Here is a 123,162-nt window from a genome sequence, read left to right as displayed (position 1 = left end):
AGGGGAACAGTTCTATGTGTCTGAACGGTGTGCCATGTATGAGAGAGCTGGCCATGGGCTGAACCCCTTGGCGGAGCTTCCTCCGTACGAAACTTACTATGCAATCCCCTCCCCCTTCCCCCACCCCCCCACTGATCCAACACCTTGTGTCCACAGCAATCACGCAGAACTGGGAGCGTGTGCTGAGTACCCGTAGAAGACCAGGCCTTACGTAACATGTGACATGAAGTGACTGAAAAGTACAAGTGTCACAAGCCGATACACTGGATGGAGGCCCGTCACGGGAAGAGGTCCGTGCGTTGTTCCCCATGCCATTGTTCGTCGACTGAATCATTTCTCCCCTTGTGGCACAATATGAAGAATGTATCAGTCTTTCCTGGTGATAAAGCCAGCCCTCGGCTTGGTCTGAATGTATGATAACGGCCTGATATTTCTGAGGCCATATTCAGCTCTCAGGCCCTGTTTGTACGGTTTCGGGTAGCAGAGGCACCCGCACCCCTGGCCCTTGGGCTAAAACTTTTCACTTCACTTACTTGTTTCAAGTCTTTGAGCATGTTTGAATAGTTCTATTATCATTATCCGCGCTTACACGAGGATTGTAAACCCCGGCAGGAGCGCCTTTTCTCACTTTTGGCTTGCCAGCCTATGACTTTTTGTGGTAAAACCGGATTAAAATCCAGACAGATAAATATAAACGAAAGAGGATGATCTTTTGGTCAATCAGTGACCTCAGGAGTGGACAAAGGAAAGAAATCCAAAAAGCGGAAAGGTTCCGAAATGTTCAAGTTCCGAAATGGAGATTTAGTAGGTCAGCTTTGTTTCGGTAAAAGTCGGAACAACTTTTTCCATATTGATATCAAAATTAGTCGGGCTGCTCCGGGATCCATTCAATTTTTTTCACTTTCCTTGCGCACGTCTTATTAGAAACATGTAGACTCTTTTATCGATTTTATCCTTTTTAGTTTTTATTTTTTAGATAGCTGTATTTGTAATTTTTTTTGTATTTTTACGTTAGATTTATGCAGGGCCTCACTGAAAACCACATTTTGTGACGTGGGCTCCCTGTTAAAATATCTTATTTAACAATTATTATTATTATTAACTGTGATCGTCCCTCATTTGCTGTTTCACCCGAGTTTACATTTCACTCTCTAAGAAAACTGATAAGTTTCACAACACCACCACTGGTTTCCTGGCGAAACACCGGTGGTGTCGGTGCGGAGGTCGTTTGTTTTCCACCAATTTTTCGCCAAATCGACTGTTCAAGTTCGGTAATTCAGCTTCGCGAGGCCTTGTTTCGGCGATCAATGGGCAAAAAAACTTGACAGATCTATGGGTCTTCATTTTTGTTTCCTATTCTCTACCTTGAAATACATTGAAGACTTCGAAAAATCGGTAACAAAGTAATTTTTTTGAGAGAATGGGCTGCGGATAAACCCCTCCCCAAAGGCCATTGTCAAGACTTTTAACATAACCCCTCCCCGCTCGGGAACAAGTTGTTTGCTACCGCAACAAGAGAACGGACCTAATCATAAGCAAAGCCGCCAGTGAAGGTCATCTCCGGAATGACAAGAACACAGACAAAAACAAGTTATGTTCTTTCTTTTAATCTTTAGTACAAACCATAACGATTCGGTCCAAAGACGGACCTGCAAACATCATATGAACAGAATACGAAGCGCTATGGCCTGTGTACAAACCTTTCCCCCAACAGAAGTGACAGGAGTTTTCCCGGTTTTAATCTCGAGGGGAAAAGCATCTGTACGAGGTGTCAGCGCGCGCGTGCATGCAATGTACATATCGTTTTCTTTGATAAAATATATACTCTTGTCCACATATCTGCGATTCTATACAAACGGTTTTCATGAAAAACTGGACTAGGTTGAAATTGCCGAGAAATTTACAGATGAAACTCAACCCAACCTAGACATAAACATCCTATCTCGTCACGAGAAAACGTAAGAACCGCAAATATTCTACGATTCAAGGTCCTTCGATCGCCTGTCACTTATTCAGTCGTGTATCACATAATTACAAATTTATATACAATGAAAGCGACGACTGAGCGAGAATTGAAAAGACTGGTATTTAGACGGATTATATTAAACAACAGAGCTAACTAACTACTACTAGCTTTAAAATTATTCATCGCTTTCGTCTTCGGCTGAGTTCGCACACGATTCGATCGTCGCATAGTGTGTTTAGCATCGCGACATTTCTGACAAATGAAGACATCAGGAACGTTCGATTTTCTGATCTTCGCACATGACAGATGTATCCACGTTAGGCACTCGGAACACTCGATCATGGGTCTCCCTACAAAACAGACATACAAAAAAAAGAAATAAGCACAAACGTACAAGTGGATAATTATTTGCATTCGAAGGGCCGACTTTGCGCCTTTGTAATAAAAGCAACAAGTACATCGAACGATAAATGCCCATCGCAAAGGCATTGAAGTTGATATTTCACTTCGAAGCTTTGAGTTGCGGATGAAAAAACCAAACCACTCTTGAGTTTACGAGGAGTAACCGACAGGAAAAATCAAAACGGGAAATAATAAAGCAAATGTTGACCATATGTATCATGTGTCGAGAGACCCACAAGGGAGAAATTTTAGCGTGAAAAACACGTTTCTATTTCGTCTGGTCGCTAAGGGAAAACAAGGATTTCGGCTATCTACTTTTTCAGGGATAAGATAATTGCCAGAAATTTAGGTCCAGTTATGAAGCGTACAAAAGCGTATCAACCAGGGCTGTAGTAAGGCACTACGACACCGGAACACAACAGAAGAAATTAATGCGAGGCCAAATCATGACGTATAACCATTTTACAATGCACTCGTTTTATTATAGAGGTCGACATTTTTTTCAATACGCGCTTACAAGCTCACTTTACTTTACAACTCAAGTAAGTTATAAAAGAGAACTTCGCGACAAATGAATTCGAACCGATGACAGCCTACCGACAGGTAATGACCAAGTTTCACACACAAGTACAGAATTCGTCGTCTTGCTCGTTTTGTAAACAACACAAAATGCAATCTTCTTGTTTAGCGCTCTTTTAGAGTAAACCAGCAATGTTGTAAAATGGCAAGAAATGGAAAATTAAAGTTTCTACAAATAAAATTGATCGACCTTGTGAAAATTCCCAAAGAAAGAATTGACCTGACTGAATGGATTCTCAGTTTGAACAGGGCCAGCGACATAGAAAGGGGTAGGTATCGGTCTGCCTGCGTCACGTATTACATTACGAGGCAGGTAAAGAGGGAAAATCGAATAATAAACAAAATGAAAGACCTTGAAGTGAACGAAATCACGATCGTTACTTACCGGCGAAAGGTTTTTGGCAGTAGCATGTTATTTTGTTCCATGATTCATCATCTATGGAAATAAATAAACAGACACGTTAGTTCGGTGTATTCAACTAAACCACTGCACTCCGAAAGGCTTAACAAATTCAAACGCCAACTTCAATGTAAAAGTATAGATCAGCGTTGCAAGATTCGAGTTTTTAAAGTAAGTGAGCGAAGGAAGATCAATGAAAATTGTAAAACGCGACCTTACCAGAACTGTATTCTTCGTCTACATCGTCGAGCAACCTTTCGTCTCCACTTGAACTCGCCGGCGAGGATGCTGCTTCGCTGTAAGCCGAGTCTGTACTTGACGAAACGCTTTCTAGCGAATTTGGACTTCTGCTGTGCTGCCGAACGTCCTGTAAACATAAGAGGTGGACGAGTGTGGCAACAAATATATTCAAAGAAATTATACACGCTGGACAACAGTGCGTGAAGAGGAGCGGTGCGATTTCAATGGTCGTAAGAAACATCCCAAGAACATAGTTTTAAAAAAAAGGAAAGGAAACCTTTTCTGCCCGTTGTAAAGTGGGCAGGATGAAAATAATAACTCACATTTCAAAGAGACGAAAGGATATTGCATGATAAACGTTACCTCTTGTCTGGCTTCGTAAGCGAGAATTAGGCTACAAAACGTGTTGAAGTCTTCCAGCGTTCTTCGCTTCTTCGACTGTGGAATGATCTACAGAAACAGAGAGACGAATCAATCGATGATCAACTCTAGACTGAAATTGTAACACAGATAAACTAGAAAACAAGAAGCAAAGTGGCCTTGTGCTTCTCGGCTTATCTGAAGTGGACAACAATAGGTCAGCAAAAAAACGAAGCGTTCGAAGCGAAGAAACCAAACAACTCTACTCACCGCTCGCCCATCTTGCTCTGGCGGGGGTAGCTTTCTAGAAACTGATAAAATGAAGAAATATCGACAAAATTAGTCAGGGAATAACAAAATGAACGATTTTATGAGCATGAAAGCAAACGTTCGAGTCAGAATCGAGCAATGTTGGATCTGTCCTGCCCTGCGTAACATCACTGCATGCTCCGAAACGAACGGAGAAAACCCAATTCTTTTTACCTTTCACAGTTCCCGAGGTCATTTTCCTTGACTGGACCATAAAAACGTCTAAAAATTGTAATACCCAGCTGATTGTGCAGCTTAGAAACACCGGTGATAAATTCTAATTCCAGCACCGATCGCAATAGCTGTCGAACTACACATCACATCGTACAAGGTATCCCACAACACTGTGCGCACCCCCAGAACATACGTCACAATAAGCTGTCGAGAATCGCGTGTTGTGATTGGTCAACAGCGATATCTTTGAGCAGGTCAATAATGTAGCACGTGACGACGAACACACTTGAAAAATGTATTTCCGACAATTTACGGTCCATGTATCATCGAAAAGTTTGTGTTATTTTCTCGTTTTCTTCCCAGATAATAACGAGACACTCTAGAATATTAAAGGTTGACGTCATTCCAATCAGTATTGTAGAGTTTGATTGAAAACTGAAAGTAAACATAAACAAGATGGTTATAATTACTTACGCTTTCCAAGATGTCAGCTCGGTAAACAAATTCCTTCCATTTTATATTTCACCGCCATGCCACGTTTGTTCAATGCTGCGTTGCCAATCAACTTCATATATCATATAGGTGCTCGCTTGAGAAATCATAATTTAACCTTATTACTGGGTAGAGAGACTTTACTTCTCAACATCAATCAGATTGAAAACGATGAAAGTGAAAGCAGATTCTCCGTTTTACGAATTTTATCCTTCGTGCTTGACATCGCTGATTGAATTTCAATCATGCGTGATTGTTTTTAATTATGAATGCCGGCTGGTCCGAAATGGAAAACAATCAATCACCCACTATCACATAAATTAAATGTTTTTAGCTCAAAACATCCCTTTTACCTTACCTCAAAAAAAGCTTCGTTCAATTTTCATTTCCTCGGGAATTTTTGTGACGAACTTCTGGATTCACCGTAGCAAAAACAGCTTCCTCTTAGGACCGTAAATGCGTCTTTTCTGCAAACAGCAGTATCTCCTGCGCATGCGAGAAATCATTTTCCCAATATTCACCCCCGGTGAGTCCCAGAGACACCGTCACTAAACGCTAAATCCAGCGATTCAACCAAATTTAAAGTCTCCATTTGTCGTTCAGTACGGCTCCTCTTCGAAATTTAGGCTTGGGAAAGTTTCCTTCGATTTCGAACAGGAAATATTTCTTATGTGCGACGCTTTTTTGTTTCACGGTTGGTTGGCAGCTGCAACCGATTTCGATTCACGCCGACATGTCAGCCGAACAATTGAAACTTTAGCCAATCAGAACGAAGTTTTCAAAAAAGCTTCGAATCGTCACAGCAGGCTATTGTTCTATCAAAACTATTGTCTATTTTAGTTCCCAGTTCTCTGAATTGGGGGTCGACGTTTGATAACTGAGAAATTTTATTAGGCAAAATTGCAACGGTCAGCTGAGAATAGCCTGCGTCGCAGACAGTCTATACAATCCCGAGTAGGTCTTGAGTGACAAGTCCGGCTGCAACGCAGGCTAGCTGAGAATTGACAATTTTTTTTTAACTGACTAAAGTCGCCAATAAAAGTATAGAGAATAAGCAGCTAACGAAGATGGCTCGGAGCTCGTCCTCCTGAAGTCGTACCGTTGTGTTTTGAATTTTCCATACATTTGTCTGTACAGCGAACCAGCCGTAAACTGCTACTAAAAATAGTTCGCGGGAAAAAATACAGACAAATGTATGGAAAGTTTAAAACACGACTGGACGCTTTCTGGTACAGCTACATCCCTCCAATTTTTTTCTTAAAATCCTTTTACTAATGCTAAAAGTTTCCAATTCATGAATTTTTCAGAAGCGATGTTTTATGAAAATTGTTTGACATCGGATTCCCATACAAACACTGTTTGCCTACTCGTCAAAATGACGTCGAAAACCGTGATAAGGCCTATTACTTTTTAAATTTTCTTTAAGTTTTCCCGTAGACTAAACCTAGGCTAATTTACTAAAAACTTAAAAACGCAATGAGATGGGATGAGAAGAAACGCCGCCTAAGGCTACATTGAGTTGCAGTTCTTTTACCTTTGCCACTTTAACAGCTTGTAAAGCCCGCCGCACACGAGAGGAAACGGCTGAGCTATCTGCCTCGCGAGGCATTTTGCTCAGCTCTTTCCTCACGTGTGCGGCGGGCTTAAGTAACTACGTCCATTTACTTTCAGACTGTTCGCCGTTTTGGGGGCTTTGGCATCATGAAGCAGCAATTCCCATTTCCTTACTCTCTCCATTAAGCTTCCTGGCCGTTTCAAAACTTTGGGCTGGTAAGTCGAAAGTTGGTAAGCCAAAAAGGTTATGACATAAAATAAAATAATGCTTCATTTTATTGGTTGCTTCATAGTCTTTACAAACTGAGATCAAGTTAATGTTTGCCCTACCCCATATTCCAATGTAAAGGGGGCAAAAAGAGCACTACCGTAAAAGCTCTATTAAGCCCCTCAGGGGCTTCCCAGGAAAGGTATTTCAAATCGAAATCACAAAGCGCGGGAAAACTCGTGCGAGCAAGTCACGTGCAAGTCACGTATGGTTTTATTTTTGCTTCATGTTGGTTGAGAAAAGCAAATAAGCGCGAATTACTTTCGAGACTCAGCTGATAACCGCTCACATTACATTTGGTCGTAATAAAAATGTTCTTAACTGACTCTCCGCCTGGGTCATGTTCTTAGTATGATCTTAAATTTTAGTTAATCTCAGCCTCAACGTTCTTATAAAAAAGGCTCTTATAAAAAAGAATGTAATTTTTCTTCCAAAGGAGGGCCTAGACAGAGCTTTTACAGTGGTACCATTACACAGTATTGTACAGCTGATATGAAATATCTTATTAGCCAAGGGGCTCAAATAAACAGTTACATCCTGTACATCGATCAATATTTTAACTATACCCTATTACAGTAACATTACTTGCTTCTCATTGTGGTAACTGAGTAACTGTAAATTAGTAAAAGATAATAAATTTGAGAAACTGAAAGATTTCACATTCATTTCCTTTTTCAATAGATGGTGGCTTTCTTCACCAGCCAAACACATATTCCATTGCCTTGGAAACAAGGTTTGAATTTTTCTGTGGGGTCCTACTACCATCTGGGACAACCTGTCAATCAATGAAGTAGTAATTTATATATTAGCTAACACTGTCCTTTTAAATATATAAAGATCTGCAGATAAATCTATATGTGTACTATTTGCTGATATGAGAACATAGAGAAAACGAGGACAATGATGGCAATGACCAGTTGTTAAACATACAGGTACATGTTTAACAAGCAAGACTAGTGAGCAGTACTACATAGTGCTGTGAATGTCACGAATAATGATGAGGGTAATGAAAATACATGTAAGAATGATTTAAATAATGAGAATGATAAACTGATAACGATAACAACAATAAAAACGGTGTCCTGATACTTAACCCCATTTGCACGGTTTATAATGACTGGATTAAATAGCAAGGTTGAGGGTGGGAGTAGCAAGTGTTATAAAACATAATTTATATTAATGTTCACAGATGATCTAGAATATGTACACTTTACACCACTTGAATGCTTCCATTCAATTTTGGTCTTCACTGTCATCTCAGAAAAGCCAGAATCATGATGCTCGTCCCCCTTTTATGTGGTAACTATCCTGCATGGCTGTTGGTATCATTCACTGATAGAAAGGTTTGTGAAATAGTGTTACGGAAACAGGCAGCAGAGCCAACTGCCCAATAACCTAGCTACATCACCAGATACTTAGTATGATTTGAATGGTGGTGTCATGAATGTTGTTTAGTACCTGATGATCGCTACGTGCTGCTTGATATGCAGCTGTTAATGGTCTCATAGGGGCTGGCTTGTCAGATGTAGAAGATGTCATGCTGGATTCATGTCTGTTTGGTGTGCTAATGTTTTCTTTTCCGTAAGTCTCCATAACACTCTAAAAAATAAGACAAGATACAACAATAAGTGAAGTTGTAAAGTAATAACTGGCTGTTCATGCTTACTAAGTTGGATTTTATTAGAAGCAATCTCCCCAAAATTATCATAAATGTCCGGCAATCAAGACTGGCCACTAATGCAAGGCAAATGGTCACTTCAAGAATTAGGATCACAAGAACACATATTAAAACTTACACAATTCTGGCATTTATATCTTAATGGCTACCTTTCATTTTATTTTCATTAATTTTATTTTCTTTTATTTTGTTCAAATTTGACAAGCTGTTATGGAAACCTTCTCTCTTCTGTTGCTTCCCGCCTCTACTAGCCAATGCTATTTGCAGGAAGTGACCTTTTGTCAAGTACACGTAATAAATAAAGTTGAAGTTAAAGTTAAAGTTGAATTTATAAAACTCTTTGTAATCTCAACAGTTTCTGAGTTTTGGTACCATTATTTCAGAAAAAACAGAAAACATCAAACTGGAAGGTACTTTCCATCCGGCAGGAAAACTAGCCAACAAAAACAAAATCTAAAATCAAAAATATTGAGAACACATTAAGTAACATAAATTGTTTGGCAGTACCTTCTCAATACAAGGCACAACTCCTACCATAATATCACTGCCATATACTTTTCCATTCTTACTAAGGGCCTGGAAAAAAAAAGATGATCATTATATGTGAGGGGCTTTTCAGGGACAATATGAAGCAAACAACACCAGAAACAAAACAGTATTGTAAAGGGAACATATAATCCCAGCTGGCAAGAGGCGAACCAGATGGCTAAAGCACTTGAGGTTTTTTTCAGGGTACTTCGGTTTTCTCCGCACCTTAAAAACTACCTTCCTAGGCAGCCAATATTAGGGTCATCATGCAACGCTCCTCCTATGACAACCCTAACAATGGATGCGAAGGAGACACAAATTACAATTTTATAATCCAAAATGTGAGGATGACAGTTTTGTCAGTCGTAACATGTAAACTATCAAGTGTCATCCTCGTTAAAAAAAAGGAGATTTATTAAACACCTGTGGCCTGGCAAGGAGTTGAAGTTGGGGCGTCACTGAAATAGTTACTCCAGGTAGAGATCAGAGTGGGACTTCCCACTTTCAGACCACCTTGCCTCCTTTAATTTTTTTTAAATTGAGCTTGCTTCTCATGCCTCTGAGTCTCCCTAAAACTCCCTGAATACGACAGCTCACCTTTTTGGCCTGCAGTTTGGATTGGTACTGAAGGTGAATCCAGTTACCTTTCGAAGTCTGATAAAAATGAAAAAGCATCAGGTTTAGCAGGGTCCAGCAGCATTTAATTTGAATCACTAGAGCATTGTCTATGATTTATAACACATATGATACAGATGACAGACGTACCACACTTCGTACAATGTTGCCATATTGAGAAAATTGTTGTAAAATAAAAGATGACGCAGCAGGAGGAAACCTAATGGAGACAAAAAGCAACTTTCAGCATGAACAATCAGGCAGGTGGAAACAGGTGCACCAGTGCATGCATTCTCATCTGGACATTAGTAAGAAAAAGGCTATAGGTGAAATAACTTGAATCTGACGTCTAATAATTATTTTATTACTTCCAAATGGTACTCCGCTCAGACTGTTTAGAAAAAGCCCATCACACCTACCTGGAAGTCAAACAGTCTTTTATAAATTATTTGAAGCCTTGCTTGAAAACTTGTCTTAACTAATAACTATATCATGGTTCTTACCCAAAAACTGTCACCCAGCACTCATCTAAAACATCATCACTTGATATTGCAACTCTAAAGAATAACCATAAGCAAAAAATAGTATCTTAATGATATGATATGATATGATATGATATATGATATGATATGATCTGATATGATATATGATATGATATAAGCCACATTATATAAAAACATAATCTTGATCATTAACAATTGGCCATAACTGACTTACCCCTGAGTGTAAAATGGATCTATTTGTGTAGGTGAGGGAAATGAACTACCACGTTGAGGACTGAAAGCTTGTGAATCTGTGCCGGGCATGGTGACATTACTACCAGGAGTAGAAAAACCTGCACTTTTCCTGACAGAAGTGTTTACAGCCGAAGCCATTGTCACATCCATTGGCTATAGGGAAAATAAGGAAATTGCGCTAACTGTCAGACTTTTTTTCACAAGAGTTACACCAAACAGCACATAAGCTGATAAACTTTATGGCTGCCCTTAAAATTTACTCTAAGTCTAGAAGCAAGTACCATTAGTTGTTTCCAGAAGATGAAGAAATCTATTTATTTATTTATTAATCTATTTAAAAATTACAATTTAATGGCACAAATCGGTAAATAAAAAGTAACAAATACATTTATTTTTTATTTTTATTTCATTCTGTAAAAGGGTAAAAAGCACCTCATACAGAGACAGATCACCAATAAATGACACTAAAACTAGCCATAAAGTTAGTAAGTGTACACAATAAAAAGTTTACAAGTGACTATTCATAGCCTATGAGTAGTCCCTCATTTTTCTTAGTGTTAGTAAAAGTAGTGAAAATGCAAGAGTGCACAAAAAAGTTTTCACTCTTGGTCAATCAGAAATCCACCTCAGATGGAAAATGTATTTATCTGCATTGTTATACTTAATGGGTAATAAGGTTTGCCAAACCAACATTTTTTTTATTAAGTATGATTGTATAATTTACTTTCAAGAATGTATAATGCCACTAAAACTACTCCCTGGCCATCATTCAAGCTCAAAAAATGTGATTCTCATTACAACCCAAAACAAGTTTAATTTCATTTTCATTTCTTTTTAATGAAAACCTTTATTCACTATGTATGTACAGCAAGAGTTAGTTACAGTAATATAACATTTAACTATTTTGGTCTCTCCCTTTTTGTTTTTATTATTACAACCAAATTTAGCACTAGTGCAGATTCATTTCCATTATTTTCTACACTCACCATTACAATATTTGATTACAATAACATGAGATTTAGTTGTAAAAAAAGCACAAGAGTTGAGACTAGACGGATTGATTTGTACACATGACACATGGCACACATGAAAACAGAATGACACAACATGCAGGTCACAGATCACGTAAGACATGCATCAACACATAAGACCATGTACTTTTAACAGAGGAAGGGTATGTTGATGCATGCAAGTACATGTAGAACAGAAAAGAAAAAGAGAAGACCTAAACCAAGCCTTCAATGCAATATTTGAAATTATGCAATTTGTTGCTTAAATTCATCATTAATTGTTATTGAATTATTGGCAAGTTTAAAAAGCCATCAGCTAATGATTTTCTTCTGACCTGTTCTCTGGTGAATGGAGAATTGATGAACTCTGAGCCTCTAGCATCATAAAGTCCCTCAACTGGGGGAGCACTTATGGAGTCTTTAGGGGTACAACCAACAGATGAGGCTCTGAAAAAGGTAGTAGTGCAAAATGTAATCATGCATTCACAAACATTTTATGATAATATTCTGGCCATTTGTATGATTTTCAGTTACAGTGGAATAATAGAATTTACATATTTAATACAAATATTCTGAAAATAAACTGCTTTACGTTCTAAACATATGCATAATTATCTTCATGGAAAGAGGTGGCCTGAGAACTACGAAAGGTTATTTTGATGTAGCGAGCATTACTGGGTTATTAATTTACAAGCAAAAATTGTGAATGGTGAATGTCTGAGTTTAAATAAGAGCCAGCAAGCATCATGACACTTTGTCATATATTTAGGCAAAGAAAGGAACCCCCAGCCTCGGCCCCAGCCTGAAACAAGTAAGCCTACCCACTGTGGCAAAGACCACAGCCCATGGTAAGGCTGTTAAAAATTATTGCCTTCTGCAAAATACACAAAAGGACATAATATTACTCTACATATTCTGAGTAATATGGGCGGCCGTTACCACCAAAAATACATGAATTTCAAACGGTACAGACAAGAAAGAGATGGTTCAAGTGCCCATTACAAAATAGCACAGACAATTTATAGAAAGTGGCACAGCCAAAGTACAAACTGTTCAACTTTCTATACTGGAATAGGAAAGTGTAAAACAAAACGGTCTAGCAAAAACACAAACAGACTAGCAACTCATATCGAAGTGGAGCATGAAATAGTTAAAAAGTCGAGTCAAAGTGCGAATAGCTCGCCCTTCATTTGCAATGTACAGTAGAACAGTCAAAACGAGAATGGACTACTTCCCGATGTTCAAACAACACATTGTAATCGCGAATGGTACAGCATAACATGAAATGAATTAGCGATGCGTGAAATAGCTGAATGTAATGTAGAATGGTTGACCATAGCATCAAATGACATAGCATTGCATGAAACAGCTCAACTTGATGTCAAATAGCACAGCATAACAACCGGTCCAGTATAATTTTTATATGGTACAGTTCAACAAGAAATTGTTTGGCAATGCATGAAACGTTTCAGGCTAAATGGCAAAACGGTTTATTCAGCCGTGAAATAGTTGAAAATGACATGAAATGGCTGAGCGTGACATGAACCAGTGCAGCGGGACATAAACTAAAGTCGCCGAAACCACCAAAAATACAAGAAAAGCAAAATAATGGAACAGCCAAACGTGAAATGCAACAGCCATCTGCTGGGGGGTATGACATCACTGACACAAATTTTGACAGCTGGCAACAGAGAGTATGACATCACATTTGATCGTGAATTTTGGTGCGGAATTCCAGAGTGAAGACACAGTCTTGACTTATCCGCCGAAAGAGTGACAAAACTAACAAAATGTAACTCTAATAATACTAGTCCATTCTCATTTTGACTGTTCTACATTGCAAATGAAGGGTGAGCTATTCGCACTTTGACTCTACTGTTTAACTATTTAATGCTCCACTTTGATATGAGTTGCTAGTCTGTTTGTATTTTGGCTAGAAAGTTGAACAGTTTGTACTTTGGCTGTGCCACTTTTTAATTGTCTGTGCTATTTTGTAATGGACACTTGAACCATCTCTTTCTTGTCTGTACCATTTGAAATTCATGTATTTTTTGTGGTAACGGCCATCCATATATGGGACATTTTGTTTTTTTGTATTTACTGACCTTGCAGGTGTCCTGTCAGCTTTGCCAACAAATCCATGTGGCTTGAGTGGTGAGCTAAACTGATGAGGGTAGTTTCTTGGTGATGAGAGTGACCCTGTTTGGCCCGGACTTGCTTTATATAATCCCAATGTGGACCCTACTGGTCTCCCTCGTGGCAGAGGCTGGGATGATAATAAAAGTGAATCACATTCAGACAACTTATGGCACAAAGAACTGGAGTTACTGGAGTGGCAAGTCTATTCTGGGGGTGAGGGGTAAGGGGTGGGGGGTGAGGGGTAATGGGTGGGGGTGAGTAGTGAGGGTGCATTCTATTTTGTGTGGATCGATAATGTATAAATCGTCAGTTTCACAAGCTTGTCAGGAAGGGAACTGCCAAAATGTTTGTTTATGGGGTGCGCTGTGGGGATCTTTGCACAAGTTAGTGCATAGTTTTCCACCACATGCGGCGATGCCCCCAGTAGGATACATGTTTTTCATTTGGGGTTTCGGGCTTTTTATAAACTGTTGTATTAAGATAGTATGACAATGTGAAAGGGGTTTGTGGGCTGCTAGCTAGGATCTTAGCACCTAAGATAGTGTGTGAATTAAACTCAAATAAATTGCTCAATAATATAAAAATTACAGTTTTTTCTCAAGAAACTTATCAGATTCTCAAATAACAGCAACTTTAGTGAATGTCAGGTATAGATTTGTTCCAACACAAAAGGGGAAAGAAATTCAAATTACTATTTTTGTTAGTCGAACATTGGTGTGGCTCAATAAAGTTGAGGTTCTCATTGCATTAACATTGAGCAGCATAATGATCCTCACTCCTCACCCTCTACCCCTTATCCTCTACCCCTTACCTCAGCCCCTACCTCTTCCCCCTCACCCCCACCCCTCACTCCATCACCCCTCACCGCCAGAATAGATCCGCTATGCTAGAGAACAAAGTGGTCCTCCAGAAAATCTGTTAGCTTCTGTTGTAGTTTCACATTTCTGAAGTAGAACTGAATAATTTTCATAGTATCCCAATATTAGAAGATAAAAAAATTAGCTAAGTTTTTTTAAATTTTAGGTGTAACAGACAATACAACCAATTTTCGCATGTAAAAACTTGCAGATCTGATCCGTCTAGCCACAGGCAGTTGCACCAAGCCCACGGGAGGTGAAGGCAACTTGATAAATTTCATATAAAACTTGGCATTCAAACTAATTTAGAAATTTAACTGTATTGTTCCATATCTGTAAAGTCATTCGATGCAGGATTGAAGCCTTCTACAATATTGTGACAAGCTTTTAATATTACATCAAAGTTTAATAAGCAGAGCTTGCAGCTTATATAATAATTATTTTAAGTTTATAACTCAAATGGCGCCAAACAACAAATTATAAAATTAAGGTTAATTAACTTACATAAAGAATCGAATACAGCAACGAAACAACTGTCTGATCTTCATTCTAGGATTCTTTTAAAGGATATGAATACAATGTAATGATAGAAATCAATCTAGAAAACATGAGATGTACCCTGGTTATTTCGAACTCACCGAGGCAGCCGGCGAATTGCCTCCAAGAAGGTACTGTGGTAAATAGCCGGGCGAAGAAGGAGAACTCATTGTGTGGCTTTCGTGCACTGAGATAAGAGAAGAAAAGAAATCATGATAATAAAAATGAGTGCCTAACATCAGAAAGCTGGCCGGACTTTTCTTACTGTGATCCATGGCGATTGTGTTCCTTTCTGGGAGAAATTTTACATCGATTTTCCTGTGTCGAGCGCTAGTTCGCGTGTTTGAAAAATTTGGTAGCTTATAAAGTCAGCGGATTTTATTTGAAGGATAATTCAATGAAGAGTAAATGACAAGATAAGTAGAGCGCGTGCGTAGACTGGTACGAGGCGGCCATTTTGTTTGTAAGGCATACATGTGCAGAGTTCTCAAATGTCTTTCGTAAATCGCGCAAACCAAAGCTTTACCACCCATGCTCGACTGTGGTACCTCATAGATGGAAGAGACCAAGTTTGCGGACGTCTAGCCTGTTTCATAGGACAGATTCTGCAAGGAAAAACGAAACCTATTTACCACCACTCAAAAGATGTTGGTGACTATATGGTGGTGACCAACACCAAGGATATTGTTCTAACTGGCGCCAAATGGGACAGAAAGATTTATCGTCACCACACAGGCTACCCCGGAGGTCTTAAAGAAATTGTTGCAAGGAACCTCCACAAAGCAGACGGTACAAGAATTTTGTGGCGCGCAGTTAATGGAATGCTACCAAAAAACAATCTTAGACCCATCTGGATGAAAAGGTTGTACTTGTTTGAGGACGGTGAACATCCTTATGCAGAGAATATTTTCACCAAGCTGGAAGGTCCAGCACCCCTCCCAAGAAGACTGACTGAGTTTACACCGGAGGAGATTGCAAATTATCCGAAGATTTTTTAATTTCCTGAAGGGGATTTTAAGGAACATTAACCTGTTTTGTAATAACAAAATAATGGACATTCAAACTGCCCAAGACGTTTAAATGCCTTGGGTATCTAATCAAAGCGCCATTTGAGGTTGCCTGCACAGCACGTTTTCAAGTAATTTTTTTAGGGATGCGATTAGATTTTGTGCAGGTGTGCACGCCTCTAATAACCCCTCTCAATCATCTGCCACCCAAAGCCAGAAACCATTTTGGCAAAAATAGCAACAAGCAATAAGTTGCAACTAAAAACTCTGGATCGATGTTGTATTTTAAGCTTGACAAGTCATCAATGGTATAAAATAAATGAACTTGAATCATTTATGAAAATCTCCTTCAATTTTTGAACATTGTTGAGAGAGTTGTTTATCCTTCACTGCACCTTTAAAACTTTGCACATGTAACTTCAGTTGATTGTATTACTATCGAGTGACAGTTTATACAATGTACCCATGTGGCATTCTCAGCTAAGAAAACAATGACAAAACAAGGTTATGGGAGCAAGTATTTTTTTGGTTCAATCACCTTGCTTTGTCTGACATTGTGCCCAAAAACCACTCAAAGTGCCAGCTATGCAAGCTGCAATACAGGAAATAAGGGAAGTGAATTTAACATCCGATGCCTCCAATGTTCTTTCGTTCAAGGTATCTTAATGACACACTTACACATTAAAGTTTCAACATCCAAGTTTTGAACATCTCATATTTATATGAAAACAAAACCTTTAATACATTTAGACACCTAGTATAAACACAGCTAATTTACGAATAGTATACATTCAGTCAACCTCCAAATGTACAGATACTCTGTAACAGAATACACTTGACTGAGATGACCTGAGAACTCGTTCTTGTAAATTCTTGTTGTAAGGTTTGTGCCTCCTAATATGGAGCTATTTTTGTGCAGTTTGTGACCGTGGGAAAAGCATATCTTAGAGCTACTGGAATTCAAAGAAAATTAGGAGTAACCACGCATTTTTCAGAGATAATTAAAAACAACAATAATTCTAAAAAACTTTAAAATACATAAAAATGTATGGAATTTTTTCCATATTGAAGGTTACCAGTAATTTGCTCCAAAAAATGCATGGTTACCTCCATTTTCTTTATAGATTTCAAAAGATCTTGCTAAGATCTTCCTTTCTTGCATAATCAAAAATCGTGCACATTAAACTTTTGATTTTGTAGGCACCGTCCTTTAAGAAATCAGAGCTTCTCAGACCATCCCAAGATGTGCAGAATGTATGCACAGTTGCAAAAGGAGCCACCATCCTTAAACTGGACAGTCGGGGAGGGGGGATGTAGTAGTGTTGCTCTCACAAGGTCTCACATGATTGGTTTGCAACCCTTGTAGGGAACAATAGAAAAAGCAACAGAACAATTCCCCCAACCCTAAAAACATTTATTACATTACTGCAGTTTCCTAAAAATTCCAAATGCAATACAATTTTGGTGAACAAACTCAAGTTTATAAGCAAGATAAACTTATTTGTCAACTATAAATTCACGTACTTGTCATTCCAACCATTCTGTTACAAGAGGAAAACAGAAAGAAATGCTATTCCTTCCTTTCCGAGAACAGAACATGCTGAATGCTTACTATTTAACATTATTCATGTTCCAGAGTAGTCCCAAAAGAAATATTCACCCTGACCTCAAAATGTTATGCTCATCCAGGGGGTAAATCCAAAGTTATCATGCCTCTCACGGCATTCGCCTTTTTAGAAGTGTTGTTTAAATCATTTCCCCACTATGTGGGTCGACTATAGGGTCAAATGCCCTACCGGTTGGGGCTAAACAATCATTGTGTTGGTTTTTCTTGTCGTAACTTGCTCATATTATTGAACCGGATTTACCTGCCCATCTGGCTGAATTCATGTGTGGATTTTCCCGGTTTGTGGGAGTTGAGGAGTTCTTCAAGGATGGTATTTCCCCATAATTTGTGAGTGAAAGAGCTCGCTCAAAAAGGGGCTTCCAAAGGGTTTTTGAATGTATCAGTAATGTCTGTCTACAAAGCATGAGCAGCAAATTGATTGAAGCTGAAAGACTGATCCTCCAGCAGAGGCACTTGAACACCAACAAGTATGGATTTGAATCAGGTGTTTTGGCCTAAGGAATGGAAATCTTCAAAAGTTCAAATGCCCTGGAGAGGGGAGGGAAGTTGAAGTTTCAAATTGATTGGTTCATAAGAACATGCTGACTACATGTAATAAACCGAAGGTCATACGTTCAATAATATTGTATTTCCAGTTGGGAGGACTCAGATTTTTTTTCCCCAAGTATGCCTGTGTAACTGTCAAATTTCCTATTTTTTTTTTATTTTTTTCTTTTAATTTTTTTATTTGCAAAATCACATTACTTACATTATTTACAGTAAGGGATAAATACATCAATAGACAATACAGTATTTTACCTGCAATACAGTGCTTACTGGTTACTTACACTACTAACAATTCAATACATACCGCTTTAAACATACCCTTAACTAGATTACTAACAGCTACAGGTTACACGTTAGAATTACAATCTTAATATAAAATAATGATAATAATAATAATAATAGTAATAATAATAATAATAATAACAATAATAATAATAATAATAATAATAAATACACTACAAGAAGAACAAAAGGTAGGAAAGCAGTAAAAAAAAAAAAAAAAAATTGTGTTTCCGCTAATTTAAATTAATTTTAACTTTCCCATTTTTCACTTTCCATTTTAAGATTAGTGCTGACTTCAATTCTAGAATACTTGGGGGTTTTTCTAACATTTTACATGAGTAGCAATATTTCAAGTTTCTACAGTGAGGATCTGAAATTTTCGGGTGATGTTTGAGTTTGTATTCAGGGGAGGATCATAGTCTTCATATAGGAACTGTAGTTTAGATGGAGTAAAATTAACTTTGTGCTTATTGTTAAACCATGTTAGGGCTTCATGGAAGAGTTTTTGGCGTAACTTCTTCTTTTTCTTGAAAGATAGGTTTCATTTTTGAAAGTTGAATCAACTTGTCCATAGATAAGTCAAATATATCACAATCATCAAGAATAAAGTTCACAGGTCTGGGTGTAGAACCTGCCTTTTATTTGAGGTTTGCTGGAATTGATCCAAGGATTTGAAAATAGTTAAGAAAAGTAATTTTTATTTTGTACTTGCGGTTAAATTCTTCATAAGTAAAGAATTTTCCATTTTCATTCAGAATGTCTTGAATGGAATTTACTACATTCAAATTTCCTATGCTTTTAACATAAGTCATGGGCTAATTTCAAAAAAATTAAAACTACATCTCAGAATCTTTGTACAATGCTAAATTTAAATCAAATGACCTGAGCAGATGCCTTTGCTATCCATCAGACCTCTCAGAAAAGTAGTTGACCACCTTTGCAATATTTAATCTGTTATTCTCAGTCCCTGTATACTAAAAAAATGAAAATGCTTCAGGCAAGATGTTTCTTTTCCAACAAAGGAAAAGAAGTACTTGGGTAAATAGGGAACATTGGTGTGTAGGTAAAGGATGGTTTACACACTATGATTTGTTGGCTGCACAGCCGTGACCAGTATCAGAGCATGAATCATGCGCTTATTTTGATACCCAATTTATGGCTGTTGGAACAAGTGTTGCAGCACAACAGAGTTTTATCAACTTGGGCCAACACCAGGCATTTCATTATTTTTTGTGGTACTATTTATTAATTTGTCTTGTTCAGAATGGCTTTAAATTTATCCAAAGGCAGGTACCATTTCAGAGCAAATGGATGCCTGTACCTGGGTACTGGCTACTATTAAAACCCTTGCAACACTCTTAAAGAAGCCTCCATGTCAATCAAAATTCAAAATCAGGGGCACTTTCCATTTCACCAAAATTTTGGTTTGAAATGCTGGAAACTTTCCATGTTGAATGGAAAGGCTTTTTTCCATTTGCTCCAAACTTTGGCCAAACATTGGCCTACTAAAGCGCTGTGCAACAGAACTAATAATTAGTTTTGAAGCTTCCCTTCTGTTGCGATTTAACCTATAAGACCCGACTTCAACTAACAAATCTGTTACCTATCTCTTACTGGCATGAATTTTTGTATTTAGTCTTTTTCTACAAAGCTGTTAATAACTTAGTTTTCATTGGTAGTGAAGCTCTGCCTGTAACCAGACAATCAAGCAGCAATGCTATTACTTATACTCCTAAGCGATGTGGAACTGTTACTTATCAACACTCATTTTTCATACGCACGCGCCGCACATGGAATGTTCAGCCAGCGGAGCTTCGCACAAGCCACGTCTCTCTAGCCTCATTTAAAAGTTTACAACTTCAATATTACAATAAGGCTCTGAACCTGTACGACGTTGACGACATCAGAATCTGGAAAACAATCTGTCCAAGATGCAAGTGAGGACTCTACTTTGCCCGCCGACGTGCTGCTTCTAACAATTTGAACTTTCGCTTTTTTTTTTCTTGTTTATATATTAGTAGCTCTAGTTTTTAAGTTTTAAACAATTTACATTGGATCCGCTGTCATTGGCTAGGCTTTAGTAGTCTCCCTGCCTAATAATTTTTTTTACCTATTCATGCTTATAGATCTGTATTTTATTTAGGCAAAGCTAAATAAATAAAACTTGAAAAGTGCCCCAGGTATCAAAATGCATGTATGATTTGCACCCGCTGATACTGTCAGCCTAACAAATTGTACCTTGTAAACCAGTCCTTAACGGCTTCAAGTCACCAGGAAAATACTAAAATATCAATAACTTTAACCACGTCAAACATCAGCGGAGTCTGAACATGATGCAACGATTGTTTGCGCTTGTTACATTCATGTTACATTACATAGGCTCATTTGAACAGAAGTGTACCTCACACAAAAGTTCCACTGGCCACATCTAACATTTTGGGGAACTTCGCCTTCTTCGTATCTAGCTCCGTTTGTGCCCACAACAACAACTTAAGTAAATTAGACAGCTTAGGTGAGGTTTCCCTGTTTTCCGCCTCTAGAATGGCAGCATTCAATTCACTCGCAACTTTTTGTCTTTGGGAAGGGCAAAGAAGCTCGCCAAAGGGAGAATCCTGTGGGTTGTCGAAAGCCAACAGAGCCATCGTGCGTTCTAACTCCTCTAGAAACTCCGGAGATTCATTTCCCTGCTCAGCAAGCTGATTCTGGGCAAAATCAACGGCAGATTCAATGTCCTTGTCTCGAATTAACTCAATTAAGCGTTGTTGCTGTAAGTGGAAGTATAGATGTGGTTTGCAGTCCAGTATTTCTGGGTTAAGCTTATTAGTTAGCGCGATTGCCTCTTCGATGTCCCCACGTTGAACCGCAGCCCTGATTTTGATCCTTTCATCCAGGCTGTCGAGCGGAGCAGAAGGTTGCGTGCCGGATTCCATTTTGAACTTTTCAGCAGCTTCTTTGAAGCCCTCGGTGACAAGGTAGTCCATTATCAAACGATTCATGTCTGCCCTCTGAAAACGCATGTCTGTTAGCTTTGACATCCACTCCTCTCTGTTTCCTTCTTCCCCTTTTTCTGCTTGGTTCATTTGCAAGGACAACAGGTTTTCTTCTTTGTAGAAAACCAGAAATCTCGATAGATTTGTGTTTTTATTCGCTCAACAACAAACATCAAAATGGCGATGGCGGGTACGTGATACACCTCAGTACGCATGCGCGTGCAAGATTCGAAACGAGGCACAGTAACTCGTAAGTTCTCTTTCCTGTTTGCTCTTTTGCGACCGGAGGTAAGAAAACTGGGTTTCGAAATCGTGTCTAATCCTCGCTTTGAAATCGTCATCTGATAATAAATTTTACCTCAAATATTTCTTTGACAATTCCTTTTTCCGTCGAAATCTTTTCTTGGACACATATTCGTTTCTTTTGACTATAGCAATGTCTGAAATGTTAGCATATTTCGGCGAAGACTTCCTACTGTCTTTTTGTTACTGAGCATTTGGTACGAGTTCACTGGCCAAAGTTGAATCATTTAAGTCTGTATCCTTTGCTTTACTTTATCTTTCAAATAATAAAACCATTTAAAGCATTTCTTTTATTATTGTCTGGAATCTAGTTTGAAGTGAAGGCGCCCTTCATACAATTTGAAGTATCTACAAAATGTTGCAAATCGTTCCCAAATTATATGTTTGGCTATTATATAGGCTTGTTGAAAACGGAACGTTTGTCAAAATTTGTAAGTAAGTGGTAACTAAAGCCACTTTGACCAACAGTAGCCACCGGATATATACAGGGCTTACTTGCACTGAGATCCCTTCCACTTGAAAACGCTTCCTTCTGTAGAGATACTATACTGTTTTTTGTTCACAATGAGAAAAACTGGGACTTACATCATTAAGTAACAATAACGTACTGGGTTTTTGGAACAAATTTCATCTTGGTACACGTTGTTCTACATTGTAAACAAGGGTGTCCTTATATACAGGCTACAATATGCAAAACTTTTGTTTTTCTATCTTAGCTGACTTAGGACCAAAAAATGGGAGCATATAAGTACCTTGAGGAGCTCTACAAAAAGAAACAGTCCGACCTTCTGCGGTTCCTACTGCGTGTTCGATGCTGGCAATATCGCCAACTCAATGCCATCCACAGAGCATCCCGTCCCATGCGCCCTGATAAAGCACGTCGCCTTGGTTACAAAGCTAAGCAAGGTTATGTGATTTACCGTATTCGTGTGAGGCGTGGTGGACGCAAGCGCCCAGTGCCTAAGGGTGCTACCTATGGTAAACCTGCTAACCAAGGTGTGAACCAATTGAAGTTCCAGAGGAGCTTGAGATCTGTTGCAGAGGTAAGCGGCCTAATCACTTTGCATTGTTGTTCATTGTTCTGAGTACTATCTAAAGCAGACCACTATTGAAGTGCCATTCTGCCCTCTCAAAATGTTTTGTAGACAGAAAGTGCCAAGTCCAAAAGAGGCGTGAGGAAAATTTTTGTGAGCTCAGTGCCAAGTTGCTGGCTGCTGGGACTGTACATTTTGAGAGGGCTTGTTTATTGTACAATGCTTAGTAATAGTTTGGTTCATGCACAGTTCATGTCAGATTTTGAAAACAAATTATTGATGTTGCCCTCATTATTGTCCATTGCAAGGTACATGGGTTTTGTGTACCTGTTCTATCACAGACTACAGTTTCAGAAAGGCATAAAATACATTTAAATATTATGTGTACACAGTATTTATAATGGCCTGCCACTGCATAATGCTTTATTCTTTTACCAAGCATCACTCCAGTTGTTGCTCATTTTAATTCTTTTGGTTATGGGTTATGGAGGATGTGGGCGCTAAACTAAAAAAATGCTACATGTCCTCAATATGGGTTATGGAGGATGTGGGCGCTATAATAAAAAAATAGGCAGTCTCAGACTGCATGTGTCTACTGCAGTACTGGTAAAGAAATGTGATATAAAAGAATTGAAGAAAAGGGAAATAAGAGTGAAATGAAAACGAAGCGGGAGGAGTGGAAATAGGATAGAGATAAAAAAAATGGTTGTAAAAATGTTGCATAGAATACTGGTGAGATTGAGATTAAGCTGGTATCGTTTACCACAAACATTTTGTATGAAGAGAACTGTAACTTTATTCTAACATAAACAATATATTATATAATCTTACAACGTGAACCACAACTTTGTACTGAAAGCAATGCAGCAAAGTTCTAAACATAAAGTACTGAAAGCAAAGTTCTAATCTGAAACGTAGGCATAAAATGCAACAGAAACTATAATTTAATCTATACTGAACTTATGAATGCCAAGTATCATTCTTTAACCCTTTGACTCCTGTCGTGTTTCCATAGTTTTCGCATAAATTAACTTTTCCCTAGAGCGGTTCAAAATGCGCAGTAGATAAATAAATATCGTTGGCTTCCAAAATTAACTGCATATTAAACTGGAATGATTAACCCATTAAGCACCAGCCGTTTCCAGAGGTTTTCCAAAAGTCAGCAAAATTGGCAAAGTGGTTATTTCCTACCCCATGTGCAGTAAAAAAACATAACTTACAGGGCAAAAAAAACAACACCCCTTTGGTCTAAGATAGTTAAAATTACTAATTATGGAATAAAATACCCTAGTTGCCAATTAAAAATTTTCCAAAAAACAAACTTGAGGGTAAAAATTTCCGAAATTTCGATGTAATTTGATCCGCGCGTCACGTGGGTGAAATTTGATCAGTCTCGAGAGCATGTGTTTGTTTACGCAAGATTACACAGTTGTCACGTTTTCTCAATAAAAATAGAAAGAAAAACACACAGAAAGCTTTTTTAAATTAAAAATTTATTCAGAAAAGTCTTTGTTTACGCCTTAGAAAGAAACGCGTATAATTATAAATGCGAGACGAGCGACGCGCAAGCGATTTGAAGGAAGAACAAGTCCAATTCGAAGCGAATTTATCGACCCGTGCGGGGCACGTTTTTCAAATATTTCGCAAAAACTATTCAGAGTACAAAGAATCGATCAATTAGAGTAGTATTTCAGTACAAATTCACAATCAAACCTGTAATTTTTTGGCTGTTGAATGTCCAGAAGTGCTCTAAAATTTCGCGGAAAGTCCGTGGCTTGAACAATGATTTGAGCTATCCGCTCGTTCGTTGCCTGGATAAAACAACAATTCGTACTCGAAGCGCAATTTCTTCGCCGTTATTTCTCGGATTTTCGCTGTCGAAACTGTTGAGTATTCCTTAGCAGTTCTTCTTTCGATTTACCATTTCGAAAAGGTGTGTTTTCTTTCGGAAAAAGCGAAAATCGGCGACTAAAAATTTAGCTGCGCGGCCCACGAGGCAACAAAAATTGAAATCGGACACCAATTCCTAAAGGCAAAAAGCTTTTTTGTCTGGGCCCCCCTAAGACCTAAAAATATATGCGCAGTAAGTGGATTCTGATTGGTCAGTCCTTTCTGAAGACAATGAGAACAATAGGGGACAAAAAATTCCCTTCTAGGGGAGGTAGGCTCAAATTGTGGAGTGTGCGCAAATGCGCCCAAAATTGCGGCCGGTTTTGGCCGGCATGGTGCGTAATGGGTTAAACAAATGTTTTCTGACGTAAAATAATATCGTTACTATTAATCATTTGCCGAAAAACACACTTGAACGCAAAAATTGCGAAAATTCACGGCATGTTGATGAAGACCTTTGGCATATCAAATTTCAACCCGCTTAAGCAAATTGTCCTTGATTACGCATCTGTCGCTTCTCAAACGCATATATATATATATATATATATTGTTTTTTTTTTTTTTAATGAAGAAGAACTTTATTTCACTACATAAATACTTATTACACTTTTCAAATAGTTAAAGAAAAGAAAAAAAAATAATAATACAACAACTACAATGCTACTATTATTACAAAGTTGTGATAATATATTACCGTATTACAATTCTTAGCCTGCGAGCAAGCTCTCTAGCTTGGGGGTGGGGGGCTTGCTCGCAGGCTATACTATTCTATATGACAGAAGTTTATTTTAAACGCAGATACTAAACACACGTACACACAAAATCAAAACTGCATAAGCCGTTGCATTAGCGCGGCAGCTATTACTTAAGAAATTAGCTGAAGCTAATGTAGGTAAAAGAAGGAGCATATTGTTTTTCGACAGCAAAAATTAACTTTGAAATTTTTCAATGCGGTATTTAAATTTAATTTTTTTTATAAAGTCGGAGAGAAGCAATGCTTCTTCGTTAAGTTTCCTGGTGTATATATGTCGCTTGATGAATAAGAGTGTGTGATTAAATTTCTTTAATAATGGCATGGAGTTATTAAAGATTCCAAATAAGAGTTCTTCTTTGTTTGGAGGAAAGTTTGTGTTATTGTTATCATTAAACCAAGACAAACAAGTTCTAGTGAAGCGCTGAGTGAAGTGGCATTCAAGGAAAGTATGGTCAATAGAGTCTTGATCCCCGCAGTAAATACATTCATTATCTGTTTTAATTCCGAATTTGTGAAGCTCTTTCTTCGTAACGATAATTCTGTGTATAAACTTGAAGTGAAATTCTTTCATTTTATTTTCCTTGCTGATATCCCGAACGGAACTGAAAATGTCACTCCATTTTTCTTCATCTAAATTGAGAGTAGTGTCCCAACGTTGGGGACCAGAATGCTTGTCGTTATACGTTTTATTAATTATGAGCCAATAGAAATCTTTCGCCTTCGCTTCCATAAGGTTGATTCGTACCTCATTTCCAAGATGAAAAGAAGTTACATCGTTGATATGAGCCAAGGCGGAATATTGCATTGATATTGATTTTGAGACCAGGTGTTTTGGTATAGCGTTAACGACCTGATAGAATTGGAGAAAGTTAGTGTTAGTTAAGCCATATTTCCTTCGAAAGTCATTGAAAGATAAGAAACTACCATCGCTTCTCAGTAGGTCTTTGATTTCTCGTACTCCTTTCAAGAACCACTCTTTAATAAAAAAGGGTTCACCACCAATTAGGATATCCTTGTTGTTGAACAAAATTGTGTCATGAAAGTCCCTGGTAGAATAAAGAGTTCTTAGCTCCCTAAAAAACTCGAGCATTTCTCTGTAGAACCTTGGTAGATCGAGTAAATACTTGACATTGTAATTGCAGTTAAGAAGGAATCTCAGACCTCCTCTCTTTCTAAAACAATAGTCTGGTAACGTCTTCCAATTCTGATTTTGACAGTTTAAAAGCCTAGGAATCCAAGCTAAACGTAACGATTTTATCATTGTCTCAACATCAACCATACGTAGTCCACCTTTGACATATTCCTGGTAAAGTCCAGCTCTTCTAATTTTGTCACGCTTATTTTTCCATAAGAACCAGAAAAGGCGTCTTTTAACATTATCTATGACATCGTTTGGAACGTCTATATTGGATATAGAGTAAACAAGAGACGAGATCCCTAGTGCTTTAATTATTAGAACCTTCCAAACAGTGATAAGTCTCTGGATCTCCAAATATCAAGATTCGTTTGGAGTTTTTGGATTTTAATTTTAAAATTTAGTTCATCATTACCTTTAGAATCATACGATAAATATATTCCAAGGAATCTGGTCGGGCAATGAACCCACTTAAGACTTAATGGTTTATTACGATTATTAGCCCACTTGCCTAACCAAACGCATATATGAATTGACAAAGACACGAAAATCAACAAAAAGCTTTTCCAACAAAACATTTTATTGAAATAAACGATGCATTTGCTATTAGAGGCCAAAACTTTCAGGGTTTTTTTGCGTGCGTGCAAACACACATGTAAAATTTGAAGACACTCCGTGTTTGTTCAAAGCGATCACTCGCAGTAAATTCGGGCACGTTTGCGATGAAAATTACAGAAGTTACAGCATTCTGGTTCAAATCATCACTTAAACTATTTGTAAAAAGCAAATCAACATCGGAAAACATCATTTACCGTATTGTCGCCATTGTCCTGATCCGGAAATACAATTGCTTAGAACTCGGTCAGTCGAGGATAAGCGTCAGCTTTCGATAGGATTCCATTTGGGATTCCTGTGGCATTTACACTCTTACACTCTTTCACTCTTTCACTCTTTCACTCAACCCGATGACATAGTGTCTACGCTTCTCTAGAAGCAGTAGACACAAAAATGCTACATGTCCTCAATACAAGGGACATGTATCACTTGCAGCATGCCAATTCTGAGCCTTCCCTTTTGTAGGATCGCTTCATGTTTAAGGATGGTGCCTACTAGTAATATAATTAGGATTGTTTTCACATCTTATACCGGTAAGTTAAAAAACACTTTGGAGTGAAGGATTCGGTTCCAAATGCCTTGCATTCTCGTGTGGTGTATAAATTCACATGTGCAGGCTGTCACGCCTGTTATGTCGGGGAAACCACTCAGCATTTTGCCACACGGGTTCACGCTTATTTACACTCTGACCATAATTCTCACATCTTCAAGCATTTAAATGGCTCAGAGTCATGTAGGGTTCTGTGTTCGGAGGCTTGTTTTTCCATTCTGGACTCGGCTCCTACTACGTTTCAACTCAAGATCAGTATTATGCAATTTGTTTCACATCTGTTCTTGTAATCAGCCGCATCATTCAATCATTGTTTTGTATTCCCTTTAGTATTATGTAACATGTAAAAAGCTACACTGTTCATATTTGTAATTTTCTACTGCTTGTTCTATGGAGCGTTTTCATTCACGTGACTACTGGCTATATCGGTTTACTGAGACAAAAGAAAGTATTTGCAGAAAAATAGAGTTCAATTCCCAGAGGTTTAGTTTGGAACACCAACATGGCCGCCATTTCTTTGTTTTGGGACAGCAACATGGCCGTTGTGACGTCATGTGAAAACACTCCATATATATTTTTTCAAAACTTGTAACATCCCAAAACTGATAATGGATACAAATTGTATCCGAAACATGTCTTTCAAATTCAAAAGTGTGTGTATTTTTCTCAAATGTTTAATATCCCCCTGCTCTCATACCATTAGGGAATTTCGGAAATATAATTCCAAAGTATTTTTGCGCAGTTAATGACTATGTGGGACAAGCAGATCTTAGCAAGGGCTATTGGAATCCAAAAAGAAAATTGGGGGTAACCACGCATTTTTTAGAGATAATTATTCTAAAAAGCAGTAAAATCCAAAGTAATATATGGCATTTTTTTTTCCAAATTGAAGCTTTATTATTTCTGAAAAATGCATGGTTACCTCCAATTTTCTTTTTGGATACCAAAAGCACTTGCTAAGTTCTGCTTTCTCCGCATAGTTTTAAACCACACAAAACCTGTATTAGTAGGCACCACCCATAGGAAACCCGAGTATCTTGGGATGCACAGAGCATATGCACAGTAACAAAAGTAGGCATCGTTCTTAAAGCCTAGTTGGATAATACACTATTCTACATTGGTACACCCCTTACATTTGAATGCAAATGTGATAGTCAAACTTGTTTAGCCAAAAGTTGCTCACAGATACAAAAATACATCCAAGGCTGTTGCCTGAAAACAATTTTAAGAAGGCCAAAAGCCAACAAGTTAGGAGCCTAAATTGTTAAAATATTGCAAATGTTTGGTTTTATCAACCGAGTTGATAAAGTAATTTGGCCCCTGTAAAGAGATTGGAGTGTGTCAGAGTGAATGATTTGCTTTGACAAAGGACTTGAATCTCTTTACAGTGGCCAAATTACCTTATCAACTCTGTTGATAAAACCAAACGTTTGTCTCCATTGCAGCACTGCAGTTTCTTTAGAAACTCTGACACCCCCTTATCCATTTGTGAAAATATTAGTTGCTGTTGCAAAAAAATTTAGACACCCAGGCTCCGGTTAGGCAGCAGCGTTGACTTAATTCATTTATTGTAGTAATAAGTAATACAGAACTCTACACGGCTAATTTTGCACCAATAACTCTTTCCTCATGTCATAAAAAAAAATTAGGGACAACATACGTGTTGAACATTACAGGATGTCGCTCAATATGACGGAAATTGTTCCACTTTCACACCCACAAGATAATTTCAACCAACTTCATTCACACGCCACCCTGCCTCTGTCCATTTGCAATTTACAGGACAAAACAGGCAACTTAGTACAAGGGTATGGGGAATGCTGTGCCGTGCAGTGCTTGACCTCAATAGGATTTGAACTCATGACCACCCACGTCCTGCTTCTTCAGCTCAGTTGGTAAAACATCAGTAATTTAACATTCAGGGTGTTTGAATACCACTGAGGTCAAAGTTTTTTTTTTTACCTTGTCATCAGACACATGCTTCTAGGACTCCCTGTTTGCAATTCCTGGCTAAAAAGCCTGCTCATTTCACAGTTGTAAAAGCTGTGCTGCTATAATCCATGAGCAGTCAGCAATCTGGTGTCTTTATTCACCAATTTTGTGTTACGCTTATGGGAAAGTAATCAAGTTGTAACTCTTGCTACTGAGCTCCTTGTTTTAGGGTTCTTGGTTACATCTGAGTGCAGCTTGCTCTTTTCTTCTCTTGGACTTGATTGTTTGTGTTGTCCTACTACACTCACACTGTGAAGAAAACTAACATGTTAAGGTTACCCGATACCTTCAATGGTGTCTCGCGATTAAGCGATGCAGCGCATCCAGTTTAAACTGTAGATACGTAAACCCCTATATCAAATTAAAGCTTATAGAGCTGACTATCAAACCATACCAAGAATTTTGAAATAAAATAAATTGTCGAATTTTTTACGACCTCTAATTGCGAGCGTCCGAATCACCTTTTTAAAGCTACAAGTCAAAGTGAATTTTGCTTTTTGCTAATTTAATTTGCTCCTCAGTTTCCTGACCCAAAGCGCTAGAAAAACGTGTCTACGTTTTGCCATATTCAATCGCAGTGAAAAGTTATAGAGCATTTTCGAAATAGGATGAAAAAAACGTGGAGTAATCGTACAAAAATCACTCTCGGAGAAAAAATATTTCGAAAGAAAAAATTCGCAGACACGTTTTTGTTGTTTATATGTTAAACTAGCTACTGCCCAAATTTGACGGCAAACGAACAAATTCCTTTTGAGTTTTAGCTTTTTGAAGTGGCTCCTCCAAGTGAAAAAAATTTATTCGAGAAAGCAGCGCTAAACATTCGGCAATTCATGTTATTTCAAAATTCTTGGTTTAGTTGGATAGCCAGCTCCATAAGCTTTAATTTGATATAAGGGTTCAGGTATCTACAGTTTAAGCAGGACGCGCTACATCGCTTGGACGCGAGACACCTCTGAAGACACCTTGTTGGCGTAATTATTGACCTATAGCGCTTGTTGTTTTAGCTCAGATTTGTCAGATTTTTTGCGTGTGCAGGAATGTCGCTAAGAGCCGGCTACCGGTGAATTTCACCGTCTGAAAGAGATCTTATCACCAGCTGACATTTAAACAGAACACAAATACTTTAGGCTAAGTTAAAAGGTATATAGTCCAAAAGACCCAGCTAGGTTTATTATTGAGCCTGTTGAGGTTTTTCTTAGCTACATCCCTGCATATGGCCTTCAATTCCTTCAGGAAATGTTGCCTTGATGTCTTATCCATATTTGCTTGCCTTCATGCTTCATTTGGTGAGAAAAATGGAGGAAAGATCCTCAAAGTTATTTACCCAACTTAAGCAGTTGTGAAAAGAAAGCCTTAAAAAATTTCAGGCTCAACATGATTTGAACCCATGACCTCTGTGATGCTGGTGCAGTGGTCCACCAACTGAGCTATCAAGCCAACTAGGAGCTGGTCATATTGGAAGGATGAATAAATGAATATGAACATATGAAACATTTATTTAAACTGTAGGTGAAAGATTAAATGGAAGAAAGACCCTTGCAGTTATTTACACAAGTTGTGAGTTTGTAAGTAACTGCGAGGATCTTGCTTCATCTTCCATATAATCTTTCACCCGCAGTTCAGAGAATTATATGTTTCATATGTTCATATTAAAAATGGGAATCTTGTCCATAATCATAGGTTTTTACCCCAAAGCAACTGCATAAAAGTGAAAAAAAAATCTTACGGCAATGTTTCCTGAAGGAATTCATAGCCACATGCAAATATCTGGCAATTCCGAGCAAAAAACAACAAGAGCTATCTAAAAAGTACAAGTCGATTGTGCTCTGAGCTGTTCAATTTTAATTCAAAGGCCAGGTATTTAGTCCATTTCCAATGCCATTAAATTGCATAGGTTTTGACAGTGTCATGTATATTTTGTTCCATTTTTGTCCAGGAGCGTGCTGGCCGATATTGCAGCAGCCTGCGAGTGCTTAACTCGTACTGGGTGGCTGAAGATTCTACATACAAATACTTTGAAGTCATCATGGTAGACCCATTCCACAAAGCCGTACGCCGTGATCCAAGAATCAACTGGATCTGCAAACCAGTGCACAAGCACCGTGAGCTGCGTGGTTTGACCGCTGCTGGTCGTAAAAACCGTGGTATGCGTAAGGGCCACGGCTACAACAAGGTGATTGGTAGCTCTCGTCGCGGTTGCTGGAAGAGGCGTAATACATTGTCTCTCCGTCGATATCGTTGATTGTTCAATAATAAAAACCTGCACCTCTATTTATTTGTTGTTTGGTTGTTGTTTTCCCTGATTTGTTGCACAGTCTGTTTGTCTACGATTGTGGATTTTGTTTTGTTTACTTGTTGATCTTCAGACAAAATATACCAGGAGGCTATTTAACAGATGGAAAGCTCGAGGATTGTTTCATCTGATCTTCCCGCGGCGATTATCAAATTCAATAGAAAACTAATTTTCTCACGTAATAACCAGGTTTGTGCCGAAGTAGGGCTTATCTGGAGCAATTTCAAGGCAAAAAAAAAAATCATTTGCGATTATCTTCCATAAAGCCCTTCAATTTATAAATGGCAGTTCGTTGAAAATTCATGGGTGTACGGTTTCAAAGCCCTTTCCCCTTTCAGTTTATGGGACCCACCCTTGCTTGGATACCCAGGAGGAGAAAGTTGGAACAAGGGAAAATCAAATTGGGCAAGAAAAATTCTGGCGGTTAATTTTCCCCTTGAATTTCCGCCAAAAGTTTCTCTCCGTTTTGACTTTCCCAGTATGGGTGGGGTCTTCATTCAAGAAACCCGTTTCAGGGGGAATGTGAGCCTTGCTGGAGGGTTTTTAAGGATTCTTTCTCGGTAGCTATGAAACTTGCTCGAAATTGCTGGCGGCTAATACAGTCTTAGCAGGCAAAACTGCAATGGATGCATTATGGAAAGGTACTTTCGAAATGTTAGATTTACTTCTATTTGACCAGTTTCTTGCTTCCGAACTCTTCAAAGATGTTCTTGGCATTTGTTTAATGACTTACCTTTTGTTTGATGACTTACCTTGACTTATTACATTCATTACATTTATTATTTATTATATTTATTACATTTATTTTCTGCAAGTAAGCTTTCAAGTCAACCGCTTTGATCATTCGCGTTAATTGTCCAAGGAAAAGTATGACCATAAACTCGGACTGAGAGAAGAGAAAGAAGTGCGCAAATTGCAATTAACTCGGCCGTGTCTTAAAAATCCACCTGTGTATATACTTATTCGTTTGTTTTGTCATGAAAAAACAATTGAAACGCTCAATGAAATTTTCTGGCATCAGACCTCAGTCGCTATGACCATTTTAAAGTTTGAACTAATGAACTGTTAAATTTTCTGTTGTATATTCTCAATACCGCCATTTTTGAACATCAATGAAAGTTTACGGTAAAGTTTTGAGCATTGATTAATATTAAACTTGTCGGCTCTTTCCATTGAAGAAAAAGAAAAATCATTGATATAATAAGTAAAATAGCACAATTCCACTTTATGTTGCGACCAATTAAACCAAAGAAATCACTTTTGTCAAACCCGCGTGGCGGGTAAACGCAATCAAGTCTTGAGTTCTTGTTAGTTGAGAGAGTTCGATTTAACCAATAGACCCATTTCAGATGTGACGTATGTCACGTGACTTTGCGAACTGGAGGACAAGCTTTCGCGTTTGTTTACAAAATGGCGGTGAAAGAGACGAAAAAACGAGGGCTCTTACCTGGCTATTTCGAAGGCATACAGCTAAAGGAAACGAAAGACCGATACTTAGCGAAATTAGTAGATATAGATGGACAAGATCCCTATGAAATTCCGCGAAACGAATGGATAGATGATGTGGATTCTTGGCCAGATGTAACGTACATCCACGTCGGAATGTATCTGTTATTTTCGTCGAGTCCATACACTCAAGATCAACTAATGAACTACAAGAGTTTAGATTGCTACCAAAATTTTGCGAATGGATGGGTTCGGGAAGTATTTAGCAAGACCTTTGGCGAAAATCGCCTCGTAATCGCAAAGGTAAGGTTGAGGAAGCGATTGCAGTTTTACTTGTTCGGCTTGTTCATGTCTGTGGCTCGCATTTCAAATGTTCTTGTTTATCGTCGGATTGATCGCTGATCGCTTGCAGTGTGTTTACTATAATGTTTCACTTTTAGGTAAATCATTCACAGAGGATGTCTGAAAAGCCTTTGACTCCATGGGTCGTGTGTGAAAAGTCCGGCAAAGTGCTTTGTGCCCACTGTGACTGCATGGCTGGCCTTGGCGAGAGCTGCTCACATGTTGCTTCACTTCTGTGGGCCATCGAAGCTGGATGCAAGCGAAGGGATTCCTTAACAGTAACTGAAAAAAAGGCCTACTGGGTGCTGCCATCAGCGGTGAAATCTGTGCCATATTCCAGAGTAAAGGATATTCAGTTCTCCAAGATCTCCTCTGCAAATGCTGCAGTCAAGCAATCATCAGTTTCAATCCCTTCAGAGACTGAACTAACTGAGTTATTTAATTGTATCAAGAATTGTCCCTCTAAACCAGCTCTGTTGTCTCTCATACCTACTCACTCAGATTTGTATGTACCTAAATCCCTGAATCCAGAACTACCACTTGTGCTATCCAATTTGTTTGATAAAAGCCTTGCTGAAACTGACTATCCAACTCTACTTGAAAAGGCAGAAGAAGCAGTTCAACAGCTCCAGGTAACTAAGAAGCAGCAGGCATTGGTGGAAGAAAAGACCAGAGACCAGGCAAACTCCAGGCTTTGGTTTCGGATGAGAACTGGGCGGATAACTGCATCAAAATTCAAGAGTGCCTGTCACACTGATCCCTCATGCCCATCGCATTCGTTGATCATGGGTATATGCCACCCAGAGATGGCACGTTTTAACACAGAGGCAACCAAATGGGGATGTCAGCATGAACGGGCAGCTAGGGAAGCCTACAGCTGCTTTCAAAAAGAGAGGCACAAGAATTTCACTGTGTCAGATTCTGGTCTGTTTGTAAGCACTGAACATCCTTACCTTGGAGCATCCCCAGATGGGTTGGTGACCTGTGAATGTTGTGGTGCTGGCGCATGTGAAATTAAGGTATTATATTTTTTAATATTTCATCCATTTTCTTGATAGGAGCCAAATACATGAAGAGGGTTGGCCAGCATACACACTTTTTTTTTAAAACATAACCAAGGTGGCACACCTCTGTCTGGCAAACTGAGTGGGTCTGACTCATTTAATTTGACCCTTAATATTTTTGTTGCTTTGTTCAACAATTTAAGCACTCATGTTAGTCTCACTATTTTTAGTGCCCATTTTGTCACAAGAATGATGATATTTCCACCTCCACCAAGGACAAAAATTTCTGATTGGAAGAAACAGCTACAGGAGTGCATCAACTCAAACGCAATCATCAGTACTATTACCAGGTAATACGACAGTTAAAATTCTTCAAAATGAAACCTTGGTAACCAAAACACCACATTTTCTCAGATGTGTGGATTAGTGTACAAATCAAACGCGAAATTACCTTCGAGTCTTCAACACTCGGTTAAATATCATTGAAAATGGCACAATTATAATTGCAGCAATACAAGAAAAAGTGTGATAGAAGCTATTACAGAGTTTTGTCCTAGATTTAGAATCGGTTCAGTAGTGCTTGATCCATACTGGCCGGATAGTTCTTCTGTACGTCATACGTGTAGTGTCATATATACTCATTTCAAACATGAAAGGTATGCATTTTCTGTAAGAAAGAGATCACATTTGATTTTTTTTTTTCGTCCGAAATTGACTAATGGATATAACAATGAAAAAATCAAATGGACTTCGTTTAGCTTTTATTTAAGATGATTTATGTGGCAGTCTCGCATTTTAATAGTGATCCCTTCCCAAAAGCCGCCATTTATAAACAAGACGTTACAATTACGGCACAATGAGTTTGGGAATTTCAAAGGGTACCGGCAAAATTACCCCAAATCTTTTTTTTTTTTTTTTTTTTTTTTTTTTTTGAGGTTTGAGGTTTGAATGTGGCATAACATGATTTCCTCCAATTTGAGTGGTTTGATTGATGTAAGCCGAGGTGACAATTTGTTCTAACAGTTCAATTAAACTGGATGCACATTTTATATTTACATCGATTTAATACATCACTGAAACTTGCCGTCTTTAAAAAGACTGAAAGGTAAACGGGGATATAATAAGTAAACATAATTCGAACCAAATGTTACAACCAAACCAAAGAAATCACTCTAACGACTCTAACCAAACACGGCAAACGAAGGACACAACGAACCAATCAGAACTGAATGCAAGAAAATGGCGCCAAGCGCGGGAAAACGCGATGAGCAAGTCAGCAGTGACAAGCTGATGATTTATTAATTAGCTGTAGCTTTTTATAGATTCATCGGTTAAGATTGTTTTTCTTAGGCCCCGTTTATATGGAGAAAAATCGTCCCGGGTAGAAGGGTCACTCGCCTACCCGAGCTACCCTGGGCGAGCCAACGTTTCCTACATTTCCTTACAAAACTTGGGGAACCGTTTACATGAGAAACAGAAAGTTGGCTGGGCTAGAAGGGTGACCCGTCTTGCAGGGTCACTCTTTTTCGATGGTAGGGTCACCCTCCTAGCCGGGCCAACTTTTCTCCATATAAACACTTTGGCTCGTCGACCAGACGGGTCAACTCCGTCAAGGCGAGACAATCAGAGCATGAGCGAGCGCTGTTGGCTCGGGCAAAGGGGTTAACTTTTTTCTCAAATAAACGCTCGCTGAAGTTGACTCGGCTGGGAGGGTAACTCTCTTTCCCGGGACAACTTTGCTCCACATAAACGGGGCCTTAATCTCGGTTCCAGACCCCCTTTTCACTTTTATACTTTCACTTTCTAGAATAATTCATCACTGTCATTCATTCACCAGGCTGGAAATATACCATCACATTTGTTTCATATACACATATAGTTTTAAAAAATTTTAACGGTCACTTTTGAAAATGTATGTGACTAGCATACGAAACGTTAAGTTATATAAAAAGCGAGAGTTTATTATGTTTATTACCGCTGTTTGAATTTTATTTCTGATCAAGTTACGATGGCCCAAGAACAAAAGTCATAATTACTTTTGGTCAAGAAAGTTTTATTTAACCAGTCAGAATTATGTACAAAGCAAACGAGAATTTGCCTTCGACAGTCGGTTAAAAACCACCGAAAATTGTAATTGTGGCAACACAAGAAAAAGTGTGAAGCTATTTATTACAGTGTGTTGTCCCAGATTATGAGGACTCAGAGTTGGTTGTCCTTAAATCCGTCAGAATGGATAAGTTCATATGCGCGAGGTCTTAAACGCAGGGTTTTTCTCATTTCAAAGCTAAAAGGTATCCATTTTTGGAAAGAAAGAGGTGCTAATTGATATTTTGTAATTCGAAAATCGACTGATGAATAAAAATGAAGAAAACTGCTCAGTTTTCAGACGTTTGAGCTCGTTGAAAAAAAAAAACAAAAAACAAAAAAAAAGAAAGAAAGGAAAAAGCAAATGGACTTTGTATAGCTTTTATAGAAGATGATTTTGCCAGCAGTCCCCCATTCACTGAAGCCCTTTCTAAGCCGCCATTAATAATTGAAATTTTACGACAAAAAAGACTTTACAATTATTGCACACTTTGGGAATTTCAAAGAGTACCGACAAAATTACTCCAATTCTTTTGACAAATTTTGAACATGACTAACAATTTCCTCTGATTTTAGTGGTGACAATTTGTTATAACCCTTTGATTGAACTTACGTATACTGCACGTTGTGGAGGGGCATAAAAGGATAATAAAATTACAACTGCATTGTCTATTATCCCGGGATTCCGTCTGTACATTTTGAATTATTGAAACTTTAGGGATAACCAGATTATAATATTCTCGTTTTTCCGTTTACTAATACAAAACTCGCCCTAATATACCCACTCGTGTGGCTGCATGGCATTGTTCGCACTGTGTTTATTTACGTATCCATTTTACGCACATGTAAATGTGAAAGAAAATTCTTTCAATGCATTTTCAGAAAGAAGCCAGAGCTAACAACTGCAATCAATTTTGTTGTCTTCTTAATTCAATCTTTTTTTTTTTTCAAAAAACGAAATCACAACAGACAGCAGTTTTAACTGGCTCTGCCCACACTGTCAGGAAAAATTATACACATTATTTAAAATTTAAAATTATTCATTGTGTCGGTTCATTACGCTTTCAGGCAATTTTTGTACTTGTTTACTCGAGATTAAAGTGTTTTAAGGCAAAATGCGCCTTTTGTTGTGTTTATAAGAAGACCTTAACGCATTACTGTGGAAAGATCGATTGGTCCTGAGCCCGTTCATTCTGTCGCCGATTTCCGCCCTAACCGCTACCATGAATACAATAAGTCCGAAGTAACAATGTGTTTTCTGATTCGAGCAATCGTATTAATTACACCAACGCTTAATTTCTCGTACGGACTCAATATTGAATTTAATTATTCATTCAATTTAAAATATCATGTATGTGCGAAGTTGGAAGAAGAATAGATTAACCTTCACTAAAGGTGACAATCACAGGCGTAAAAAAAAGCCGTGCTTCACTTAGTTGGTAGAATCATCTCCTGGGAAAATACCGCGTTTTCTCTAAACTGAGAATGACACCTACCACGCCAACGGATATGAACTGAAGCGAATAGAAGTCCCCGACTAGGGATAATATATTTCGAGTTGGTCATTGTAAACGGCTCGTTTCAAAGTTTGTACAAGAGCCAGCACAATTGTTCGGAGCGTAGCTATGGCTGCTGAAAATGGATCGGTCTTTGTGAATCCGTGCCGCTTCCTGACCGATTCTATCGAAGATCCAGGTTACTTGTACATACACAATCTCATTTGTTCCATCCTGAACTCTTTGTTCATTTTGCCGTGTATTGGTGGAAATGTACTGGTTATTTTAGCGGTGTGGAAAACACCGTCGCTTCAAACTTCCTCCAACGCGCTCCTTGTCTCGCTTGCCACTTCAGACTTGGCGGTCGGTTGTTTGGCCCAACCTTCATTTTCTGCGTGGCGCATCTCTCAAATCGCCGGCAATATTGAAGTCCACTGTGTGGCGGGGGTTTTGTCTGAAAGCTTTGGCTGGCTTCTCGCAGGAGTTTCATTATTCGTTATCACAGCCATCAGCTGCGAAAGATTCCTAGCCGTACATCTTCATCTGCGATACCATGACATAGTGACAAGGCGAGGGATTGCCAAAGTGATTCTAAGTTTCTGGCTTATCTGGACAATCATCACGGCATTGAGGTTCTTCGTCGTAAACAGGAAGATACTTCGAATAATTGCTGTCAATTTCCTGGTTATAACGTCCGCGATAATGGTTATGGCATATATCATGATTTATAAACTTGTGCGTCGACACCAGATGCAAATACGGCAACAATGTTTTACGCAATCACCGGGCGAAAGCAACAAGACCATCGATATGGTGCGCTTCAAGCGGTCAACAATGACCATGTTATATATTTTAGGATTTTTTATTCTTTGTTATTTTCCATTTTTGATGGTTATGTTGGTCGAACTTGCCATTGGCGAGACTCTAGAAACGAAGGCCGCTTATCTTTACACAGTGACGTCGATATTTATTAACTCGACATTGAACCCGATGATTTACTGTTGGCGTATGATGGAGATACGAATGGCGATACGGAAAATTCTCAACTTTTCCAATATAAACTTGATAGAGCCGGAAAAAAGTCTTATTTTCACTAAAAAGCAACCATCCCTTGAACTACAGACTATACAGCCATCACTCGTGACGGATAATCCTTGTTTTTACGATAGCAGCGATTCGTTTAATTTTCCATCAAATGGTATTGATAGTCATGTCCCTTAACAGATCTTCCTAAGGTTTCAAGCGAAAAATAGGAGGTACGCGAGAAAGAAAGCATATAATAAATCAGAAGAAAGAAAAACAAAGAAAGAAAGCCGGAAGGAAGCAAGGAAGGAAAGGAAGGAGGGAAGGAAGGAAGGAAGGAAGGAAGGAAGGAAGGAAGGAAGGAAGGAAGGAAGGAAGGAAGGAAGGAAGGAAGGAAGGAAGGAAGGAAGGAAGGAAGGAAGGAAGGAAGGAAGGAAGGGGGAAGGAAAGAAAGAAAGAAAGAATGAGGCTTTAGCGGCTGTTTAGGGTTTTCCTGTCTATACTTGCATTGTCTTTGTATTGTCAAACTATTAAAGCAAAGCAAAGAATGAATGAAAGAGCATCACGAAATTTGGCGATCAGTTGCTTTTATACCATATTTTGCATGACTCGAGGCTGGAACGAAGGAGGAATGGTTTCTTAAACTAAGCCGGTAGACAAGAATTGAACTTGGAGTAGACAAAACAGTATATACATAAAAAACCCCAACCCATTGCAGCGCATATACGTCACCGAAGAAAGACATTAGTTCAGTGGTCCGGTATATCTATCAATGTCAGAATCTTCTAATAAATTCAAATTTTTAAGGTCATTACATTGTCAGTACAACTTAAATCTTGACGAGAGCATACACACTCAGGCGAAATGTCGCAGCGCAGACGTTTGTGAAAAAGACTTGGCAAAGACGGCCTTTCCAGCTACGCACATACCTTTTTCATGCAGTGATCATGACTTCTCCCTCAGGTGCCCTGTACGCCGTTGGGAGAAAAGTGTGTGCGCCTTGACTTTCAAACTTCGGCAAACTTTATCGGGGAACAATTTATTATGACAGTTTTGTCGACAAGCGCTGCCTTTAGGCAATAAGAAAGGCAGAAAACGCAATGCAAGCCAACTCGACACTAGCCAGGAGCCATAATCAGGGATGGAGACTGTAACGAGATGCTATTTTGACTTGAGGGCTTGTCCCCATGTGTTGTACCAAAAAAGCTATTTTTAAAAAATTTCGCCATACGCGCGTGCGCGCACGCGTGTAAATGGCCAGGATCGTGCGTGGAGAAATTGAAATTTTTTTCTACCCGTTCAAAATGGCGTCCAAATTTTAAAATTCTGCCAGGGAATATCTCCTCGGTGCCCACATTTAAGGAATTAGACTCTCACAACGAAAAGGTAGCAATTGAAAGAAGACGGGGAAAGTTGGAATAAGCGGCATATTGATCTGACATGACTCTCACAGTAAAGTCAAAAAAAGGCGCCAAAACGGTGGCGCTGCGTGCGTTGCTACGGTTCAATGAATGAATAAAGCTTAAGCCTGGTTCACACTAGCAACATAACGACATAACAGCATAATGACATAATGACATAATCGCTTATGTCGGTAATGTGAACGCTGACATAAAGACATAAGGTTAGGTGAAAAGAATACTTTAAAAATGGCGGAACAAAAACTTGTTGCCTTTGAGATGATATAATTTAATTTGTTTCTTCGGTGACAGCGTCGTCGAGGACAACAAAGGGAAAAAGTTGCTAGAAGAAAAGACTGGAGTGGGTGCGTCCAGTATTTCAGGAAGAAGCTAGAAGAGCATCTACACGTCTTTTATCATACAATATTGAATAAGTTCGAACCTCTTCAGCAAGTTCTTCTTCATCTACACGAGCCGCACCGAGGGTTGCTCCGTCATGTCTTCCAACTCCAGAGTAGCCACCATATTGAAAATAGTGCTGGTGGCGAACTGGGTTCGACAATTCTTGTGGCGCCTTGATTGGTTCTTTGTTATGTCGTTATGTCAATGATGTTCACACTTGTCTTAGCTGAAACATAACATCATAACGATAAGACATAACGACATAAGAAAAAGATCAGTTTTTTCCTTATGTCGTTATGTCGATGTCGTTATGTTGCCAATATGTCATTATGTTTACAAGTTCACACTGCTAACATAACGACATAACGTCCTTCTTATGTCGTTATGTTTATGTCGTTATTTCGCAAGTGTGGACCAGGCTTCACACTTTACGGGGTTTTCACAACCTCCATATTGAACTCTGTCAGCTTTCACTTCCTTCTTGCTCATGTTGAACTGGAAAAAGAGCTTTTTGCTGCTTGGAATCAAGTTCCGTGGCCATGCCGTGCAAAGGAAGAGGCAAAACAACAACCGGCTATACGCTAAAAAATTATACCTTCTCACATTCGTAAAACCGCAGCCGGTTTCTTGGCTATAAACAAAACTGATGCCGGGATATAAAACAGTGGAGGATGCATTTGACTGTGACCGACACCGAGTTGAAACATTTAGATTGGTTTCTGGATTTTAGTCAAGATACGTACTTCAAAATAAGGTAAAAAAATCTCTTGTCATTTTAGATTTAATGTTTGTTTTCACTCCCGCAAACATGCATGAAAACTTGTCGGAGTGTCTGCTAGTAGTCTTGTTTCACCTCTTCAGTTCTTAAGTTCTGCCGGAGGAATTTTGCGAATTATTAGCTTATTTTAATGTTAAAATTGCTAGTTTGATGTTGAGGAAATTTATCCTGCGAACTTGAAAAAAAGAAAGATTTTGAAAACAGATAACAACGTGTTTACAGCTTTATTGTGCCTTGATGACCATAGAAATCAACAACTAATAAATGAATGAACATTAAACTCAGGTCTTACGTCTAATACTTCTTGAAAGCAGTAAGCCAACAGCTGTCATAAGAAGCAGTAAGCTTTTTGGCAAAAAGAAGTAATCGAGAAATTCACTTCTGACCGATTGAAAAATTTGGCACTGATGTGTAAAAGAAATCTGCTCAATTCGACAGCTTTTAGTTTGACAACGTAATTTTTGCCAATAAACTGAATTCTTTTTAACCTTTCGCTCGGTGATCCCTAACATGTTTAACCATTCCCTGTTTCACGGGCACTCGGCATTAAAAGTTTTTTATTCTAAACTATGTCCGGCTTGTTACGTAAAACTACACACTTGTAAAAAGACAGTTAACAAAATTTGGTGGATGCGTCGAATATTCATGCCGGTGAGCGTGTAGAAAACGTTTGAGACAATGGCCTTAACTCATCTCTTCAAGGATTTACCACCAATTTGAAATAAATGGTTGAGACTGACTTCTCGAATAAAATTTAAGTTTAAGTTTATATATATCAGCATCGCGGAGAATATTTTATATTTGTACTGTAAGGTTTAATGTTTTCTACTCAGCCTGGAGAATTTCCTGGAGTTGCCCCCAATGCTTTAGTTTACAGCTGTAGTTTAGTAAGGTTAGACGGAGGAACTTAAACATGTACAGGGTAGTAAAATGATATTTTCACATTTAAAAATTATGTAATTTTGTCAAAACCGAACTGGACTTTCTCTTCCATTTTCCATATAAGGAAGTAGCCCGACGCAAATTTGCGTGTATCCGCGCGGGTTTATGACGTGAAGGGTGGCGCATTTTTTTCTAAAAATAGAATTTTTCGTACAACACATGGGGACGCGTGGACTCCACGCTTGTGGTCTCTATCCCTGATTATGGCTCCTGTTTTGTTTTGATACAAACCTCAGTACTTTTCATTTGTAAACACAAAGCAGTTATCATAAGAACAACATCATTTTCATATATGAAAAGCAGTGATAGTGGACGACCGGAAGTGAAAGTGTAATATTTACAGCTACTGTGCCTTCTTCAACTTAAGTCGCGACGTTCAGTTGTCGACCTCGGGCGACGATTGGTTTTGAGATCGTCGAGTGACGGTAAGCATTTATTCCATTTTTCTCTTCGCCAAAACATGTTAAGGAAACAAAGTCACACAGGGAAGCATAGCAAAGATGGCTTCCTCGAGCTTCACAGTATACAAACAAGAAAGCTCTAAGAGGCGCCATATCTAACTGAAGGAGTAAAGCGGCTCACACGAAAAAAGGTTTGTCTACCCGTTTGCTTAGCTTTATGTTTCCCGCCGAAAGCTAGATATTGAGCTCGGCCTTGTTCTGAGACTGCGAACAGTCTTTCTTTTGCTCGAAAATCCGAGAGGAAGAATGCAAAAAAAATAAAAACCCAACAACAACAACAACAACAATAATAATAATAATAATAATAATAATAATGAAAGGAATGCTAACTTTATTATTTACAAGAATAAAATCTAGTAGATACAATTTGATTCCATTAAAACCTGAGTGATTTCACAGTTTGCTGTCATAAAATTGTAAAATATCAACATGTTGTATATAAAAGCTAATATATATGGGTTTGGTTCAGAAGATAAAAGAACAATTTCCATTAATGTAATAAAAATACATATACCCTCATAATAAGAATATTCTAAATAAATGCCCAGTCACAGTGTTTCCAATCATACACTAAAATGAGAAAAAATAATAATAATAATAATAATAATAATAATAATAATAATAATAATAATAATAATAATAATAATAATAACAAACCCCCAAGCGAGCGCTTCGAATTTCGTGCTTTCTCAGTTTCTTGAGTTGTTAGACTGTTAGTAGTCTGTGTCCTTGTCTCCCGCTCTTACGACCGCCCTCTATATTCTGGGATGACGTCGTGAGTTGCTTAAAGTCTCTATTGTAGAACGGAAATGTGTGACGACTACTGCGTACTTCAGTCAGTGTGGGTTCACATATAACTCATTACGGCCGGCAACAATTTCACTGTTCGGCCTGCTTCTTCATAAACTTTAAACGTAAAGTTTACATTTTATATCACGTTTGTATTCTTTTACTGCGGGTTGACTGAATACCTTGTACTATAGTTTTTTAATATAGAAACCAGAACTGCCATGTTTCTGGTATTTGTTCTGTTTCCGTTGATTGTAGCAATCAATGAACAAAAATCTTTTGATGAGCTACAATTTTCTCGAGATCTTTGTTTAGAAAGTAGATTAATACTTTGGCTGTGTGGTTGATGTTGATTAGAACCCTATCTCTAAATAAATATAACTTTTACTTTCATTTCACTTTTAAATTAATCTTTTACCCATAAATAAGACGAAAAATCTACTAATCAACAAAGTTTTCGAAATGGATTAAACTATAAAAGTTAACGCAAGAAGAGAACGACGTTTCGACCGTCCGACGGTCATTTTCTAGTTCCCCGGCAAGATAAGAAGTAAAAATTAGCATGTGCTAATATACAATTGTGAAAAAACTAATGAGATACTGACTTAAAAAGCTCTAAGATATTCACATCTAAAAAATATAAGAAAATAATAGCGTGAATGATAAATAGAAAGGAACGCTAAAAACGATAAAAGGTATTTTAAAAGTGAAATAATTAAACAACTAACTTCGCGCGGATCGAGTCGCATTGTTTGTTCAGTTTCGGCTTTAGGTCGCGAATAAACAACATCTCGAAGATCAAGCAGTCGAGTTTGTTCTGACACTTTTTCAGGATTTTGAACTTGCTTTTAATGGTCTCTGGATCCTGTCCATGCTCGTCCTTTACGTGATTGCCGATTGTTGATCGCTTGTGTTCCTCCACACGTTGATGTAAGTGTCGACTCGTGAAGCCAACATGACCAAGGTTTTTAAGGTTTTTATTATTATGCACTATTTCAATGGTTTACAACAAAAGGAAATTACAATATACAAGAAAAGTAACATAAAGACAGCATTAAATTACGTAAATGTGAAAAGTAAAATGTGCGCAGTGACCAAAGGAGCTTAGGCTTTCGAGTTGGTCACTGCCACGTGCAACTAACTGGCGTATAACGTGCAACTAAAAAGTACAAAAAAAGTAAAGAATAATAAAAGTGCAATAATAGAAACATACTACGATTTTTACATAAAAAACAATAGGAATGATAATTTTAAAATAGTGAGGGCAATACCTTTTAAATACCCAATATTCATTGGGCATTTAAAAGGTACAATTTGTACTGCTTGTAGAAGCTATTATTTGAGAGCTTTTTTAATTTAGAGGGAATTTTTTCCCAAATTTTAGACCCTTCAAATGCTAAAGTGGCAGCTCTGTAGTTATTCATTATCCTCGGCCGATGAAAATTAACGTTTGATACAAATCTGGTGTTGTAGCTATTAACTTCAGAGGCAAGAGTTAGGGTTCCTTTGAAAATGTTAGGAACATTAGTAGTATTGTTAATAATTTTACGTGTGAAAAGGGCCACCTTAAATTTGTAAATGTTTTCAAGTGTAAGAATACCTAAGAGATTTAAAGTATGGCATAGCACTGTCCCTGCTATAAGTAAAGAACATGCTACGCACACACTTTTTCTGTTTAGTTTTAATCTTAAGCAACCTGGTCTGACGAGAGCTCGTTCGTCGGATACCCGTCATGCATTCTCAGTAACTTTCGTTTCAATAAAATGTATGATGGTGTTCTCTACGACGGTTTCAGTGATAATGCAAGCGAGAAAAAAATCCCTTTAAGACGTTCACATTCCTGATGGAAAAAATGCCAATTCGAAGAGAGTTTGAGCGCCCGGTTTAACATTGTTTTCAGCAGGGAATGTTTGTATTTCATGTCAACATGGCTTTGGTAGAGCAGTAAAAGCCCAGTATCGGTTGGCTTCCTGTAGACCTTCGTGTCTAGTCGGGGATGATGAAAATTAGTTTTCATTCACATACAAGCAAACAAAACTAATTTTCATATGAAAAGCTTTTCACGGAGCCTCGCTTTCGTTTTGAGGATCAACACAACTTGTAAATTACCTGTTTGGATTGTAACAGTGACTTATTCCCAGCACTGCTGCTTGAAGTAAGCATCTCATTCCTTATTCTGGTATGTACTGCGTTTAGTGAGTACAAGTAGATTAGAAACAATTTGCTTCAATATCTATTTTCAGTTTTAAACGTTTCTCTCTTGTTTCAGATGTCGCAATGTTGTGTTATGTACCAATAATTAATCACGCTATTTTTCCCTATCCTTGTTATTAAATGTTTTGTCGACTGTGCTCCCTTAATCTCCCTTATCAAGCATTTCGCGCCCTTTCATTTTCTTCAAAATTTTTCAGTCAACTTATCATTTAACATTTGTGTCCTACGTTTGTTTAATAATATATGTGAGCCCATTCATCAGCTAAGGAATAAGGAAAACATGGTAATTTTCGTTTGCCTCGTAAAAAAAAAAGGACTAGTCGAAAAAAGTTCTAAAAAGCATTAGAAATTTTCAAAAACTTGGATCTTTGAAGGAAAGTATGTCTTGTGCAGGGGTTAAAACTCACTGTTAGGGGCCCTTTTAAAATAATCAAACCACAATAATGAAATTCATTACCGAGACTGTATGTAATTGTTCTTTCTCCCTTTTGTTACCTGACAGCTTTTCTTTGGCTGCAGCAAACACTCCATCATATTATATCTATCGTTTTGTTGTATCAGGCTGGTCTTGCTAACCTAACCAGAAATGTTCTTTCGATATTGCGTGCGGTTACCTTGACTTGAAATGTCCAATCAGTCAATGATGTGGATTTTTTTTTATTTATTGGACTTTGCCTTGAAATTGATACACAGAAGACACTCAGGCAAGGAAGCCACTAAAACGGATTTGTGATCTCAGATCATTCGGAGCATGGTGCATCAAAAGAACCGACGAATCCACTCGACAAGGATTCGTCGGTTCCGTTAAAGTACCATGATCCGAATAATCTGAGACCACAAATCCGTTTTTGGATTCTCCCAAGGAAACGTACCCAATATCTCAGAAGGATGGGAATGATGTTTTGAAAGTTCTCAATATAACACGAACGAGAAGGTCGTGCGATATTTTATTTATAGTACATTTGACCATTTTCAGTAGTTTGCCGAAGATTGCCGAAGGTTTCCGAAGATGTTTCGATCATATGTATGTCTCAGAGTCCTGAGTCTGCATTGCACAGACCACACTTGAAATAATAAATAACGTTTTGTTGATTCACAATTGGAAGTTTATGTTCCTTTGGTTTGATTTTTCCCTTGATCTTCTGACTTGTGTAGACAGGATGGACATCAGCATCAATCTTTCGGCTGAGATCACTAAGTTGGTGTCTTACTGAGTTCGCTGATTTCTGGTCTTTGAAAGGCAGGACAATTCTGACGAGAGCTTGTTCGTCGGATAACCGTCATGTATTTCCAGTAACTTTCGTTTCAATAAAATGTATGATGGTGTTCTCTACGACGGTTTCAGTGATAATGCAAGCGAGAAAAAAAATCCCTTTAAGACGTTCACATTCCTGATGGAAAAAATGCCAATTCGAAGAGAGTTTGAGCGCCCGGTTTAACATTGTTTTTAGCAGGGAATGTTTGTATTTCATGTCAACATGGCTTTGGTAGAGCAGTAAAAGCCCAGTATCGGTTGGCTTCCTGTAGACCTTCGTGTCTAGTCGGGGGCCATTTATAATAATGACTATTCCAAGAAAGGGAAGTTTGCCGTTGTTTTCGAATTCCATTGTGAAACTGACTGAGGGCTGGATTTCATTCAGTGCCGACAAGAATTCAGAGGCAGATGAAACATCGGGCATTTTGCTGAGGGTGTCATCGACATAGCGTTTATAGAAAGCAGGCATCTTGTTTTGGGTTGTCAATTGTTCTTCGTTATTGCACATAAATGCATTTGCCATGAGCGGCCCAAGTGGAGAGCTCATAGCAACTCCGTGCACTAGTTCGCACAGATTTCCTTCAAATTGAAAAAGCTGATTTTTTGTAGCAACCTCTAACAACTCTATAAGGTTGGTTTTTGTGATGTTAAGGTCGTATTCCTTGTTGAACCAATCGTCTTTAAAAGCTTTCTCCGCTGAACTTGAAAATGACCGTCGGACGGTCGAAACGTCGTTCTCTTCTAGCGTTAACTTTTATAGAAAAATCTACTGTAATTAAAGTAAATCGTTCGACCGAGGAGACTGAGCACTATCTTACGCCTATTTTTCTGCACTTTAGCATGCCATTTCCGAGTTGCTTTGAGCAGTCCTTATAAGTCATAAAGGCTCCGTTCAAAGTTTTGATTATGAAAATTAGTTTTCATTCCCATACAAGCAAACAAAACTAATTTTCATATGAATAGCTTTTCACGGAGCCTCGCTTTCGTTTTGAGGATCAACACAACTCGTAAATTACCTGTTTGGATTGTAACAGTGACTTATTCCCAGCACTGCTGCTTGAAGTAAGCATTTCATTCCTTATTCTGGTATGTACCGCGCTTAGTGAGTACAAGTAGATTAGAGACAATTTGCTTCAATATCTATTTTCAGTTTTAAACGTTTCTCTCTTGTTTCAGATGTCGCAATGTTGTGTTATGTACCAATAATTAATCACGCTATTTTTCTCTATCCTTGTTATGAAATGTTTTGTCGACTGTGCTCCCTTAATCTCCCTTATCAAGCATTTAGCGCCCTTTCATTTTCTTCAAACTTTCTCAGTTAACTTATCATTTAACATTTGTGTCCTACGTTTGTTTAATAATATATGTGAGCCCATTCATCAGCTAAGGAATAAGGAAAACATGGTAATTTTTGTTTGCCTCGTAAAAAAAAGGACTGGTCGAAAAAAGTTCTAAAAAGCATTAGAAATTTTCAAAAACTTGGATATTTAAAGGAAAGTATGTCTTGTGCAGGGGTTAAAACTCACTGTTAGGGGCCCTTTTAAAATAATCAAACCACAATAATGAAATTCATTACCGAGACTGTATGTAATTTTTCTTTCTCCCTTTTGTTACCTGGCAGCTTTTCTTTGGCTGCAGCAAACACTCCATCATATTGTATCTATCGTTTTGTTGTATCAGGCTGGTCTTGCTAACCTAACCAGAAATGTTCTTTCGATATTGCGTGCGGTTACCTTGACTTGAAATGTCCAATCAGTCAATGATGCGAGTTTTTTATTATTTATTGGACTTTGCCTTGAAATTGATACACGGAAGACACTCAGGCAGGGAAGCCACTAAAACGGATTTGTGATCTCAGATCATTCGGAGCATGGTGCATCAAAAGAACCGACGAATCCACTCGACAAGGATTCGTCGGTTCCGTTAAAGTACCATGATCCAAATAATCTGAGACCACAAATCCGTTTTTGGATTCTCCCAAGGAAACGTACCCAATATCTCAGAAGGGTAGGAATGATATTTTGAAAGTTCTCAATATAACACGAACGAGAAGGTCGTGCGATATTTTATTCATAAAACATTTGACCATTTTCAGTAGTTTGCCGAAGATTGCCGAAGGTTTCCGAAGGTGTTTCGATCATATGCATATGTCAGAGTCCTGAGTCCAGTCCAGCTTTTAGGCTTATCATATAATTAAGTTAATTTCAAATACACACTTTTCTGAACACGAAAACACCTTTCGTGGTTGGCTTATCGCCTTCGTTGATGGGTATCTAGACCAAAAAATTTAATTATCGGGTGACGTTAAGAGACGTCCAGTCGCGAATTCCTGAGTCGAGTTAAGCTCATCATGAGCCTAGAGCAACGGACCAGAAAAGGAACGATTGCGGTATCGGAACCATAAATAGAGGCCTCACTAAAATAGCGACTAAAAACATCAGTTACCGTAAATGATCTAATAAACGCCCCCTCTCTTATGAACGCGTCCTATCTAATTAACGCCCCCCCCCCCCCCTAAGCTGACAAGTTTGTATTAAACGCCCCTCCCTAACAAATGCCCCCTGTCTAATAAACGCCCCCCTTCCCTGAAAACCACACATAAACTAGAAACAGATCAATCAATTTACTTGCGTTCTTGCTTAATCAACACCGGTGTGCGAGTTGCGTCTTGTCAATTTCCAGTTCAAAGTGAGGATAGCGCTCTTTAATGTTCTTGATCACTGTGCTTAGGATATCAGCAATTTTCTTTCAGCTTGTCCTAGCATTGTAGCATCCCGGAATTACACGGACTACTTCACGTTTGACTTGATAGTCTCCTAAAGCTCTGTCATTTAGGTTTTTATAATACCCTATTTAGGTTACCATGTTACAGTTATTAGAACAAACGCCTCTCTCTTTTAAACGCCTCTTATCTTTTCAGTCTTTTGGACCCTTGAAATTCAATAAACGCCCCCGGCGTTTAATAGATCATTTACGGTACCCACGTAACGTCTCTGAGCTAACAAAAGCTCGTTCAAAATGCGTACCTGCATCTACAAGTTATAAAATTAAAAAGAAAAGTATAATACAAACGGGTATCTCGAAAACGAAGACCTCTAAAACGGAGACCCTTAGACCCCGAAAACTCGAAAACGAAGACCCCCCAAATTTCCAAGTATAAGTACAAAAAAAGAAAATAGCAAAAAATACATTAGTTTATACCTCAAGTGAAATTTAATTCCTTCCTGTGGTCCTACCATGGTTATCCGCCATCTTGAGCTGAGCAGCCGCGTTTCTTGGAATACTGACCGGAAGTGTTTTTCCCGCTCCACTGGACCGGAAGCGCGTTTCCGAACGTCTCAGTTGCGCTGCTGGGTTTTTATTTAATAACCAACTAGCAAGAGAAACGAGTGTTAAATCCCTCCTTCTGGGAACTACAACCACGCGATCGTGAGAGCAAAAGAAATGAAGCCAAGGCTTTCTACTATGAAAGTTGCTGTAATGATTTTGAAGTTCTTCAATGCAGAGTGTCAATTCTTATTTTTAACAAAATTCATCAGCCTCCCTGAAATAGGCGTTATCACGGTTTTCGACGCCATTTTGACGAGTACGCAAACAGGCTTGAAATAACAGTGTTTGTATGGAAATCCGATGTCAAATAATTTTCATAAAACATCGCTTCTGAAATATTCATGAATTGGAAACTTTTGGTACCAGGAAAAGGATTTTAGGGAAAAAATTGGAGGAATGTAAGCTGTGCCAGAAAGCGGTCCAGTAGTGTTTTGAACTTTCCACACATTTCCCTGTATTTTTTCCCACGAACTATGGCTTAGTAGCAGTTCTGCCAGTTCACGGCTGGTTTGCTATAGAGATAAATGTATGGATGTACTCGGGATTGAAGAACCTCAAAATCATTACCGCAACTTTCATAATAGAAAGCCTAGGCTTCATTTCTTTTGCTCTCACGATCGCGTGGCTGTAATTCCCAGAAGGAGGAATTTAAAGGGGAAGTATCACGAAAATTTGATGTCATTTCAAAACCCAGAAATGTTCGTCTGAGAACAGAAACAAAAAATTGTTGTCTAGGCTTGTTATAAATTATCACCCCAGTGCAATAAAACTGTCGATTAGTGCCTCTGGCCAGAGACAGAGTAGGCCGGTATGGATTGAAACTTGAAAAATATTAGGCTAATGTTTTTCAAGTTTTCGTATTTTTGTTTCCAAAATAAGAGAGTACGTGTTGTTCGTGCCATTTCTCTCCTGCCGTTGTTCTAGAATTATATATTTTGTAGCAAAGTGAAGGTCTTATTTCACCATTTTTAACAAAAGAGGTCAAAAACCCCATGATACTTCCCCATGAACACTCGTTTCTTTGTAGTTGGTAATCAAATAAAAACCCAGCAGCGCAACTGAGACGTTCGGAAACGCGCTTCCGGTCCAGTGGAGCGGGAAACACACTTCCGGTCATTATTCCAAGAAACGCGGTTGCTCAGCTCAAGATGGCGGATAACCATGGTAGGACCACAGGCCTGAAGGAATTAAATTTCACTTGAGGTATAAATTAATGTAATTTTATGTTATTTTATTTTTTTGTACTTACACTTGGAAATTTTGGGGGTCTTCGTTTTCGAGTTTTCGGGGTCTTAGGGTCTTAGGGTCTTCGTTTTAGAGGTCTTCGATTTCGAGACACCCAATACAAACTTACTTACACAAAACAGTTCAACTATACTTAAGATCATAGATCATCATGATGTTTCATAAAATATAACAATTAAGAAGGATTAAAAGAATTTGATATTACAAATTTTTCTTACAAATGTCTCAAGACTTTCCTGTCCTAGGTCGATTTTTAATGAGTTCCAAATCTTAACAACCTTGTACGTATTCACATGTACTTCCCCCAAGCACAGTATAAATTAATAGGAATAGAAGATTAATATCATTAATAACGCTTCCTTATTAGCAGTGATCTCACCAGGGTCTCTGGCGAAATCAATACTAATCAGGATACACTTTAAATTAAGGAAGTTGCACGAATGAAGGACAACCACTAGTAAGATTGGAGGTTCATAGTTCCTTTATTCTTTATAGAAAAGACGAAAATGCGTGTTGGAGTGGCCTTGCTCTTGCTGCTTTCTATCACAATGGGGTTTAAAATAAGGGATAATCTTTTGCGCGAGGATGGACAAGAGAACAAGGTAATTTGTGGCGACGATTTTACATCATGCAGCGGATGGCATATCCTCGGCCAACAACTTTTTTCTAGAACAACATTTCCATTTATTTATGCATGTCCTCCTTCAAAACAGGTCCAATCTGGACACCAAAGAAACAGCAAGGTTGCTTCACCTGGATGCCCTTGTTCAAGTGACTGTGGTACTTGCTTCTGCTGCGGTCTTCGGCTTTGAAAAGCAGATAAGACACTAACACGGCTCAGTTACATCCCGCATACTTGGGATAGTTGTTAGTTTCTGTATGAGTATCCAGCAACCCTGAGAAGCCACTGTTTTCTAAGGCTTCGCATGCCATGCGGCTGATATCTCCTCAGCCAACAATTTCAGTTTTGAGAACACCATCCTTCATTTGTTTATGCTTTTTCTTTCAGGTCGAAAGTCCTGCTAAACGGATCAAAAGGAACAGCCCATTTGCTTTTCCTGGATGCCCTTGTTTAAGAGTTTGTGGCAGTTGCCATTGCTGCTTAGCGGTAAGCAGATAATGTGCTAAGTCTGTTCTGAGTAACACACCATATGCTTTTATAGTTAGCTTCTCCATTCCACGTAAGGAGGTCACGTGAATTGGTACCACGTTTAGGATCTTTAGTTCATAGTCCGTTTATTAAGCAAACGAGTGGAAATACTTTCTTTCACATTATAGGGGTCGGAGTTTGCATGTTAACATGTAAACCGTTCTAATTTTCCGTGTTTCAACTGTAAGTGATTAAGTTCATCTTCTTCTTCTTCTTCTTCTTCTTCTTCTTCTTTTTCTTCTTATAATCATCGTCATCATTATTATCAACGCTAACGCTAACACAGCTCAGTTACATCCCGCATACTTGGGATAGTTGTTAGTTTCTGTATGAGTATCCAGCAACCCTGAAAAGCCAGTGTTTTCTAAAGGCTCCGTATGCCACGTGGCTGATATCATCCTCAGCCAACAATTTCAGTTTTCTTCTTCTTCTTCTTCTTCTTCTTCTTCTTCTTCTTCTTCTAATCATCATCATCATCATCATCATGATTATTATTGTTATTAACGCTAATGCTAACACGGCTCAGTTACATCCCGCATACTTGGGATAGTTGTTAGTTTCTGTATGAGTATCCAGCAACCCTGAAAAGCCAGTGTTTTCTAAGGCTCCGTATGCCACGCGGCTGATATCATCCTCAGTCAACAATTTCAGTTTTGAGAACGCCATCCTTCATTTGTTTATGTTTTTTCTTTAAGGATGAAAGTCCTACTAAATGGATCATAAGGAACAGCCCATTTGCCAAGGATGCCCTTGTTTAAACGCTTGTGGCAGTTGCTATTGCTGCTTTGCGGTAAGCAGATAATGTGCTAACTCTGTTCAGTAAATATCTTTTTGGGTAGTTATCTTTTTCTTAAATTCTATCATCTTTTTGTTTATGATTTGAACATTATTTTACGATTGCTTTTGTAATTGAATCGCTTTTGCACTGTAAATATTTGATGAATTGTAAATAAAAGTTTGTTTTCGATTATTGTCGAAAACCAGTATGGTTTTAGAGCTAAGCACAGTATACAGACCATCCAACCCTTTGCATAATTGATAAAATTCAGAAAGCAATTGATGACAGAAGCTATTCTTGTGGTATATTCCTTGATTTTACCAAAGCATTTGACACTGTCCATCATCAGATTTTGATTAAAAAATTAAAGTATTATGGTATTCGAGGCATTGCTAGAGATTGGTTTATTTCCTATCTCAGTGACCGACAACAAGTTGTTACTGTTAATAATGCAACATCCACTAAATGTAATGTAACTTGTGGAATCCTGCAGGGATCGTTACTTGGCCCACTGTTATTTTTATTATATGTAAATGATTGTCACTGCTGCTCAGAAATCTTTGATTTTCATCTTTTTCCTGATGATGCAAATCTTTTTTATAAAAACAAATCTAGAATAGACTTTCTATTCTAGAAACAAACATAAATGCTGAATTAAATAATATTCACATATGGCTCTGTGCTAATAAGCTATAACTTAATATAGAAAAGTCAAATTTTGTAATTTTCCATCCACCTCAGAAGAATTTACAATCTCATGATTTCAATCTGGCTATAAATAACAAGCAACTTAAGCGAGAATTCTCTATAAGGTATCTGGCCATCCTAATTGATTCAAATTTAAACTGGAAGGACCAGGTTGAATAGTATTTGCTAACAAAATTAGAAGAAGCATAGGTATCCTCTCTAAACTTCGATATTATGTTGGCCTAGATATTTATTAAGCTTATATTATGCCCTTATATATCCTGTTTTGACTTATGGAATAATTATTATCTGGGGAAATACCTATAAGACTACTCTTCAGCCAATTTTTATTCTACAGAAAAAAGCAATGCGAATAATTACCTTCTCTAGATTTGATGAACACTCTAGTCCTTTAATTTGTTTAAATCTCTTGAAATTATAAATTTTTTGGACCTAGTTACTTTTTATTTAGCCATGTTTATGTGCAAATGTCACAATCAACTATTACCAACTGTTTTTATTTCTTTTTTCACTAAAATAACACAGATTCATAGCTATAATACAAGGCTTGCTGCAAAACAGTCTTATTATCTCCCAAAAGTAAGAACAAATTATGGAATATTCAATATTAGATTTCAAGGTCCATCAGTGTGGAATTCCATTGATGAAGATTATCTTTTTTGTCTTGATTTAAAAAGAAAATGAAACAGCACTTTATCAAAGATTACTAGACATTTGTACTTCGTTTTTGTAATGCTAAGATAAGAAATAATACTGTTTTGGAATGTAAGAATTATAGTCATTTTAATATACTGGTACTTTACTTAACTCTGTTTATCTTTATTTTTGTGTGTATCTATGTGTGTTTGTTCTTGTGTCCCTGACCTTAACATTTAAATATCTTTTCTTACAGCTGGTTGCCTAGCATTTTTAACTTTTAGGTTATTTCGGGCAGCCAGCACCCCTATCATCTGTTGTATGTATATGTATATATTTTTTTCTATTGTAATAATTATGGGGTGAAATAAAGTATTGTTGTTGTTGTTATTACTATAAATATTGTTATTATTATTATTATTATTATTATTATTATTATTATTTAGTGTTATAACTCTCGATTGTAAGAGTACAGGTTGTAGTGCGAGGGTAAATATCAACTGCGGTGTGTGAAGTGCGGAATGCAAAAAGGGAATGTAGGGTGGGGGGGGGGGGAAGGTGTGCAGAGTGGAGGGGTGTGGGGTACGAAGAGGAGAGATTCGGATGCTGTGTTTCATGAAATTAGAAAGTGACAAACTCTTTCTTCAGTACGTAGCTGACACAGTAATCACCGAACATTTTTGTTTTGAATAGTCAATTTTTTTAACATGTTCTTTTTAACCAGTTTGGAATTTTGACACACCAAAAAAGAACAGTCGTTCATTGAGTAACTGAAATATTTCATTTTTACCATTTTACAGAGCGCAGACATCCAGAAGTAAAAGAAAGATTTAATTCAGGTTCAGGAGTTTCTTCCTCTGAAATGGCTCTGCAGAGAAATCAGCTGAAGTAATCATTTAATGTGTTCATGGCTAGCTCTTAAAATGGGAAGTTTAGTGTTACAGAGAAATTTAAGAAAACTTAAATAAAGGTTGCTTTAGAAACTGTTTAAATGGTCATTTTAGTTTGTTGACTTTATTCTCATTTGATACGCGTGTTATATTTGTAAGACATTCAAGCCTATACGAGCCACGTGTCAATAGGTTAAAACTTTCCCAGCCGTCAAGCTCTAATTTTTGGTAAAATGATGCCTGATTCAACTAATGAGGTAGTTATCCTGATAGTAATTGAGGTATTGAAGACTCCTGACCAATAAAGAGATTTAGGTGGAATTCGAACCCACGACCTTCGGATTATTATATTAGTCTAATGTACAATAAATCTCAAACCGGACCTCACTTATTACAAAGTTCCAGATCTGGTACTGAAAGTTGCTTGGTGTTGACTTTTATAACAAGACAGGAGTAAGTGTTTTTCGGCGCACTTACGCCGCGCGGGACAAGTTTGTGCAATACACTTGAGCTTCTTTGTGGTACACGGCTTACTCGTCTTAGACACGTGTCCAAAGGCCGCTTTCATTGAAAATAAACTAAGCAACGAAAAAGCTTTCATGGCGGTCTCGTGAATTCTGTTTCAAACCAGAGAAGTAGAACATTTGCTGACCAACTGTTTCAGCATGTTCTCTACTATAAAAAAGTATTGTACTTAATTGTGAAGTACCACTAGACCGGCCTTTTCTTTATCTTATGGGACCAGGTGAGGGAGGGGGGGGGGGGGGGTGGACAGATTCCAAAGACGTTTCCGTTGAGGTTCACATCTGGAAGTGATGACGTCACTATTTAGATTCACCATCTTAGATTTCTTAACCTGAGAAAACCACAAAAATCGACCAAACTGTAATCAAAATAAAAAAAGAAAGAAAATGACACAACAACATGGAATTTACTGTAAGAAAGTTAATTTTTGTACATTGAAAATCTGCCTGTCAGAAATTGATTGCCAAATAACATCAAATTCAGTGAACCTTGACCTACAGTAGCAAATTGTTCCCAAATAAATTTGTTAAAAAGTCACGACGTTTCGTGTCTTTTGCGCAAATATTAAAAAATTAATAAACGTTGAAAGTCGACTCGAGCAGAATTTGCCCCTCAGTGGTGAGATGGGGATCAGATCGCATAAAAAGTCGTGAAATCAGCCGTAGTTGCAAAGGAAGTGAATTAACTCTTAAATAAGCTGGTAAATCGCCTCAAAAATGACCTAAAATGTTTTTCGAGTAAGTTTTTCCCATCATCATTTGCGATAATTGAAAAGACGATGAGTAGTATTCTAAAATATCGAAATAAGTGCGCGCGCACTTACGCGTTCTAATTTCCACGTCAACTTGATTTTGTTTGTGATTCAATAAAACGTTATCGTTTTCTCTCCTTTACAAAGTTGTAAGCTGCGAAGAAGCTGCAAGATGGGAAGTTGGTGTTCCTCTTGTACTAAAACAAAAGACAGCGACTGCTCGTTAGCGCAGGAGAAGACGTTAACACAGGAAAATTCATTGACACAGGAAAAAGGAAAGAAAAGAAATAAGAAAGGAAAACGTAATAACCGTAGGTGCAAGACCAAAGCTTCAAGAAAAAACAAAGCGCTCTCAGTTCTGACAGAAAAACTCTCCATAACTTCAGTTGGCTCAACCGATAATGCTAATGCGAAGAGTGAATGCTTAAGCGATCGAATTTCTTCAAGCGTTGATTTGACTGTAGTTGGTCACGCTGTTCCAATTCTACAAAAACCGACTACGCCCGAGAGAGAGCCTGGTAACTCAGATGCAAGGATAATGGTCATACAGCCGCCCTCCACGAGCACGCATTCCTCGGAAGAAACGTTTCCAGGTGGACGCTTCAAGAGACCTATTACCGGAAGCGAATCTAAGGCCTCGGTATCATCACAAGCTGGAGTGGAAGAACCTCAGAGCAACGGCCAGCCAAGGGTACCTGGACATGATGAAGAATCTGGCTCCGTTCCTTCTCAGCCACAGGAAGTTCCTGGGCGAAGCGGCCAATTTCAGCTCCTGGAATTGCTCAAGATACGTCTTGACATGGCCGCTAACAATATGGAGATCAACAGATTGATGGCTAACGTAGAACGAGCATTGGACAGAACAGCGCGAGCCCGTGAGTTGGGATTCCGACGAATACTGGCAGCCCGGGCGTCAAGACGCGTTCAACCTTCACTGAATGTCCAAGAGGAGTCTGCTGTTTACGAAAAGGAAGGTGGAAACGACGACGATGAGGAGCTTACAGACGGAGAGGATACTGGTACTGAATCGTTTGTTGATGAAGAGGAGGCTGGCGCCGACAAAGAGGAGACTGATTGCTACGAAGATTATACTGAGGAAGACAATTACAGCGACGAGGAAAGTGAAACACCTCCTCCTCTCCGGCCAAGGATCTGCTGGCAATAAAGAGTTCTATGTTGACAGTACTTACGCACCAGGATATTAACAGTTGGCCTTTGAAAATACGAAAAAGTCGCAAAAATTTCATTAGGTTTAAGAAGAATTTGGTGGATACTGGCACGTGAAGTGGTTGATTATTGGACCAGTTGCTGGTATTGGGAAGTGGTTAAGGGTAATTAAAGACCCGTGAAAAACAAGATAGAAAATATGCAAAGATTATTTTCCATTTCATTAAAGTACGCATCCTCCTTTTCTAAGGATGTAGAAATAAGGAAGAAAGTTGAATCATTAGAAAATTGAAATAAAGAAACAGTAGTGGATCTCAGGGAAAGTCCAAGGGGTCTTCTGGTCTCTACAATTGATTTTTAAAGGAAAATAAGATCTAGAAGAACAAAGGTTTGTGTTACTCTAACAAAACATTTAAACTTCGGCGGCCCAAATTATACAAAGTTGTGGATCCACCACTTCCAGATCTCCGACAGAATCAGCAACTATATTCTCTCGATTCGGTCGAGAAAATTGTCGCTTGTTTTAGCAATGTCATTTAAACTTCGAAACTCATATCTGCTAGAGGGAGTCGATGCGTACAAGTCTGACTCATTCCATTGTCAACAATTAGACGACGTAGAAAAAGGATAGCAACAGACAAGAGAGGATGAACGATTGAACAGACGAATATAAACATCACAACCTCGGCACGAATTTTGATATTTTTATCTCACTGAGTTCAAATCCCTTTGGTCATTGAAATCTACATTTCATTGGCTTTCTAATCACGCATGTAGCCAAGAGATTCTTTAAAAGAAAGGCTAGAAACAAATCTAAACTTTTTCATGCAAGAGTGTTACATTACATTTGAATTGAAGCCGCGATTGAGCAGATGAGTATAAAGATCACAACCGCGGCACGAAAATTTTGATATTTTTATCACAGTGAGTTTAAAATCTCTTCCGACATTCAAATCTACATTCTATTAGCTTTCAAATCACGTGTATTTCTTAGAGATTCGTTGGAAGTTACGCGAGAAACAATTTCTTTTATGGAAGTGTATGATTGTGATTAGCCGTTGTACAATTGAAAACGGTGAAAGACACGTAACGCGCGAGGTAACATTATCCGCGAGAAAATCGATACCTTCTAAAAATAACTTCAGAGGGATTACGATGGGGATAGGGCCTATATGGGGGATTACCTCTCTTACCTTCATCCTCTCTTGCAACAGAACAATACTTTTTGTAATATCAGTAGAGTGGTTTCCGATTGAGCGTTAAAAGTAATTTCGCTTGTGCTTTGGTTTTGCTTTTCTTTCCTCTATCATTGGTAAGTGGTACAATTCACGCCGCATTCTCAACCAATGGGAAGGGAAACCAAAATCAATCGTGTTTTGGTCGCACACGAAAACGCGCTTGAAGCCGGTGAAATGTATTGCTTCGAATTCTGATTGATTCATCGTCTGATGTGATTTAAAAAAATTATTGCTTTGGTTTGGTTTTACAACACTCAATCGAAAAGCTGCTTTATAACTTTTTTAAAACATGTAATCTTCTACATCAGAGGGAAATAAAATGTAGTCAAATCGAAAGTAAAGTGCTGCATTTTCTTTTTAGCTCTGGCCAAACAGAGTCATAAAACGTTTGAAGTAAACACAAGTCCTCTAGCTTGAGTGGGAGCTCAGTACAGCTGGAAATGGCGTTTGCTTGGCAAGCTAATAGTCCCCAAACCGTGTTAATTCGTGGCTTGCCAACTAAGAACTTTCGTGTGCTTGTAAGGACTATGTCTCTCCTTTTTCCCATGCATTGAGTCCTTACAAATAAAGCCTTGACAAGCTTCTGCTTCTTAAGAATTGCAGTCATTAGCATGAGACAGGATTGTTGCGTGTGTAAGCTTATTTAGTAGTTAGATAACAATGAGCGGAAGACTGGACTGAATCTGGGATCAAGGGGAGGTACTCAATATAAACGTTTCGTACAGGGAGCTTCAACCCCTTATCCTTCACATCATAACAACTATTTTACGAAGATGGTACACCTCAGTTCCACATATATGAACCAAGAGTGTAGCCCTTCCTTGTGCCTCTGAGATATGCCAAACAGAGAAGAATATCCTCTACGTTACTTTTACATTCGGACAATTGACATGACACTAGCTTTGCGCTATAATTTCTGACAGGAAATTCAGCTCAGTTTTTTCTACTTTGTCTAACGCTTGGATTGAATTACTACCGGTTCCGGTTCGCTGTCTAATCTTGCAACCGTTTCCAACACTTAAATTTCAAATTTCGCTACCCTTTCGCATACCATATAGGTGAAAAGGAAGCCCTTTTTTAAGGGGAAGGGGCGGGGAACCAATCCGCATAACCCGGTATATGTGGTCTCCCCCTCCCGCCCCATCCCTGGGTCACTAGCTAAGGGAACGGGATCAACAGTGTCACTGAACTCAATTGTCTTTTGATCGCCTTAGTTTCCGTTCTATTGGCTTGACACGCAATGCAATCGTTTCTTCCTAGGTTTAGGATGGATCTCACTGATCGATTATGTCTCGTTTTTGAACCTCCTGTTTACAGGACTAGATTTTCCCATAAAAAGATTTGATGCATTTTTAGCTAAGCTTTTGCCGTAAAATGTAGTTAATGTTATTGAAGGTCTAAGCATGCGTCTTGTGACTATTTATGTATTTTTGATGTTTTAGTTTAAATACAAAGAAAGAAAAAGGAAATATTATTAAAAATAAAAATATACAAATAACATTGCACGGATCGGATCAGATTGCTTGCTGAGCTTAGGTTTATGCCTTTTATGCTGAAACAGAGGAGTTATGTTCGATCGTACAAGACACGTGTCACTTTGTTAATTCCAAAACATATTTACTTTGTACAATAAAGATTGCGAAAATGATATCTTCCTAAATTGTAAAAGTTTTCTGTTTCCATTTCCTTCTATATTTCTCGTATGTACCGTTCTTGCCTATACCACGGACCAAAGTACAATCAAGTTTTCTATGGTATTTTCCTAAAGCCTTGTAACTTGTTACTCCTCACGGCTTGAACTGTCACCAAGTCAGTTGTCTCGCACATAGTTTGCCGATCTGATCGTAAATCGGTAACACATTTTACAGGTGTTGTTTTGGCATCGCACACTTGTTCTTTGATTCTGGGGCCTTCTGAGCCTACTATGACAGTATATTCACGGAAAGTTGCCTGCGAAAGTGAGTCTGGGTACAGTGTAGCAGAGAGAAAGTCTCCTTGAAGCGTTCGTCTTCCAGATATGATGGAAATAGTTGCGAGGTGGATGTTTAAACATCGTTTTCGACAGTAACCCTTAAAAAATTAGGAAACACTCTGGCCAACGGCAAGAAGCTTGGGTACGATCATATGCATATTTTTTGCTTTTCGATTTTACTGAAATTCATGAGTAACTGCTTCAGTGATAATTAAGTGCCCCAGAAAACCTTTCCACTCTAAGAAAGGATTGCTCTCCCGCTCGAACATTGATCAAGACATACACTGATTAGTGGAAAAAAGTACCTTATTGGTCCTAATTTTCGCGTCGCTTTAATTTCGCGATTTAAAAAAATCGCGAACTTAAGAAGTTCGCTGGGATTTCATCAGATCCTGTGGCTTTTGTGACATCGAGCGCTTCGAGCACGGATTGGACTTCGCTAACCGTGAGCGTTAATCCGACATATCAGGAGAAGCTGGTGCATTGGCAGCGCTTCCAGATCAAGGGACTGGGTGTCATGGGCTAAAACTGATGCGACGTAGCAGTTCAATAGATTGGCTATTTCTCGGGGATTTTCAGCTGAAGATCTAAACGGCGCACGATTGCCTGGGTTAGTGGATGCACTGGTGTCGAGACTCGATCAGGAATTGTATGCGATTTGGAATTCAGCTTCAACATCGACAATAAAACACTTTGGGTTTGTGTTGAGGTCGGACTCGACGGAACCAAGAAATGCATCACGGGTGTAAAACCTCGCATTGCAACTCTTAGCTGTCCAAGATCAAGGGATCAAGGGCCTGTTTGACAAGAAATTCCTTCGCGAATCTGGAGAGATTTTCGGAAAAATGTCAAGGAAACAAGAAATGATTGCGGTACAGTAGAACTCGAAATTTGAAATCTTTTCCGAGAATGTCGCCAAGAAATTGGGAGGATATTCCAAACTTCCGGAAGAGGTTAATTTTATTGGACATAAATGAATGAAGAGTTCCATGTGCATTTAACGGCCTTTCCGAGTAGAAGAAAAGCGCTGGTCATGTATTTGTAATTTTGTATGTTCAGTGTGAAATATTCATTTTGTGAGTGCGCGTGCACATACGATGAATTCTTATTCTATAAGTTGTCACGTAGAACTTACAAGAGCCTGAACCCAAGATAACAAATTTATTTATTGATCATTACAAAATAAAATAAATTATTGAAAGTTATTGAGAGAGCCGTTTTTGCGTCTTTGTTTTCTTGAAAAAAATCAGTACTCAGATAAGAAAAGTGCAAAAAAATTCGGACCTTTGATACTAACTCAAAACTACTCAATTTGCTTAGAAAACAGTGAGCAGTAGATATAAGCCAAACATGGCCACGTGGTATTTCTGCTATTTTCCGTAAACTTAATTTTAAATCTCACTATTGGTTCAAAAATTAACAGATATATTTGAACGGCAAGTTGCAATCTTGCTCTGAAATTGCTCCGATTGTCATTTCAGTTCGCGACAGAAATAAAAGTAAAGTAGGGCAAGGAAAAGAAATCTCAGATTATTTGTTAATTTTGGATTCGTTCCTTTTTCTGTCTCATAACAATCCACTGAAAATCCCAGCAAAGGCGTCTTGATCCTCATGTTCTTGCTCACTGTTACAAAAATAAAAGAATAAGCAGCACCGATAAAAAGGCGTGGGAAGTTTCACGCTTTCACACTATACGAGGTTTCAGAAGTTCTATCAAGCACGCGAAAGAGTGTTTCATTCCATTTCCAAACACCTCGAAAGTGGATAAAAAAAGAAAAACTCGGCTCGGCCTCGTTTTTTGAGCCAACTTCTCAGTGTTTGCAAATGGGGTGAAACACTTTTCCTCGTGTTGATATATTACTTTAAAAACTACTCTAGGGCTGGAGGTGTTGCTTGTGATGCTGACTTTTCACCTACCTCTTGAACGATTTGGAACAGAAGAAAGAAGAAGGAAAATCACTGAAACGAAGAAAATAAGAACTCAAATAAATAGTGACTGTCATTATTCATAGGATAAAGCACTACTAGATTATTACTGGCAAAGTAAGAGTATATAAATTTCAAGGAGTTCCTTTTATTTTTAGGGATATCTTAGCGAGAAGAGCAGGAGACTTTGACGCACTTAACGTAAGTGTCAACGGAATCTTACACGGAGTGAAAACTGGGAATTCTATCCATGTTTAATTGGAATAAGTATTTTTTCAGGGAGCAGAAAAATCGGGAGAAAACCTCCCAAAAAAAGGACGAGGGGAAAAAAACAAACCAAATCTATATATCAACTAATTGAGAGTGGGTTCGATTGACCCTATTCCGGAATAGGAATACATACAATGACTACTAGAAATCTCAACTATTCCTATTCCGAAGTGCGGTCAATCGAACGCAACCTAGGACAGCGAGTCCAACAATCGATTACAGGCCACTTGTTTGCGAGGAGAGTGCTCTCACCGCTGGCCAATCTATACCATCCTGCTCAACTATAAGCCCTTTAAAACAAGAGGGGCTGCATGGAATGTAGTCTACTTAAGCTTTACATCGACCAAATTACCTCTGTGGCGATCCATCTGTACTGAAATCCACATCAACTACAGGAGCGCTGTTTACTTTCAAGCAAATTCTATTTTCATCTTTTCTGTCTTGCATCACCAATAGATCCAAGCTGGTAGAGCTTATCCCACCTCTAACGTCCGTGGGAACTTGCTCTTTCTAGCTTATACTGGAATTAATCTCTGAAATGTTTTGGCATTATCCGGGAAAATGCCCCAGTTTTCGCTCTCAAATTCATCCAATAGAAACTCCTTTGTAACTGAACTCCCTCTGTCGTACAGATGACCGGTTAGTAATAGAAAGTCTTAGTAAGTCTTAGTAATTATTACGTTTGGAAGAATTACTAACCCCTAAACGTAAGAAAACTAACCCCCAAAAGTAAGAATCGCTAACCCCCAAACGTAATAAAGCTAATCCCCAAACGTAAGACTTACTAACCCCCAAACGTAGCAAAACTAACCCCAAAATGTAAGAATCCTCAACCCCCAAACGTAAGAAAACTAACCCCCAAACGTACGAATTACTAATCCCCGATCGTAAGAAAACTAACCCCCAAAGGTAAGAATCCTTAAATGCGAAAAGTAAGAAAACTAACCCCCAAACGTAAGAATTACTAACCCCCAAAAGTAAATAAGCTAACCCCCAAACGTAGGAATCCTTAACCGCCAAACATAAGAAAACTAACCCCCAAAAGTAAAAAAACCAACCCCCAAACGTAAGAAAACTAACCCCCAAACGTAAGAATCCTTAACCCCCAAACGTAAGAAAACTCACCCCCAAGGGTAAGAATTACTAACTCCCAAACGTAAGAAAACTAACCCCGAAACGTAAGAATTACTAACCCGAAAACTAAGAAAACTAACCCCAAAACGTAAGAATCCTTAACCGCCAAACCTAAGAAAACTAACCCCCAAATATAAGAATTACTATCCCGCAAACGTAAGAAAACTAACCCAGAAACGTAAGAATTACTAACCCCCAAAACTAAAAAAACTAACCTCAACACGTAAGAATCCTTCACCGCCAAACCTAAGAAAACTAACCCCCAAATGTAAGAATTAGTAACCCACAAACTTAAGAGAACTAACCCCCAAACGCAAGAACCCTTAACCGCCAAACGTAAGAAAACTAACCTCAAAACGTAAGAATTACTAACACCCAAACGTAAGAAAACTAACCCTCAAACGTAAGAGTTAGTAACACCCGAAAGGAAGAAAACTAACGACCAAACGTAAGAATCCTTAACACCCAAACGTAAGAAAGCTTACCCCGAAACGTAAAAATTACTAACCCCCAAACGTAAGAATAATAACCCCCAAACGTAGGATTTACTAACCCACAAATTTAAGAAAACTAACCACCAAACGTAAGAAAACTAACCTCGAAACGTAAGAGTAACTAACCCCCAAAACTAAGAAAACTAACCCCAAAACGTAAGAATCTTTAAACGCCAAACGTAAAAACAGACTCTCAAATGTAAGAATTACTAACCCCCAAACGGAGGAAAACTAACGCCCAAAGGTAAGAATCCTTAAGCCCCAAAAGTAAGAAAACTAACCCCCAAACGTAAAAAAACTAACCCCCAAACCTAGAAATCCTTAACCCCCAAACGTAAGAAAACTAACCCCCAAACGTAAGAATTACTAACCCCCAAACGTAAGAAAACTAACCCCCAAACGTACGAAGTACTAAACCCCAAACGTAAGAAAACTAACCCCATAACGTAAGAATCCTTAACCCCGAAAAGTAATTACTAACCCCAAAACTAAGAAAACTAACCTTAAAACGCATAGGGGAGAATGCTGTGACATTCATTAACTATTCATGATCAGCGAGGCGGAAATACGCGCTCTGAAAAGCCCCGAATAAGAGAAGAAAGGGCGAAAATTGGCCCGGTAGCGTTGATAAAACTCGCTTTCATGCTTTCTAAAACGATTAACCTAAAAACCTACGCGCGGCATTTTGAAGAGGAATGTTGTAACTATATTTTAAGACTAAAATAAAGAAGATTGATTAAGTGGAAGGGCTGTCCTTTTGCACTTGAAAATAAGGGAAAATTGGCCTTCTTTTGTATGGATGCCGTTTTCAAAAGCAAATTTCTAAAAAAGTATACTGATTTTAGAAAACCTACGCACGGTTTAGGAAAAATTGATCTTCTCTTGACAAGAATCTGTTAAAAGTTTTAAAATTGGTCATCGGGAACCACTGTCCTTTTAAGTTTGAAAACTGCTGGTTGGATTCTCGTTTGAAAATGGCGCGTCTTGAGCGAGTGAGCTATTGTTTTAAGCCTTCGACTGAATAACAATGGTTGCCAAGACTAAATAATTACTTATTCATAAAACCATTCAGTCGGAAAATCATTTACAATTGCCGCGCATTTTAAAACCGAGTTTACCAGCTGGTTCATTCAAACAGCCGATCAGATCGCGCAATAACTATAAACATGGAAAACGTCAGTGATCGGGAGCTCTTTTCAGACATTTGTATAACTCGATCGATTGCAAACACGTATCCACTACTTTTAAAAGAAAAGCGAACGGACATTACCATAAATATGGTCTTCAATGCTTCGCCATTTTGTTTAGCAAATATGCGCATGATCACAGTCTAACCACATTGGCCTTTGGTGCTGGCTGGCTCAGGTTGTTTTGGCGGGAACACTGGTTGGTGAATGAGACAGAAGTGACTACTTTATTTTATGAGTGGTTGAAGTTGGATTGAACAAAATATTAAAATTGGGTGTATAAAACACAGTTTAAAAGATTAACGCCAACGTTGAGCTTGATAATCGACCGTTCGGTACCGGAAAGATTGGTGTTCGCTTGGGTTCTATTAGTAAACAATTCGATTGGATTCGCCGAGATCAAATCGAATATCAGGATAACGATCGCTACGTTAGCTGACAGATAATGTTTCCAGCGATTGTGCGTTCGTGTGTATGGCAACTGTCGTTAAATTACCCGCTGTTTTGGTAACACGAAAGTCACAAAGATCCGAAAACAGAATCGAAAGAGTTCTTTATACTTCTTGGTCGCTTCCGCGCGCGCAAACTGCATACAGCAAAATAACGAATTTATTTACAGCACTATAAAATGCGCTTTGTTTCTAGTGTTGGGGTCTTAAGTTCACTTTCGACGTAACGAAAGAGAAAACTTATAATTATACATCGGTGTGCAAATCAGTCGCGGAACAAACGAGAAAACAAAAGTGGGCTGAGTTTATTCAAAGCGGTTTGTGGTCATCGAAACAAAGGGTAACAATAGTGCACTGGTTGCATTGTTTACTTCGCTGCCTACATCAGACAAATGAGCATTACCGCGCGTTCATAACAACCAATGAATACGCTCCTTTTGGGCATCTATGAATAATAACAAGCGTCATGGCAGACCTATATAACTGGAAGTAAATGTCACAAGAACAATAGCCATTCTACGCGATGTAACAATCCTTAACCGCCAAACCTAAGAAAACTAACTCCCAAATGTAAGAATTACTATCCCCCAAACGTAAGAAAACTAACCCCCAAACGTAAAAATCCCTAACCCTCAAATGTAAAAAAAAATAACCTCCAAACGTAACAATTACTAACCCCCAAACGTAAGAAAAGTAACCCCCAAACGTAAAAATTACTAACACCCAAACGTAAGAAAACTAACCCTCAAACGTAAGAATCCTTAACCCTCAAACGTACTAAAACTAACCCCCAAACGTAAGAATTAGTAAACCCCAAGACGTAACAAAACTAACCCCGAAACGTAAGAGTACTTAACCCCCCAACGTAAGAAAACTAACCCCCAAACGTAAGATTTCTTAACCCCGAAACCTACGAAAAGTAAGCCCCAAACGTAAGAATTACTAACCCCCGAACGTAAAAAAATTTACCCCCAAGAGTAAGAAAACTAACCCCCAAATGTAAGAATCCTTAACCCCCTAAATGTAAGAAAACTAACCCCCAAAGGTAAGAATTACTAACTCCCAAACGTAAGAAAACTAGCCCTTAAACGTAAGAAAACTAACCCCGAAACGTAAGAATTACTAACCCCTAAAACTAAGAAAACTAACCCCAAAACGTAAGAATGCTTAACCGCCAAACCTAAGAAAACTAACCCCCAAATATAAGAATTACTATCCCGCAAACGTAAGAAAACTAACCCCGAAACGTAAGAACTACTAACCCCCAAAACTAAAAAAACTAACCTCAACACGTAAGAACCCTTCACCGCCAAACCTAAGAAAACTAACCCCCAAACGTAAGAATTAGTAACCCACGAACTTAAGAGAACTAACCGCCAAACGTAAGAACCCTTAACCGCCAAACGTAAGAAAACTAACCTCAAAACGTAAGAATTACTAACACCCAAACGTAAGAAAACTAACCCTCAAACGTAAGAATCCTTAACCCTCAAACGTACTAAAACTAACCCCCAAACGTAAGAATTACTAACCCCCAAATGTAAGAAAACTAATCCCGAAACGTAAGAGTACTTAACCCCCCAACGTAAGAAAACTAACCCCCAAACGTAAGAGAAACGAATCCCCAAACGTAGGAAAACTAACCCCCAAAGATACGAATCCTTAATCCCCAAACATAAGAAAACTAACCCCCAAACGTAAGAAAACTAACCCCCAAACGTACGAAGTACTAACCCCCAAACGTAAGAAAACTAACCCCCAAACGTAAGAAAACTAACCCCAAAACGTAAGAATCCTTAACCCCGAAAAGTAATTACTAACCTCCAAAACTAAGAAAACTAACCTTAAAACGTAACAATCCTTAAAGTGCCCCTAACCCTTCAATTTGTTTTCGTTTGGTAGATTTCCATATCTGTGAAGAACTCATTTTCGAAAAATTTTTTTAGAAATATTGAATCCTTTTTTTTTTAAGAACGCTAAAAGTTACTGAAATTTTTAAATTTTTGCGCGCTTCAAGACCCGCTGGACAAATTTTTGTCTCGTGGGCTCATTAGGAACGAGCCAACGAGAAGCGTCCGATATTTGACACTTTCTTAGCTGTGACGTAAGAAAAGGACACCAGAAGGATTCAGAAGGAATCTTATGCATGCTGATTCCTTTCTCTACATTTCGAGAGTTGCTACATCCAAAAACCACACATTTTTCAACCATTTTCTCTGTTTACAATTGAAGCATTACCGCGAATCTTTGGATATTTTTGCACGATGTCCTTTTCTTACGTCACGCTCCCCATTTGGCCGAGTGGGGGACTAATGCGAACGATAGGTGAAAGTATCGACAAGACTGCCTTCACTTCTAGCGCTCGTAAAACAAAAAGGATTCAATATTTCTCAACAATTTTTTCGAAAATGAGTTCTTCAAAGATATGGAAACCTACCAAAAGAAAACAAATTGAAGGGTTAGGGGCACTTTAACCGCCAAACCTAAGAAAACTAACTCCCAAATGTAAGAATTACTATCCACCAAACGTAAGGAAACTAACCCCCAAACGTAAGAATCCCTAACCTTCAATCGTAAAAAAAATAACCTCCAAACGTAACAATTACTAATCCCCAATCGTAAGAAACCTAACCCCCAAACGTACGAATTACTAACACCCAAAAATAAAAAAACTAACCCTCAAACACAAGAATCCTTAACCCTCAAAGGTAAGAAAAATTATCTCCAAACGTAAGAATTGCTAACCCCCAAACGTAAGAAAACTAACCCTCAAACGTAAGCATTACTAACACCCAAACGTAAGAAAACTAACCCTCAAACGTAAGAATCCTTAACCCTCAAACGTACTAAAACTAACCCCCAAACGTAAGAATTACTAACCCCCAAATGTAAGAAAACTAATCCCGAAACGTAAGAGTACTTAACCCCCCAACGTAAGAAAACTAACCCCCAAACGTAAGAGAAACGAATCCCCAAACGTAGGAAAACTAACCCCCAAAGATACGAATCCTTAATCCCCAAACATAAGAAAACTAACCCTCAAACGTAAGAAAATTAACCCCCAAACGTAAGAATTCTTAACCCCCAAACGTAAGAAAACTAATCCCCAAACATAAGAATTACTAGCCCCCCAAAGTAAGAAAATTAACCCCCAAACGTAAGAATTTCTGACCGACAAACGTAAAAAAACTAACCCCCAAACATAAGACTCCTTAACCCCCAAACGTAAGAATTACTAACCCCTAAACGTAAAAAAACTAACCCTTAAACGTAAGAATCCTTAACGCCGAAACGTAATTAAACTAACCCCCAAACGTAAGAATTACTAACTCCCAAACGTAAGAAAACTAACCCCCAAACGTAACAATCCCTAACCCTCAATCGTAAAAAAAATAACCTCCAGACGTAACAATTACTAACCCCCAATCGTAAGAAACCTAACCCCCAAACGTAAGAATTACTAACACCCAAACGTAAAAAAACTAACGACCAAACGTAAGAATCCCTAACACCCAAACGTAAGAAAGCTTACCCCGAAACGTAAGAATTACTAACCCCCAAACGTAAGAATAATGACTCCCAAACGTAAGAATTACTAACCCACAAATTTAGGAAAACTAACCCCCAAACGTAAGAGTCCTTAACAACCAAACGTAAAAAAACTAACCTCGAAACGTAAGAGTAACTAACCCCAAAACGTAAGAATCTTTAAACGCCAAACGTAAAAACAGACTCTCAAATGTAAGAATTACTAACCCCCAAACGTAGGAAAACTAACGCCCAAAGGTAAGAATCCTTAAGCCCCAAAAGTAAGAAAACTAACCCCCAAACGTAAAAAAACTAACCCCCAAACCTAGAAATCCTTAACCCCCAAACGTAAGAATTGCTAACCCCCAAACGTAAGAATCCTAAACCCCAAACGTAAGAATCCTAAACCCCGAAAAGTAATTACTAACCCCCAAAACTAAGAAAACTAACCTTAAAACGTAACAATCCTTAACCGCCAAACCTAAGAAAACTAACTCCCAAATGTAAGAATTACTATCCCCCAAACGTAAGAGAACTAACCCCCAGACGTAAGAATCCCTAACCTTCAATCGTAAAAAAAATAACCTCCAAACGTAACAATTACTAATCCCCAATCGTAAGAAACCTAACCCCCAAACGTAAGAATTACTAACACCCAAACGTAAAAAAACTAACCCTCAAACGCAAGAATCCGTAACCCTCAAAGGTAAGAAAAATTATCTCCAAACGTAACAATTACTAACACCCAAACGTAAGAAATCTAACCCCCAAACGTAAAAATTACAAACCCCAAAACGTAATAAACTAACCCCCAAACGTAAGAATCCTTAACCTTTAAAGGCAAGAAAACTAACCGCCAATTGTAAGATTTCTTAACCTCCAAACGTAAGAAAACTAACCCCTAAACGTAAGAATCCTTAATCCCCAAACGTAAGAAAACTAACCCCCAAACGTAAGAATTACTAGCCCCCAAACGTAACAAAAATATCCCCAAAACGTAAGAAATCTAACCCCCAATCGTAAAAAACCCAACATCCAAACATGAGAATCCTTAACCCCCGAACGTAAAAAAAATAACCCCCAAAGGTAAGAGTTACAAGTCCATAAAAGTAAAAAAAAACTAACCCGTAAACGTAAGAAAACTAACCCCTAAACGTAAGAATCCTTAGCCCCCAAACATAAGAAAACTAACTCCCAAACGTAAGAATGACTTTTTCCCAAAAGTAAGAAAACTAACCCCCAAACGTAAGAATCCTTAACCGCCAAACGTAAGAAAACTAACCCCTAAACGTAAAAATCCTTAACCCCCAAACATAAAAAAACTCACCCCCAAACGTAAGAATAACTAACCCTTAAACGTAAGAAAACTAACCCCCAAACGTAAGAATCCTTAACCCCTAAACGTAAAAAAACTAACCCCCAAACGTAAGAAGTACTAACCCCCAAACGTAAGAAAACTAATCCCCCAACGTAAGAATTCTTAACGCCCAAATGTAAGATTCCTCAACGCCCAAACGTAAGAAAACTTACCCCAAAGGTAAGAATTACTAATCCCCAAACGTAAAAAAAAACTAACCCTAAAACATAAGAATCCATAAACCCCAAACGTAAGAAAACTAACCCTTAAACGTAACAATCCTTAACCCCCAAACGTATGAAAACTACCCACCAAACGTAGAAATTACTAATCCCCAAACGTAAGAAAACTAACCCCTAAACGTAAAATTCCTTAACCCCTAAACTTAAGAAAGGTAACCCCCAAACATAAGAATCTTTAGCCCCCCTTCGTAAGAAAACTAATCCTTAAACGTAAGAATTATTAACCCTCAAACTGAAGAAAACTTACTTCCAAAGGTAAGAATCCTTAACCCCTTTAAAGTAAGAAAACTACCCCAAAAAAGTAAGAATTACTCTGCCTCAAACGTAAGAATCCTTAACCCCCAAACGTAAGAAAACTAACCCCCAACGTAAGAAATTACTAACTTCCAAACGTAGGAAAACTAACCCCCAAACGTAAGAATCCTTAACCCCTAAACGTAAGAAAATTAACCTCCAAACTAACCTTCAAACGAAAGAAAACTAACTCCAAAACATAAGAAACCTAACCCTCAAACGTAAGAACTACTCACTCCTAAAAATAAGAATTACTAACCTTTAAACGTAAGAAAGTTAACCCCCAAACGTAAGAATTATTAATCCCCAAACGTAAGAAAACTAATCCCCAAAAGTAAGAATTACTAACCCCCAAACGTAAGAAATCTAACCCCCAAACGTAAGGAAACTAACCCTCTAACGTAAGAAATCTAACCCCTGAAAGGTAAGAATTACTAACCATAAAACGTAAGAATTACTAACCTTTAAAGGTGAAAAAGCTAACCCCTAAACGTAAGAATCCTTAATCCCCAAACGTAAGAAAACTAACCCCCAAACGTAAGAAGTACTAGCCCCCAAACGTAACAAAAATATCCCCAAAACGTAAGAAATCTTAACCCCCAATCGTAAAAAACCCAACATCCAAACATGAGAATCCTTAACCCCCAAACGTAAGAAAACTAAGCCCTTAGCCTAAGAATTACTAACCCTCAAACGTTAGAAAACTAACCAACAAACGTCAAAATTACTAAACCCTAAACGTAAGAAATCTAAACCTTAAACGTAAGAATTACTAACTTCCGAACGTAAGAAATCTAACCCCCGGCGTGAGAATTTGTAACCCCCAGACGTAGGAAATCTAACTTTCGAACGTAGGGTTTTGTAACCCCCAAACGTAAGAAATCTAACTCGGTGGTTATAAATCCTTACGTTCGGGGGTTATAATTAATTACTTTCGGGAGTTGTAAATTCTTACGTTTGGGGGTTATCAATCCTTACGTTCGGGGGTTGTATACACTTACGTTTGGGGGTTGTTTTTCTTACATTCAGGGGTTATAATTCCTCACTTTGGGGGTTTTAGTTCTTATGTTCGGGGTTGCAACTTCTTACGTTTGGGGGTTATATGTTTTTTACGTTTGGGAGTTATAAATCTTTACGTTGGGGGGGTTGTATTTCTTACTTTTTGGGGTTATTAAACATTACGTTCGGACGTTGTCTTTCTTACGTTTGGGGGCTATAAATCCTTTCTTTCGGGCGTTGTATTTTTTATGTTTGGGGGTTATAAATCCTTACTTTCGGGGGTTATCTTTCTTACGTTTGGGGTAATAAATCCTCTTGTTCGGAAGTTGTATTTCTTACGTTCGTTGATTATAAATCCTTAAGGTTGGGTGGTTTGTGGGTGATAAATCCTTACGTTTGGGGGTTATAAACCCTTACGTTCGGGGGTTGTATTTCTTACGTTTGGGGGTTATAAATCCTTACTTTTGGGGTCATATTTCTTACGTTTGAGGATAATAAATCCTTTCATTCGGAAGTTGTATTTCTTACGTTAGGGGGTTTTAAATCCTTACGTTCGGGGGTTGTATTTCTTACGTTCGTGGATTATAAATCCTTACGTTTGGGGGTTGAGGATTCTTACGTTTGGGGGTTGTGTTTCTTACATTCAGGGGTTGTAAATCTTTACTTTTAGGCGTTATAAATCCTTACGTTCGGGAGTTGTATTTCTTACGTTCTGGGGTTATAAATCCTTACGCTCCGGGGTTGTATTTTTTACATTCGATGGTTGTAAATCCTTACGTTTGGGGGTTATAAATCCTTAAGTTTCTGGGGTTATAAAACGTTACGTTCGATGGTAGTATTTCTTACGTTCGGTTATTGTAAATCCTTACGTTCTTGGGATATATTTCTTACGTTCGGGGGTTGTATTTTGTTACGTTTGGGGGTTATAAATCCTTATCTTCGGGGTTTTTAAATCCTTACGTTTGGGGGTTATAAATCCTTACGTTCGGTTGTATTTCTTACGTTCGGGGGTTATATAGACGGGCAAATGAAGTGAAGATTTTGGTAGGTCGCCATTTCAATCACGAATGTTGCCTTTCGAAAGAGCATCCCAAAATTCTTGGTTGGGACACATTTTTGTAAGAAATAGGCGACCATACCAGAAATTCACGTTTTTGGCGGGACTACCGGTTGCACAAAACCTATCCCAAAATAGGTTTTCTTGCATGCTGATTCCATTTTTAATGGATTTACTTGACTCTGACGAAGGCATAGTCAAATACTCACCCCTGTATGGACGGGGAAGCAAAGTGACGATTTTGGTAGGTTGCTATTTTCAATCACGAATTTTGCCGTTTGAAAGAGCGTCCCAAAAAACTTGGTTTGGACACATTTTTGTTAGAATTTGGCGACCTAACCAAAAGTGCAATTTTTTGGCGGGACTACCCTACCCCCCTCAAAGGTCGTTCTATGACTCTGGTCCCACGAGATATAGAGGCACAAAGCCTATCCTAAAGTAGGTTTTCTTGCATGTTGATTCCATTTTCAATGTTTTTATCTTGACTCTGACAAAGGCAAAGTCAAATACTCACCCCTATATGGACGGGAAAGCAAAGTGACGATTTTTGTAGGGCGGCATTTTCAATCACGAATTTTGTCGTTCGAAAGAGCGTAGGGTGAACAACTAGGTGAACAACTGCGAGAGACTGGAAACAACATACTTTAATCCCATGAGGCATTTTGAGCAAAAAATCAACATGGCCGACCAAGTGAAGGAGAAAATCGCTCTCTGTGGTAGAAAATTTGTCCTCCATAAACACAGCTTCCACTCAAAAAAGAGGAGCGTATTCATCAAGGAAAGACAAAAGAAGTAATTGTCGAAAAAGCCTAACCCTCGATGGGAAAAATACCAAGTATCGTATAGTGCATATCGTAGCGAATCTGGAGTTAGCAAAAGGAACGTCAAACGTGGCCCTTATCAAGGAAAAGGAAGGGAACTCATCGCAGAACAGCAAGAAACTAGGAACCTAAGAAATACTAGCCCCCAAACGTAAGAATCCTTAACCCCTAAACGTAAGAAAACTAACCCCCAAACGTAATAAAACTTACAACCAAACGTAAAAATCCTTATCCTTAAGAAATACTAGCCAACAAACGTAAGAAAGCTAGCCCCCAAACGTAAGAATCCTTAACCCCCAAACGTAAGAAAACTAACCCCTAAACTTAAGAATCCTTAACCCTAAAAACGTAACAAATCTAACCGTAAAACGTAAGAAATACTATCCCCACAAATGAAAGAAAACTAACCGCCAAGGGTAAGAATTTCTAGCCCAAAACGTACGAAAACTAACCCCTTAACGTAAGAATCCTTAACCCCCAAACGTAACAAAACTAACCTTCAAACGTGAGAATCACTAACCTCCAAACGTAAGAAAACTAACCCCCAAACGTTAGAATCCTTAACCCCCAAACGTAAGAAAACTAAACGTCAAACGTAAGAAAACTAACCCTTAAACGTAAGATAACTAACCCTAAAACGTAAGAATTACTAACCCCCAAACGTAAGAAAACTAACCCCTAATTGTAAGAATCCTTAACCCCTAAACTTAAGAAAATTAACCCTAAAACGTAAGAATACTTATCCCCCAAACGTCAGAAAACTAACCCCCAAACATTAGAATCCTTAACCTTGAAACGTACGAAAACTAACCGCCAAACGTAAGCATTACTAGCCCCCAAACGTAAAAAGACTAACCCCCAAACGTAAGAATCCATCACCCCCAAATCTAAGAAAACTAACCCCTAAACATAATAAGCACTAACCCCTATACGTAAAAAAACTAACCCCCAAACTAAACAATCCTTAACCCCCAAACGTAAGAAAACTAACCCCCAAACGTAAGAATTCTTAACCCCTGAACGTAAGAAAACTAACCCCCAAACATAATAATTACTAACCCCTATACGTAAAAAAAATAACCCCGAAACTAAAGAATCCTTCACCCCCAAAACGTAACAAATCTAACCGCCAAACGTAAGAATTAATAGCCCCCAAACGTAAGAAAACTAACCCCAACCGTAACAATCATTAACCCCCAAACGTAAAATTTGGAAGCCCCCAAAAGTAAAAAAACTAACCCCTAAACGTATAAATCCTTATCCCCCAAACGTAGGAAAACTAACCCCCAAACGAAATAACTATTAACCCCAGAACTGAAAAATAACCCCCTAAACGTAAGACTCCTTAATCCCCAAACGTAAGAAAACTAACCGCCAAACGTAATAATTACTAACCCCCAGACGTAAACAACCTATCCCCCAAACGTAAAAATCCTTAACCCTCAAACGTAAGAAAACTAACCGAAAAAAGGAAGAATTACTACCCCGAAACATAAAAATCCTTAACCCCCAAACGTAAGAAAACTAACCCCCAAACGTAAGAATTACTAGCCCCCAAACGTAAGAAAACTAACCCCCAAACGTAAGAATTCTTAACCCCTGAACGTAAGAAAACTAACCCCCAAACGTAATAATTACTAACCCCCAGACTTAAGAAAACCAACCCTCAAACGTAAGAATCCTTAACCTCCAAACGTAAGAAAACTAACCCCCAAACGTAAGAATTACTAGTCCCCAAACGTAAGAAAACCAACCCCCAAACGTAAGAATTACTAACCAACAAATGTAAGAAAACTAACCCCAAAACGTAAGAATCCTTAACCCCCATACGTAAGAAAACTAACTACAAACGTAAGAATTACTAACCCCTAAATGTAAGGAAAATAACCCCTAAAGTAAGAATCCTTAACCCCCAAATGTAAGAAAACTAACCACTGATTGTAAGAATTACTAACTCCCAAACGTGAGAAAACTAACCCCCAAACATTAGAATAATTAACCTTGAAACGTACGAAAACTAACCGCCAAACGTAAGAATTACTAGCCCACAAACGTAAGAAAACTAACCCCCAAGCATAAGAATTTCTAACCAACAAATGTAAGAAAACTAACCCCAAACGTAAGAATTACTAACCCCCAAATGTAAGGAAACTAACCCCCAAAGTAAGAATCCTTCACCCCCAAACGTAAGAAAACTAACCACTGAATGTAAGAATTACTAACTCCCAAATGTAAGAAAACTAACCCCCAAACGTACCAATCCTAAACCCCCAAACGTGAGAAAACTAACCCCCAAACATTAGAATAATTAACCTTGAAACGTACAAAAACTAACCGCCAAACGTAAGAATTACTATCCCCCAAACGTAAGAAAACTAACCCCCAAACGTAAGAGTTACAAGCCCCAAAACGTAAGAAAACTAACCCCCAAATGTAATAATAATTAACCCCAGACGTAAGAAAACTCTCCCAAAAGTAATAATTACCAACCCCCAGACGTAAGAACACTAACCCCCAAATGTAAAAATCCTTAACCTTCAAATATAAGAAAACTAACCGAAAAAAAGAAGAATTACTAGCCCCCAAACGTAAGAATCCGTAACCCCAACACGTAAGAAAACTAACCCCCAAACGTAAGAATTACTAACCCCCAAACGTCAGAAACCTAACCCCCAAACGTAAGAATTATTAACCCGTAAACGTAAGAAAACTAACCCCCAAACGTAAGAATCCTTGACCCCCAAACGTAAGAAAACTAACCCCCAAACGTAAGAATCCTTATACCCCAAACGTAAGAAAATAAAACCCACAAACGTAAGAAAACTAACCACCAAACGTAAGAATCCTTAACTCCCTAACGTATGAAAACTAACCCCCAAACGTATTAATTACTAACCCCTAGACGTAAGAAACTTATTCCTCAAAGATAAGAATTTTTAACCCCCAAATGTAAGAAAAATAACCGCCAAACGTAATCACTACTAACCCCCAAACGTAAGAATTCTTAACCCCTGAACGTAAGAAAACTAACCCCCAAACGTAATAATTACTAACCCCCAGACTTAAGACAACTAACCCCCAAATGCAAGAATTCTTGACCTCCAAACGTAAGAAAACTAACCGCCAAACGTAAGAATTACTAGCCCCCAAACGTAAGAAAATAACAAACCCCCGAACGTAATAATTACCTACCCGAGGTTTGAGAAAACTACCCCCAAAACATTAGAATCCTTAACCTTAAAACGTACAAAAACTAACCGCCAAACGTTAGAATTACTAGCCCCTAAACGTGAAAAACCTAACTCCCAAACATAAGAATCCTTATCCCCCAAACGTAAGAAATTCAACCCCCAAACGTAATAATTATTAACCCCAGACGTAACAAAAATAACCTCTCAACGTAAGAATCCTTAACCCCCAAACGTAAGAAAACTAACCCCCAAACGTAATAATTACTATCCCCAATACGTAAAAAAAACTCACCCCCAAACTGAAGAATCCTCAACCCCACAACGTAAGAAATCTAACCGCCAAACGTAAGAATTAATAGCCCCCAAACGTTAGAAAACTAACCCCAAACGTAAGAATCCTTAACCCTCAAACGTAAGAATTACACGCCCCAAAACGTAAAAAAACTAACCCCTAAACGTAAGAATCCTTATCCCCCAAACGTAAAAAAACTAATCCCCAAAAGATATAATTATTAACCCCAGAGGTAAGAAAACTAACCCCCAAACGTAGGAATCCTTAACCCCCAAACGTAAGAAATCTAACCGCCAAACGTAAGAATTAATAACCCCCAAACGTAAGAATCCTTAACCCCCAAACGTAAAAAAACAAACCGTCAAACGTTAGAATTACTAGCCCCCAAACGTAAGAAGACTAATCCTCAAACATAAGAATCCTTAACCCCCAAACGTACGAAAACTAACCCCCAAACTAAAGAATTACTAACCCCTAAACGTAAGAAAACTAACCCCCAAACGTAAGAATCCTTAACCCCCTAAGGTAAGAAAACTAACCCCCAAAAGTAATAATTACTAACCCCTAAACGTAAGAAAACTAACCGCCAAACGTAAAAATCCTTAACCCCCACACGTAAGAAAACTAACCCGCAAACGTAAAAATCCTTAACCCCCAAACATAATAAAACTAACCCCCAAACGTAATAATTAATAACCCGCAGACGTAAAAAGCTAACCCCCAAACGTTTCAATCCTTAACCCCCAAACGAAAGAAAAGTAACCGCCAAACGTGAGAATCCTTAACCCCCAAACGAAAGAAAACTAACCTCCAAACGTAAGAATTCCTAATGCTCAAAAGTAAAAATTACTAACCCCTAGACGTAAGAAAACTAACCCCCAAACCTAAGAATCCATAACCCCCAAACGTAACACAACAAACTCTCAAAAGTAAGAATTACTAACCCCCAAAAGTAAAAAAACAACTAACCTCCAAACGTAAGAATCCTTAACGCAATAACGTAAGAAATTAACCCCTCAACGTAATAATTACTAACCCCCAAACTAAAAATCCTTAACCCTTCAACGTAAAAAAACTAACCGCTAAACGTAAGAATTACTAAGCCCCAAACGTAAGAACACTAACTCCCAAACTTAAGAATCCTTAACCGCCAAACATAAGAATTACTAGCCCCCAAACGTAGGAAAATTAACCCCCAAACGTAAGAATCCTTAACCCCCAAACGTAATAAAACTAACCGCCAAACGTAAGAATTACTAGCCCCCAAATGTAACAAAACTAACCTCCAAACGTAAGAAAACTAACCGCCAAACGTAAGAATTACTAGCGCCCAAACGTAAGAAAACTAACCCCTTAACGTAAGAATCCTTATACCCCAAACGTAAGAAAATTAACCCCCAAACATAAGAATTACTAACCAACAAACGTAAGAAAACTAACCCCCAAACGTAAGAATCCTTAACTCCCTAACGTATGAAAACTAACCCCCAAACGTATTAATTACTAACCCCCAGACGTATAAAACTTATTCCTCAAACGTAAGAATTTTTAACCCCCAAATGTAAGAAAACTAACCGCCAAACGTAATCACTACTAACCCCCAAACGTCAGAAACCTAACCCCCAAACGTAAGAATTCTTAACCCCTGAACGTAAGAAAACTAACCCCCAAACGTAATAATTACTAACCCCCAGACTTAAGACAACTAACCCCCAAACGTAAGAATTCTTGACCTCCAAACGTAAGAAAACTAACCGCCAAACGTAAGAATTACCTACCCCCAAACATGAGAAAACTAACCTCCAAACATTAGAATCCTTAACCTTAAAACGTACAAAAATTAACCGCCAAACGTAAGAATTACTAGCCCCTAAACGTAAAAAAACTAACCCCCAAACGTAAGAATCCTTATCTCCCAAACGTAAGAAATTCAACCCCCAACCGTAATAATTATTAACCCCAGACGTAAGAAAACTAACCTCCAAACGTAAGAATCCTTAACCCCCAAACGTAAGAAAACTAACCCCCAAACGTAATAATTACTAACCCCTATACGTAAAATTACTAACCCCCAAACTAAAGAATCCTTAAACCCCCAACGTAAGAAATCTAACCGCCAAACGTAAGAATTAATAGCCCCTAAACGTAAGAAAACTAACCCTAAACGTAAAAATCCTTAACTCTCAAACGTAAGAATTACAAGCCCCCAAAAGTGAAAAAACTAACCCCTAAACGTAAGAATCCTTATCCCCCAAACGTAAAAAAACTAACCCCCAAAAAAGATAATTATTAACCCCAGAGGTAAGAAAACTGACCCCCAAACGTAGGAATCCTTAACCCCCAAACGTAAAAAAACTAACCCCCAAACGTAATAATTACTTACCCTTTACGAAAAAAACTAACCCCCAAACTAAAGAATCCTCAACCCCCAAACGTAAGAAATCTAACCGCCAAACGTAAGAATTACTATCCCCCAAACGTAAGAAAACTAACCCCCAAACGTAAGAATTACAAGCCCCAAAACGTAAAAAAACTAACCCCCAAACAAAAGAATCCTTATCCCTTAAACGTAAGAAAACTAACCCCCAAATGTAATAATAATTAACCCCAGACGTAAGAAAACTAACTCCCAAAAGTAATAATTACCAACCCCCAGACGTAAGAACACTAACCCCCAAATGTAAAAATTCTTAACTTTCAAACATAAGAAAACTAACCGAAAAAAAGACGAATTACTAGCCCCCAAACGTAAGAATCCGTAACCCCAACACGTAAGAAAACTAACCCCCAAACGTAAGAATTACTAACCCGCAAACGTCAGAAACCTAACCCCCAAACGTAAGAATTATTAACCCGTAAACGTAAGAAAACTAACCCCCAAACGTAATAATTACCAACCCCCAGACTTAAGACAACTTACCCCCAAACGTAAGAATCCTTAACCCCCAAACGTAAGAAAACTAACCCCCAAACGTAATAATTACCAACCCCCAGACTTAAGACAACTTACCCCCAAACGTAAGAATCCTTCACCTCAAAACGTAAGAAAACTAACCCCCAAACGTAAGAAGTACTAACCCCCAAATGTAAGAAAACTAACCCCCAAACGTAAGAATCCTTGACCCCCAAACGTAAGAACACTAACCCCCAAACGTAAGAAAACTAACCCCCAAACGTAAGAATTACTAACCCCCAAATGTAAGAAAAGTAACCCCGAAACGTCAGAATCCTTGACCACCAAACGTAAGAAAACTAACCCCGAAACGTAATAATTACTAACCCCCAAACATGAGAAAACTAACCCCCCAAAATTAGAATCCTTAACTTTAAATCGTACGAAAACTAACCGCCAAACGTAAGAATTACTAGCCCCCAAACGTAAGAAAACTAACACCCAAACGTAAGAATCCTTAACCTCCACACGTAAGAAAACTAACCCCCAAACGAAAAAATCGTTAACCCCCAAACATAATAAAACTAACCCCCAAACGTAATAATTAATAACTCGCAGACGTGAAAAGCTAACCCCCAAACGTTTCAATCCTTAACCCCCAAACGTAAGAAAAGTAACCGCCAAACGTGAGAATCCTTAACCCCCAAACGAAAGAAAACTAACCCCCGAACGTAAGAATTCCTAATGCTCAAAAGTAAAAATTACTAACTCCTAGACGTAAGAAAACTAACCCCCAAACCTAAGAATCCATAACCCCCAAACGTAACACAACAAACTCTCAAAACTAAAAATTACTAACCCCCAAAAGTACAAAAAAAGTAACCCCCAAACGTAAGAATCCTTAACGCAATAACGTAAGAAATTAACCCCCAAACGTAATAATTACTAACCCCCAAACTAAAAATCCTTAACCCTTCAACGTAAAAAAACTAACAGCTAAACGTAAGAATTACTAAGCCCCAAACGTAAGAACACTAACTCCCAAACTTAAGAATCCTTAACCACCAAAAATAAGAATTACTAGCCCCCAAAGGTAGGAAAACTAACCCCCAAACGTAAGAATCCTTAACCCCCAAAGGTAATAAAATTAACCCCCAAACGTAAGAATTACTAGCCCCCAAATGTAACAAAACTAACCTCCAAACGTAAGAAAACTAACCGCCAAGCGTAAGAATTACTAGCGCCCAAACATAAGAAACCTAACCCCTTAACGTAAGAATCCTTATACCCCAAACGTAAGGAAATAAAACCCACAAACGTAAGAAAACTAACCACCAAAGGTAAGAATCCTTAATTCCCTAACGTATGAAAACTAACCCCCAAACGTATTAATTACTAACCCCCAGACGTAAGAAACTTATTCCTCAAAGATGAGAGTTTTTAACCCCCAAATGTAAGAAAAATAACCGCCAAACGTAATCACTACTAACCCCCAAAGGTAAGAATTCTTAACCCCTGAACGTAAGAAAACTAACCCCCAAACGTAATAATTACTAACCCCCAGACTTAAGACAACTAACCCCCAAACGGAAGAATTCTTGACCTCCAAACGTAAGAATTACTAGCCCCCAAACGTAAGAAAATAACAAACCCCCGAACGTAATAATTACCTACCCAAGGTTTGAGAAAACTAACCCTTAAACATTAGAATCCTTAACCTTATAACGTACAAAAACTAACTGCCAAACATAAGAATTACTAGCCCCTAAACGTGAAAAACCTAACTCCCAAACGTAAGAATCCTTATTCCCCAAACGTAAGAAATTCAACCCCCAAACGTAATAATTATTAACCCCAGACGTAAGAAAACTAACCTCTAAACGTAAGAATCCTTAACCCCCAAACGTAAGAAAACTAACCCCCAAACGTAATAATTACTAACCCCAATACGTAAAAAAAACTCACCCCCAAACTGAAGAATCCTTAACCCCACAACGTAAGAAATCTAACCGCCAAACGTAAGAATTAATAGCCCCCAAACGTAAGAAAACTAACCCCAAACGTAAGAATCCTTAACCCTCAAACGTAAGAATTACACGCCCCAAAACGTAAAAAAACTAACCCCTAAACGTAAGAATCCTTATCCCCCAAACGTAAAAAAACTAATCCCCAAAAGATATAATTATTAACCCCAGAGGTAAGAAAACTAACCCCCAAACGTAGGAATCCTTAACCCGCAAACGTAAGAAATCTAACCGCCAAACGTAAGAATTAATAGCCACCAAACGTAAGAATCCTTAACCCCCAAACGTAAAAAAACAAACCGTCAAACGTAAGAATTACTAGCCCCCAAACGTAAGAAGACTAATCCTCAAACAAAAGAATCCTTAACCCCCAAACGTAAGAAAACTAACCCCCAAACGTAAGAATCCTTAACCCCCTAAGGTAAGAAAACTAACCCCCAAAAGTAATAATTACTAACCCCTAAACGTAAGAAAACTAACCGCCAAACGTAAAAATCCTTAACCCCCACACGTAAGAAAACTAACCCCCAAACGTAGGAATCCTCAACCCCTAAACGTAAAAAAACTAACCCCCAAACGTAATAATTACTTACCCTTTACGAAAAAAACTAACCCCCAAACTGAAGAATCCTTAACCCCCAAACGTAAGAAATCTAACCGCCAAACGTAAGAATTAATAGCCCCCAAACGTAAGAATCCTTAACCCCCAAACGTAAGAATTACCAGCCCCGAAACGTAAAAAAACTAACCCCTGAACCTAAGAATCCTAATCCCCCAAACGTAAGAAAACTAACCCCCAAACGTAAAAATCTTTAACCCTCAAACTAAGAAAATTAACCGAAAAAAGAAAGAATTGCTAGCCCCAAAACGTAAGAATCCTTAACCCCCAAACGTAAGAAAACTAACCCCAAAACGTAAGAATTCTTAACCCCTGAACGTAAGAAAACTAACCCTTAAAAGTAATAATTATTAACCTCCAGACGTAAGAACACTAACCCATAATGTAAAAATTCTTAACCCTCAAACGTAAGAAAACTAACCGAAAAAAGGAAGAATTACTAGCCCCCAAACGTAAAAATCCTTAACCCCTAAACGTAAGAAACTAACCCCCAAACTTGATACTTACTAACCCCCTAACGTAAGAAACGTAGCCCCTAAACGTAAAATTTCTTAACCCTTGAACGTAAGAAAACTAACCCCAAACGTAATAATTACTAACCCCTAAACTTAAGACAACTAACCCCCAAACCTAAGAATCCTTGACTTCCAAACGTAAAAAAACTAACCGCCAAGCGTAAGAATTACTAGCCCCCAAACGTAAGAAAACTAACCCCCAAAAGGAAGAATCCTTAACCCTAAAACGTAAGAAAACTAACCGCCAAACGTAAGAATTACTAGCGCCCAAACGTAAGAAATCTAACCCCCAAAAGGAAGAATCCTTAACCCTAAAACGTAAGAAAACTAACCGCCAAACGTAAGAATTACTAGCGCCCAAACGTAAGAAAACTAACCCATTAACGTAAGAATCCTTAAACCCCAAACGTAAGAAAACTAACCCCCAAACGTAAGAATTACTAACCCCCAAACGTAAGACTCCTTAACTCCCTAACGTATGAAAACTCATCCCCAAACGTATTATTTACTAACCCCCAGACGTAAGAAACTTATTCCTCAAACGTAAGAGATCTTAACCCCCAAATGTAAGAAAACTAAGCGCCAAACTTAATCACTACTAACCCCCTAAAGGTTAGAAAACTAACCCCCAAAACGTAAGAATCCTTAACCCCTAAACGTAAAAAAACAAACCGTCAAACGTAAGAATTACTAGCCCCCCAACGTAAGAAAACTAATCCTTAAACGTACGAATCCTTAACCCCCAAACGTAAGAAAACTAACCCCCAAACTAAAGAATTACTAACCCCTAAACGTAAGAAAACTAACCCCCAAACGTAAGAATCCTTAACCCCCTAACGTAAGAAAACTAACCCCCAAACGTAATAATTACTAACCCCTAAACGTAAGAAAAGTAACCTCCAAATGTCAGAAAACTAACCACCAAACGTAAGAATCACTAGCCTCGAAAGGTAAGAAAACCAACCCCCCAACGTAAGAATCCTTAACCCCCAAACGTAAAAAAACTAACCCCCAAACGTAAGAAAACTAACCCCCAACCGTAAGAATCCTTAACCCCCAAACGTAAGAAAACTAACCCCTAAACGTAAGAAATACTATCCCCCACACGTTAGAAAACTAACCCCCAAACGTAAGAATCCTTAACCCCCAAACATAATAAAACTAACCCCCAAACGTAATAATTAGTAACTCCCAGACGTAAAAAAACTAACCCTCAAACGTCTCAATCCTTAAGAGCGCCTTTTTTTCATAACCGAGTGAGTGGTGGCACAGGGTTCAAAAATTGACTACCCTCATATTTTGCTCAGACATACTCTATGATGAGTTAATAAACGTGGTGTATTTCTTATGTTCAGCTCTGCTTTTGTTTTCCAGAAAATTACCAATAACTGTAACGGGCGCCGACCGTCATAAAATGGCGGAAATTAGTGCGCCGAGTAACAACACAAGAACTTCGCTCGTGTAAAGCGCAAAAGGAAGCACGGTTTTTTAAATTGGTATATTTGTGTAAGAGACATTGGCAAATGATTCAAGTCTAAAACCAGGATTGTTTACTTAACTGGGAATGCACGGCACGAGTTTGAAAATCACCAATATTTCATTGTTTAAAAATCTCATTTTGGAGCAGTTTTTCAATAAACATTTTTCCCATGCGGTATAACTCAGAAGCGCTTGAGATTAAGGTTGTCATTAGTGGAAATGGTCTTCTTTTCAAGGATATAAAAATTAGTCTGGGGCTCTTAACTTCTGCACGAAAAAACCATGCTCTATGTCGAGAAAATCACAAACTCCACTTGTCAACAAACACAAATAATCGAATTAGTCTCTGTTATCGAAGCCAATATTCCAAGCAAATCTTAGTGCTTAGCACCTATTTGATTAGAACGTCAACATTACAAGTTTACCTTGCTAAAACAGCGGCTGTAGATTGTTTTTCACTCCTACTTTCTCTTCAAAATTACCATCTTCCCTCTGACAGCGAGCTTACGAAATCAACAACTATCTGAGCGATACCCGGGTGGCTCTTGTACAAACATCGGCGCTATTCTTGGCAGTTTAAAACACACCATAGCTGCTATCTTTCTCTAACGTACAACTGAGCTTGTTTCATCGTAAAAAAAATGACCATTGAGCGAGATTTTTGATTACTGAGCGACACCGTCGTTTTGACTTCTTCAACCATGCATATCATTTGTATGTCACGCAATGACATATCACACTCCTTACAAGGAAGGCTTGGTTTCTAATATTTCTTCAGGTGTTACACAAGTTTTGTGGATAAGGAAATAATTTTGGTTTGTTAAAAGAGACACTCTGTGATATAAAATTCTTAAAACAAATGGACAAAAACGCCAAAAAGAACGAGAGAGGTTAAGGAAGAAAGACCCACCGTCCGACAGACAAGCAGCCCGAACGATAGAAAGAAAAAAAGAAAGAAAGAAAACGAACAAGCAAACAATGGAAGAAATGAAGGAAAGAAACAAATGTAAAATTTAGAAGGAGGAAAGTAGTAATAAAATAATGGGAAGAAAAAAGTGGGAGCGCTCAACACTAAAGAAAACCAAATTTGATGAGGTGAACCAATCCTAATGATATAATGACCATCGCGTCATTCAAAATTTTTAAACAAACAGATGATCGCGCAGCCACGTTAGACACTCACGTTGTCCTTCCGGACAACACATGAAATGGATATCAATTGCTCTATTCAGAGGTTAGCTGGGGGACAGTGCTCCCAAGATAAACGAAGTCGAGCAAAAGAAAAAAGTGCCCTTATCCTCCCGTTGCTTTCATGTGGAAAAAGCATCTCAGCATACACACACAGTCTGTCGGCGTAAGTGATGTTGAGTCGGAGATCAACTTAATTTTTGCACGGGCTTCAATTTTCACTGCACGTTGTGACATTTCGGGCATGACCATCTGTCCAGTTCATCCCTCCTCTTTGGGCATTGGGTGGTGGAGAGGTTCCCAACGATACCTTATCGAGCTACGCCAAAGGGAAATCGCGCAAGGCTGACCGCGGTATTAACAAGGCGCTTTCGAAGACTATCTAAGGCGTACCAGAGCCAACAGGTACAAATTGTCCCGTAAGGCAACGTAGTTTTGTTAATTCATGATAGGGGAAGGTCAATATGAAATTTAAAAGTTGTGTCTTATTTTCAAACTGAGCGAAAAGCCGTAAGTCGGAAAAAAATTAACATATACTTGCAACAAGAAGCTCGCATTTTTAGTAACCAGCCTGTTTTTGGTGTGCGATAATTTAATTTAAATGTTTGTCACGAACTTAAATTTTTTTCCGTAAATGAAACCAACATGCTCATTTTTCCTGGAAACCCAACTATAAACAAACGCTTATGCTTTTTATTATCATCATCATCATCATCATCATTATTATTATTATTATTATTATTATTATTATTATTATTATTACTATTATTATTATTATGGATACTATTTATAGCCGTAGCTACTAATCTGTGAAGAACTCCGTTAAGTTCTCTCAAATAAACTGAACTCTGAAAGTTACACAATTTTGTAGTCTCATTATATTCCCTCAGAAGCCCTTCAGACTAATCGCTGGTACTGAGAGTGGTCATATCCAGGGCTCATTACAGTGGTTATTTTACATCTCCAAATTAGAGACGGGGCCGCCATAAAGATTTCGACGTGGCCATCCGAACCATTTGAGGGTCCAACCTTCTTCTCTGAAAATTTCTGACCCTGAGTATGGGTGCGGCCGTGGTTCGAACCCTGTTCCCTATTCTAGAAACTTTTTGTTATTTTATGTTCAGGAGCACGGTTATCCTAATAATTATCGTTGCTTTGGGTAGGAATATGCCGTGACTGTAAATTGCAATTAATCCGGATTCATCGGCCATATGGAACTGTACTGTAGCTCAAGCCTAGCTGATGTTACAAAGGGCATTGAAAATGTTGTCCTTCTAAAGGACATTTGTTTGTCTTTTAGCATGTCACTGACACATCAGTTCATCGCAAACAGCCTTACATGAAAGATTCAGTCACTTTGTCTAGGCTGCATCTGCCAGCAGTAAGATTCGTTTTCCGGGCTCTTATCTGCTTTTTGCTTTAAGTATGTTCCTCATTGGCCTTACAAGCTGAGTGCTAAAAGCATTGGTGGCATTTATGCCACTGTTAGGCTAACCTTCAGGCGACACTTACACCACCGGCCCGTGTTACTCTACCCGCGTTGAATAGCTTTCGCTAAACGCGGGTAGTGTACATCTGAATAATGTAAAAGATGATTTTAATAAATGATTGATTTATTTGAGCGTAGCTTACATAAGGCGCGAACTTTCTTATCGTAAAGAAGTAATTGTCACAGCCTTTAAATGCGGTTCTCTTATGTTGTTTTAGTCTCGTCGATAAAGTCAGGCAAGGCCGGGCTATTAAGCTGGACATGGTGTGCCCATTTGACACCAGTGGTACCATTCTGTCCACTGCACGTGCACGATGTACAAAGCATCTGCTTGTAAAAAATTTGTACAAAAAAATCCCATCCTAAAAGATAAAAAGCTGGTAACAGATTAAGTACCATGTCAGCTAAGGTATTTTAAGCTTGAAGTCGGTAGACGCAGACAAACTGCCGCGGAAAAAATATAATCTGGTTGTTAGTTTTATTGGGTGTCCTGCGCGCTCGGTCTCATTGCGTGACAAACATTCTCATTCTTCAGACGATTCCTCTTGTGTGCGTCTTCGGGCGGAAAAATTTCTTCTTCTGCGACTATAGCTATAGATAATTGAATCATCGTTCTTAATCGTACAATTGAGTTACCTTATTTGCCAGAGCCGTGTGGAGACTCAAATATGGTTGAATCTGTCAGGATCGGAACTGTAATGTTTCATGCAGGAGTCATACGTATGGTTGTTGATTACTTGTGCTTTGGTAAACATGGTCGAAGGGAAGATAACAATTTTGAAGGGAGAGTGGCGATGAAAAGCAATCTACAGCCACAAGTTTTACAAGGTAAACTTGTAATGTTGACTTCCAAATCAAATACGGTGCTAAGCACTAAGATTTGCTTGGAATATTGGCTTCGATAACAGACTCTAATTCGATGATTTGTGTTTGTTGACAAGTGGAGTTTGTGATTTTTCTCGACATAGAGCGTGTTTTTTCCATGCAGAAGTTAAGAGCCCCAGACTAATTTTTATATCCTTGAAAAGAAGACCATGTCCACTAATGACAATCTCAATCTCAAGCGCTTCTGAGTTATACCGCATGGAAAAAACGTTTATTGAAAAACTGCTCCAAAATGAGATTTTTAAACAATGAAATATTGGTGATTTTCAAACTCGTGCCGTGCATTCCCAGTTAAGTAAACAATCCTGGTTTAGGACTTAAATCATTTGCCAATGTCTCTTACACAAATATACCTATTTGAAAAAACCGTGCTTCCTTTTGCGCTTTGCACGAGCGAAGTTCTTGTGTTGTTACTCGACGCACTAATTTCCGCCATTTTATGACGGTCGGCGCCCGTTACAGTTTTTGAGAATTTTCTTGAAAATACAACCAGCTTTGAACAAAAAAACTATATCACGTTTGTTGGCTTATCATAGGGTATCTCTGAGCGAAATATGAAGATTTTGAATTTTTGCAGCATGTGCCACATTTTACTGATATCACGCGGTCTTCACGGACATTCTCTCTTAACCCCCAAACGTAAGAAAAGTAACCGCCAAACGTGAGAATCCTTAATCCCCAAACGTAAGACAACAAACTCTCAAACATAAGAATTACTAACCCCCAAAAGTAAAAAAAACTAACCCCCAAACGTAAGAATCCTGAACGCAATAACGTAAGAAATTAACCCCCAAACGTAATAATTACTAACCCCCAGACGTAAGAAAACTAACCCCCAAACGTAAGAATTACTAACCCCCAAACGTATGGAAACTAACCGCCAAACATAAGAATTGCTAGTCCCCAGACGTAAGAAAAATAACCCTTAAACGTAATAATTACTAACCCCCAAACGTAAGAATTCTTAACCCTTAAACGTAAGAAAACTAATCGCTAAACGTAAGAATTACTAAGCCCCAAACGTAAGAACACTAACTCCCAAACTTAAGAATCCTTAACCACCAAACGTAAGAATTACTAGCCCCCAAACGTAAGAAAACTAACCCCCAAACGTAATAAAACTAACCGCCAAAGTAAGAATTACTAGCCCCAAACGTAAGAAAACTAACCCCCAAACGTAAGAGACCTTAACCCCCAAACGTAAAAAAACTAACCGCCAAAAGTACGAATTACTAGCGCCCAAACGTGAGAAAACTAACCCCTTAACGTAAGAATCCTTACACCCCAAACGTAAGAAAACTAACCCCCTAACGTAAGAATTACTAAGCCCCAAACGTAAGAAAACTAATCCCCAAACGTAAGAATCCTTAACTCCCTAACGTATGAAAACTAACCCCCAAACGTATTAATAACTAACCCCCAGACGTAAGAAACTTATTCCTCAAACGTAAGAATTTTTAACCCCCAAATGTAAGAAAACTAACCGCCAAACGTAATCACTACTAACCCGGCTAAACGTAAAAAAACTAACCCCCAAACTTAAGAATTACTAACCCCTAAACGTAAGAAAACTAACCCCCAAACGTAATAATTACTAACCCCTAAACGTAAAAAAACTAACCGCCAAACGTAAGAATCCATAACCTCCAAACGTCAGAAAACTAACCACCAAACGTAAGAATCACAAGCCTCCAAACGTAAGAAAACTAACCCCCCAACGTAAGAATCCTTAACCTCCAAACGTAAGAAAACTAACCCCCAAACGTAAGAATCCTTAACCCCCAAACGTAAGAAAACTAACCCCTAAACGTAAGAAATACTAACCCCCACACGTAAGAAAACTAACCCCCAAACGTAAGAATCCTTAACCCCCAAACATAATAAAACTAACCCCCAAACGTAATAATTAATAACTCCCAGACGTAATAAAACTAACCTCCAAACGTCTCAATCCTTAACCCCCAAACGTGAGAATCCTTAACCCCCAAACGAAAGAAAACTAACCCACAAACGTAAGAATTGCTAATGCTTAAAAGTAAAAAAAACTAACAACTAAACGTAAATATTCTTAGCCGCCAAACGTAAGAAAACTAACCCTTTAAACGTAGGAATCCTTAGCAATTAAACATAAAAAACTAACCCGCAAACGTAAGTATTACTATCCCTCAAAGGTAAGAAGACTAACTCCCAAACGTAAGCATAGTTAACCGCCAAACGTAAGAAAACAATCCCCTGAACGTAAGAATCCCTAACCCCTAAACATAAAAAAACTAACCCCCAAACGTAAGAATTACTAACCCTTAAACGTAAGAAAACTAAACCCTAAACGTAAAAATCCTTCACCCAAAACGAAAGAAAGCTAACCCCTAAACGTAAGAATCCTTAGCCCCCGAAGCTAAGAAAACTAACGCCCAAACGTAAAAAAAAACTCTTAAACGTAAGAAAACTAATCATTAAACGTAAGGATCCTTAACCCCCAAACGTAAGAATCCTTAACACCCCAAACGTAAGAAAACTACCCCCCAAACTTGAAAATTACTAACCCCAAACGAAAGAAAATTAACCCCTAAACGTCAGAATCCTTAACCCCAAACTTAGGAAAACTAACCCCTAAACATAAGAATCCTTAACCCCCAATCGTAAGAAATCGAACGCCTTAAAAGTAAGAATTATTAACCCTCAAACTGAAGAAAACTTACCCCCAAAGGTAGGAATCATAAACCCCCAAAAGTAAGAAAACTAAACCCCAAACGTAACTAAATTAACCTCCAAACGTAAGAATTACTAACCCCCAAACGTAAGAATTTTTAACCCCCAAACATAAGAATCCTTAACCCCCAATCGTAAGAAAACAAAACCTCACAAACGTAATCATTAACCCCCAAACTGAAGAAAACTTACCGCCAAAGGTAACAATCTTTAACCCCCAAACTTAAAAAAAAAAATCCCCAAACGTAACTAAACTAACCGCCAAACGTTAAAATTACTAACCCAAAAAGGTAAGAATAATTAACCCTCAAACATAAGAAAACAAACTTCCAATCGTTAGAACTGCTAACCCCCCAAACATAAGAATTGCTAACTTTTAAACGTAAGAAATCTAACCCAAAAACGTAAGAAAACTTACCCCCAAAAGTGGGCATTACTAACCCCCAAACGTAAGAAATCTAACCCCCCCAACGTAAAAATTACAAACCCCCAAACGTAAGAATCCTTAACCTTTAAAGGCAAGAAAACTAACCGCCAATTGTAAGATTTTTTTAACCTCCAAAGGTAAGAAAACTAACCCCTAAACGTAAGAATCCTTAATCCCCAAACGTAACAAAAATATCCCCCAAACGTGAGAAATCTTAACCCCCATCGTAAAAAACCTAACATCCAAACATGAGAATCCTTAACCCCCAAAAGTAAAAAAAATAACCCCCAAACGTAAGAGTTACTAGTCCACCAAAGTAAAACAAAACTAACCCGTAAATGTAAGAAAACTAACCCCTAAACGTAAGAATCCGTAGCCTCCAAACATAAGAAAACTAACTCCCAAACGTAAGAATTACTATTTCCCAAAAGTAAGAAAACTAACCCCAAAACGTAAGTATCCTTAACCGCCAAACGTAAGAAAACTAATCCCTAAACGTAAAAATCCTTAACCTTTAAACATAAGAAAACTCACCCCCAAACGGAAGAATAACTAACCCTTATACGTCAGAAAACTAACCTTTAAACGTAAGAATCCTTAACGACCAAATGTAAGAAAATTAACCCCCAAACGTACGAAAACTAACCCCCAAACGTAAGAATCCTTAACCACCAAACGTAAGAAAACTAACCCCTAAACGTAAGAATCCTTAACCCCCAAACGTAAGAAAACTAACCCCCAAACGTAAGAATCCTTAATCACCAAACGTAAGAAAACTAACCCCCAAAAGTAAGAATTACTAACCGCCAAACGTAAGAAATCTAACCCCCAAACGTAAGGAAACTTACCCTTTAACGTAAGAAATCTAACCCCGAAAGGTAAGAATTACTTACCCTAAAACTTAAGAATTACTAACCTTTAAAGGTAAAAAAGCTAACCCCCAAACGTAAGAAAACTAAGCCCTAAGCCTAAGAATTACTAACCTTCAAACGTTAGTAAACTAACCCACAAACGTCAAAATTACCAAACCCCAAACGTAAGAAATCTAAACCCTAAACGTAAGAATTACTAACTTACGAACGTAAGAAAACTAACCCCAGACGTGAAAATCCCTAACCTCCAAAGGTAAGAAAATTAACCCCCAAACGTGAGAATTACTAACCATCAAACGTTAGAAAACTAACCCTCAAACGTAAGAAATCTAATCCCCGAACGTGAGAATTTGTAACCTTACCCAAACGTAGAAAATCTAACTTTCGAACGTAGGGTTTTGCAACCCCCAAACGTAAGAAATCCAACTCGGTGGTTATAAATCCTTACGTTCGGGGGTTATAATTAATTACTTTCGGGGGTTGTAAATTCTTACGTTTGGGGGTTATCAATCCTTACGTTCGGGGGTTGTATATATACTCTTACGTTTGGGGGTTATAAATCCTTACGTTTGGGGGTTGTATTTCTTACATTCAGGGGTTATAATTCCTCACCTTGGGGGTTTTAGTTCTTATGTTCGGGGTTGCAACTTTTTACGTTTGGGGGTTATATGTTTTTTTACGTTTGGGAGTTATAAATCCTTACGTTGGGGGGGGGGGGGGTTCTATTTCTTACTTTTTGGGGTTATAAAACATTACGTTCGGACGTTGTCTTTCTTACGTTTGGGGGCTATAAATCCTTTCTTTTAGGCGTTGTATTTTTTACGTTGCATGCACATTTGACCAAAAAATTGCGACTGGTTGTTTTCGTGGAAATGTTTTCTAAGGAACTGCTCATTATAATTCCCTGAAATTTGGCATAAAAATAGTTCCCTATAAGCGTAACTCGCCTACAAAGAGAAACCTTAATCTAACAGAGGGTATCTTTACAAAACATTAAAATGCAAAATCAATATTTGCAGGAGATCTCTCAGTCAAAATAACATGAAAATAGTGCAACTGTGTCAGTGTTTTGTGAGTTGTGCTGGATACAAAAAATGGGAAAAATCTAATGGGTACATTTTCTAAAAATAAAGGAAACCTACTATTTATGGGCGTTTAATAGTTAGCTGCGTTGCCATGGTAACGGTACTTAGCTCAACAAGACGTACGAAAATACATTTTTTCTTAGTTGGTCTTACACCATACCAATTTTGGGTGTCCAGAAATACATAGTTTCCAAATATTACGTCTTCTGACACCTGGACACTAAAAAAAATGTATTCGGCCACCTTAACATATTCCAAGCTATTTACAAGTAAAGGAAAAAACAAAAGTCATAAACTTACAAAAAGCTATTCACGTTTGTAATAAAAAGTCATATTATTATTATTATTATTATTATTATTATTGTTGTTGTTATTATTATTATTATTATTATTATTATTATTATTATTATTATTAAACTTCTGGATGCCCAGATATCTTAAACAATGATTGGGCGACCAGCCGTAGCCAATCAATGCAACGTCCAAAGTCCTTACAATTAAAATCCTAACTCCTATTCATAGAGATCCTAGTAATTAAATTCTAAAACTATTTACTATCCATAAAATCCTTAATATAAATACTAAAACTTCTGTTCCTCGCGATGGAGACATACAATGATGGTGTGCACTTTACTATTTACAAGGCTAAAAAATTAAGAAGATATTAAAACCAAAACAATTTCGACTAATCAAGTCATCCTCAGGGCAAAAAGACCGTCCGCTACATGCATATTTTATATCCTTTAGGTGATTCCTGATGGGAACAGTTTTGCTATGAAGAATGGACTTGTTTGTTCAGACTGGGGCTCCATTGTTGGATCATTAAGCCTTCAATGATCCTGCGCTTGTGAAAAGTTTGGGCTGTACATTTGGAACTAAAAGAATGGGTCGGATTCTCCAGTAGGTGACGGACAGGTTCAGAGTCATTAAAGGAGTTTGAATGTTCATCAATTCGCACCTCCACATTTCTCCTGGTTTCCCTGATGTAATCAACACCGCAAGAACAGTCACTTTTATAGACCACATGTGGTCTGTGATCTGTGAGTGTTTTTGTCCTCAAGGTTGAAAAGACTTTTGATTTGTCTTTTTTTCCAGGGGACGATGAAAATGTGTTGAAACCGGTGAAATTGTTCGGCTTAGAGATAAAAGTTTTGCTAAGTTTTTCATTTCTTTGACAGTAAGGGAGCTTGATGAAAATCGTCTTACGCTCTTCAAGAAGAAAACTCGGGATAAGATTGTCATCTTCGGGTGGACTTGTAGAAAACTGTTCACTGTGTAAGAAATAAAACGCTTGGGGTATCCCGCATTGAGAAACTGCCTCTGGAAAAGATCAAACCGACCTGTAACCAACCCGCTTTCCTGTATGGGACAACCAAGACTCACAAATTCAACAATCCTGGTGAAATCACTAAAGAAAATCTCAAACTCCGTCTGATAGTCAGCACTTGCGACCCTTTTAGGGACCGTACATAAATTAGAGGGGGGGGGGGGGGGGCGGGGAGGGCTGGTGCATTTTTATTTTGGCCTACCAGTTTTGGGGAGACCCTCCCCATTCCAGGTGCAGAAAAAATGTTGACCCTCCAAAATAGTTTGCATAATTTATCATGACCCCCCCCCACCCACCCCTCCTGCCACACTAAGGCTACCTGTATTGCAGCATGGCCTGAATTGTATGACACTGACCTTAAACTAACAGAATGCACGCAAGTTTGTCAAACTGTTTTATCAAGAAGGTAGACGGCAGTATGATTCTCAGCAAAACATTTTCACTTTGAATCTCGAATAAAAAGTATCATGAGCAGCAGTAATCCAGTTGCAGCTGGGAAATTTTATGATGACAATTATGTCATTGTAAAATCTGATGATATCATTATAAGGTCTAACATCAAAACTATGGATGATCTTTAAAAGAATAAAGTTGGTTGTGTGTATCTCAGGAACTGCTTCACTCATTGCCTCTCTAACATCCTCAATCCATTCCATTCCAGCGTTTATTTCTTATTCTTATTATTCTTCTTCTTATTATTATTACTATTATTATTATTATTATTATTATTATTATTATTATTATTATTATTATTATTATCATTAAAGGCATGTCAAACTCAAGTGGGAAATGCAACCCGAACTCTTTAGAAAAGTGGTATGATTGCATGTTTTCTATATAACATATTTCAATGTTTCATATGAGTACAAACTATACTGGAGTGGTTCATCAATGGTCAGTCATGATGGATGTAAGGATCACTACTTATAAACCTGCAAGCAAGCAGAATACTTCTCTCGTGTAACTAGATCTTTGTTAGCATGATAATGTTCCCAAGGTTAATGAGACATTCATACTCAACAGCTTCTTTGTCAATAGGGATGCGATAACTTCTACAGTCTACTGTAATTTGTAACTAATGTGCATTTGTATCAACTACATGTATTTAAGGGGCTTACACACTATACTCTGCTCATTACCTCTAGAAAGATTTTTATTTCCCTTAAAGAAGTGAAAACATTGTTTTGTAGAGGAAGAAAATGTTCTTTCATTGTCAGACTTACTTATACATACACATAATTTATGATAAATTTGTATGCTTAACTTGATAACAGGCAAGCCAGAACTGGAGGAATTGAGCTTATGAGCTCCAGTTTCTGGCTTCACCTGGTTTAAAATATAACAAACAAAACAGCTTTCTTTCTGATGATTTCAATTCCAACTGTGCAATAAATTAGCAGTAAACATGTCATGCAGACATGCAAATATCTGCAGAGTAAACATTTTACAGCCTTAACAGGCAACGGTGTTGGCATTCTAATTAAACAGGTGGAATGGAAGTCACCAGAGAGAGCTGACTACTGGTTTTCCACACAGCACTGTCAATCTGGCAAAATTGCAGTCTATGCAGTGGGTTCATTTCCAATATAGATCTACACTGTATATGAACTTTGTATTTTCCATTATGATTGTTAAGCAGGCACCCCAATGAAAGTGAATGCAGATTGATAAATGATTATAGTAGAGATTTTCATAACAGCCATGCTCTTTGTCAACATAATGGCAAACCTAGTCAATCGTAGTTTGAATAGGACAGGTTGTTTTAAGATTTAAAGAAATAGTTCCTCTATGAAAGGGCAAGCCCCTCTTTCCTTTCACACCATTCGGTTGTGGTATCTTTGCTGACTCAATTCTCCTCTGCAAATTTCTTACTATCACAACAGCAATATGAAGATTTGTTTTTTAATTGGCTTAACAGGGTTCATACCGAAAACTAAGCCAAAGTTGTCAATACTAGTTTTTCCAAAAAAAAAAATGCATGTTTGTTAGTTGTTTACCTTGGTGAAGAGCTGAAGGTAAGAATGGGCAGGTCAGGCCCCTTTTATACTGGAACTTCCTGTCTAAGTTTCTGGAGGTGTAATTTTCCGTAATAAGAATAATAGGGAATGTGCTTGAGTAATTTCAGCTGTAATTTGATAATTCTTGTCAACATGGCCCGTAAAATGGAAAAGTGTGGATGTAATATATCAAGCACAAGGAAGAATGTTTCATCAGATATCCAAACACTGATAAGTAGGTTGAAAAAACAAGGGTTACGATTTAGACACAAGGTTTTTCTTCATTTACAAAAAGCTAGTGTTAGCCAATTCCCAACCATTGTTATTTTTTTCGTGCCATTGATATTTTTAAAATTGACTCAATAAAGTTTTATTGTTGACAAAATGGAATTAAGTTCTTGCTTCAAGCAATGTAGTGATGTGATGGTGTATGCTTATCCAGGGCTAATGGGACACTAATGGGGTTAGTTCCATATTGCAAAAAAATATGATGCATGGCACTCAAATGACAATATTTCCCATTTCTGCTTTAATTACTTAATGAATAGGCCTTTGTTTTTGTTTTTTTGTTTTTTTTTTTAATTATTGCTGCCATGTTGGTGTACCCATAAAAAGAACATTTGGTTACACAAAAATTGAAGTAAACTCTCAGGAGAAAAAATTGTTGTTCCTGTTACACCAACATGGCTGCCTTGACATCAAGCTCAATCCATCAGTAGTCATTTGGGCATTTAGTTTGCTTCATTATTGGTTTCATATGTCATCCTTTGTCTCAAAGATGAAATTTGTGAGCTATAAATTTGAAAAACCAGTTTAACTCTCTAGAAAATAGAACGTTTCTGTCTCATTACTATTAAAATCTCAAGAGAATACAGCTTGGGTGATCATATGCTAAATTCTCATTACCTCAAGAGTTAAATAAGCATTTTCATTACAAAGAGACATTTGATGCTGATCACTGTTAGGGCATAAAGGGTTAAGGTAAGTGTAAATTTTTCTGCAGTGTTTAATTTCTAGGAAATGTCAGGCAGTGTTCCCTTGACATCCCTGGATTGCATTGCATTGAGAAATAGCGATGGAATTTAATGACGAATTGAGTTGGTACTTTAAAAGTTATATGCTTTGTTTTAATGTCGTTACTGTTATAGTACAGAACTACAAGCTAGATGTTAATGGTAACTTACTCTTTGGAAATGTAAAGAAGAAATGAATGAATCCATAGTTTTCGTTGTCGTTGTGCAAGGATGAAAAGACGAGAGAATCTGGGAAATAGTCATTGCGCACAGCATAGTGACGTCCTCCGGCGGGAAGGAAAGCTTATGTTCATGAGCGTTCGCAGTCGTGATATTACATTCATGTGGCGTAGTTATTCTCGATTTTTGAGCCGTCTGGTGGTTAAGGGACATCATAAAGTCCCGATGCCCGCAAGTCACTGGCACATTTCAAAGAACTGAGACGTATCTTCCATCCTTCCATCGTTAAAAGCGCTTTTAAGCTCACTTGTTTTGGCGATGGCTGGTGGATCGATCCAGACGGAAAGTTTATCACCAACTCTTCAAAACTCCTGTCCACGGTAATCTTTAGTTTAGCCGGTATCATCGTGAGTTGTAGCCCATTTGCTAACCTATGTCGCAATCGAATTCGGGAAATGAAGAGTTGGTTTTAGACTTACAATATTTTTCCCTAATCTCGGAAATGTGTGTTCCGCGTCAAAAATGTCCGCCGTTACCCACAATGCAAAGGGAACCTTGCAAATGGAAGAAGCGTCCAAAAAAACGTAGTTGGGACACATTTTTGTTAGAAATTGGCAACCAAACCAAAAGTGCACTTTTTGGTGGGCCTACCCTACCCCCCTCAGGAGCAGTTCTATGAGTCTGCTCCCAAGGGAGGCACAAAACCTACTCCATAGTAGGTTTTCTTGCATGCTAATTCCATTTTCAATGTTTTCACTTGACTATGACGAAGGCAAAGTCAAATACTCACCCCTATATGGACGGGGAAGCAAAGTGACGATTTTGGTAGGTCGCCATTTTCAATCAGGAATGTTGCCAATGGAAAGAGCATCCAAAAAAACGTAGTTGGGACACATTTTTGTTAGAAATTGGCGACCTAACCAAAAGTGCACTTTTTGGTGGGCCTACCCTACCCCCCTCAGGAGCAGTTCTATGAGTCTGCTCCCAAGGGAGGCACAAAACCTACTCCATAGTAGGTTTTCTTGCATGCTAATTCCATTTTCAATGTTTTCACTTGACTATGACGAAGGCAAAGTCAAATACTCACCCCTATATGGACGGGGAAGCAAAGTGACGATTTTGGTAGGTCGCCATTTTCAATCAGGAATGTTGCCAATGGAAAGAGCATCCAAAAAAACGTAGTTGGGACACATTTTTGTTAGAAATTGGCGACCTAACCAAAAGTGCACTTTTTGGTGGGCCTACCCTACCCCCCTCAGGAGCAGTTCTATGAGTCTGCTCCCAAGGGAGGCACAAAACCTACTCCATAGTAGGTTTTCTTGCATGCTAATTCCATTTTCAATGTTTTCACTTGACTATGACGAAGGCAAAGTCAAATACTCACCCCTATATGGACGGGGAAGCAAAGTGACGATTTTGGTAGGTCGCCATTTTCAATCAGGAATGTTGCCAATGGAAAGAGCATCCAAAAAAACGTAGTTGGGACACATTTTTGTTAGAAATTGGCGACCTAACCAAAAGTGCACTTTTTGGTGGGCCTACCCTACCCCCCTCAGGAGCAGTTCTATGAGTCTGCTCCCAAGGGAGGCACAAAACCTACTCCATAGTAGGTTTTCTTGCATGCTAATTCCATTTTCAATGTTTTCACTTGACTATGACGAAGGCAAAGTCAAATACTCACCCCTATATGGACGGGGAAGCAAAGTGACGATTTTGGTAGGTCGCCATTTTCAATCAGGAATGTTGCCAATGGAAAGAGCATCCAAAAAAACGTAGTTGGGACACATTTTTGTTAGAAATTGGCGACCTAACCAAAAGTGCACTTTTTGGTGGGCCTACCCTACCCCCCTCAGGAGCAGTTCTATGAGTCTGCTCCCAAGGGAGGCACAAAACCTACTCCATAGTAGGTTTTCTTGCATGCTAATTCCATTTTCAATGTTTTCACTTGACTATGACGAAGGCAAAGTAAATACTCACCCCTATATGGACGGGGAAGCAAAGTGACGATTTTGGTAGGTCGCCATTTTCAATCAGGAATGTTGCCAATGGAAAGAGCATCCAAAAAAACGTAGTTGGGACACATTTTTGTTAGAAATTGGCGACCTAACCAAAAGTGCACTTTTTGGTGGGCCTACCCTACCCCCCTCAGGAGCAGTTCTATGAGTCTGCTCCCAAGGGAGGCACAAAACCTACTCCATAGTAGGTTTTCTTGCATGCTAATTCCATTTTCAATGTTTTCACTTGACTATGACGAAGGCAAAGTCAAATACTCACCCCTATATGGACGGGGAAGCAAAGTGACGATTTTGGTAGGTCGCCATTTTCAATCAGGAATGTTGCCAATGGAAAGAGCATCCAAAAAAACGTAGTTGGGACACATTTTTGTTAGAAATTGGCGACCTAACCAAAAGTGCACTTTTTGGTGGGCCTACCCTACCCCCCTCAGGAGCAGTTCTATGAGTCTGCTCCCAAGGGAGGCACAAAACCTACTCCATAGTAGGTTTTCTTGCATGCTAATTCCATTTTCAATGTTTTCACTTGACTATGACGAAGGCAAAGTCAAATACTCACCTCTATATGGACGGGGAAGCAAAGTGACGATTTTGGTAGGTCGCCATTTTCAATCAGGAATGTTGCCAATGGAAAGAGCATCCAAAAAAACGTAGTTGGGACACATTTTTGTTAGAAATTGGCGACCTAACCAAAAGTGCACTTTTTGGTGGGCCTACCCTACCCCCCTCAGGAGCAGTTCTATGAGTCTGCTCCCAAGGGAGGCACAAAACCTACTCCATAGTAGGTTTTCTTGCATGCTAATTCCATTTTCAATGTTTTCACTTGACTATGACGAAGGCAAAGTCAAATACTCACCCCTATATGGACGGGGAAGCAAAGTGACGATTTTGGTAGGTCGCCATTTTCAATCAGGAATGTTGCCAATGGAAAGAGCATCCAAAAAAACGTAGTTGGGACACATTTTTGTTAGAAATTGGCGACCTAACCAAAAGTGCACTTTTTGGTGGGCCTACCCTACCCCCCTCAGGAGCAGTTCTATGAGTCTGCTCCCAAGGGAGGCACAAAACCTACTCCATAGTAGGTTTTCTTGCATGCTAATTCCATTTTCAATGTTTTCACTTGACTATGACGAAGGCAAAGTCAAATACTCACCCCTATATGGACGGGGAAGCAAAGTGACGATTTTGGTAGGTCGCCATTTTCAATCAGGAATGTTGCCAATGGAAAGAGCATCCACAAAAAACGTAGTTGGGACACATTTTTGTTAGAAATTGGCGACCTAACCAAAAGTGCACTTTTTGGTGGGCCTACCCTACCCCCCTCAGGAGCAGTTCTATGAGTCTGCTCCCAAGGGAGGCACAAAACCTACTCCATAGTAGGTTTTCTTGCATGCTAATTCCATTTTCAATGTTTTCACTTGACTATGACGAAGGCAAAGTAAATACTCACCCCTATATGGACGGGGAAGCAAAGTGACGATTTTGGTAGGTCGCCATTTTCAATCAGGAATGTTGCCAATGGAAAGAGCATCCAAAAAAACGTAGTTGGGACACATTTTTGTTAGAAATTGGCGACCTAACCAAAAGTGCACTTTTTGGTGGGCCTACCCTACTCCCCTCAGGAGCAGTTCTATGAGTCTGCTCCCAAGGGAGGCACAAAACCTACTCCATAGTAGGTTTTCTTGCATGCTAATTCCATTTTCAATGTTTTCACTTGACCATGACGAAGGCAAAGTCAAATACTCACCCCTATATGGACGGGGAAGCAAAGTGACGATTTTGGTAGGTCGCCATTTTCAATCAGGAATGTTGCCAATGGAAAGAGCATCCAAAAAAACGTAGTTGGGACACATTTTTGTTAGAAATTGGCGACCTAACCAAAAGTGCACTTTTTGGTGGGCCTACCCTACCCCCCTCAGGAGCAGTTCTATGAGTCTGCTCCCAAGGGAGGCACAAAACCTACTCCATAGTAGGTTTTCTTGCATGCTAATTCCATTTTCAATGTTTTCACTTGACTATGACGAAGGCAAAGTCAAATACTCACCCCTATATGGACGGGGAAGCAAAGTGACGATTTTGGTAGGTCGCCATTTTCAATCAGGAATGTTGCCAATGGAAAGAGCATCCAAAAAAACGTAGTTGGGACACATTTTTGTTAGAAATTGGCGACCTAACCAAAAGTGCACTTTTTGGTGGGCCTACCCTACCCCCCTCAGGAGCAGTTCTATGAGTCTGCTCCCAAGGGAGGCACAAAACCTACTCCATAGTAGGTTTTCTTGCATGCTAATTCCATTTTCAATGTTTTCACTTGACTATGACGAAGGCAAAGTCAAATACTCACCTCTATATGGACGGGGAAGCAAAGTGACGATTTTGGTAGGTCGCCATTTTCAATCAGGAATGTTGCCAATGGAAAGAGCATCCAAAAAAACGTAGTTGGGACACATTTTTGTTAGAAATTGGCGACCTAACCAAAAGTGCACTTTTTGGTGGGCCTACCCTACCCCCCTCAGGAGCAGTTCTATGAGTCTGCTCCCAAGGGAGGCACAAAACCTACTCCATAGTAGGTTTTCTTGCATGCTAATTCCATTTTCAATGTTTTCACTTGACTATGACGAAGGCAAAGTCAAATACTCACCCCTATATGGACGGGGAAGCAAAGTGACGATTTTGGTAGGTCGCCATTTTCAATCAGGAATGTTGCCAATGGAAAGAGCATCCAAAAAAACGTAGTTGGGACACATTTTTGTTAGAAATTGGCGACCTAACCAAAAGTGCACTTTTTGGTGGGCCTACCCTACCCCCCTCAGGAGCAGTTCTATGAGTCTGCTCCCAAGGGAGGCACAAAACCTACTCCATAGTAGGTTTTCTTGCATGCTAATTCCATTTTCAATGTTTTCACTTGACTATGACGAAGGCAAAGTCAAATACTCACCCCTATATGGACGGGGAAGCAAAGTGACGATTTTGGTAGGTCGCCATTTTCAATCAGGAATGTTGCCAATGGAAAGAGCATCCAAAAAAACGTAGTTGGGACACATTTTTGTTAGAAATTGGCGACCTAACCAAAAGTGCACTTTTTGGTGGGCCTACCCTACCCCCCTCAGGAGCAGTTCTATGAGTCTGCTCCCAAGGGAGGCACAAAACCTACTCCATAGTAGGTTTTCTTGCATGCTAATTCCATTTTCAATGTTTTCACTTGACTATGACGAAGGCAAAGTCAAATACTCAACCCTACATGGACGGGGAAGCAAAGTGACGATTTTGGTAGGTCGCCATTTTCAATCAGGAATGTTGCCAATGGAAAGAGCATCCAAAAAAACGTAGTTGGGACACATTTTTGTTAGAAATTGGCGACCTAATCAAAAGTGCACTTTTTGGTGGGCCTACCCTACCCCCCTCAGGAGCAGTTCTATGAGTCTGCTCCCAAGGGAGGCACAAAACCTACTCCATAGTAGGTTTTCTTGCATGCTAATTCCATTTTCAATGTTTTCACTTGACTATGACGAAGGCAAAGTCAAATACTCACCCCTATATGGACGGGGAAGCAAAGTGACGATTTTGGTAGGTCGCCATTTTCAATCAGGAATGTTGCCAATGGAAAGAGCATCCAAAAAAACGTAGTTGGGACACATTTTTGTTAAAAATTGGCGACCTAACCAAAAGTGCACTTTTTGGTGGGCCTACCCTACCCCCCTCAGGAGCAGTTCTATGAGTCTGCTCCCAAGGGAGGCACAAAACCTACTCCATAGTAGGTTTTCTTGCATGCTAATTCCATTTTCAATGTTTTCACTTGACTATGACGAAGGCAAAGTCAAATACTCACCCCTATATGGACGGGGAAGCAAAGTGACGATTTTGGTAGGTCGCCATTTTCAATCAGGAATGTTGCCAATGGAAAGAGCATCCAAAAAAACGTAGTTGGGACACATTTTTGTTAGAAATTGGCGACCTAACCAAAAGTGCACTTTTTGGTGGGCCTACCCTACTCCCCTCAGGAGCAGTTCTATGAGTCTGCTCCCAAGGGAGGCACAAAACCTACTCCATAGTAGGTTTTCTTGCATGCTAATTCCATTTTCAATGTTTTCACTTGACTATGACGAAGGCAAAGTCAAATACTCACCCCTATATGGACGGGGAAGCAAAGTGACGATTTTGGTAGGTCGCCATTTTCAATCAGGAATGTTGCCAATGGAAAGAGCATCCAAAAAAACGTAGTTGGGACACATTTTTGTTAGAAATTGGCGACCTAACCAAAAGTGCACTTTTTGGTGGGCCTACCCTACCCCCCTCAGGAGCAGTTCTATGAGTCTGCTCCCAAGGGAGGCACAAAACCTACTCCATAGTAGGTTTTCTTGCATGCTAATTCCATTTTCAATGTTTTCACTTGACTATGACGAAGGCAAAGTCAAATACTCACCCCTATATGGACGGGGAAGCAAAGTGACGATTTTGGTAGGTCGCCATTTTCAATCAGGAATGTTGCCAATGGAAAGAGCATCCAAAAAAACGTAGTTGGGACACATTTTTGTTAGAAATTGGCGACCTAACCAAAAGTGCACTTTTTGGTGGGCCTACCCTACCCCCCTCAGGAGCAGTTCTATGAGTCTGCTCCCAAGGGAGGCACAAAACCTACTCCATAGTAGGTTTTCTTGCATGCTAATTCCATTTTCAATGTTTTCACTTGACTATGACGAAGGCAAAGTCAAATACTCACCCCTATATGGACGGGGAAGCAAAGTGACGATTTTGGTAGGTCGCCATTTTCAATCAGGAATGTTGCCAATGGAAAGAGCATCCAAAAAAACGTAGTTGGGACACATTTTTGTTAGAAATTGGCGACCTAACCAAAAGTGCACTTTTTGGTGGGCCTACCCTACCCCCCTCAGGAGCAGTTCTATGAGTCTGCTCCCAAGGGAGGCACAAAACCTACTCCATAGTAGGTTTTCTTGCATGCTAATTCCATTTTCAATGTTTTCACTTGACTATGACGAAGGCAAAGTCAAATACTCAACCCTACATGGACGGGGAAGCAAAGTGACGATTTTGGTAGGTCGCCATTTTCAATCAGGAATGTTGCCAATGGAAAGAGCATCCAAAAAAACGTAGTTGGGACACATTTTTGTTAGAAATTGGCGACCTAACCAAAAGTGCACTTTTTGGTGGGCCTACCCTACCCCCCTCAGGAGCAGTTCTATGAGTCTGCTCCCAAGGGAGGCACAAAACCTACTCCATAGTAGGTTTTCTTGCATGCTAATTCCATTTTCAATGTTTTCACTTGACTATGACGAAGGCAAAGTCAAATACTCACCCCTATATGGACGGGGAAGCAAAGTGACGATTTTGGTAGGTCGCCATTTTCAATCAGGAATGTTGCCAATGGAAAGAGCATCCAAAAAAACGTAGTTGGGACACATTTTTGTTAAAAATTGGCGACCTAACCAAAAGTGCACTTTTTGGTGGGCCTACCCTACCCCCCTCAGGAGCAGTTCTATGAGTCTGCTCCCAAGGGAGGCACAAAACCTACTCCATAGTAGGTTTTCTTGCATGCTAATTCCATTTTCAATGTTTTCACTTGACTATGACGAAGGCAAAGTCAAATACTCACCCCTATATGGACGGGGAAGCAAAGTGACGATTTTGGTAGGTCGCCATTTTCAATCAGGAATGTTGCCAATGGAAAGAGCATCCAAAAAAACGTAGTTGGGACACATTTTTGTTAGAAATTGGCGACCTAACCAAAAGTGCACTTTTTGGTGGGCCTACCCTACTCCCCTCAGGAGCAGTTCTATGAGTCTGCTCCCAAGGGAGGCACAAAACCTACTCCATAGTAGGTTTTCTTGCATGCTAATTCCATTTTCAATGTTTTCACTTGACTATGACGAAGGCAAAGTCAAATACTCACCCCTATATGGACGGGGAAGCAAAGTGACGATTTTGGTAGGTCGCCATTTTCAATCAGGAATGTTGCCAATGGAAAGAGCATCCAAAAAAACGTAGTTGGGACACATTTTTGTTAGAAATTGGCGACCTAACCAAAAGTGCACTTTTTGGTGGGCCTACCCTACCCCCCTCAGGAGCAGTTCTATGAGTCTGCTCCCAAGGGAGGCACAAAACCTACTCCATAGTAGGTTTTCTTGCATGCTAATTCCATTTTCAATGTTTTCACTTGACTATGACGAAGGCAAAGTCAAATACTCACCCCTATATGGACGGGGAAGAAAAGTGACGATTTTGGTAGGTCGCCATTTTCAATCAGGAATGTTGCCAATGGAAAGAGCATCCAGAAAAACGTAGTTGGGACACATTTTTGTTAGAAATTGGCGACCTAACCAAAAGTGCACTTTTTGGTGGGCCTACCCTACCCCCCTCAGGAGCAGTTCTATGAGTCCGCTCCCAAGGGAGGCACAAAACCTACTCCATAGTAGGTTTTCTTGCATGCTAATTCCATTTTCAATGTTTTCACTTGACTATGACGAAGGCAAAGTCAAATACTCACCCCTATATGGACGGGGAAGCAAAGTGACGATTTTGGTAGGTCGCCATTTTCAATCAGGAATGTTGCCAATGGAAAGAGCATCCAAAAAAACGTAGTTGGGACACATTTTTGTGAGAAATTGGCGACCTAACCAAAAGTGCACTTTTTCGTGGGCCTACTCTACCCCCCTCAGGAGCAGTTCTATGAGTCTGCTCCCAAGGGAGGCACAAAACCTACTCCATAGTAGGTTTTCTTGCATGCTAATTCCATTTTCAATGTTTTCACTTGACTATGACGAAGGCAAAGTCAAATACTCACCCCTATATGGACGGGGAAGCAAAGTGACGATTTTGGTAGGTCGCCATTTTCAATCAGGAATGTTGCCAATGGAAAGAGCATCCAAAAAAACGTAGTTGGGACACATTTTTGTTAGAAATTGGCGACCTAACCAAAAGTGCACTTTTTGGTGGGCCTACCCTACCCCCCTCAGGAGCAGTTCTATGAGTCTGCTCCCAAGGGAGGCACAAAACCTACTCCATAGTAGGTTTTCTTGCATGCTAATTCCATTTTCAATGTTTTCACTTGACTATGACGAAGGCAAAGTCAAATACTCACCCCTATATGGACGGGGAAGCAAAGTGACGATTTTGGTAGGTCGCCATTTTCAATCAGGAATGTTGCCAATGGAAAGAGCATCCAAAAAAACGTAGTTGGGACACATTTTTGTTAGAAATTGGCGACCTAACCAAAAGTGCACTTTTTGGTGGGCCTACCCTACCCCCCTCAGGAGCAGTTCTATGAGTCTGCTCCCAAGGGAGGCACAAAACCTACTCCATAGTAGGTTTTCTTGCATGCTAATTCCATTTTCAATGTTTTCACTTGACTATGACGAAGGCAAAGTCAAATACTCACCCCTATATGGACGGGGAAGCAAAGTGACGATTTTGGTAGGTCGCCATTTTCAATCAGGAATGTTGCCAATGGAAAGAGCATCCAAAAAAACGTAGTTGGGACACATTTTTGTTAGAAATTGGCGACCTAACCAAAAGTGCACTTTTTGGTGGGCCTACTCTACCCCCCTCAGGAGCAGTTCTATGAGTCTGCTCCCAAGGGAGGCACAAAACCTACTCCATAGTAGGTTTTCTTGCATGCTAATTCCATTTTCAATGTTTTCACTTGACTATGACGAAGGCAAAGTCAAATACTCACCCCTATATGGACGGGGAAGCAAAGTGACGATTTTGGTAGGTCGCCATTTTCAATCAGGAATGTTGCCAATGGAAAGAGCATCCAAAAAAACGTAGTTGGGACACATTTTTGTTAGAAATTGGCGACCTAACCAAAAGTGCACTTTTTGGTGGGCCTACCCTACCCCCCTCAGGAGCAGTTCTATGAGTCTGCTCCCAAGGGAGGCACAAAACCTACTCCATAGTAGGTTTTCTTGCATGCTAATTCCATTTTCAATGTTTTCACTTGACTATGACGAAGGCAAAGTCAAATACTCACCCCTATATGGACGGGGAAGCAAAGTGACGATTTTGGTAGGTCGCCATTTTCAATCAGGAATGTTGCCAATGGAAAGAGCATCCAAAAAAACGTAGTTGGGACACATTTTTGTTAGAAATTGGCGACCTAACCAAAAGTGCACTTTTTGGTGGGCCTACCCTACCCCCCTCAGGAGCAGTTCTATGAGTCTGCTCCCAAGGGAGGCACAAAACCTACTCCATAGTAGGTTTTCTTGCATGCTAATTCCATTTTCAATGTTTTCACTTGACTATGACGAAGGCAAAGTCAAATACTCACCCCTATATGGACGGGGAAGCAAAGTGACGATTTTGGTAGGTCGCCATTTTCAATCAGGAATGTTGCCAATGGAAAGAGCATCCAAAAAAACGTAGTTGGGACACATTTTTGTTAGAAATTGGCGACCTAACCAAAAGTGCACTTTTTGGTGGGCCTACTCTACCCCCCTCAGGAGCAGTTCTATGAGTCTGCTCCCAAGGGAGGCACAAAACCTACTCCATAGTAGGTTTTCTTGCATGCTAATTCCATTTTCAATGTTTTCACTTGACTATGACGAAGGCAAAGTCAAATACTCACCCCTATATGGACGGGGAAGCAAAGTGACGATTTTGGTAGGTCGCCATTTTCAATCAGGAATGTTGCCAATGGAAAGAGCATCCAAAAAAACGTAGTTGGGACACATTTTTGTTAGAAATTGGCGACCTAACCAAAAGTGCACTTTTTGGTGGGCCTACCCTACCCCCCTCAGGAGCAGTTCTATGAGTCTGCTCCCAAGGGAGGCACAAAACCTACTCCATAGTAGGTTTTCTTGCATGCTAATTCCATTTTCAATGTTTTCACTTGACTATGACGAAGGCAAAGTCAAATACTCACCCCTATATGGACGGGGAAGCAAAGTGACGATTTTGGTAGGTCGCCATTTTCAATCAGGAATGTTGCCAATGGAAAGAGCATCCAAAAAAACGTAGTTGGGACACATTTTTGTTAGAAATTGGCGACCTAACCAAAAGTGCACTTTTTGGTGGGCCTACCCTACCCCCCTCAGGAGCAGTTCTATGAGTCTGCTCCCAAGGGAGGCACAAAACCTACTCCATAGTAGGTTTTCTTGCATGCTAATTCCATTTTCAATGTTTTCACTTGACTATGACGAAGGCAAAGTCAAATACTCACCCCTATATGGACGGGGAAGCAAAGTGACGATTTTGGTAGGTCGCCATTTTCAATCAGGAATGTTGCCAATGGAAAGAGCATCCAAAAAAACGTAGTTGGGACACATTTTTGTTAGAAATTGGCGACCTAACCAAAAGTGCACTTTTTGGTGGGCCTACCCTACCCCCCTCAGGAGCAGTTCTATGAGTCTGCTCCCAAGGGAGGCACAAAACCTACTCCATAGTAGGTTTTCTTGCATGCTAATTCCATTTTCAATGTTTTCACTTGACTATGACGAAGGCAAAGTCAAATACTCACCCCTATATGGACGGGGAAGCAAAGTGACGATTTTGGTAGGTCGCCATTTTCAATCAGGAATGTTGCCAATGGAAAGAGCATCCAAAAAAACGTAGTTGGGACACATTTTTGTTAGAAATTGGCGACCTAACCAAAAGTGCACTTTTTGGTGGGCCTACCCTACCCCCCTCAGGAGCAGTTCTATGAGTCTGCTCCCAAGGGAGGCACAAAACCTACTCCATAGTAGGTTTTCTTGCATGCTAATTCCATTTTCAATGTTTTCACTTGACTATGACGAAGGCAAAGTCAAATACTCACCCCTATATGGACGGGGAAGCAAAGTGACGATTTTGGTAGGTCGCCATTTTCAATCAGGAATGTTGCCAATGGAAAGAGCATCCAAAAAAACGTAGTTGGGACACATTTTTGTTAGAAATTGGCGACCTAACCAAAAGTGCACTTTTTGGTGGGCCTACCCTACCCCCCTCAGGAGCAGTTCTATGAGTCTGCTCCCAAGGGAGGCACAAAACCTACTCCATAGTAGGTTTTCTTGCATGCTAATTCCATTTTCAATGTTTTCACTTGACTATGACGAAGGCAAAGTCAAATACTCACCCCTATATGGACGGGGAAGCAAAGTGACGATTTTGGTAGGTCGCCATTTTCAATCAGGAATGTTGCCAATGGAAAGAGCATCCAAAAAAACGTAGTTGGGACACATTTTTGTTAGAAATTGGCGACCTAACCAAAAGTGCACTTTTTGGTGGGCCTACCCTACCCCCCTCAGGAGCAGTTCTATGAGTCTGCTCCCAAGGGAGGCACAAAACCTACTCCATAGTAGGTTTTCTTGCATGCTAATTCCATTTTCAATGTTTTCACTTGACTATGACGAAGGCAAAGTCAAATACTCACCCCTATATGGACGGGGAAGCAAAGTGACGATTTTGGTAGGTCGCCATTTTCAATCAGGAATGTTGCCAATGGAAAGAGCATCCAAAAAAACGTAGTTGGGACACATTTTTGTTAGAAACTGGCGACCTAACCAAAAGTGCACTTTTTGGTGGGCCTACCCTACCCCCCTCAGGAGCAGTTCTATGAGTCTGCTCCCAAGGGAGGCACAAAACCTACTCCATAGTAGGTTTTCTTGCATGCTAATTCCATTTTCAATGTTTTCACTTGACTATGACGAAGGCAAAGTCAAATACTCACCCCTATATGGACGGGGAAGCAAAGTGACGATTTTGGTAGGTCGCCATTTTCAATCAGGAATGTTGCCAATGGAAAGAGCATCCAAAAAAACGTAGTTGGGACACATTTTTGTTAGAAATTGGCGACCTAACCAAAAGTGCACTTTTTGGTGGGCCTACCCTACCCCCCTCAGGAGCAGTTCTATGAGTCTGCTCCCAAGGGAGGCACAAAACCTACTCCATAGTAGGTTTTCTTGCATGCTAATTCCATTTTCAATGTTTTCACTTGACTATGACGAAGGCAAAGTCAAATACTCACCCCTATATGGACGGGGAAGCAAAGTGACGATTTTGGTAGGTCGCCATTTTCAATCAGGAATGTTGCCAATGGAAAGAGCATCCAAAAAAACGTAGTTGGGACACATTTTTGTTAGAAATTGGCGACCTAACCAAAAGTGCACTTTTTGGTGGGCCTACCCTACCCCCCTCAGGAGCAGTTCTATGAGTCTGCTCCCAAGGGAGGCACAAAACCTACTCCATAGTAGGTTTTCTTGCATGCTAATTCCATTTTCAATGTTTTCACTTGACTATGACGAAGGCAAAGTCAAATACTCACCCCTATATGGACGGGGAAGCAGAGTGACGATTTTGGTAGGTCGCCATTTTCAATCAGGAATGTTGCCAATGGAAAGAGCATCCAAAAAAACGTAGTTGGGACACATTTTTGTTAGAAATGGGCGACCTAACCAAAAGTGCACTTTTTGGTGGGCCTACCCTACCCCCCTCAGGAGCAGTTCTATGAGTCTGCTCCCAAGGGAGGCACAAAACCTACTCCATAGTAGGTTTTCTTGCATGCTAATTCCATTTTCAATGTTTTTACTTGACTATGACGAAGGCAAAGTCAAATACTCACCCCTATATGGACGGGGAAGCAAAGTGACGATTTTGGTAGGTCGCCATTTTCAATCAGGAATGTTGCCAATGGAAAGAGCATCCAAAAAAAACGTAGTTGGGACACATTTTTGTTAGAAATTGGCGACCTAACCAAAAGTGCACTTTTTGGTGGGCCTACCCTACCCCCCTCAGGAGCAGTTCTATGAGTCTGCTCCCAAGGGAGGCACAAAACCTACTCCATAGTAGGTTTTCTTGCATGCTAATTCCATTTTCAATGTTTTCACTTGACTATGACGAAGGCAAAGTCAAATACTCACCCCTATATGGACGGGGAAGCAAAGTGACGATTTTGGTAGGTCGCCATTTTCAATCAGGAATGTTGCCAATGGAAAGAGCATCCAAAAAAACGTAGTTGGGACACATTTTTGTTAGAAATTGGCGACCTAACCAAAAGTGCACTTTTTGGTGGGCCTACCCTACCCCCCTCAGGAGCAGTTCTATGAGTCTGCTCCCAAGGGAAGCACAAAACCTACTCCATAGTAGGTTTTCTTGCATGCTAATTCCATTTTCAATGTTTTCACTTGACTATGACGAAGGCAAAGTCAAATACTCACCCCTATATGGACGGGGAAGCAAAGTGACGATTTTGGTAGGTCGCCATTTTCAATCAGGAATGTTGCCAATGGAAAGAGCATCCAAAAAAACGTAGTTGGGACACATTTTTGTTAGAAATTGGCGACCTAACCAAAAGTGCACTTTTTGGTGGGCCTACCCTACCCCCCTCAGGAGCAGTTCTATGAGTCTGCTCCCAAGGGAGGCACAAAACCTACTCCATAGTAGGTTTTCTTGCATGCTAATTCCATTTTCAATGTTTTCACTTGACTATGACGAAGGCAAAGTCAAATACTCACCCCTATATGGACGGGGAAGCAAAGTGACGATTTTGGTAGGTCGCCATTTTCAATCAGGAATGTTGCCAATGGAAAGAGCATCCAAAAAAACGTAGTTGGGACACATTTTTGTTAGAAATTGGCGACCTAACCAAAAGTGCACTTTTTGGTGGGCCTACCCTACCCCCCTCAGGAGCAGTTCTATGAGTCTGCTCCCAAGGGAGGCACAAAACCTACTCCATAGTAGGTTTTCTTGCATGCTAATTCCATTTTCAATGTTTTCACTTGACTATGACGAAGGCAAAGTCAAATACTCACCCCTATATGGACGGGGAAGCAAAGTGACGATTTTGGTAGGTCGCCATTTTCAATCAGGAATGTTGCCAATGGAAAGAGCATCCAAAAAAACGTAGTTGGGACACATTTTTGTTAGAAATTGGCGACCTAACCAAAAGTGCACTTTTTGGTGGGCCTACCCTACCCCCCTCAGGAGCAGTTCTATGAGTCTGCTCCCAAGGGAGGCACAAAACCTACTCCATAGTAGGTTTTCTTGCATGCTAATTCCATTTTCAATGTTTTTACTTGACTATGACGAAGGCAAAGTCAAATACTCACCCCTATATGGACGGGGAAGCAAAGTGACGATTTTGGTAGGTCGCCATTTTCAATCAGGAATGTTGCCAATGGAAAGAGCATCCAAAAAAACGTAGTTGGGACACATTTTTGTTAGAAATTGGCGACCTAACCAAAAGTGCACTTTTTGGTGGGCCTACCCTACCCCCCTCAGGAGCAGTTCTATGAGTCTGCTCCCAAGGGAGGCACAAAACCTACTCCATAGTAGGTTTTCTTGCATGCTAATTCCATTTTCAATGTTTTCACTTGACTATGACGAAGGCAAAGTCAAATACTCACCCCTATATGGACGGGGAAGCAAAGTGACGATTTTGGTAGGTCGCCATTTTCAATCAGGAATGTTGCCAATGGAAAGAGCATCCAAAAAAACGTAGTTGGGACACATTTTTGTTAGAAATTGGCGACCTAACCAAAAGTGCACTTTTTGGTGGGCCTACCCTACCCCCCTCAGGAGCAGTTCTATGAGTCTGCTCCCAAGGGAGGCACAAAACCTACTCCATAGTAGGTTTTCTTGCATGCTAATTCCATTTTCAATGTTTTCACTTGACTATGACGAAGGCAAAGTCAAATACTCACCCCTATATGGACGGGGAAGCAAAGTGACGATTTTGGTAGGTCGCCATTTTCAATCAGGAATGTTGCCAATGGAAAGAGCATCCAAAAAAACGTAGTTGGGACACATTTTTGTTAGAAATTGGCGACCTAACCAAAAGTGCACTTTTTGGTGGGCCTACTCTACCCCCCTCAGGAGCAGTTCTATGAGTCTGCTCCCAAGGGAGGCACAAAACCTACTCCATAGTAGGTTTTCTTGCATGCTAATTCCATTTTCAATGTTTTCACTTGACTATGACGAAGGCAAAGTCAAATACTCACCCCTATATGGACGGGGAAGCAAAGTGACGATTTTGGTAGGTCGCCATTTTCAATCAGGAATGTTGCCAATGGAAAGAGCATCCAAAAAAACGTAGTTGGGACACATTTTTGTTAGAAATTGGCGACCTAACCAAAAGTGCACTTTTTGGTGGGCCTACCCTACCCCCCTCAGGAGCAGTTCTATGAGTCTGCTCCCAAGGGAGGCACAAAACCTACTCCATAGTAGGTTTTCTTGCATGCTAATTCCATTTTCAATGTTTTCACTTGACTATGACGAAGGCAAAGTCAAATACTCACCCCTATATGGACGGGGAAGCAAAGTGACGATTTTGGTAGGTCGCCATTTTCAATCAGGAATGTTGCCAATGGAAAGAGCATCCAAAAAAACGTAGTTGGGACACATTTTTGTTAGAAATTGGCGACCTAACCAAAAGTGCACTTTTTGGTGGGCCTACCCTACCCCCCTCAGGAGCAGTTCTATGAGTCTGCTCCCAAGGGAGGCACAAAACCTACTCCATAGTAGGTTTTCTTGCATGCTAATTCCATTTTCAATGTTTTCACTTGACTATGACGAAGGCAAAGTCAAAGTCAAATACTCACCCCTATATGGACGGGGAAGCAAAGTGACGATTTTGGTAGGTCGCCATTTTCAATCAGGAATGTTGCCAATGGAAAGAGCATCCAAAAAAACGTAGTTGGGACACATTTTTGTTAGAAATTGGCGACCTAACCAAAAGTGCACTTTTTGGTGGGCCTACCCTACCCCCCTCAGGAGCAGTTCTATGAGTCTGCTCCCAAGGGAGGCACAAAACCTACTCCATAGTAGGTTTTCTTGCATGCTAATTCCATTTTCAATGTTTTTACTTGACTATGACGAAGGCAAAGTCAAATACTCACCCCTATATTGACGGGGAAGCAAAGTGACGATTTTGGTAGGTCGCCATTTTCAATCAGGAATGTTGCCAATGGAAAGAGCATCCAAAAAAAACGTAGTTGGGACACATTTTTGTTAGAAATTGGCGACCTAACCAAAAGTGCACTTTTTGGTGGGCCTACCCTACCCCCCTCAGGAGCAGTTCTATGAGTCTGCTCCCAAGGGAGGCACAAAACCTACTCCATAGTAGGTTTTCTTGCATGCTAATTCCATTTTCAATGTTTTCACTTGACTATGACGAAGGCAAAGTCAAATACTCACCCCTATATGGACGGGGAAGCAAAGTGACGATTTTGGTAGGTCGCCATTTTCAATCAGGAATGTTGCCAATGGAAAGAGCATCCAAAAAAACGTAGTTGGGACACATTTTTGTTAGAAATTGGCGACCTAACCAAAAGTGCACTTTTTGGTGGGCCTACCCTACCCCCCTCAGGAGCAGTTCTATGAGTCTGCTCCCAAGGGAGGCACAAAACCTACTCCATAGTAGGTTATGCTAATTCCATTTTCAATGTTTTCACTTGACTATGACGAAGGCAAAGTCAAATACTCACCCCTATATGGACGGGGAAGCAAAGTGACGATTTTGGTAGGTCGCCATTTTCAATCAGGAATGTTGCCAATGGAAAGAGCATCCAAAAAAACGTAGTTGGGACACATTTTTGTTAGAAATTGGCGACCTAACCAAAAGTGCACTTTTTGGTGGGCCTACTCTACCCCCCTCAGGAGCAGTTCTATGAGTCTGCTCCCAAGGGAGGCACAAAACCTACTCCATAGTAGGTTTTCTTGCATGCTAATTCCATTTTCAATGTTTTCACTTGACTATGACGAAGGCAAAGTCAAATACTCACCCCTATATGGACGGGGAAGCAAAGTGACGATTTTGGTAGGTCGCCATTTTCAATCAGGAATGTTGCCAATGGAAAGAGCATCCAAAAAAACGTAGTTGGGACACATTTTTGTTAGAAATTGGCGACCTAACCAAAAGTGCACTTTTTGGTGGGCCTACCCTACCCCCCTCAGGAGCAGTTCTATGAGTCTGCTCCCAAGGGAGGCACAAAACCTACTCCATAGTAGGTTTTCTTGCATGCTAATTCCATTTTCAATGTTTTCACTTGACTATGACGAAGGCAAAGTCAAAGTCAAATACTCACCCCTATATGGACGGGGAAGCAAAGTGACGATTTTGGTAGGTCGCCATTTTCAATCAGGAATGTTGCCAATGGAAAGAGCATCCAAAAAAACGTAGTTGGGACACATTTTTGTTAGAAACTGGCGACCTAACCAAAAGTGCACTTTTTGGTGGGCCTACCCTACCCCCCTCAGGAGCAGTTCTATGAGTCTGCTCCCAAGGGAGGCACAAAACCTACTCCATAGTAGGTTTTCTTGCATGCTAATTCCATTTTCAATGTTTTCACTTGACTATGACGAAGGCAAAGTCAAATACTCACCCCTATATGGACGGGGAAGCAAAGTGACGATTTTGGTAGGTCGCCATTTTCAATCAGGAATGTTGCCAATGGAAAGAGCATCCAAAAAAACGTAGTTGGGACACATTTTTGTTAGAAATTGGCGACCTAACCAAAAGTGCACTTTTTGGTGGGCCTACCCTACCCCCCTCAGGAGCAGTTCTATGAGTCTGCTCCCAAGGGAGGCACAAAACCTACTCCATAGTAGGTTTTCTTGCATGCTAATTCCATTTTCAATGTTTTCACTTGACTATGACGAAGGCAAAGTCAAATACTCACCCCTATATGGACGGGGAAGCAAAGTGACGATTTTGGTAGGTCGCCATTTTCAATCAGGAATGTTGCCAATGGAAAGAGCATCAAAACAAAACGTAGTGTGGACACATTTTTGTTAGAAATTGGCGACCTAACCAAAAGTGCACTTTTTGGTGGGCCTACCCTACCCCCCTCAGGAGCAGTTCTATGAGTCTGCTCCCAAGGGAGGCACAAAACCTACTCCATAGTAGGTTTTCTTGCATGCTAATTCCATTTTCAATGTTTTCACTTGACTATGACGAAGGCAAAGTCAAATACTCACCCCTATATGGACGGGGAAGCAAAGTGACGATTTTGGTAGGTCGCCATTTTCAATCAGGAATGTTGCCAATGGAAAGAGCATCCAAAAAAAACGTAGTTGGGACACATTTTTGTTAGAAATTGGCGACCTAACCAAAAGTGCACTTTTTGGTGGGCCTACCCTACCCCCCTCAGGAGCAGTTCTATGAGTCTGCTCCCAAGGGAGGCACAAAACCTACTCCATAGTAGGTTTTCTTGCATGCTAATTCCATTTTCAATGTTTTCACTTGACTATGACGAAGGCAAAGTCAAATACTCACCCCTATATGGACGGGGAAGCAAAGTGACGATTTTGGTAGGTCGCCATTTTCAATCAGGAATGTTGCCAATGGAAAGAGCATCCAAAAAAACGTAGTTGGGACACATTTTTGTTAGAAATTGGCGACCTAACCAAAAGTGCACTTTTTGGTGGGCCTACCCTACCCCCCTCAGGAGCAGTTTTATGAGTCTGCTCCCAAGGGAGGCACAAAACCTACTCCATAGTAGGTTTTCTTGCATGCTAATTCCATTTTCAATGTTTTCACTTGACTATGACGAAGGCAAAGTCAAATACTCACCCCTATATGGACGGGGAAGCAAAGTGACGATTTTGGTAGGTCGCCATTTTCAATCAGGAATGTTGCCAATGGAAAGAGCATCCAAAAAAACGTAGTTGGGACACATTTTTGTTAGAAATTGGCGACCTAACCAAAAGTGCACTTTTTGGTGGGCCTACCCTACCCCCCTCAGGAGCAGTTCTATGAGTCTGCTCCCAAGGGAGGCACAAAACCTACTCCATAGTAGGTTTTCTTGCATGCTAATTCCATTTTCAATGTTTTCACTTGACTATGACGAAGGCAAAGTCAAATACTCACCCCTATATGGACGGGGAAGCAAAGTGACGATTTTGGTAGGTCGCCATTTTCAATCAGGAATGTTGCCAATGGAAAGAGCATATAAAAAAACGTAGTTGGGACACATTTTTGTTAGAAATTGGCGACCTAACCAAAAGTGCACTTTTTGGTGGGCCTACCCTACCCCCCTCAGGAGCAGTTCTATGAGTCTGCTCCCAAGGGAGGCACAAAACCTACTCCATAGTAGGTTTTCTTGCATGCTAATTCCATTTTCAATGTTTTCACTTGACTATGACGAAGGCAAAGTCAAATACTCACCCCTATATGGACGGGGAAGCAAAGTGACGATTTTGGTAGGTCGCCATTTTCAATCAGGAATGTTGCCAATGGAAAGAGCATCCAAAAAAAACGTAGTTGGGACACATTTTTGTTAGAAATTGGCGACCTAACCAAAAGTGCACTTTTTGGTGGGCCTACCCTACCCCCCTCAGGAGCAGTTCTATGAGTCTGCTCCCAAGGGAGGCACAAAACCTACTCCATAGTAGGTTTTCTTGCATGCTAATTCCATTTTCAATGTTTTCACTTGACTATGACGAAGGCAAAGTCAAATACTCACCCCTATATGGACGGGGAAGCAAAGTGACGATTTTGGTAGGTCGCCATTTTCAATCAGGAATGTTGCCAATGGAAAGAGCATCCAAAAAAACGTAGTTGGGACACATTTTTGTTAGAAATTGGCGACCTAACCAAAAGTGCACTTTTTGGTGGGCCTACCCTACCCCCCTCAGGAGCAGTTCTATGAGTCTGCTCCCAAGGGAGGCACAAAACCTACTCCATAGTAGGTTTTCTTGCATGCTAATTCCATTTTCAATGTTTTCACTTGACTATGACGAAGGCAAAGTCAAATACTCACCCCTATATGGACGGGGAAGCAAAGTGACGATTTTGGTAGGTCGCCATTTTCAATCAGGAATGTTGCCAATGGAAAGAGCATCCAAAAAAACGTAGTTGGGACACATTTTTGTTAGAAATTGGCGACCTAACCAAAAGTGCACTTTTTGGTGGGCCTACCCTACCCCCCTCAGGAGCAGTTCTATGAGTCTGCTCCCAAGGGAGGCACAAAACCTACTCCATAGTAGGTTTTCTTGCATGCTAATTCCATTTTCAATGTTTTCACTTGACTATGACGAAGGCAAAGTCAAATACTCACCCCTATATGGACGGGGAAGCAAAGTGACGATTTTGGTAGGTCGCCATTTTCAATCAGGAATGTTGCCAATGGAAAGAGCATCCAAAAAAACGTAGTTGGGACACATTTTTGTTAGAAATTGGCGACCTAACCAAAAGTGCACTTTTTGGTGGGCCTACCCTACCCCCCTCAGGAGCAGTTCTATGAGTCTGCTCCCAAGGGAGGCACAAAACCTACTCCATAGTAGGTTTTCTTGCATGCTAATTCCATTTTCAATGTTTTCACTTGACTATGACGAAGGCAAAGTCAAATACTCACCCCTATATGGACGGGGAAGCAAAGTGACGATTTTGGTAGGTCGCCATTTTCAATCAGGAATGTTGCCAATGGAAAGAGCATCCAAAAAAACGTAGTTGGGACACATTTTTGTTAGAAATTGGCGACCTAACCAAAAGTGCACTTTTTGGTGGGCCTACCCTACCCCCCTCAGGAGCAGTTCTATGAGTCTGCTCCCAAGGGAGGCACAAAACCTACTCCATAGTAGGTTTTCTTGCATGCTAATTCCATTTTCAATGTTTTCACTTGACTATGACGAAGGCAAAGTCAAATACTCACCCCTATATGGACGGGGAAGCAAAGTGACGATTTTGGTAGGTCGCCATTTTCAATCAGGAATGTTGCCAATGGAAAGAGCATCCAAAAAAACGTAGTTGGGACACATTTTTGTTAGAAATTGGCGACCTAACCAAAAGTGCACTTTTTGGTGGGCCTACCCTACCCCCCTCAGGAGCAGTTCTATGAGTCTGCTCCCAAGGGAGGCACAAAACCTACTCCATAGTAGGTTTTCTTGCATGCTAATTCCATTTTCAATGTTTTCACTTGACTATGACGAAGGCAAAGTCAAATACTCACCCCTATATGGACGGGGAAGCAGAGTGACGATTTTGGTAGGTCGCCATTTTCAATCAGGAATGTTGCCAATGGAAAGAGCATCCAAAAAAACGTAGTTGGGACACATTTTTGTTAGAAATTGGCGACCTAACCAAAAGTGCACTTTTTGGTGGGCCTACCCTACCCCCCTCAGGAGCAGTTCTATGAGTCTGCTCCCAAGGGAGGCACAAAACCTACTCCATAGTAGGTTTTCTTGCATGCTAATTCCATTTTCAATGTTTTCACTTGACTATGACGAAGGCAAAGTCAAATACTCACCCCTATATGGACGGGGAAGCAAAGTGACGATTTTGGTAGGTCGCCATTTTCAATCAGGAATGTTGCCAATGGAAAGAGCATCCAAAAAAACGTAGTTGGGACACATTTTTGTTAGAAATTGGCGACCTAACCAAAAGTGCACTTTTTGGTGGGCCTACCCTACCCCCCTCAGGAGCAGTTCTATGAGTCTGCTCCCAAGGGAGGCACAAAACCTACTCCATAGTAGGTTTTCTTGCATGCTAATTCCATTTTCAATGTTTTTACTTGACTATGACGAAGGCAAAGTCAAATACTCACCCCTATATTGACGGGGAAGCAAAGTGACGATTTTGGTAGGTCGCCATTTTCAATCAGGAATGTTGCCAATGGAAAGAGCATCCAAAAAAAACGTGGTTGGGACACATTTTTGTTAGAAATTGGCGACCTAACCAAAAGTGCACTTTTTGGTGGGCCTACCCTACCCCCCTCAGGAGCAGTTCTATGAGTCTGCTCCCAAGGGAGGCACAAAACCTACTCCATAGTAGGTTTTCTTGCATGCTAATTCCATTTTCAATGTTTTCACTTGACTATGACGAAGGCAAAGTCAAATACTCACCCCTATATGGACGGGGAAGCAAAGTGACGATTTTGGTAGGTCGCCATTTTCAATCAGGAATGTTGCCAATGGAAAGAGCATCCAAAAAAACGTAGTTGGGACACATTTTTGTTAGAAATTGGCGACCTAACCAAAAGTGCACTTTTTGGTGGGCCTACCCTACCCCCCTCAGGAGCAGTTCTATGAGTCTGCTCCCAAGGGAGGCACAAAACCTACTCCATAGTAGGTTTTCTTGCATGCTAATTCCATTTTCAATGTTTTCACTTGACTATGACGAAGGCAAAGTCAAATACTCACCCCTATATGGACGGGGAAGCAAAGTGACGATTTTGGTAGGTCGCCATTTTCAATCAGGAATGTTGCCAATGGAAAGAGCATCCAAAAAAACGTAGTTGGGACACATTTTTGTTAGAAATTGGCGACCTAACCAAAAGTGCACTTTTTGGTGGGCCTACCCTACCCCCCTCAGGAGCAGTTCTATGAGTCTGCTCCCAAGGGAGGCACAAAACCTACTCCATAGTAGGTTTTCTTGCATGCTAATTCCATTTTCA

The 123,162-nt window shown here is 39.3% G+C and overlaps 7 protein-coding genes, 2 long non-coding RNA genes and 1 pseudogene across 12 annotated transcripts; 5 read left to right on the top strand and 5 right to left on the bottom strand.

Annotated features, from left to right (window-relative positions):
- Nucleotides 1-1,979: 1,979 nt before the first annotated feature.
- LOC146456391 (uncharacterized) lies at nucleotides 1,980-4,603 on the bottom strand. The gene is made up of 6 exons (XM_085092942.1): nucleotides 4,431-4,603; nucleotides 4,218-4,258; nucleotides 3,951-4,037; nucleotides 3,567-3,714; nucleotides 3,333-3,383; nucleotides 1,980-2,316 (listed from the first exon to the last, which is right to left on the bottom strand). Exons 1-6 carry the CDS (start codon nucleotides 4,468-4,470, stop codon nucleotides 2,120-2,122), a joined length of 564 nt encoding a protein of 187 aa, XP_084949068.1. The 5' UTR covers nucleotides 4,471-4,603; the 3' UTR covers nucleotides 1,980-2,119.
- A 2,699-nt stretch (nucleotides 4,604-7,302) lies between these two features.
- Nucleotides 7,303-15,246, bottom strand: LOC146456390 (nucleoporin NUP35-like). The gene is made up of 11 exons (XM_085093152.1): nucleotides 15,111-15,246; nucleotides 14,947-15,032; nucleotides 13,418-13,578; nucleotides 11,648-11,759; nucleotides 10,283-10,455; nucleotides 10,069-10,122; nucleotides 9,716-9,785; nucleotides 9,548-9,604; nucleotides 8,930-8,998; nucleotides 8,203-8,343; nucleotides 7,303-7,519 (listed from the first exon to the last, which is right to left on the bottom strand). The coding sequence occupies exons 1-11, from the start codon at nucleotides 15,118-15,120 to the stop codon at nucleotides 7,439-7,441; spliced, it is 1,014 nt and encodes a 337-aa protein (XP_084949278.1). The 5' UTR covers nucleotides 15,121-15,246; the 3' UTR covers nucleotides 7,303-7,438.
- Nucleotides 15,247-15,265: 19 nt separating this feature from the next.
- On the top strand, nucleotides 15,266-15,990 carry LOC146456389 (large ribosomal subunit protein uL13m-like). The gene has a single exon (XM_085093155.1). The coding sequence runs from the start codon at nucleotides 15,337-15,339 to the stop codon at nucleotides 15,841-15,843; it is 507 nt and encodes a 168-aa protein (XP_084949281.1). The 5' UTR covers nucleotides 15,266-15,336; the 3' UTR covers nucleotides 15,844-15,990.
- A 4,431-nt stretch (nucleotides 15,991-20,421) lies between these two features.
- Nucleotides 20,422-21,504, bottom strand: LOC146456388 (glucose-induced degradation protein 8 homolog). Its single transcript, XM_085093153.1, has one exon. It carries the CDS (start codon nucleotides 21,385-21,387, stop codon nucleotides 20,710-20,712), a length of 678 nt encoding a protein of 225 aa, XP_084949279.1. The 5' UTR covers nucleotides 21,388-21,504; the 3' UTR covers nucleotides 20,422-20,709.
- A 14-nt stretch (nucleotides 21,505-21,518) lies between these two features.
- On the top strand, nucleotides 21,519-31,841 carry LOC146456387 (large ribosomal subunit protein eL15-like). Its single transcript, XM_085093154.1, has 3 exons — nucleotides 21,519-21,585; nucleotides 22,317-22,643; nucleotides 31,507-31,841. Exons 2-3 carry the CDS (start codon nucleotides 22,335-22,337, stop codon nucleotides 31,810-31,812), a joined length of 615 nt encoding a protein of 204 aa, XP_084949280.1. The 5' UTR covers nucleotides 21,519-21,585; nucleotides 22,317-22,334; the 3' UTR covers nucleotides 31,813-31,841.
- A 1,414-nt stretch (nucleotides 31,842-33,255) lies between these two features.
- On the top strand, nucleotides 33,256-35,007 carry LOC146456386 (uncharacterized). The gene is made up of 3 exons (XM_085092821.1): nucleotides 33,256-33,612; nucleotides 33,750-34,670; nucleotides 34,886-35,007. The coding sequence occupies exons 1-3, from the start codon at nucleotides 33,274-33,276 to the stop codon at nucleotides 34,943-34,945; spliced, it is 1,320 nt and encodes a 439-aa protein (XP_084948947.1). The 5' UTR covers nucleotides 33,256-33,273; the 3' UTR covers nucleotides 34,946-35,007.
- Nucleotides 35,008-37,887: 2,880 nt separating this feature from the next.
- Nucleotides 37,888-39,457, top strand: LOC146456385 (beta-3 adrenergic receptor-like). Its single transcript, XM_085092743.1, has one exon. The coding sequence runs from the start codon at nucleotides 38,366-38,368 to the stop codon at nucleotides 39,455-39,457; it is 1,092 nt and encodes a 363-aa protein (XP_084948869.1). The 5' UTR covers nucleotides 37,888-38,365.
- Nucleotides 39,458-44,264: 4,807 nt separating this feature from the next.
- On the bottom strand, nucleotides 44,265-49,172 carry LOC146456384 (uncharacterized; annotated as a pseudogene).
- Nucleotides 49,173-51,917: 2,745 nt separating this feature from the next.
- Nucleotides 51,918-56,333, top strand: LOC146456383 (uncharacterized). Of its 3 annotated transcripts, XR_014858759.1 has the most exons (6): nucleotides 51,919-52,033; nucleotides 52,571-52,677; nucleotides 53,085-53,183; nucleotides 53,921-54,015; nucleotides 55,237-55,290; nucleotides 56,148-56,333. It is a non-coding gene; the product is annotated as an uncharacterized LOC146456383 (long non-coding RNA). The 3 variants fall into 3 exon arrangements; XR_014858758.1 differs by lacking the exon at nucleotides 55,237-55,290; XR_014858760.1 differs by lacking the exons at nucleotides 53,921-54,015; nucleotides 55,237-55,290 and having other exon boundaries at nucleotides 51,918-52,033.
- Nucleotides 56,334-63,110: 6,777 nt separating this feature from the next.
- On the bottom strand, nucleotides 63,111-66,172 carry LOC146456382 (uncharacterized). 2 transcript variants are annotated; one of them, XR_014858771.1, is made up of 3 exons: nucleotides 64,439-66,172; nucleotides 63,808-63,849; nucleotides 63,111-63,514 (listed from the first exon to the last, which is right to left on the bottom strand). It is a non-coding gene; the product is annotated as an uncharacterized LOC146456382 (long non-coding RNA). The 2 variants fall into 2 exon arrangements; XR_014858770.1 differs by having other exon boundaries at nucleotides 63,808-63,856; nucleotides 64,440-66,172.
- Between the last annotated feature and the right edge of the window lie 56,990 nt (nucleotides 66,173-123,162).

Source organism: Pavona decussata, unplaced genomic scaffold (assembly GCF_977016875.1).
Source record: "Pavona decussata unplaced genomic scaffold, jaPavDecu1.1 SCAFFOLD_254, whole genome shotgun sequence".
Classification (NCBI taxonomy): domain Eukaryota; kingdom Metazoa; phylum Cnidaria; class Anthozoa; order Scleractinia; family Agariciidae; genus Pavona; species Pavona decussata.
This window is presented reverse-complemented; position numbering and strand designations above follow the sequence as displayed.

Bases quoted from the DNA above. Each gene is read 5' to 3' on its own strand.
- LOC146456391 (XM_085092942.1), bottom strand. From the start codon at position 4,470: ATGGTCCAGTCAAGGAAAATGACCTCGGGAACTGTGAAAG. The intron at 4,038-4,217 runs GTGAGTAGAGTT...CTGTTTCTGTAG, and splicing joins CAGAGCAAGATGGGCGAGCG to ATCATTCCACAGTCGAAGAA. The intron at 3,715-3,950 runs GTAACGTTTATC...TTATGTTTACAG, and splicing joins CTTACGAAGCCAGACAAGAG to GACGTTCGGCAGCACAGCAG.
- LOC146456390 (XM_085093152.1), bottom strand. The intron at 9,786-10,068 runs GTAAGAACCATG...TGTCTCCATTAG, and splicing joins TGCTGGGTGACAGTTTTTGG to GTTTCCTCCTGCTGCGTCAT. The intron at 8,344-8,929 runs GTACTGCCAAAC...CTTATTTTTTAG, and splicing joins TTGTGCCTTGTATTGAGAAG to AGTGTTATGGAGACTTACGG.
- LOC146456389 (XM_085093155.1), top strand. From the start codon at position 15,337: ATGTCTTTCGTAAATCGCGCAAACCAAAGCTTTACCACCCATGCTCGA.
- LOC146456388 (XM_085093153.1), bottom strand. From the start codon at position 21,387: ATGAACCAAGCAGAAAAAGGGGAAGAAGGAAACAGAGAGGAGTGGATG.
- LOC146456387 (XM_085093154.1), top strand. From the start codon at position 22,335: ATGGGAGCATATAAGTACCTTGAGGAGCTCTACAAAAAGAAACAGTCC. The intron at 22,644-31,506 runs GTAAGCGGCCTA...ATTTTTGTCCAG, and splicing joins GCTTGAGATCTGTTGCAGAG to GAGCGTGCTGGCCGATATTG.
- LOC146456386 (XM_085092821.1), top strand. From the start codon at position 33,274: ATGGCGGTGAAAGAGACGAAAAAACGAGGGCTCTTACCTGGCTATTTC. The intron at 33,613-33,749 runs GTAAGGTTGAGG...TTTCACTTTTAG, and splicing joins ATCGCCTCGTAATCGCAAAG to GTAAATCATTCACAGAGGAT. The intron at 34,671-34,885 runs GTATTATATTTT...CACTATTTTTAG, and splicing joins CTGGCGCATGTGAAATTAAG to TGCCCATTTTGTCACAAGAA.
- LOC146456385 (XM_085092743.1), top strand. From the start codon at position 38,366: ATGGCTGCTGAAAATGGATCGGTCTTTGTGAATCCGTGCCGCTTCCTG.